Here is a 144,179-nt window from a genome sequence, read left to right on the forward strand (position 1 = left end):
GCAGAATGGCACAAATTTTGCTGTCATTTGTAATCCTAAAACTCCCGTGGAGCTATTGAAGCTACATGGGCATTTCAGAGAGGAATCTATTTTAACTCATACACTCTCCACTTTCTTTACAGCAAGATCTGTCTCTTCCCACTCAATTCTTCTGCTAAACATCACTTCTCCTCTCCTGCAATTTAAGTGAGCCCAGTTCTGTCACAGTGGTGCAACGCTCAGCACCTGTGCCGGAGGGTTTGTAGCTGAGGCCAGGTCACACCTGCAGGAGAATTGCCAGCAGCCCACATATGCAGTACAGGACCACTCGGTCTGTTTCCCTTCCTAAGGCTTCCCTTCATTTTGATTTAACAGTTGCTATTTGGGTAAGAGACTCTCATGTCTCTATTTTTCTCAGCTTGGTGTTGCAGGTGCTACTGCTATACACATAACATTTTTCTTGTTATAATAATGGAAGAAATGGCCCTCCATTTTGAGGTTCTGCATGGCTCACAGGGTAGGCACCCAAGCCATGGTGTTTCCTCCTATTGATCAGCTCACTCTTTGCAGCATGCCGTATCTATCTAGTGGGAGGCATCCCTGCCCAAAGTGGAGCGGGGGGAGGAATTAGATCATCTTTAATGTCCCTTCCAACCCAAACCATTCTATGATTTTGTTATTGCGTTTGCCACATTCATGCATAACTTCCTCTACTCCTCCCAGCATATATCTGAAAATGTTGCTAACTAGGAAAGTCAAATTCCTGCTCCTTTCTTATTTACCGAGATATTTAAAGCCTTACGTATTACAAGACACATTCAAGCTCAGCCAGTAACAATTTTATGCCACTCTGTGTTTGTGTAATTCCTTACAAGCTTCTGTTCAAACCACAGTGGATTAGAAACCCCTGGCCACCACCTTCCCACGTACCGATGCATTCACCCCTCCTGCAGCTCCCGAGAGGGCTGCTCCACACGGCTGCTGGCAGCACAGCACCCCAAAGCCCAGCTCCGGGGCAGCACCCAGCCAGCCCCACTGCCACCCCCACCAAACAAGAGCTGCTCACAGCATGCATCACAGCAGCCTGCGTGTTTGAAAGGGTCATGCTAAAGTATAAGCTGCCTGTACTGGGTGATTTTAATGTATTCTTCTGTTCCTATAGTAGGGGTTTTGGTGTGTGCCCCTGGAAAGAGCCCTGCAGTTCCTCACGCTCCCCCACCAGCATCGCCTCTCAGGCCAACGTGACCTGCTCATTAATGACTAAGGTGGAAAAAAAAGATAAGTAAATCTGGGACAAACAAACACACTTTCCTAAACAAGGAAAGTGATTACAGTCTGGAAGAACAGCGCCTTCTGGTAAGAAGATCCCAAGATCATCATCAGCTCAGTTGCAAATTCTGCGCAGCCCGTTTTGCAGCTGGGCTGCTCGTTCGTTGACGGGGGTACTCTCACGCTTTTTTTTTTTTTTTATTTGCTCCCCAGGCGAGACAAGGCCTCTGTGGCCACACAGCACCAGCACTCAGGCCTGGCCCCTGGCCACAGCGCAGGCCGGAGCCTGTGCTCGACGCCCCAGTCTCACCATAACTAATGCACGGGCCCAGCTTGTGGCAGTTGCTACGGCAACAGCCTTCATTTTCCAAGGCAGAGTACACAGATGTGTACAGCCCGCCAACTTGTTCATTGCCGATTATTGCCTTCTCACGGGTTCAATAACTCGCGGAGGCTCCTTTCCAGAAGTTGTTGGAAGTGTTATTAAACACACGCTCTTTTTGGGGTGCTGTAATGACGGCCAGGCCAAGAAAGGCTTGGAAGGCAGCATCGGAGAGCGAAAGGGAAGAGGTGGGGATCGTGCAGGGACAGGCAAGGCACTCCTTCCTCTGGCACTGCAGCATGTCCCACAGGAATAAAGGAAACCAACTCCAGAAGGGATTTTGCAGAAAGCCCTGTGCAGAAAAATGTATTGTGGAAATAGAATTTCAGCTTAAACAAGCTGTGAATGTGCAACTGATCGATCAATTACAGCAGGTTTCACTGGAGCCACTAGTACAAGTGCTTAAAAGCTATAAGCTTTCTCAATAGAGTGTAATTTTTAAAAACACCTGCAAGTTCTACATGTAAAATGTTCCTAGTTTGAAGCTGTGAAGTGAGAACAGAGAATGAACAAAGTGATAATGATAAGCAAATAAAAATAAATGCTCTTTACAAAGTTTTAGAACTGAAAAATAAACACTTTAATAATGCAGGTGTAAGCTGTATACCCTTTCATAATAGTAATAAAAAGAAGTTACAAATCATAGGTGCACAAAATGTAGTTACTAAAAAAATTAATCAGTGTGTTTATAATCAATTACTTCTTTGCTTTACTAAACCCTCCAGAAATAACCACTGGATTATTACACTAGAAATCTTATGCTGTGTTGAAGTGCAGGGGTGCACAGTGGATTCTGAGAAGACTACAGATCCAAGGGAGAAAACACAAATTTCTCTGGAAAGTGTTTGCTGTACAAGCAGAGTGTTTATAACTCTGTATATGTCATCTTCAGCATTTTCTATTTTTTTTTTTTCTTTCTTTTTTTTTTTCCCTGCTTTTTCCTTTTTTTAGAAAATAAAGTGGGGGGGGGAGAGCTGCTTCTGGTTTACAGGCTACAAGACAGAATTTGAAACATGCCATATTTTGTGTGGTCTAGCAAGATACTACAGGTTCAGGGAGCATACAATTTGCAACTGTTTTCCTGGATAATAACACCATGTGAAAGTCTTTTATAACCAAGTCATATAGAAGGTTTATAATCCAAATGTATAAATACTCAAGTAACCTTGTGCTAAAGCAGGTAAGAAAAGCTAGAAGGAAAATAAACAAGAAATTGTGTTTGGGTGGGAAAAAAAAAAGAGAGATGCTGCTGCTGCTGCTGTTTTCCTAATGCAGTGAGGTGGTTTGTGAAGATTTTTACATTCCTGGAAGATAATGTTAAATTATAACCATACTTTATCCATTGAACTCATTAACAAGATGATTTAAGTTATCTCCTATTGAGGACTTGATCTGGGAGAAGAAATACACAGGAATGAAGGTGCTTCACTGCTTGCTATATTCTGAAAGTATTACTTAAATTACATTCAAGTCATCAGATAATTATGAACTTTCTTTTCCTTTATATTTATATGGAATATTTATTGAATTGCACAGTGTGCTTTTACAATAAAGTGCTTTTTACGTTGGTTTCTTTGTTCATCCAAAATAAAACTGACAGTTATCTTTTTATAAGCTATTCTGAGAACATTTTCTCTTCTTTGAAACTGATTGATGCACTACTTTAAATGTTCCTGCAAATATCGTTTCAATTCAAGTTTCTGCATAATGTAATAAGAAGATAAAAGAATTCTATACTTCAACAAGAGACATTACAAAGCAACTAGAGACATTATCAAGGGCATTAACAAGCTCCTAATAGCAATAAAACCTTTTAACTGTCTGATGTAGAACATGCTCCCACCAAACCACCACATATTATGGTAATTGGCTCCAATTTCTGAATCTTTCATTGTAAAGTTACAAAGAGTTAGGTAGAACTGAAAAGTGAACCCTGAATCCACAGTTTAGTTCCTTATCCTTTATTATTATTATTATTGGTGTTTTGTTGTTGTTTTTTTTTTTTTATAATACACAGAAGCAACATAAGGCCCAGAAGTAGCAGCCTGTTATATTCTGTTCTGAGGTTGCTGATTCTTTATTATTTTTGCTTCTCAATATTTAAACATATAGTTTTTTAGCCCTTCTACCAGCTATCATTTAAACAGATTATTACCATGCGTGAACGTCATATTCCAGTCACCTCATATGTTCATTCATTGGAACACTAGAAGATCAGAAAATGAAACGAAACTTGACTTCAAGGCTCTAATTTACCTTATGAAATAAAATGGGTACGCTGCTTAGGGTGTTTTTTTTTCCCCCGGTTTCCCCTCTCAGAAATATACAACTCAAACCTTATCCAGTGTCCCTCGAAAATAAATACAAAATTCAGTAAATTATAAAAATAAAAATAGAATCTGCAGCAGAAAAGTGGAGAACTGACATGAGGCTCCCTAGTGATTAACCTGCAGTTTAAAGCCATATGTCCTGCTGACATGTCTATCGTACCACGCGATCCTTCACAGGCTGGCAACCTGTTTATTTGAGAAGGGCAATCCTATTGGTATCTAGCATCATGGTCTGAAAAAGAAGCTGTCATTTCATGTCTCTGAAACAATCCTGACTTAATGTACAAGATGCCAAGAAACAAAGTACAGCAAAAGAAATTCCAAGGGGGGAAAAAAAAAAAAAAAAAGAGAGAAAAAAAAAAAAACTATTTAAAATCTGTAATGTTTCCAGCCCAAAGCTTGGTGTTCAGACAACACAAAACCTGTCAGGCGCAATCTGCATTAAAATGGTTGGTTTTGGTGCACACATGCAAGGTTTACAGAAGAAACACACACTAGAAACAATTAAGGATAATTGGACCACCACCTTTTCTTCCTCACAAGAAGGAGGAACTACTTCATTTCTTAAGTTCTTGCTATTTGCATGGAAGGTAATCACTTGGACTTCACTAAGATCGTAAAAACACCACATGCAATTTCTGTCTGCTCTGAAAAAAAGTTGTTCCTCTGTTTCCTGTATTATTTAATGGCAAGATCCTTTTATTACAGTATAAATTAAAGTAATCCTTTATTATTGCTATTATCAAAGCCTGTTTTAATTAGGCTCACTTAAGGGTTTGTTAAGGCTTTTTGACAATTATTGCACAGTTACCAACATGCTTCCAGCCCGGTTACTAGCATTCCTTAAGCCTACTCAGAATTAAAACAAAACTAGGACAAGTAAACTAATTCATTTTCCCCTCCCCAAAAATAAAAATAAAAAATAAAATAAAAATAAAAATCTTGGAGTGTGCTCTTCCCACTGCAACTATTATAAAAGTTTGTGGAAAAGAAAGACCTGAGGAGAAACAGAAGAAACCTACAGTGACACCAAATATGCTGATGAAACATTTGATCAAAACATTGTAATTACCATGACTTCACCTTCAGGAAATACAAAATGGCACTTCTGCGTGACACCCGATTTTCTTTATAATATTACACTAAAATCTGTATAGCCTTGCCTTTTGCTTTTTCTGATCTTCTCTCTCTCTCTGGTGTTAACTCATTAACTATCAGCAGTGGGATGTTAACCTTGTGAAAACAAAGATGGCATCACTCAATGACATATTATCTCACAAATGTCTGAATCAAAGCCTACTGTCTGTCATGGATCAGCGATTTGAACGGTCGCATTGCTAAAGATATTTTTAGGGCATTTTAGAAGATTTTCATGGTTGAAGAAATAACTTTTCAAGTCCGTATTTCACAGGAAACAAGCAGAAAGAAGCCAGCAATTACAACACTTTCTTTAATGTATATTCACGATAAAAACCTCACCAACACTGCCTTAGGAAGGGGATGCACCCGAGTTATCCGCTGTAAACACGTTAACATTAGATTATGGCTGAGTTACAGTCAAGCCCTTCCAATAAGCAGGTTTGGACTGCAAGTTTAAACCATCGTATTAACGCATTTGAGAAAATAAAAATCTAATAAATAAATAAATAGAATGCCCCGGGGTAGGGGGAGGGAGTGCCGTGACGCCCCGCATGGCGGGGGACCAGCGGAGCCCCGCGGGCCGAGCCCGGCAATGGGGCACGGCGCGGCCGCAAGGCCCAGGCCCCAGGCCCCAGGCCCCAGGCTCCGTGCGGGGAGCAGCTGCCGCCGCCCGGCCCGGGCAGGGCCCGGCACGGTCCACGAGCAGCCCCTAGCGGAGCCCGGGGAAGGTTTTGCCGAGTCCCCGCTTCGGGCCGGCGGGCAGCCCGGCGGCAACGGCCCCGCCAGGGTGGTGGTGGTAGCGGCCCGGCTCCACGCCCGCTGCCCGTGCTGGGGCTGCCCTCCCCGACGACGCCTACCCGATTTTAATTCCACTTTGGGCATTCTGAGAGAAAATAATAAGCCAGTCGTGCTCAGAAGTGCCAGATCATCTAAATAGAACGTTTTAACATAACTGTGGTACACATGAATGGAAATCCTAACAAAAATTTCCTTGAATCCTGGTCACAAAGGCGTCTGTCCCCTTTGGGGTGCAGTGGGGCATTTCGCAGGCAATGACCCCCTTCCCTAACAAAGGCACCACCAGAGCTGCAGCTTGCCAGGCTCCGGGGAATCACAGGGACGCGAGGGCAAAGCCACTGTGGGGCCCAGGCAGCCTGACTCCTGCACCCGTTGCCCAGTGGCACACTATCTGGTTACAAAACTCAGTTTGATTATGATTTAGAGAGAGAGCAAAATCAAGCAAACCACTAGAACAGGGATGAAAAGCTCCTCTGGAAGTTCCTACGAGATGCTACTTTATTTGAACAAAAACATTCCAAGGTGCGGGGACAGTCTTCACAGGCATGGCACTGCCAAGCAGCAACAGGGGGTCGGGAGGCTGCTGCTAAGCCCCAGCACCTGGTGTCTCCACACACACCCTCCTACATCCTCATAATCCCAAAACATGAGGCTGTGGCCTCAACTGTGACCCCCACCTCACTCAGTAGCTTGGGCCACCTCAGGGCAGCTGTTGTGGCCCCCTGGGCCTCCTATCCTGTAGCAGCCTCCTGACAAGGGGGAACCAACACTGTCCTCTCCTGACCTGCCTCTTCTCTGCCGGCAGAGACAGATGCAGTTGCTAATTAGACACATCCCTGGGTCAGGACATCAGAGACATGGTAACCAGCTGTGTGAGCTGCTTTACCGGCTAGAAACATGAGGCAAACACGTCAGCCCAAATCACGAACTCCAGCACAACTCATACCCACACCTCAGAAAAGACTTGCTTTTGCTCATTCGTGGAACTCAGATGGCACCTGCAACTGAATTTTACAGCCATCTTCTCAGTTTTGTTTGTTCTTCCCTTACAAAAAGCATGCCCTGGCATTTCACAGAGTATTCTTGGAAGTCCAATATTTCAGTACAGCTGCATCGTGTTTAAGATGAATCCCAGCTTAGACAAACAATTTTTCAAAAATAAATGGGCAAAATCAATCTTTCATTTAAAAACTATATATATATATACATAAACCCTAGAAAACAAACAATGAGAAAGGGACTAACCTTTGAAATCCCCATCTGAAGCTACAAATCTCTCCAGTACTAGAAGCAAGTAGGACTGGGTTCTCCCAAATAAAACCTCCTAAAAAATCTCACAGTGTTATTTTGAGGAATTAGCCCACCAGAACAAATACAAATGGTTAAATATAATCTAAAAAGATTGCACTGGGCAAACAGCTTCCTGGTCTAGGGAGTTCATAGAAAATCTGAAAGCTAAATGTTACAGTCTCAGCATTAGGGAGGGTATTCATCTCTGAATTTTTCAGCAATACGGTTTGATCAACTCTTCTTTCCCCCCCCCCCCCCCCCCCCTTCTACTTCATTAGCTCCTTGGATAATTCAGTTTAGAAGGAACCATGGGAGCCCAATCTGTCCAGCCCCTGATCATCTGGGTGGCCCTCCTCTGAACTCACTCCACCTAAGGACGTCTTTAATGATACCTTAGCTACTGCTGGAGCACACTGCTGTCTCACATTCAGCATGCTGTTTGACAGACCCGAGGCAATTTTTCACAGAGCCTCTCACAGCCAGTCCAGGAGAACCCCAGGGATTCCCCTTCCTCAGGGCAGGGCTTGGCATTTGTCCTTACCAAATTTCATGAGGTCTCTGGCAGTACCCTTCTCTATCCTGGCTACATCTCTCTGAAGAGCAGCCCAGGCTTCAAGCACATCAATTGGCACCCCTCCCCTAGATTTGTGACACCTGTTAACTTGATAAGCATGCACTCCACCAGGTCCATCCACTGATAGGGATGTCAAATGGGCCAGGTCCTAGGACAGACCCCTGCTTCTCACATGTGACAGGCAGAGTGCAACCCATCAAGCACAACCCTCCAAGACCCATCACCCAACCAGGTTTGTATCCATCAAATCATCCACCCATCCAGAACTTAATGTACTACCTTGGATACTTGATACCCTCCATCTTTTTCAAACCTTTTTCTCCTGTACTGATGTCACATAGAAAAGAATGCCAATGTAAGAACCTGCTTAAAATGCAGAATAAACACCCCCAATCACCGATCTTAAGTGGAATACTTTTTCTCACAGGAAAGAGTAGAGAAGTAAGAAAACCACACGAATGTCCTACATTTGACTTTAGTGACAAGCTTGTTTACATAGTTTGCAGCATTGCCTTATACCATGAGTGTCTCAGCAGTTTAAGGAGTTGTTACACTGTGTACCAGATGTTTAAATACTTTACAGATCTCACTAGCAAATGAAAGCCATACCTCATTTCAATCACCTGCTTCAATAAAGACAGGGAAATAGGTGAGCCCACTACACATATGCATTTTTCTCTCACAATATTCATTTCCTTCTTTCCTGGGGAGTAGAATGGCTCTGACTGTGTGGAGCAGACCTGTACAGATTCCCTGGCAGCCCTTCCCATTTGGTGAGGGACTGCCACTTGAAACCATCTCCCACAGAGACCTTTGTCTTCTGCGGCCTTTCTAACCCCATCTCTGATGATTTCCTGAGTCCCCACTGCTGTCAGCTCTCTGTCTTGCCAAGTCAAGGGCCCCATCTCCCCAGTTTCTATTTCCATTTCCCTTCTTCCCCCTCTTTTCAGTTCTAAAGGACACAAGCAGCCAAACCCAGACAAGCCGAAACAGTTTTTTTCCACAGTCGGAGAGCTCCAGGTGAGCCTGGCCTGACTCTCACCTGTGTCCTGCTGGGCTTCTGCTGCAGGTTGCCTCCAACACTTCATGAGGAACATTTTCCATTACATTTTTCATTTCCAACTCTCAACCTTTCTATCATACGATTTCAGGTTAAAACAGCAGGAATTTTGTACAGCTTATCTAGTTCAATATGATCTTTCTGTCAGCTGCTAGAAAAAGATTAGTAGACGTTAAAGCCAAAAGCCAAAATCCAGCTGTGATTCATCTCCAACTTCACCCTAGAAACTTAACCTCATTCTGAATACCTGAGTTTTTCTATCTGAAACCAAAGCTTTGTACACATGAACCATAATTTGTAACCTTAACATTTACCACAACACGATTGCAACAAACATAACCAGATTTTCCTCGGTTATGCATGTTTTTTAGCGATTAACATAGTCCAACAGCTTAAAAAGAAAATACCGTGTAGTTTCAGCTACTGAACATGCATTTAGTGGCTACTCACCTCCTTGCAAGACTGCCAGCATTGCTTTTGTCACAGATAGGTAAAAGAAAATCATCAGAAGTCACGTAGTCTTTGACAACCAATGCACCCAGGAAAGGGATCTAACCACAGCCAACAGGGAAAAGAAGAAAATATAAACTTACTGGGATATTCCCTCCGGACATCTCTGGCCTTAAAGATAAAGCCTTTGTATTCAATAAGAAAACACTCACAGCAGAAAAAATACTTCACTGGTGCTTCTCATTGCATTCTTAAATAAAAGGAAAAGCATCTGATGAGAGGAGTCCTTCTCCAAACTGAAAGTGTTTGGTGCTCCTGCTGGCACAGCTCTTCCAGGGGATCCAGGGCAAGCTTCTGCCCTAAAGCTAACATGTAACACCTCTATAAAGATACATAATTTGTATGTATTATAATTGATTAGCAATAAGACAAATGTTATTTCTGCCACTTTAAAACTATTCCCACATTGAACAGTGTTTATATATCATTTCACAGAATTATATGTACTCTTTCCTGAGCTATCACTTTATGTCCTGTATTAAATTTGTTTTGTATTTTTCAGATTCCTTGTGTTAGAGCAGTGGTTCCTAAGCTGCAGTCCAGAGTGACAGCAGTTGATCTAAAGGAAATGTCCACAGATCTGCGCAGCCTTTGTAATGTTCAACAAAGTTTAAAAAAGGAGGACACTTTATTCCTCCCCATCACGTCATCCCTTGCCAAATACTGAGACTTCAGTAGTTGCCTATGGAAAGTCAAAGAACCTTGGGAGTCAACATCCATTTTCTATTCTAAAGAATAATGGCTTTATAATGCATTTTTCTTCATTTATAATGCCAGGAAATATGGCTATAAAGCCAATTACAATAATTAAGAAATCCATAAAATAATAATAATAATAAAATAAAAAAAAAAAAAGATAATTAAGAAATTCACAAAAGTATGTATCTGTAGCAAAGTGTGCAGATTCAGGAATTTTGTAAATCCCAGACAATAACTCTCTTGATCCTCTAATTTACACTGACATCACATTACAATGACCTGTCTACATCTGACATTAAGCATAATTTAATGCTTGTTAATCAACAATGAAACAAAGTGTAAGCCCTGCTTTCCTTATCTAATGCTTTTTCTCTCCTCTGCTGAGAGAGTTAGAGGATTTGTCTTGTTCTGTCTATCATCTTCTTTGGTAAACACCAATCACTGGACTAAATCTGATAACTAGAATGACTTCTGACCTCTTTGTTCATATTTGTGTCATATATAAATATGTTGCTGGCAATATTTTCTGGTGGCAAACTACTTGTTTTTTTATCCTATTAAACAGAAATGTATTATAGAGTAGAACATAAGGGAATTTCAAAGCATTATAAATATAGGATTAGGAAACTTGCCAGCAATATCTATTGCTGACAGCTGACTTTATTAAAGTTCATCAGCATTAATTGCCTCATTGTTGAATGACTTTTGCATGTAATTATCACCAGTCTAAACACAGATTGCCTCAGGTACAGTATCTAATGTGATCATGTGTTCTGAATCCTATTAAAATAGCTGAGATGTAGCAGAGATTATTCTCTCCCTAACAGTGAGGAAGTGTAAGAAGCAATAGCAATAGGGAGAAAAGATTTGGCTCAGCCTAAAGTGTCAATTTCTCTGTATCGTTCCAAGATTTCCAGCAATACTTTGGTGCCATAGATGCTGAAGCAAGACTTAGAGATGCCAATTCCATACCAGTGTCATTTATCTCAAGGACAAGTGAAAAATCCTGCGCCCCACTAGAAAGAAAATGCCCGAGGCATGATTGCTAAAATGGGCTTTAAACGTCATGCTATATTTTAATAGACAGAAAGATGGATACATCAATGTCTAAAATAATAATTCTTAGATTATATTTATCAGAACAAGGCAAGGCTGGAATTGTAATTTGAAGGAGCCAAAGCTCCAGTATTGTGAGCTAATACCCAAGGAGAGAAGACACAAAACCCTTTCTTTGAACTTCTATGCTGTTTTAAGATGTTTTCAGGATCTAAAGGCTCAACATCAAAGACAAAATTTCATACATTTTTACACCAACCTAAAATCTTTATACCATATTACTATCCTAGTCCTAAACCCTACTTTCTCAATAAAAAATAAATAAATCAATTACAGTTCCTTTTCCTCAATGTACCAGACCTTTTGAAACCCACTTTGCAAAATACACTCTACTCTTTTGAATCCTTACATGCAACAGACACATTAAGGTTTTGAAATATGTGTATTATATATACAATTTTGCTCATGGATTTATTTAAAGTTTCCAGTTCAAAAAGGATCATCTCAAAAGCCTTGACATAGTCTTAGGAATGAGTTACTTGTCATAGTAAATTTTATTTATCAATGTCAAGTACCCACCGTTCTCATATATATGCCTACCTTTGTGCATATGTACCTATGATCTAGCAGGGTTCTGCTGTGACTTTTTAAAAAAATTATATTCATGATTGTGTTTCAGCTATGGATTTAACAAAAAATGAGTTCAAAACTGTTACACAATGTTTAAAAATACAGCATGAAAAGCTATTGAATAAAGACTTTAAGTAGTCAATAAAAGATTTGGCTATGGAACAGACATAGCTTCAGAAATTTTATAATATTTTTAAACACTACTAAGCAGTTCTTGATTTGATATTTTGTGTTGCAAAGGGCTTTTGCAGTCCTCCTGAAAGAAAAGTAGCTGCAGACACATGCTTGAATAAAGACAAGACTTGTCACATATTACCTTCCCTTACCCCTCCTCACTTTGCTTTTTCTCTCAAGTTTATTAGCATTAATAACTATAGAAGCACTGATGTAGCCTTTTAGGGTATTAGACTGAACCTGCAAATTAATGCATTGGTTCATCACAATTCATTAATCAAGCCTGTGTTGGATTTAACAGACAGCAGATTATTAAAGACACCAAATTACACAGACGAAAAAACCCAGCTCCCAGAGGGTCAGATGTAATGTGAATGGTTTTGCATAAAACCATAAACCTGCTATTAAATTAAAAACAGGCAAAAATTATGTCCGCTGCTTATCTAAAGTAATTTTTTTAAAAGGGATGTTACGCTAATTTACTTCTTAACTGGTCCTGGTTACACAGCAAAGGACTAAAGGTTAACTGCAATGGCTCCTCTGATGCTTGGTTAAGCAACTTACACTAACATATCCTGACTGAGGTGAAGAAATTAATGAAATTACTACTGTAATTCATTACTAATGGAAAATTGTCAATGCTTTCAGCCAGCAGTTCACACAAATTTTCTGCAGACACGAAGACCTAGTACAGTGACTCATGCTCTTAGACTTGCTAGTCTTATTTCAAGTCCCAGCACTATTCATCACAGCTGAACTCCATGCCATGCTATCTAGCAAAGTTTACCAACCTTTGATCTCAATAGTTGAGGTCTTTCTACATCTGCGACACAGGTTTATGAAGGAAGAAAAAATAACATGTAATTTTCAGCATCAGTCCAAGGAATGTTAAAATAAACAGAAAGGCAGAATTGCTGCAGCCAGCATCCACAGTATAACAAATACAGGAGAGATTGTAATTTGACAACTAATGCTACCAAATGTAAACAGTGTAAATAAGTATAAATTTTATATCTCAATTATCAATGTAAAGGACATTTGTAATAAAGAATTAGTAAACAGCCTGAATAAGACTGGCCTGTTGGTTACCTGGTTTCCCTTTTTATTTCACCAAATGGGATATCAAACTGAGATAGTATAGCAATGTCATTCATCCCTAAAGAGAGATTCATCTGTGATTACTCTCATCATCATCTACTTACAAGAATGTTATATTCAGTCACTTTGACATAAATAAAATATTAAATTTTATTTTACATATAACAAGAAACTCCTAATAGAAGCATTCTTTTATGATAATTTATAGGACGCTGTTGTTTTATGGTTTGGGAGTTATTCTGGGAAGAAGCAAATAAAGAAAGTCTTTATGATCTTTCCATTGATTCGCTTTTTGTTTGCGAGCAAGAAAGATACTGCTTCTGATGGTCATAAATAGCCACGAGAAAAGAATTGTGCAGCACAGTTCCCAGTAGAGCAGCAGGGTTAACCCATGCAAACAAAAACTAAAGTTTAAGTATTGGTACAGTTTTTCCCAAGGGAAAGAGAAGAATTAAAAGAGATACAGAAATCCCTACTCATACAGGAACCCAACAAAGCACACCCAAAGCTACTATGAGTGTCTTCTGTACATCCCACGATGTGAAATGGAAGGAAGAAAATCTAGCAGAACAAGAGTAACACTGGCACAGTGAGTGCTTTTCATGGAAGAAGTCAGATCCTTCCCTCCCTGTGGGGCACTGCTGATGACGTTCAGCTAGCCCGACCAGAAAGTCCCTGTATGTCACCCAAGCGATGTATGCGGTGTCCTCAGGAGAAGACAGTGCAAGTGCACACCAAAAGGAGGCAGCAGGGAAGGGCCTCTCTGCAGACATTGCCCGCTCCTCATAGCAGCATCTTGTCAGCTGCGTCTAGTCAGCTGCTCTCGGGGAACAAGTGCTAAGGCAGGCAGGATCCCAGTGGCCCCTGAATGGTATTTCTCAGGCTAAGCTTTTGCCAAGTTCAAAACTTAGCATTTCTCACAACTCAGTGAAGGGTACTACAAAAACTCTTGTTCAAACTCCAGCTAGCTCTGGTGTCACAGCACATCTGAGCCACGGCAAGCAGTGAGAGCAAAGCAGTGGGCAGGAAGGTGTCTGTCATCTTCTCTTTGCAGTTGTCACTCCTGTGGGCTCAAAAATTGGGCAAGGCAACCTAGAAACCAAAGGAAAGATGAGGTCTTTAGGGGCGAAGTATGTGTGGTATTTATTTAATTTAAGAGCCTCTGGTTATGTTATTTAATACATGAAAATGACTTACATTTCTAAGGTAATTCTCATTAAAATCCTCTGAGCACCACCCTGTGTACACGTCCATGTCACTAGGCTATGAAGTACCATATCAAGCACAGTCCTTTTGCCGGTATCCCAAGACTTCAGATATAGGGCTTGTGACATCGGATGATGCAATTTAGTAACTCTTCCATCAAATTCTTACAACATTATTTGGAAACCTCTCTCTAGAGCTCAGTGAGATACACTGCACAGTCCCACTTCTCCACAGGCATGAAGGCCTAGTACAGTGACTCCTGCTCCTGGTCTTTTTGCCAAATGTCCTGAAACACCTGGGGGTTAGGGGAGAAGCTTAGTACACAGACCTAACACTGTGATAATAGCTGGAGTTTTCTATAGTACAAGCAGTTTTTATTTTGTAAGATACCGTAAAATATTTATTGTATGCATTATAGAGATATGCATATCATATTATGAGGACTAATTGAACAAAAAAGTACACTTTCCTAGCATCACAAAATTTTTCAAATTCCATGTTGTATGTGTTCCTTAATTACATAAACTCTGCAAAGAATAGCATGCTTTAAATTTATTATGCAAATGCTCTTAATTTATGACAGATTGCTACTTCAAATATGAGTATTAAATCTCTATTAGATTCGTTGAGGTAATGCACTAATATGCATCACTAAGGTCTTAAATTCCTAAGTAGCAATAGTGTTTGTTAGATGCAAATAAGGATTACTTTAATTAAAATACTATCCTCAGCATCTCAAAAGATTTAATCCAAATCTTTACATAGGGCACATTCATTATCTATCTCCAGTTAATAAAAATATGACCTACTTTGGTTACATTTTAGAATTTAATGTTGATTACCATTTTGTTAATAGAAATAAGATGCTAAAGACTTTAAAGACAAGCCGAACGCAATTTTGCCAGCCTAATTAAAATACTATTTAATGGCCTCAGAAGGAGCTTTATATTTATTCATAACTGTAGAGGTAGACTTTGTAGAAATGTTTTAAAAATATCAAATTAGACAACAGATTCCTAAAAGCACACCTAAAGATAACAGAGGAGATTTATAACCAATGAGCTTAAAATACAGCCTGAAGAGATCTGGCAAAGAACTCCTAAACCCCACAGGGACATTTTCAAACAAGCGAGCTGTCCTGATAAACTCGACAAGACTACTCATTTCTGTGGGAGGTGGCCCATACCATGTGTCTTGGCAGAAGCAAGACTTAAATTAATCATAACACTCCAAACGGAGCGTCAAGTTACGGCTAAGTAGTAGTTTCCAAGGAGACACGATGCTTATCAAAATACTCTGATGCGGTGCAGCCTGCCAGATCTAAGACAGTATCTGAATGGGATGGTGCACTCCTTAGCAACGTGCAGTTTATTCTGGATTAAATCAGGGACGTTGTAAGCTCAGTGAGAAGACAATGTTTTGGGAGAGCAGGGGGAGCATAACTGCCCACCACAAAGCTTCTCCTGGGCTTACCACTGCAGGGTTATGTGGGGTAAATGGGGCAAAATGCAGCCTCCCTGTATGTGCCATCTTCTCCATGCAGAATGTGGGATAAAAATGTGCATCCTATAAAGACAGCGTTCCAGGATCTGTCCTTCAAACACCCACACAGGTGCCACTTACAGTATCCTAAAACCAAGTATTTATTCTTGATGTAAAGAATGTCAGATGATGGCTGAATCCAGAGTCTTACCCATTCATTACACAGCAAAAACACTAGTATATAGTTTCTCTTACTAGATTTAATTCAGACTAGTCATCTCTAGTTCTTGCTGGATTTAGTTTAATAAAAGGCTTCCAGTGACAAAAAAAAAAAAAACAACTTGCTGCTTTCAAGTGATACAATGTTTATGGCCTTCTACTAAAAGTTCTTATCACCTCCTACATTGTAAACCTGAAAGCCTAAAAGTATTGTGTGTGACTGATGCCACAAATCTCTCATGAGGGTGCTCCCCAGAAGTGGAAATTCCTGGCTGAATTACAGCCAGTACACACTGCTTCCTCTTGATCTCCATCAGGTAGAAGCCACCTGCTCACAGGAGGGATCAGAGATGTTCGTGGCCACAGCTGGGTTTATAGAGGCTGGGAGACCAAGTGGCAAGCTCAGGCAACCCAACATCACTCCCAGCAGCGGCCAGGATAAGGACATGTGCTGCACCAAGGAACGCTCCCTGCACAGAAGATGACTGTCTGGAAACACGAGACGCAGCAACAAACCGCACGCTCACACTTCAGCTCTGTGCCTGCTCGGTTAAGGGCAGCACCACACGGCCATGGGGACTGGCCAGCCCGGGGGGCTGCTGCCCTGGAGCAGGAGGGACACGGTGCAGTCATTGCAAACGCCACTTCGGCTCCCACCTGCCCAGGGCAGCGGCTGCCCGCAGCCAGAGCAGCAGCACCCTGCCTTGTACGCACCTCTGGGCTTCCCTCCTCAACCCCCAAAGCTGATCACTGCATGCAAGGAGTTAACTTTATTAGACAAGGAATTTTTTAATCCTAAGAAAACTGATGACATTAGAAAGCTCATTGTAAATTTTACATAAAGAGGTCTTGTCTCTTTATCATGTACATAAATGTCACCCACTGAAAGACTGTTGTCACAAATGTCTCCCGTGAGTGCTGGATCTGTCTGTAACACAGCACAGAAGATGCTTGTTCTTCTAGTAACCTGCACTTTTCAGCAATTATTAATTCTTTAAACATTTAAAGTAGACCTTTTCACTTGTGCTTTCACCTCTTCAGGTCACTGCAGCAACGTGAGCCTGTGTGGCTCATAGTCCCCCTTTCAGCATCCATTTTCAAAGACACATAAAGCGCACAGACAAACCAAGAGTCAAAAGAGGACTCCTGAGGCTAAGATCTGTTTTTCCCCAAAACTCTTCCATATGTTAATATAACTCCCTTTTACCAGGTTTCATGCATGAGACAAGGGACTCTAAAATATCCCTTATCTCAGGGAAAGCACAATAGTCAGGATTTTTCCCCTTTCAACTCTCAGCTACTCCTCTTCATAAGAGCATAGGCTGGAAAGATGATAAGGAGAGTATTCCAGCAGATCTGCCCCTCTCTCTTTCTCTATTATTAAGAAAGCAAAATAAGTAAATAAATAAAAAATAAAAAACCCATTAACTCTAAAATGGAGGCAGGCTTTTGTGAGATAAGCCACTCCTCCACATCATGTATTCCACCAAAGGGATTCATATTGGGCTCAGTATCTTCTAATGGTTTCATCAGATAATGTTAAATTGCATTTAGATAGGAAAAAAAAGATTTTTCCTTGCACCGTACTAAATAATTTGCCTTTACACAGACTGCATAAACTGCATTCTGAAGGGGAGCAAACAATTATTGTTCCGTTTATATAAGTGACAGCGTATGGTTTCTCACATATTGACAGTCGGTGTCCCATACCGTTTGTATTTGGCTGTGTAGTTCACTCCTAATGTTTGATCATTTTCTTATACTAGGGAAACAGCTATTTTGGAGTCAAAATGCAGAAGGGTTGCATTGCGTAGCATGGAGCTCAGAAGGCCTTCCTGCCCTCATTCTGAAACTGCCCTCATTCAGAAACAACCCATGCAACAGGCAGGACAGTTAATGGGGTAAGATCACCTGTGGGTGACCCACTTATGTGGGTGTTGGTCAGGTGCTCCCAGAGACACTGCCAAAATCATGTAGCCTAAAGACAGCTCTGATGCACACCTAACCCCTGTTCCTGTTGGGTGGCCAGGGACAGCCACTGCCGGGGACAGCTTGTGCCCCCTCTGTACAGATGGAAAGCATTTCAGTACCCCATCTCTTCCAGCCCTGGCTGCCAGAGCAGCTTTCTCCATCCCTGGGGCAGCCAGGCTGAAACCACGTCTGTCTGGAGCTCCTTCAGACAGCATCTGTGGAGCAGCTGGGGTTCGGTCCCAGCAGAGTTCAGGCTCTTTTACATCCCAACAGGCTGTCGCAGGCTGTTCTCACTCTCAGGAGCTAACCGCATTTATTTTCCCCCCTGACTTCAGTTCAGATCACAAGGCTTCTCCATCCTTCAGTCTGTGTGCAAATCTCCTCCCTCTTCTTCGGAAACTCTCCGGGCAGAAGGTGCCACGGACCACTTTCACCACTGCCAGCTATTGTTCTCCAGGGAAAAGATACTTCACCACAGGATTTTGCTGCCGCAAGGCAATCACCACGCAAGCCTTTCTCATTGCCCTCCTGTCTACATGCGATACCAAAGAGACCACAAAACAGATTGTATCACATAAAGAACAGACACAAAAGGCATGAAAATGCTACAGCTGGGTCTGCTAACCACTGTTACAGCACACATGGCTGGGTTTTACCACACTGTGCAACAAGTTTCCAGTACTGCTAAAGCTTCCCATTTCTAAGGAACCAGAGGTTTCAGTTTGGCAGTGGAAAGCTCACCCTTTTTACTTTGTACCCAAAGGTAAATTACTGCATTTTGGAACGACTCACGTCATGTTCGACCTTGAGCAACAACCTGAGCTTTACTGCAGGTTATTTGTTCACATACTAGCTCTTGTTCAAAGGTTTAGCATGTTCCCAGCATCTCCCTAGCTTTAATAGGCAAAAAAAAAAAAAAAAAAAACAAACAAACAAACAAAAAACCTTACCCTTGAAGTAGTCTTTCAAATACAGCCTTGCACAACCCAAGAGTTGGCACTTCAGATTGCCACAAGCTATGTTTTGCCATGAAAGTAAGCTTTTCCCAGGCCTCTGGTTCCTCTTCTGCTTGCAACTGCACAGCAAAAAGCCAACTCTGTTACACAAGAAATGACAAACCTTCCCTTCAGGATAAAGAATCAGAATCCTTCAGAAACGACTTTTTTGTTTGTTTGTTTTGTTTTTAATTTATGATTGAGACCTACAGATTTGTTAAAAATTGTGTTACACCCTCATGATGTGCTTCCAAGAGTCCATCCCAAACCTTTTTGTTTTGTTTTACTGTTAGAAAATGATGAAGTGGCAATTAAGTGGCATATATGTAATCTCTTGCTGCTGGCTCAAGAAAAAAGCAATCCTCATTTCTATCCAGAAAAAAACATGAAACCACCCTTGTTAATACTCATAAAAAGTCCCTGCAAAATTCTGAGCAACAGGAATTAGGTACACTTGCATACTCTGTGGTAGTTTATAGCACAGCAGCTGAAATTTAGTAACATTTGTTGTTCCACTTTTAATGATTTGCTGTTAGCAAGAAATTTTCCGTGAGCTGTAACACATTCCTACTTCAGATCCACAAGAAACATAGCAGCTACTTTCCTCTTAGGACTTTAAATCTCACTTTCTGCCTAAAGGCAAGAAAACTTTTTTGCCACTAAACAATTACCCACAACTTGTTTGAGTTCAACAATGAATTTATAGGAAAATTCTATAAACTGCATGAGTAAGAAATGTATTTCCCTTTTTTACAAAGCTATTACTAATAGCTATGCAAAAATCCCAATTATTAGATTTGTCATTGTCCCAATGACTGAGAGAACTCCCCACATCCAACTTGCAAAGCAGCCTTCTGCATCACTGAGCAGGTTTCCTTTTACAGTGACTCTCTGCTTGGAGCTGATGACATGGTTCTTGCTTAGTTGGCTTTCCCAATATATTTGGGCTGTTTAATAAATATTCCTGGGCCAGTATCCATGCCCCGTGGGTATTACAAACCCTGTTACACATCAAGTAACCTAACTTCCATTACTGTTTAAAAGCTGAGACCTTAAAACCACCAGCACACTGCAGGTACTTCCAAGCTTTGCCTCTGCCTCCAGCTGTCCCCAGCCACCTTACAGAGAGCTCCTCGGCAGACATAGGTGACACGATTCCCCCTGCAAAGCTGCAGAGGACAGGACACAGGGAAGCAGTGCCAGCCACAGGCACCCGTCCTCACTGCCCAACAACGGCATCAGCTTTGGCCAGGAGCTCAGAGAGATGGCAGTCTAGACTGGCTGGGAACTGATCTTCATACCTACTCTGCTTTATGACTTTTCCTGCAATAGTAATTTTTTTCTCATCACCAATATGTAGATGAACAGCTTTTCTCAAGGTTTTGTCACTGTTATCACTGTTGCTTTCTTTGCTTTGAAAAGCATTCATCTGATCCCTCACAATTGGTCTGAATAAAACCTGTATCATCTTAATAATTGCCAGCACAGGAAGCAAATGACAGAGTTGATAGCAAGCCGCTCCCAACTTCCTCTCTGCAGCTGCCTTAACAAGAAAAGAAAGAGAGAAAGAGAGAAATGTGGTGCACAGCTGCCAGGCAGATGCCCACTCTGTGCCAAGCTCCTCACTCCCCAGGTACCACGCAGCCTAGAAATTTGGATTGACATGCTCACACCCAGCTGAGTTTCTAGCACTTGGCGTCTTGTCAATGCAAATGCAACCTTCAAGTCTTTCTTTACTATACTGATACCTCAGAAATAACATTTTCTAGAACTCTTGTGCCCATTCCAGTGGAATCTTTTATTTCTCTCCCATTTTTGCTCTTATTAGATGTGCTGTGCTTAAGAGGGTGGCTCTTACCCCCATAGAAAATCCCTGACCCATAATATGTTTGCAGCAGCTAAACCTTGTAACACCAGTGAGCACCCTGTTTTCATCCAAGACTGCCATTGCAATGGATGTGGAACTGAAACACCCGAGCCTCCTGAGACATCGCACACTGCTTTAGCAAGAACAATCCAACATCCCCACTCCAGTTTTCTATAATATCAATGCAGAAAAAGTCTCATAAAAATTAAACACTTACCTATGTTCTCTGATCCCACACACAAGCAGGCAACTTTTTTATTTTTTTTTCTGGAAGTGATTTGCCAACCCTCTTAGTCTTTTCTTTCCAGAACGCCCATGGTTTGCAGGGAATCTGCTCCTGAAAGCTGCTGGTCACCTCTGCCATCTTTCCAACCACCCAGAAAGCCTGGTTTCCCAGTCTTGTAAGACTTTTTCGGGTTGTTGCCTCAACAAAGCCTCTATTATCCCTCAGTCACTTGAGGAAAATTTCTAAGAACTGCTCCAATTCCTTTGCACAGCCTACAGCTCTTGAGCTAGGTTAGTCATCTCTATACTCATGAAGCCTTCCATTATTTGTTCTCAGTTGTACACGTCGTTTCTGCTAAAAAGAGAAAATGACAATGAAGCTACACATTTATTTCAGGCACTTCCACTTGAAGCTTAAATACAGTAGCAATGTCTTTCCTTATATTCCCAAACCTCTTTCCAGGGAGCAATCAATCCAAAAATTCTCTGAGAGCCACATCACCAGCGCTTTTATTGCCGTCTGTTCCTTTCTAACACCTCCACTTCTACCAAACAAAAATCAGCCTCTGGCACAGCTCTATCCATACAGCTCAGCTTCTGTTCAGCATCTCACAAGGACAGTGTTCTCACAACTAACTCAGTTTACTTTAAAAAAGAACTGCTTTTTATATTATTGTGACTGAAAGGTACACATAGCACAGATTCCCATAAAAATGTATCCTCCTCCTCCTCCCCTTTAGTGATCAAGCAGAGACCAACGAAATTATTTTGAGTTTTGTTTTTTGTTTTTGTTTTTTTTTAAGTGCATCCCAAGAACATTAAAGGTACAATGATTTTAGCACCTTCAGTCTTAACATCAGGGCCCTGACTTTGCACTGCAGCGTTGTGACTAGCGTGGGTGTAGGCCATGAGCTGCCACAACACTAGCACAAGAGGAGTACCACACTGCTCTCCTGATGTAAAGCTCAGCAGTCAACCAGCCTATGTTTTCTGCATAACTAAAATTAGTTCCCTCAATTTTCCACACAAAGTTCAAGAGATCTCTGATAGCAGCATTAGTGGAGGACGCAGATGTTGCCAGGAGTGGCCCCATAAAGGCCTAGAGGGCATGCCACCTCCAGGCAGCAGTGACCCAGGTCTACAACAACACAGTGAGTCAGGCTGCAAAATTCCACTCAAGGAAATTGTGATCATTTCACTATTTCCTTTATAAATCAGTCCTCCTTTCTTATCCTCAGAAACAAAGAAGTTGATGATAAGAAGCCACCGTTCTCATGCAGAGATCTGTTGTCTCTGGTTTCATCCTAAAATGGCTCTTTGCATTCAAGTTGTGATAAATAATGTGTATATATAATGAATAATATATATATAATGGGAAATACTGATAAAACGCTTACCACAACTCCATGATCAGCCATTTTCTAATGCAGGATAGAAACTGATTACTTGCATTCAATGGCTTAAGGAATGCAAAGAAAATCAAAAGTGTAATGGCTGTTACCTTACTAGGACAAAATTAAAGCACCTGAATACATAATTGATTGAAAATATTAAGGTATTCATTTTTAGAGTCAAAAAAAAAATCCTTAAATTAATGTGAAAAATCTGTCTTTTAGGCAATATTTTCTGTCACTCTGAAGAGTTCTCTGCTGCAGGTTAACATTGTGGGGTTAGAAAATGTGAACTAATCTTGATATAAAAGCCAATATGTGAAAATAGCTTGGAACAATAACTGCAAAATGCTATTAGCATATTTACATTTCGAGCTGCCTTTATGTCTATAATTAAGGATATAAAGAACTATAATTCTTGCATAAGATAACATAACATTAAGTATATCTACAAAATATAAAAACAGAACAGAGTACAGGAAGCATTGCATGTGTTATGGACAAAGAAACAGGACAATAATGCTTAATAATACTATAAGATATATGGAAGTTGATCCCAACAATTGCACTATTTCATAATATAAGCCATTTCAGTTTCAAACTATGGCAGAAATACAGTATGTGCAACATTTCATCATCTCACTTCAACGAACTATAACATTATTATGTTTCTATTTTCACAGACATGCTGAACAAATCAAGGGACACTAAATTTTAAATCATCCATATGCAGGTTTTATTAAACTATTTCTAAAAGAAACAATGCAAACAAAGAAATTTCATTGTGAAAAATATTTTATTTGATGCTTATTACAGCTCTTCTGTGCATAATTTATTCTAATTGTGGTGGGTTTTGTGGGTCATTCACAGAAATAAGAGACAATCAGTCTTATTATTGTAAAACGAGATAAAGCTGCAGAAACAGAAAAACTAGCCTTATTTACAAAATAATTAAACTTACTTCTCATTAATTTTTTTAATCAATTATTTCAAAGATTTTCACCTAAGAGTTTCAACAATGTCCCATCTTCCCCATAACAATAAAAAAACAAATGGGGAGCAGGGCAGGGAGAGGGAATCATAACCTTAAATGAGACTAAATAGGTTAAGAAAGGAAAAAAAAAAAAAAAAAAAAAAAAAAAGCTGTCAAATTCCCTATACTGATGATGCCCCCCATTAAAAGTGTTTGTGTTTCCCCCATCTGGAACTTTGCATGACTTCCACTGAAGTCACGCAGTTCTCCTGACCGGTAGGCTACTGCACAGCACATGCTGCTCATGTGGGTTTCTTTTCAAGATGTGATAATAAAAACCCTTAACTATAAATAGCAAGTATTAATACTATAAATAATGATTAATATCAATGATTAATACAGAAATTAATACAGAGTTTTATTCCTGCTCCTCCCTCTACAAAGACATAAAGGTTTTTATCTCCAGATCTCAGTCACAAGGGAGAAATGGCTGTCAGTAATGACTCTTAAAATAAAAAAATAAAAAATAAATTTAAAAAAAAAAAAAAAAAGACTAGAAAGCCTGTAGAAAGCCTGACTTCAGGTAGAACTGAGTAATTTAAGCTGCTAGCACTCAGATGTCCTTGTTTCCACAGACATCACTACTCTGCCACAGTACTAGCTTATATACATGTATGTACTACATGTAACCTGATATATTACATGCAATAGTAAAAGTCACCTGGGTTTCATGCTGCCCTTTTGGTTTCTTAGCTTACAAGCACTGCACAAATGTAGTTATCTTCAAGTAGTTACTCCTACTGCAATAGCTTTCACTGGGGCCTGATTTTCAAAGTGAAGTATGGTTACGTGGCTGTGCTGCCCGTAAGGAAGCAGGAATATTTATACTACAAATTTTTCAAGTTTTCAATTCAACTCATGCCAACTAAAATGAAGTTAACAACCCAAATGAAACGAAGTTCCAACAGCTTTGATGGAAACAGGGAGCAGGCAAAGAAAAAGCAACTGATACTTCAATCATTTATGCAGAGATCGCTACCAACATCAGACACTGGGAAACCCACCTGGGAAAGCACCAATTTGACAGACTTGCCAATGAGAAAGGCTTCACGAGTGCTATTGTTTAGACACAAGCAAGTCCACAGGAGACAAGGCTTCACTAAACATGTTGTTCAAGGAATTGTTTATAATATAATATCCACAAGAAGGCTAGCTTCTTATTTGTTAAACCATTTTTTGTTTGTTTGTGGATTTCTTTTTCCTTGTCTGACTCCAATAGCTGTATACACTCCACTTACTTTTCAGACACTGATACATGCCCTCCTAACAATTCTCAGGAGCTTTGGCTTCGTTTCCCTGCATTTTGTACTTCTGTGTCTGCTTCACTTCCTTTGGAGGGAGGAACATGCACTACCGTATGCATTTCGATGACTTTTGTGCCCCAGGGGCTCACAGGCTTGCCCATCTCTTTTAACAGTAAATGCAAACAAACCATCTGTTAACAGACAGCTGCAACATCCTTCCAAAAGAACAACCTCTAAAAATATTGTTTACTTGTCTGAACACAAGATATCTCCTACCCTTCAAAATAAGTGACTGATTGACGGGTAGGCAAAAGCATTTGCTTTGACAGAATCAGACTGACATCAGTTTTCATGTTCTCCTTTGCTGTCTGAACAGTATCACACTGATCAGATTTGTAATTCTTCTGAAGCACATCAAACCAAGCATAAAAGCTGCGTGCCTCTCCCGCACTGGACTTGTTGATTTGTCCAAAGGAAGTTAGTGAGTAACAAAGTCAACTGTGATAATGAAACTCTGATTCCATTGTGTGTATTGCTTTTTATGGCTCCTGAAATAGAGAAATCATCTGGCTCCTTAGAACAACTCCATTTGGCAAGATGAGGTGCATAGATCAGAAGAGAGCTACAACTTACCCATTTGTCACTTGTATTTTTGTTTTGTTTCAAATTGGCTGTTGCAGAATGCTAGCTCTGTCCAAACAGTTAACCAAGAAGGTATCAGGTAACAACATTCAAGAAAATAAATATATGAGCTTATAACCAAGTATGACTGGCAGCCACTTACCCTGCAAACAGCTTTTCTAAGGCAGCTAATTATAGGAGCGTTCACAATAATGAGGAAAAAGTTGGAGAGTGAGCCTAAACTTGCAAGAAAGATGGCTGAAATTTATCTGTAGGTTTGTGCCCAGCGCACCCCGCCAATAAGCACAGAGTCAGACTCCACACAAAGGTCTTTAATTAAATAATTAATTATCTAACTCTGCAGACGTTGGGACTACACAACTGCATGCCTCAATTACTTTTGCAGTCAAAGGCAACTTGAGATCACATGACTAGGATCACTATTCCATCCAATTCCCAAAATTAACAGAAAAAATATTCAACTGATTTAAATGCAAGTTGGATAAAGCCCCAGCTAGACTTACACAGCCAAGATGTTGATACAGGTTGTGCCAAAGTACCTTGCAGTTCTCTTTCCAGAACACCAGAGGATTTTAAAGATCTGGCTGAGGACATATAATCCGTCTGGCAAAAGCTTAAAACATATAGATATGCAGAGAGGTACCAACTACTTTTTCTTCTGATGTATATGCTTAAGCCTTTTGTTGTTTTGATCCTTGCCAGATGTATCACATAGTGTAAGGAGAGAGCCTCTGCATCTTATCATGGCCTTCTACTCCACTAGTACACAATTTTTCAAGACAGATCTTTTAACTCAGAGTAACAGAATTCCGGGAACTGTAATCTAAAATCTTTGTTATTTCAATATTTTAAAGATACTTGTGTTTTATTCAGCTTTATAAATGTAAAAACTCATTTCCACATACTCTTAAAGTGATACAAGTTGTGCTTCCTTTCTCTCAGGGAACTATTTCAAAATAATACAGAACAGATTTGCAAAACCTCTTTAACCCACACTGTTTTCTGCTGTGCCTGAAATGTTGTATGTACTACACATGAAAGGCTCATTAAGAAGAGATTTTGCTACTGTCTCATTAAATAAGCCTCGGTGCATAAACATGCAACATACATGTTTGACACACTCCATATTGGGAAAATTATCCAGCTCTAAAAACTTAAATTTTGAAACAGTCTAGCCACACCCCTTTATGTATGTGATATCTCAGAGAATAAAAACAAACAAAAAATCTTACTTGTTTTCTTTAGTTGGTTTGCTAGTATACACAAAGAAAGAGGCATGATCTCTTGGCCTGAGTATGAAACTGGAAGTAAAAACATCTTACATTATGTACATAACACACCACGCTTTGGGAACTAACCAATTAGGACTGTTCTTCCCCTAGTACAATGGAGAGAACATAATTTCCACTGAATTGATCAGATCTGTTCTGTAAACACAGAACATGTGGGGCATTTGGCTGCTGGGAGTGAGTTTTTGAAAGCAGTAAAACACATGCATAGCTATATGCTAAAACCAATTAAATGCCATTGCTAGTTATTGAAAAACTCATGACTTCAAACTTTTTACTCCTGGACAATCTATTTAGCCTTGCTAGAGAATGGCATAAGGTAAAACAGAAACCAGAGGACACTAATAATTATAACAAATCAGCAGTCAACTCTCCCTAAGCAAACAGAACATGCACAAAATGATTTGTAAAAATGCTGTATGTAATTTTTAACACTGCACTGAAGTAAAATATAGACTAGTGACAAAAAAATTTGTAAGCTGGCTGAGGCTACTGACCTCAAAAAAAAATGCTACAGGTGGGTAAGTTTCAACAGGGACTTATATTCTACCAGCTTTTAAATGACAGAAGACTTAATGTAAGTCTTGAGATAGAAGGCTGAAGTCTCTATATATACTGCTCTAACAGTTTAATTGAGTCAAGATATCTAAATAAGCAGTCAGTAAAACCAAAGTGCAAAAAGAAATCTGTAAACTATGAAAGAAAATACAATTGGCTTTACCTCAGATGATATACATAATTTTAATCAATTCAAGTTCTCCACTTGAGTTGCTTTATACATTTTAGAGTAACATTCAGAAAGACACTTCCAGTTTTTGTTTAGATCCCAAAATCACATGAACTGTTTCTTGAAATCAACACTCCAATATTTATAGATTCAAGTACATAGAGAAGGAAAAGTTCGCAGATGAACACCTGATAGTTATTAAGTATATACTGTCCTCTCGTCTTCAAATCTGTTCTGCTATGCTTTTAAAAAAAATATAAGCTTTCACAGTGAAATTAGTCATACTTTCTATCAGGCCATTATGAAAGACCACTATCACAAAAGATTAAAAAAAAAAAGAAAAAAAAAAAACAACACTGAAAACAGGGACTGAAAAACAGTTTAATTGAAAGACTTATTTTAACATGACTTCCTCCTTGTCTTTCATGTTTGCCATGCAAATATCACAATTAACTCCACATTCCTTTGAAAAAGTTATAATGCATAGAAGTCAAAAGATCATCAATTCATAATGTATGAGTTGCTTTCTCCTTACTGCAAAAGGATACATACTTCAGACTTTCTTTTTCTCCATAAAATCTTGTTTGTCGAAATAGTCTTTGTATCTTACAGCAGCATCTGCAATCGACTGCTGCTTTGGTCAGACTCCAGTGTTTTATTTTTACTTTAAGAGAGGAGGCACAAACTCAGAGAAGAGAGTCGCAAGTCCTGCAGCTTCAAATTCCTTTTGTAGCTCATCCAGCGTTGAATATTCTTTGACTTCAAACATCTGAAACCTACATTGTACAAGAGAAATTCATGAATATGCCTTGATTTGTCAGAATGTAATTATCGATTCAGTTACTTTTCTGTCCACAACAGTATTAAATTATACCTTTTATGCTGTGGTTGTACTTTTGTCTCACACAGTACACTAATCATTTTCTCTTTGCATTTCTTTCCGCTTGAGTCCACATCTACCTTAGAAGTTTTCTGAAGAATCAAGTACTCCTAAGTGACAAAAAGAACAAAATATTAAATGTCACCTAGTACCTTTGAAGTTTAGTAAAATTCAAAAATCTATATGAAACAAAGATCTTTCTTCAGAACACAGAAATCAAATTTTGAAAGCGCCAACTCCAAAAAGTGTATGCCTGTTTCAATTCATCAGCTTGAAGTTGAGCACATTCTTAACTGACCCAGAGAACTTGAGTCTGAAAAATAAGAACATTCTACTCCTGTATCACCACAAAGGCCTGCCTGATGCAGCAAGAAAAGGACAGACAAGTTCAAATGTGCAGTAGGAACACCTGGTGGCTTAAATATCACGGAAGGAGACAGTTAGGAATGAGCTACAAATAGTCTATTATTAATTTCTCATTACAACTTTTCTGTTTTCTGGAATATTTTCTGGAGTGCTTCAGAAATAGAGGAGAATGAATCTGGGCATGTTACACTCAGGAAACACAGGGAATAGAGGAGTATAATTCCAGTGGGAAGCAAAGGAATACAAGCCACATGCTTCGCTGGTTTCTTTCTCACGTAACTTCTGTTTCTTATATACAGAATAAAGTTGTAGGGCCTTCCTACTCTCCTAATGATCAATCTGCTTCCAAAATTGTTAATCTTAGAAAAACACACACAAAATATTCAGACACAGGTTTCAGTACTAAATCGATAGAACTAGTCAACATTCATTGTTCCTGCACCTTAATGTTGCTCCTGTCACCCTGAAGAAGAATCAATATTATCTTGCCCATGAACATCAGTCTTCCAGTCAGCCTTAGATCTGAAGCCCATTTTTCCACAGTTTTGACGTATTTTGCCTTTGCTCTCATGTGATCTAAATGCAAAAGGAGCATCCAGATAGCGTCCTCTGTACTTTCTGCTTTTGACAAAGTAGTTTTTTCATTGTAAACTGTTGCTGGTTGCTTAATGACATATTTAAGATTCTCCTGTATCCAAAGAACCAGCTCATGCACCATGGGTTCAGAAAGATGTTTCTTTGCTTCTTCAAGTAATTTATCTTTCACATCTGTACACTGGGCCCTTGTAAGCTGGTCTGAGTTAACAGAAATTTCTGGTAGAGTTGATGGATAATTAACTGGCAAATGAAATAACAGCTTTAGAAGTATATCTGTATCCAGTAGTTCTTTCACGTTGATTTGAATTCTAAATGTGATTCCATGCGTTTCTGGAAAATATAAAAAATAAATATTAGTAGTTTGCTTAAAATTGAACTTAATAATATACGTTTTTCAACTATTTTCTTTATCAGTTCAACTCCAATGACTGCCATTCTATATTAAAAATTGTGTTTTCGGGGGGGGAGGGGGACACAACAGGGGATGGGTTGCAAACAATGCCTCAAGCTGTACTTGCAGGGAATCCTGAAATGAAACACTTCCATATCATATTAGAGGGAAAGTTATTTAACACATTCTATAAAGCATTCACACCTCTTGGCTCTTTTAAAGTCTAGACAAGCCAGTAATAAAGAATCGTCCTAGAAACCCTTAAGTCAGCTTCTGCAGGTCAATAGCAGTAGCAAGGATAACTGAAAATAGAGGGACTCAGCAGTGCCCTAACTTTGCTCCCAGAAAAATCTGTAGGGCTTTTACCACCAACACCAGCACAAGGCAAACAGACTTATACTGAGTATTTTTGAAGACATGACCACTCAAAAGCAGTTCAACACTGAAAACAGACATAGAAAGAAAAAAGTCATAGATTCTTTGTCCCTTACAACTTTCAGAGAAACTCTATTTATTTCTTTTCTGTCAACTTCTCTGCATCTACAACATTTGGATTGATAAAATTAAAACTTTGCTATTGTACATTTGATTTTAAATATGGGTCCTTAAATGACCTTAAATTATGGGTCCCTTCCAACTTGGGATATTCTATGATTCTATGAAATACTAGAAACATCCACATACACGTATATGCATATTCATATATAAAATGTGTATATATATACAGATACATACTGAAAATATGTTCTGGGTGTATTTCAGAATGCAATCATTTTCAGTGTGAAAAGTATATATACGGCATGTAGCATGAAGGACAAAAGACCACGCTCTCCTGACAAATCACATACTCCAAGACACAATATGAAAGTTCTGCACAGTAATTTGTGCAATAAAGTCCTTCTTGACTAAAACATGTTTCACAGAAAAACAATACAAAAGTTCATAATGTGAAAAGAGGGGACAAAGACCTAACCTCTTCTACAACAAAGAAAAAAAAAGGGGGGGGTATCAGACAAAAGGTGAACTTCTTCAGATGTTCTTGCTTCACCCTTTTGATGCATCCCAAACACTCCACCCCATTTCTTATTAAAAAAAAAAAAAAAAAAAGCTAATGTCATTAGAGCAGAGCTGAGTTTCTGAGGAGCTCTTTTGAAGTGACTTGCCTCCCTCTCCCCCTACCTTATCTTCCTTTGCACGACAGTCAGTCGAATTATGTTTGATTAGCATTGCTGACACGGCTAGCCAACCTCAGTACTCTCTGTGATTTTATATTTAAACCATATTAAAAAAGTGAAAGAAACTAGAAGTGACTTGGACAGACAGAAGTATTTTAGATTGCTTAGCCAAGGGTTTGTCTCCAAAATTCCTTCTTGGTTCACATGAAGAACACTGTAGGTCAGATCCGTCACAAAATAAGCAAACCCATCAAAAACAAAAAGTAAACTCTAGTATTACAATAGTGAAGCCTCAAACAACTACAGACCCTCACTACGTAAGTGGAGTCAGATCTGGTGCTGAAAGTAGAAGATGCAAATCCAGCGAATTAAATGAGATTACGCCCACCCGTGCCCATACCTCCAGGCACTAAGGGTCAAAGCCTCATTCCTTGCCAGCAGAAGCTGCTCTCCAGCCTTCTAAGACCCTGCTAAAGATTCCAGGCTGCTTTTAAGGCAAGTTTATTCCAGAGAAGCACACCAGCCCTGGAAGAGATTCAAGTCTCTGGGGCTCCGGCCTGGCAGCGGGCACCGCTCACAGCCCTTGCTGACGGGCAGCAGCGAGGCCGGGACCTCGAGCCTTCCCGCTCCAGCCTCCACCTTCAGCTGAAACAGCCCTGGCAAACGCTCCTTGCTGGGCACCAGCAATTATAGCTGCTCTGCCGTTCTCCTAGGCTCAGTACACCCAAGCACACACCCAAGAAGAGGAGCCTGCCGTGCAGCCCAGCAGCCAGGGCAGTCCCCAGGCCGAGCACCATGCCTGACAGAGCAGAGTGCTCCCTCCAGCCGCACGCTGCTGGCTGACAGCAAGCGGTGTTTGGCTGAACACCACCGACATCCTCAGGTTCCTGCCCAAGAGACGCCTTGTTTTAAACTAGGTTGCCAATAAATTTTGAAATGCACAGCCCATAGACGAGCTGAAGAACAATACGCCAGTGCCAGCTTAATTATAGTGACAGAAAACCAAGTTACCTTTCTGACAATCCTGCTAGGATTTTTTCACTGACTTGTCACAACAGGTCTCACCAGCTCAAATTAACTGAGGGATAGCCAGACAGGCCAACCTGCCCCTTCGGCAAGGGCCTCCTGCCGCCCTGATCGCATTTGTAAGCCTGCAACAATCTCACACCTTTCCCGGTGATGATGAACTAATCCGAAGGCAGCCACACAGCCTCACATCCCAAGGTGTATCGCTCTGAGCCGTCGCGAAAATCCCAGCCACGCTCATTTACATCTGCTGCAGACTTACTTTTAAAAAGGAGAACTGGTTCAAAAAGTTCGTGGGGCTACAGTGTGTAAAGTTTATTTCAGCATCGCAGCATCCATGTTCTGCGCCAGCACTGCAGACTGCTGGCAGAACAAAGAGCGAGTGCTCGCCGTCCTTCGTAGCTAGGCTCTAAAGAAATATTTCCTTTGTTTGCACATGCTACAAGGTCTGAGTTGCCTTCACAACAAAATGGTGATTATTCCTGAAATAAAGGGTTGGGTATGACCATTCTGTTGGCATTTAATGTGCTAATAAGACTAAACTCAATACATTTTAACCTATTTTCCCCCATAGCGGCACGCTTATCAGTATATTTAGCTCTAGCATACTTCAGATTTTTTCTTATGTTCCATGTCAACCAGACAGATATCCCCCTCCTCTCCTGCCCAAAGGCATTTTATGCAACACATGCGGTCTATTTTTAAATTCAGAAAATGGCACCTATTAAAGTACAAGCTTAGAATATATAAATATATTTTTATAGCAAACTGGGTGAGCAAACCAGAAGAGAACAGATTAACAAATAAATTATGAATTTCTATCTGTAACACTAATCTTTCTAAATAGATACGTAAGGTAAGAAAGATATGCTGTAATTAGTTTACTTAAATTCATCAACACATTGGTTTGGATAAAAACATATTTTACATTCTGAATAGTTCACCATTAAATTCTGGGAAGCTGAAGTTTTTAGCATACCCAGAGATCTGCAAAAGCATTTTCTTACATTCCTCAAAACCATAAATCCCCAGTGGCCTCCTTTTTGATCCTGTGGATCTACATGCAAATTATTCTTTATATATTAGGGTTAGCAGAACATAACAGTCTTACTGGAAGTTACCTCTGTGCACTGTTTGTCAATGACAATTTACACAGTTTGAAGAGACAAAGCAAACAAGCTAGTGAATATAGCAAAACTTTATTTTATACTAACTCAGGGATTTTGTAGCAAATTAAAAGAGAAGTAAATTCCCAAAGTAAGAAAATTACCAACAATCAATACTGCAAATGATACTCTCAATTCCAGCAGAAAACAATGGAAATAAGCCAGATATACATGATTCTAAAACATCATGAGAATGTGGCCGATATAAATACAACCTGTTCCCATTGTGCACTCATAGCACATCACTTCATGTCCCAGGAAGGCTTCTAAGCCTTTTATGTCCTGGTAACTTAACGCAAAAACATTTTGCTGTATATGAAGCACAGAGAAAGATGTTCATATATTTTTCTAACAGACTCGGAGAAACAGACATGCATATGCAATGCTTAGATATGATTACTTTTTTTTTTTTTTAATGAACATCTGTTAAGCCTGGATACTGTATTTTCAAATGATGCCTGAAAAAAACATTGCTGAACTTTACGACTTTTAAGAAAATAAAACTCAATTGAAACATTTCGTCAATCATATTTTAAATACCACTTGAAAAAATATCAGAACTACCTGCCTACGCTAGAGCGAGAGGTGTGTCACGCAGATCTAGACACAAAACAATTCTACTTTTAGATTACCCCAGTTAATTGTTCTCCATGCAGACACTGATGTCTTCAGCCCTCTGAGGCTGTCTGCATGTTCTCTTTTCAAACAGCTACCTGTTGTTTTCTGAGAATCTATTTCTACAACTGTTTTAAAAGGAAAGTTTGGGGTTTATTCAATGAATTTCTTAGTAACCATTTCAGGTGAGTCACTTAAAGAGAGCCACCCGCAATCTCACCCCAAAGCAGTGTTTACAGACGGGCCGAGGCGGCAGGGCCCTCTGGAGGTCACCTTGCCCAAGTGCCTGCTCAGGCAGAGCTCCAAGAGGGAAATGCCACAACCCCTGCCAGTGCTCAGCCATTCTCACAGAAGAAGAAACAGAAAGTGTGTCCTTGTCAATCTCAGTACTTTGGGCTGAGTCCATATGCAGACAAGATGCCAAGGCAGGACATTCAGTCAGGTTTTACCAGCCTTCCCCTGGTAACCTCTTTGCAGTGCACCCAGCAGGGAGCCCCGGCCGTGTTGTGGAGCTGGGCAGCATGCTACAGCAGCACCCGTGACACCAGGGAAGCTGCATATTATACAGAATCACCACAAGTGCACGGGAGAGGTGTCACATCTCTGGTAGGAACTGAGCAAACCCTGCCCGGCACAGCCTGCCTGACCCCGGCAGTAACTGTGGGAGCACATCGGCCCTACTGAGCTGTCCTGACGGGACACCCCGGCCCTGCAGCAGCACAGACCGCCACAATTCACCTCTAAAATGCGTGCTCTGAGCAATGGCCGCCAAGCCAAGGCTGGCGCAGACAACGCGGAGCCACGGATCCTGCAGCCGCTGCGCTCCCACCGCCCCGCCCCGCAGCCAGGAGCGGGCGGCAGCAAGCGGGGCGCCGCTCTGCCCTTCCCACCTAGGGCACCCCCGCAGCGCCCCTGCACAGCCCGCACCCAGAGCGCCGGGCATCGCCCTGCAGCACGCCGGGGGTGGGCAGGGGGTGGGCAGCGGCCCCGCAGCGCCTCCTCCCGGGGCCGGGCCGGGGGAAGCGCCCCGAGCGGGCCCGCAGCCGGCGCCGCCGCCGTCACCTGAGACCGCCAGCACCTCGCAGGCGTCCGGCTCGCAGTAGATGGCGGCGAGCGCCGAGAGCTCCTCCAGCGCCTGCCCCGACATGGCCGCGCCCGCCCGCAGGGAGCCGGCCCCGCCGCCGGCAGGGGGCAGCGCCGCGGCCCGGCCCGGCCTGCGGTTGCCCCGCGGGGCGGTGGGAGCGGGGCCGGGCCGGTGCCCTCGGCTCCGGGGTGAGCGGGGGCCGAGGGGAAGGAGGAAGGGGCGCCCGGCGGGCAAGCGCCGCCACAAAATGGCCGCCCGGGGCTGCCTCGGGGTAGTGAGGACGGGCTGCAGCTGGGGGCAAGCGCAGCCCAGCGCGGTGTAAAATGGGACCTGCGCGGAGCGTGAAACGCCCCAGCGCGATTCTTGGCGGTGTTTTGTTAAAAGCGCTGTGCCTAGGTGTAGAAATGTGCACGACGATTCCTGGCCCGTGCTGGATGCGTTAAATGGAGCCGTGCTGCGTGAACACACGGCGCCTGTAACAGAGGCGATGGTCAAGGCGCAACCCGTGCTGCAGAGCTGTGGCCCGTCCTTTCTGCTGAGGCCATGCAGCAGCATGGAGCTGGCCTCCACAGCCACCTTTCTTCAATGCAGCACACAGTTGTGATACAATTAACACCTTCAGAACCCTGCTACAGCCACATGTAGCTGCGCAAACCAAACTGATGGATACTGACATGCACAGGTGCATGTACAAATATGAGGACATCAGCTCTGTCTGCATTCAGAGAATGTTAAATTTGTGCTTCTTGGAGTCAACTATGGTGGCTTTATGGTCCTTCCAGTGGTCTCTTGACTGAGGTCTTCTACAGGCCATGTTATAATGCACAGGTTAATCACCTCAAAGAGGTATTATTCAATGTTTTCCATATTGTAAGACTCCCCAGCTGGAAAAGCAACAGCTGAAAGATAAGACAGCAATGGGCATACATCACTGAAGTTTACTTATTACAAATAACTTTTAAAATCAAGGGATGAGGAGGGGCTTATTTTTTCAGGAAAGTATATCATTCTATTTTTAATGCCATATGTTCTGTTGAAATACCAAGAAATACCGGAGTGCTGAGCTGGGAACAAGTGAAATAATGCGAACAGGAATAAGACCGGAGCTGTCAGAAGTCCTGTGAGGCAGCAGTCCATGCAGCTGTCAGAAGGCTTCGTGGAAATTAGCCTTAAAAGTGCCTTATTCTATTATTGAGAACTTTCTTGCCCCTGGTCTTTCCCCCTTCTCCTCATTCACTTTGCATATTCCATTTTACATGTTTAAATAAAAAAAAGTCAGTGTAAATGTCTTTTAAATTGACACTATCACAAGACATTGAGGTCCCTATGAATAAGTTACTGCACTCTGACATTTGGAAGTCATCAAATGAGACAGTATAATGTCAGCTTGATATTTTTCACACTATGAAAATATCAGCTTCATGTCAAAGATCTAAATTCCATCTTAATGTAATAAATTTTCTTGTATTCGCAGACTAGTGAAAATGCTAAATATTTAAATTTGAAATGAACTTCTACAGTTACAATCTGGCCTTCATATTCCATTATTATTAAATTGGAAGTCAAGATCTATTTTCTCACTTTTTTTTTTCTTCAAACATTGAAACATTGTAGTGTTTGATAGAAAAACATCAGCTATATTCATGTCTCTAAATGGCTGCTTTCCCATCAACACATGGCAAATAAAGTTCAAAAAAATCTCACTTTTTAGAGTTAACCTATATTAAAATACCTCCAGCATCCTGACATAAATACCGCTGATACCAGTATTTTCCACTTTGTCTGACAAAGCAAACAGAATGCAACCTTTCATAGATCAATAAGATTATTCTCCCCAGTGTTATTTGCAGAAGTGGTATCTTTTCCTTTCCGATTACAATAATTATGACCCCTCAATCAATCACACGTTGCATCGACAGCCAGAAGTGATTAGATATAAAAGTGTGCATTTAGACCTGTTCTCCCCTAAACTGAGTGGTGAATAACAGAGTAGACAGACATTTGAAAAAAATATTGATTTGGACCATCCATCTATATATACTTTTGCCATCATTTCCATGCCAGCCAACCTCCTGTCCCAGCTACCACAACGATATGCGGTCCTAAAAGTATGTACTATAGAAGGCATTAAAGGACCACTAAAAAGAGTCTAAAATCACTTCAGTTGCCCATTCAAGGGTCAGAGAGCAAACAGTATTGAGGAGCCCATAACCACGGCATGAGTGTGATGGCTAAGCTGACGATACTGCTGGGAAAGGGAGAGCTGGGGGACAGCATTTCTGCAAAGCTCATTAAAAATCCATCCATTAAGGTCAAATTTGCCTGCTTACCCCTAAGTTTTGTGCTGATTCTTTACAGAACAGCCAGTAGTTTCACCTGGAATAGATGCTGCTGCTTCCAAGACACAAATACTTTGGAAACTGATGTACCTCCAGGATTTGGTGCTGGGTCCAGGAACTTGCAAAGATTTTACCTGAATATGCTTACACAGGTGAGAACATCTAATGAATAAGCTCAGGGCTAACCTGCCTCCACAGGTACACACATACATAGGCATTTTTCTAAATTAGAAACATAACTAATTTGGAGAGTTTCCTCTTTTATATGACAGCCTTCTAGAGCCCTATCAAATGAAACTTCAAGAATTCAAGAATAATACTCAAGTGACTAACATCACCTTTTGATTGCTCTATGATAACGGTTTGTGGTGGGGTTATCAGGACAGAGTCAAATAACATATGCTTAACATATGCTATAATCCAAACCTTTTATCCAAAGGTAAGAACGTTTGGATAAAAAGAGAAATCACAAATTACCTTAATTCACCCAGCCTACTAATATATCATTTACAATTTATGCTCAGAAATTAGCAGTTTGGAAGATTCTATTTAACAGTTTGAAAGTAAGCATCGTAACAAAAAAGTACTACAACAATGATACCTAAATGAAAATGTTTATTACAGAGTGTAATGAAAATACTATTTCAATTTAAACACCACTTAATACCTATCTCAGAGACATCAGGTGATGTGAACATTTTGATTAGGGAAAATCATTTAGCCACAAAATTTAATTCTCAAACTTTTTAAGGGAACATTGAATTTCTCCTTCACAATTTCTGTATGTATTAATTCATCTCTAAGTGCAATACAAATCACATCCATCTTTCAGTATTGCTGTAGGACAGCTGCAGCTACTATCCTCTGCTACACCGATGTTAACAGTTCTAATGCAGACAATGTCACTTTTACCATCTAGATCTGTTCTTAACTAAGTTAAATAGCACTGATATTTCAGGTACCTAAGAAACTAAGCCATTATTTCTCTAGTAACATCAGTAAGTGTTAGCTCAGTGGTGTCAGTTTTCCCAAAAGTGGTTTGTACAAAAATTGCCAATAGAAAGCAACATAAAAACTTGAAAAAAATCACTCAAAATGACCTAAAAGGTGAAAGTTGAAAGAAGGCAGAAGGAGAAGCAACCCCTCTAGTTGTGATAAACATGAAGTGTTGTTGTTTTTCAGTATTCTCAATTATGATGAGTAGAAAAGTTTTTGTTTGTTTTTTTGGCCCAAAGCATTTTGTTTTGTTTTGTTTTGTGTTTTGTTGTTGTTGTTGTTGAAATAAATTCATTTAACTTAAAATTTACTTTGCAAATAAAACTTCCAAAAAATGAATCATTTCTTCTGAAGTAAAATTCAACATTTTCATGACATTTTGCTCTTTTCTTTTTGAAAATTAGAGTTAATAAAGTCTCATTGATATCTTTAAAAAGGCTTCTCCAATTTGAGAGACAAATATATATATATTGCTTTTCCATTTAATATTTTAGAAGGAAATTTTTCAAGGATTTGTGGTCTAGCAGTGTTTTTGAAGGCCCTTGCATTTATCCTCTATTAATCACACCGCTTCAAGTCAATTCCCTAAGACACTTAATCTTTTGGCAGATAGAAACTCATTTTGAAAGTCTACTAATGATCAATTAAAGCTTTAGCTATCTCTATAGACAGAAGGTTTATGAGGTTGTGGTCTTCAGAAGCTGAAGGCAAGAGCAGCAGCATGTTAGAAAAACTGCTAAAATTTGTTGTAGTTACCACAGAATTGGCAAAATATTGGAAAACAAAAATCATGACTTAGTCCTTGATTTTCTTTTTACTAACAACACTGAAAAGAAATGTGATGGTTTCTATTTTCTAAGACAGATTATGGTCCAAACTGCAATGTCAACAGAGGAAACAGTGTATTATTTTATGTTTTTCAATGAGGCCTAAAAACAGTACCAATGCTTCCAGTACTTAGATATTATCCTTTGAAAATTGAATTAATTCAGAGTCCAGTCATAAACATGCATGCATGCTGCAAAGATGCAGTCACGTCTTGTGAGTAGCCCTCAACAGAATGAGTGGGACTGTTCAGGAGGGTAAATAACATATCCTTTCATACATGTATGTGTTCAAGGCCACACAACTAGATTTGGAGTCAGGACTAGTACTACCCACAAGTTTCTGCACAGTTTGACATACAAGTATTAAGACTAAATAGAAGCATCTGTCACATTCATGAAAGAATTTCAGATTCTTTCTCTAGGAGCTTGACAAGCCATTTTTTCTTGAAGATGCACATAAAAGTGATTCATCATCTAACACAAATAGGAAAGGATGCTTTTTACAAACTGACGTATCTAGTATGACCATAGATTCTTACTAACAATGCCAAAAGAATCAATGCCTACTTGACTCACTGCATATAGATCTTTGCCTGCAATTTACCTTGAACAAAGTTAAGACAGTGTAATAAATGGAATGGGTTTTCTTTCACTGAGGGTAAAAATGCATGCTGAAGTTGCCTACTAAGTTTGTTTAAAAGTAGTCAGGTTCTGAACTTCTCTTTCAGCCTAACTGTGATTGGGAGCTTGACAGTGCTCAAAAATGCCATGAGAGGGCCTGATCAGGATACTTCACTTTTTTTCATCATTTTTCATATATTTTTTTCTTTTCAATGCTACATACCTTTCTATACTTACATAGGAGGGATATAGATATATTTTTACTTGCACACACACACACACGTTACCTTTTAGCAACCCTAGATAATAGTTTTACAGTGAAACCATTCCCCAAAGGGTAAAACTTACAATTTAAATCACTGTTTTCTAAGTTTTATATTTGAATTCTAATCACACTGACACCTATCTTAGAAATAGTGAATTGCCAACATCATGTAGAAGGTAACCCAAACCTAAAAAGGAAAAATTGCATGTTTATTTCATTAAGTCTTAGAAAAGTCTTGTAGAAAGTATTTAATTTATATTCCAATGATTACTAAAAAAAAAAAAAAAAAAAACAAAAAAAAAAAAAAAAAACACCTTGATTTCCTCTCTTCTGAAGTTAGCTAGACTCAGGATGAAAATAATTGTCATATGCTCTTATTCTGAAATCTGCTGGTTTGGTTGGCTATTACTTGAATTAGTCCTTTTTTCTTTTTTTCTGTGTATGAGCAGTACATATTCAAAGATGTGTTGTAACAGACTATAAGAATTCTTATGTAATACATACAAGAGCTTATATTAATAATTCTTAAAGCTAGAAATATATACCAAATACCAACATTAAGAAAAGTATATTTATTTGATTCTCCTTTTTGTTTGAATGACAAAGAACTGCATTTTATTAATAGTTGAATGAATTCCAGAACAGTAGAATGAATCAAAACAGAACAATTTTGAATCTAGGAAACTGGGAACATAACAGAAGATAGTAAACTCATGAAGTGACGTAAGACATGTTTTATCAGATTTATCAATTAGTCTTCGTAACACACAATGTCAAGCTTCTGAAATCAACAGTACAGGCTAGCTAGTTTGAAGCTTCTAAAGCACTCCCTCAATTATTGTACCTTTTCCATATTTATTTGTGAGAAATACAGAATCAGAATTCCACATATATTGTTACCAAATGCATACATAGAAACAACAAATAATCAAAAAAAAAATCAAAAAGCTGTGGCCCTCAGTCTTTGCTGTTAGAACTGAGAGGAACATCTCTTTTATCAGATACAATGCTTCATACAAGCTCATGCACTCCTCGTATCTAGTATATATATTGCCTACTCAGATTGAAGGTTACTTTTTTTCTCCAAACTATTTTTGGTTTATATATATATATGGTTCACTGAAAAAGAGGGAAAAGGAATGTGGAAAAGTGGAAATGGGTAAGAATGAGGGTTAAGGTTTTTTAGCATTTTTGACTTCTGGTTAAGATTTATTTCTACCTTGAAGGACTGTGGCCTCTGAAGTAAGGAGCCATTTGTCTTTGTTGGTACTACAAAGTATGGTGGCTTCCCTGAATAGTTTTCCTAAATGGGAAGAGCCACTTTACTGAAATGCTAAAAAAAAAAATAAAAAAAAAATAAAAAAGGCTTCTATTTTCAGTTAAAAATAGCTACTTTCAGAAAATTATTGTACAGCTGGTTCCTCCCAATTAAAAGTTTTAAAGTTTCATGAAGAAACTCTGACTTGAGAAGCTACAACATAATACTTGGTTATTCCTTCTATTCCCAAGTGTTTTGCAGGGAGGTCTCATTCTCAACAGTAGCATATGATGAAAGGGAGGAATAAAGCTATTACACTGGAAGACTTTAAAAAAAAAAAAAAAAGGTTAGTTTCCCTTATTAAGCACAAACATCAATCATATTTAAGCTTCACAGCATTAACATGCATAAGTCTTAGAAAACACTCAAATCATTCTTATTTTCTGGCACTTCAGATATCCTTTTAGCCAAATTATCTATACATCTGTAATATGCCTCGCTATAATCACCATGCAGAAACATGACTACACAGTCATACACCATTGTGCGACTCTGCATTATATATATAAAAACCACTACTCTATAGTTGATGAAACTAAGATACAAAATCCAGATGCAATACATGAAACATTCTTTAAATATAGCTTCTGTCTTGACATAATAAAGACAAAAATACTTAAGCACACTAAAATTTTCTTACATCATAAAACAAACCCTTTAAATACTCAAATAAATATCCACTAAAGATCAACCTTATCACCTTTCAGATTGTTGAAAAAACAACTGATACACTACTTTCCTGCCTCTAAATCACCTGTTCAAGATAAATTGTAAATTAAAGCATGAGTATATTCTCCACGTTTTCAACACACCTTTAAAAATACTCATACTGTATTTCTTTTAACAGACCAGATCTGACTGAAAATTTCTGAGAAAATGTGTTTGAGCAGGCAAAGCGCTCATGTAAAAACCATTATGTAGTCTTCTATAGTTAAACTATGCAGTTTGCAACACCAAATCTTTTATGCTTTATCATCTGAGTACGTAAATAGTGTAACTATGTGAAACCATTCATGAAATTTCCAGTTTTCACTATTTTTCAAGTAATACTCAAAACTCCAGTCAGAAGAACCAGAAACCTCATGTATTTGGCACAGCACTGGAGGCATGAAATTAAAGAAAGCTTACTCAGTATCTGTGACAAAAAAAAAATCCCAACTCTTAAGAAAATTAAGATACATCTTTTTGCTACTGTAACTTTATTATTTAATTCAAAATATATCATAGAGTACTGGTGTGCTTTACAAGGCATTTCCCCATACCCCCGTCACCCATAACATCCCCCCCAAAGAACAGTGGTGATGATGAAAATCACAGTTGGAGTCAACTTCTATTTCAAGTCCTACTGTCCACATATCCGCATTCTCAGAAGACAGTGGTTTCCTTTCTGATTACACAAAGCAGGAGCAGCGTAGTAGTTATGACGTCCACCGCCACCAAGCTACCTTCATTCTGTCCCATACAGCTGAGAGAGAATCAAACGCAGGCCGAACATCCAGGATAGTGAACTGGTAGTTTTTATCTACTGCTCCGCCATCATAGTAATCAATAACGTATCGCACTTCTTTTCCACATCGGTCAACAATCCAATCATGTCTGTCGAAGGGAAGTTCATATCTGGAAGACAGATAATAGACAGTGCAGACAGTTTAATGTGTAGATGGTATGAAACTGGGAGAGGGAGTGGAAGTTGTATTTAAGAGAATTTATTTATCCAGATCCTGGTATAAGATCCCTCACTACTACATTAACCTTCTGGTAATTATAACTTGCAATTTCATTCACATAATATCTTTAAATTACTTCTACACTATGTTTTCAGACATGTCTCCCTACTCTCCCACCTCACCAGAAGTCCTACTTTCATGCCCACATACCCCATCCACGAACGTATTCTGGCTCTTGGTGAGTACTCCTTCGCTTTGCCTCCAAACCGCATCAGTGATGGTCCACATGGACATTCCCTATAAACCCAATTAGAACAGAGAAAATGGTTTTTACCTTTAAAAAACAAGGTCTTATTTTAAGTGTTTAAACCACGACAATAATTTATTTTAGTAAAAGAAAAACGGAATAGGAGAAATAGCAACAGTAAAAAATTGGTTACAGTGATCTAAGCCAGCTATTTTTTAAGGTTTGAAAAGTCCCCAGTTTTTGACAGCATTTAGTGATAAAGTACTTTTGACATGCTCCACATCACCGTTCTAACTCATCAACAGAGTAGTTATCCACAAATCTAATCCACAAATTTAATGGATTAGAGAATAGAAAACGATTAAAGAACAAAAAAAAACATAATCCAAACCACTCTGCAATGAAGGTCATAGAATTTCAGAAAACAATTTCTACATACATCACGTTTAACTAGTCTGCGTCTTCTAGGAACAGGGACTATACTGACCTAGACATTGACGCAGTTTAAGAATCACCAGTATAAAACATTTACATCCCTCACCTTTTTCATAACAAAGAGGGAAATTAAGTAGTCCCCAAATAACCATATGCAGTAAGAAGCTTTACTTCTCCAAATCCACATTATATACACACCACCGAAAGGCTGATCAGTTTTGTCACCATAATTATTTAGTTCTAGTCAAGCTCTTCTGAATAACCTTCCTACCCGGCAATAAAAATGGGGGATCCCAAAAGATCATGATTTTTAAGATGTATCAGCACACCAGAATATATTCACAAAAACTTGAAAGGCATCCTACTTCCAAGGAGTACAAAAGCAAGAGCTAAACCAAAGGACTCGCTTTTCATTTCATATGTACGTACACTGCATGAAGAGCTTCCCACTTCAAAATCTCCTTCCAAGCTTGCTCGTTATTTTGATTGTGAATCTTAATGATGTTAGTCATGTCTTCACTTGTTATGTCATCATCTTTCCACCTCCACCTAAAAATAAGAATTTGAAAACAATTTACAACTGAGTAATTCCTCCACTTTCCTCATTTTATCTGATGGGCTTTTGAACCAAGAGATTTAAGGGTTTATGCAAAGACAGAGCTAGAACGCTAACTGCTGAACATCTTGAGAACCGCTTCATTTTCTGTGTAAATGCATAGTTGTCAACGTTATCATCACAGAGATACACAAATTATAGTCAATAGATTAAGAAAAAGTCAAAAGTCAACAGCTCTTCTGGATCAGAAAGTTATCAGAATGTACAAATAATGCAACGATCAGTTAGATCTTGCCTACACTTAAGTTTTGTATAGACAGAAAACTTCTAGTAGTCAATTTTTATTTTCAATTTTTTTTTAGCAATTTTACATAGTCAAAATAAAAGTTCTTGGATTCATAGAACTTTTACTGACAGTTTATAGGATTAGCCTGAAACCAAATGCATTTGAAAGCAGGCAGTCATACAAAGTTTTTCCAAACCTATGCATGACTTTTAAGAACAATTTCTGAGCTAGTGGCAGTTGTCTGACATTCTCTACCATCTTGCAGATCACCGAACAGATTGTGGCCTTTGAGACCCGCTCACCCTTTATTTTAAAGCTTTTTATAAAAATGGTTATTTTTAGAAATTCAAGTTAATTTTTTGCTGCTTGGAGTATGCTGCCACAAACTCTTAAATATTACTGATGAATAACAACTAATGATGCTGTTTCATGAATCTCAGCATTACAGGCTCACGCAGATTTCATCTAGTAATTCTGTGTATTTACCCTTTTCTTAGCATGGCATTCCAAAACATTTGCTCTGAAGGATACACCCATTTCTTGTCAGAATGTGCTCTAGGAATGGAAGATTCTTCTCTAACAGTTGACAATGGAAATGGCTGACCTGGGGATGGCAGCTGATTAGGAGGAGGCATCTAGAAAACAAGGAAAATCATATGAACATGAACAATGAACTAGAAAAAGGGTGTTTATTTTAGTGTTTGAAAAAAATTTAAGCATAATTAATCAGCTGCTACAAAGATCAAGAAGTTCAGCCTTTGTAAGTCCACTGAAGTTACCTCTCTTTTTTTTTGTAAAACTCTTTCCACAATTTTGTCAACTGAAGACTAAACGACACCATTTGTCTAAACTTCACCTTTCAAATCAGCAGTGCTTTTTTGTAAATCAGAGGAAATCTCGGAGAGACCTACATCAGAACTTATGCATACCACTGTTACACAGAACCTGGAAACCACTAATGTAACATAAAAACCATGAATCCAACTAACAGATAGAAATATGCGACACGAAATACCTACAAACTGGAAAAACACCTTTTATCAAACCGACATAACTTTGAAGAAGAGAACGTTAAATAAAATCTAACATGTTTTTATACAAATATTTGGATATACAGTCAGAAAAAGCAAATTAAAAATGAAAAAATAACATTAATTACCAGTTTCCATCTTCACAGCAACACTTTTTACATTTTGGGGATAATATTTCAGGAGAAACAAGACTGAAGAAAATATGTGAACTAAGTGAAAGTTACCATATTGCTAGGATCTATGTCATCATTCCCTTGAGATGCACCAGACTTCACCGGGCATGCTACGTATTCATACGCTCTTTCTTGATGTGCAGGAACATCATCTGTGCTCTCAGTCCTATGCTCAGGAGTCTTCATGTGCATTGGACAACCTGAAAGACAGGAAAAAAACAGTTTGTGTTTTGCTACAAAATGAAGTCTCCAAGATGTGCCAGGACACAGGAAACAGTTCATTGAATGCTAATGTAAATATTAAGCTGGTATTTCACTTTTTCTTTTTGAACTTTATTACAGTTTCCAACTCCTATTTTAGAACCCAACACCATGTTAAGATCTAAGCTCCTTACACAGCCCTTGAATGCTTATATCCTGCTCCATGCTGGACCCTACACTGAGCTGCTTGTAGCCAGAATTTCCACAGCAATATTAATACACCGTGTGTTCATTTTGTCAACAAAGCGCTGATTTCTCCTTATACTGACATTTATCTTATCTCACCCTCCTGCCCTTTCCCAGATGCATGTTCTCCAGCGACAACCACCTGCTCCCAGCAACCACCCAGTGACCTGGGCATTGTCCTGGGGGTCTGCAGCACGGCAAACAGGAGCAACCCGCAGGTTCTCTGACTCCTTTCTATGCTCACCTGGCTTCTTTCTATGAATGGCTACTTGCAAACTACTTGCAAGGGAGGGGAACAACTCAAGTTTTTGTTGTAGAAGAAATTTTGAGAGAAACATTTGTCCCTGTTCGGTGTAAGGCGCTAGTTTTGTTTAAGCTCCAAGCACAATTACCGCTCTTTCTCTCCTGGTGCATGGGGCACTCCGCAGGTGGCGACGCCGCCTGGTGCAGCTTGGCCGGCTCAGCGGGCGGCTGGCCTGCAGCAGCCGGGGAGGAGGCGGACAGACCCATGGCCCCTCCTGCAGCGAGCTCCTGAAGCAGACAAAAACCAAACACCCGTACAGCAAACCCGCCGCGGCCCCACAGCCCCGCGCCCCGCCGTGCCCGCGGGCAAGGCAAGGTCAGGCCCGCCCCAGCCCCAGCCCCAGCCCCAGCCCCAGCCCCAGCCCGGCCGCCCCCGCTCCGCTCCGTTCCCGCCGCCGCCTCACGGCCCCGAGCGCCGCCGCCGCCGCCTTGCCTCAGCCCGGCCCGGCCCAGCTCTGCCGGCCCCGCCGCAGCGCTCCCCGCACGGCCCCGACACCGGGGCCTGCCGCGGGCCCGCTCCGCGCCTGCGCCCAGCTGAAGGCCGCCGCCGCCCGCCCGCCCGCCGCAAGGCCCCGCGGGTCGGGCCGCCTGAGCGGGGCCGCTCCCTGCCCGCGCCGCTCCCCGGCCCCGCACACCCCGGCGGCCGGCGGCGGGCAGCGGCACGGGGCGGGAGGCGCCTCGCACCCGCAGCGCTGCCGGAGCCCGGACAGGCGGTGCCGAGGCCACCCCGCGCCTCAGGGCTTCGCGAGCCGTTGCTGAGGCCGCGCCCGGTGTTCCAAGCGCCGCAGTTAGCACAGGAAAGGGAATTTTCCTTATGAAACGGGTCGTGGCCACACCACACGGGTATAAAGCTCAGTCAGATACCCGAATTCACTCCTTTTTGCGCTTTTGTGGTCTACTCTGTCAGAGGGAGCTGTTTCCAGGCTGCCTTTCTGCAGCCCGGAATTCACTACCACAGCATAGCGAGAGCCTGGAGTTAGGAAGGTGGCACCGTGTCTGTCACGGAGTTGCTACATGCTTTCAAAAACATTATTCTCTGTGAGTTTTGGCTTCGCTGAAACCTCTCTGTAACAGCTGTGCAAACAGCACTGAACTAATTTCAGTCTTCCCGTGCTGCACTTCACGAGGCAGCTGAATAAGAGCCTCCTGTAGGCTAAGTGACATCTCTGATCCCAAACATTGCAGGTTAGGGGCAGAAGGACCCTGCCATAAAGCACATTTCTCCACAGACTTCCACTTCTCTGGAAGCACAGTGTGCCGCTGACAGCAGTAGGTCGCTGTCTCCCCAGTTTCCAGCATCACACTCAACCAGGATCACAACCTCCATGAGGCACACACTCTCGTTAAGTATATTACCCTGCGGACTCAGCTTCAGAAAAGCAGAGCAAAACCAGAAAATACAAGAGAAGTCCACCATCTAAAAAATTAGATACCACAGTGAAGATTTAAGAAAATAATAATAATAATAATAAACTAATTCAGAAGTATCACACCAATACAAGTACTGAAAACAAAAGAAAGCTTTCAGCAAGAACACAAAAGACTGAAGAAAAAAGAAAAAAAAAAAAAAAAAAAAACATGAGGGGAAAATGAAGAGCAACTATGCCCCAAAACATTACACAGAAGTGGATACACAATACACTTTCTGTATCTTAGGAGAGGTTTCTCAGACTTCAAGCTAGATTTGTTGAATTTTTCAAGTTAAGAATGGCTCAGAAAAAGGCATTCCTTGTTCCCAGCCACGTTTAGTCCTTCCTTTCTACCATTCAGTGGTAAAAGCCATCCGGTGCCAAACTAAGGCCTCCCACCAAGCCCCCATTGTCTGTTCTCAAGCAGTTGGAAATCTGACCTATATAGCATCTGACCCCAAATAAGGTTTCCAGATATTCCCAGCCTGAGTCACTTCCAGACAGATCGACTACTTAATGAGTAATTTTCTACAGTAACAGTGCAAGATTAGTACTCTGAAAAATATAATTTACAAATGGCACAAAATTCCCCTTAGAATACGAGAGGGGGAAAAAAAAAAAAAAAAAGTAAAAATCACTGCACTGCTTTGTGTCTTCTTCTAGTAACTTAACCGCTGCATAATACACCTGAAAGCTTAGAGAAACACAAGCCATTCTTGTGTTTGGAAGTCAATGGCTAAGATATAAATCAGCAACTTCCTCTGAACATGCTAAGAGAAAGCTCCAAGCTTTACTATGCAATTAATGGTTCATAGGCACACGTATAGAATCTAGAACTGCCATATTAAGGAGCTTAAGTGCCTGTATTCAGGAAAGGACTGTGCAATGCATCACATCTATAATACGCACATGACAGTAGCTCTTTATCCCAACAGCCTGCGGAAAAGTGGTTTACATCCTGAAACGTGGTACTACAGTACAGTACAATACAACTATACTACCTGATATAAACATAACTTTTTCCTCAATACACAACATAATTTCAAGTTACGTTCCTGGCCCCAGCGATGTCCTACACAGAATTTCACCCTTCAGAAGTCCAGCCAGCCTGGCTCAGAGCTCATACTCACTCCCCACATTCTTCTAGAGAAATGAAGGTGCAGCACACAGTTTCATGATACTCTGATGAGCCAGCTGCTTCTGAACCCAATGTAAATTGTCCTTTTATAATGCATTTATTATTATAGGTACATAAGCTACTACCATATTAAGAAAGAAAAAAATCACAAAATAAGAAACTGTTTGTTTCGTTTATTATGAAGTACCAATACCTTGCATACAACATGCAATTTATTGCTCATTGACATTATTGCATATATCAAAGGAAAAAAAAAAAAGCCAATTTAACCTCATGCGAGCTCCTAAATTGTTCAAACAAAATAAAGAAGTGCTCTACAATATCACTGAAATGCAAACAAAAAATAAGAACTTTTATAGTAAGAAGTAAATTTAAACCCTTAATATTTCATCATTCACTTTACTACAACTGATTACATTTATAAACAACCTTCAGAATTATTATATTGCATTTTTTAAGTTTTTGTGCAGTGATAAGGATTGCTACTAGAATCAGGCCACATTACTATTTTAATTTAATAATGTGATCCTAATATTTTGTGACAGTATTAGTCTTTACTGCAAACCAGATTGTCATGACTTTCCAGAAATGAGTCCAGCAGAATTTTCACTCTTCGTCCTTGCTCTGTGTATAAATTAGCTATACCATATTTATCAAATTTCTTTTTAGACACAAGATTATATATACATTTTTTGAATTACAGACTCTATTACTCATGATTAAATCATAACTCATTTGTTCCCAACAGATTGTAATTTGTTTTTGTATCAGTTTAACTGTGCTTACATGTTAAATTATTCTCCATATATAGGTATCCATTGATATTAAAGAAAACACTGTTTGGTACAAGCATGCTAGAAACCAACCCAGAATATTTGGATGTATGCATATTACGTGTATAAAATATATACCAGAGCTCATGATTAGCCCTTGTCCTCCTTCCCCCTACCATATGATGGATTTCTCCTGTGAATCTGGAATAGCGTTACAATAAACTAAACCAACACATTTCACATTGCATTCAAAATGTTATGCTCTGTATTAGAGCGTAATATTAATGTGTTGCTTTCAACCCAGCAAAAAAATTTTAAATACCCAAATTTAAGAACTTAGAAGACAATTTACATGCAACATGTTCCACTTGGGTGCAGATTCTCATATACTTAAATACTTATAGGCTCATAAAAGCATATCCCGTCCACAAGACAATTTTTGACATCCCACACATAGATTAAAAATAAAGATACACTACAGAATATTTTATTTGCTTTTATATTTTCAATGACTAAGGAGTTATAAATAGCACACTGAATCATTATATGGTTGATGCCAAGGCATGCTGAACTCTTCATAAATCACTCCCTTAAAGACATTTCCTTTACCTTACAACTAGATTAAAAATTTATGTACATTGTTATCATCAGATGCCCTCTCGGTGCAGGACACTACACGATGAAACTGATCTCAGAACTAGTTTTGACAAAATATTTCTTATACCAAAACAATACAAGTCATTCTTTATAGCTACCTTCCATTCTTTACTGAGCTATAAAGTGCTTGGTTATTATAAATAGAGTAAGAATGCCAAAGGAGGTAGCTAGTAGAGATTTGTAATGGATAAGAAAACTTATCAAGTGTTACCATCTAAAGGTACGATTTGATGCTTAATCCCAGAGCTCTAAACATCCCAAGCAGCATGTCTTTCCGTCTTTCTTTTTCTCTCCCATAGAAAGACCTTTCATCAAGTTGCTTTCAGAAAATCGCATAACCTTCACCTGTCCAACAGAGATTTCACCTGGGTTTGGATGAATGTTAAGGTTCCTAAATATTGATCGTTATTTCCACTTGACTGGTGCCAGATCTCAGCAATGAAGTACTGTTTTTTCTCCAGATGTCAGATACATTCCGTATATAGAGACACCCTACAGAAACTCTGCTTTGTGAAGTTCCTTGTAACCGGTTAGTGAAATTGTACAGGAGGCTATTAAAAATATGAAAGAGGGCTGCGCACACTTTTTGAAGTCTTCTACATTTGCATTCATCATCTGACAAGTCTAGTCACTTTCTACATGCTTTGTTGATGGCTTTCCCCAGTAGTGAACACTGCAACAGATCCTAAGCTGGAGTAATTTTCAAGCAGCCCTTTATTTTCCTCTGAATGGCTCAGCAGAAGCATTACAAAACAATTTAACAAACTTCTCTATTAAATGCTCTTTCACAGAAAGCTTGTATGTACATATACACACACGAGTCCATGAAGTCCTCTTCATACAGCAATCAATAATTTATAAGCTATTTTATACAGCTCAAAAATAAATTTTAAAGTTTCATTTTGCTCTGTGTACAGAGATATAGAAACACCTAACCCTTTCTGCTACTTATCGTCCTACCATTGTCCCAGCAACAGCAGCAGGAAGACATCTGGACTCCTGCACTGTGCGTTCTCAGTCTCCTCTGCCTCTCCTCTCTAACCTTGCTTGAGCATATTTGCTCACTTGTGTGAGCTTCACTTATAGGTTCACATTAATTTTACAGTATGACTAATCCTCTGCCATAATTTTTAATGTAAAGATGGAAGTAATTGTCTTCCAGACACTAATTAATTTGATTTTTAATAAATTTTAATACAAAATTTGGAATTGTTAAGAATTTATATAAAAGTCAGCTCCTCTCATTTTTCCTGCTCATAGAATATTTTTCATTATTCAATAGATTCTATTTTTTAAGCAATCAGGCTATGAAAGCATTGAGCTCACCCAAAATAGCATGTATTTATAGAGGTAGAGTAGGCTTCAGAGATGGAATTCGCATCACTGAAGTATGCGTACAGATACCCATTAAGCATCCCTGTAGTGTAAGGCTCTCAACTTCATTGAAATCCACTAGAACACTCACCATGAAGATGAGTACTTGTAGTACATTTCCTCTCTGCAAGTTCTGCTTCCACAAATCAATTTTAAAAGCAAAACCTGACCCACCATTCCCCTGTATTAGTTCTGAAAATGGTATTTATTCATCTTCTGATGAAAAGTAAAGCCATAAAAAGGGGGAACATATTCCTGCACGTAGCTTTACTGGTACAAACAGACTCTCCCATGGTCACCGCGCTCATTTAATGTCACCTGGTATTGAAGAAGATTTAAAAAAAAAACAAAAAAAACAGGATTTTCGAATATTTTACAAGATTAATTCCTTCCATTCAATATGTCCATGGCAAAGAACCCTGGTGACATACTAAGGGTCTGCTTTGCAACGTAAATGGTAAAATAGAAATCTTAAGCCACTAATAAAGTAATATTACATTCTAAAGATAGTGTTTATTACAATGCTACTAATCATGCACTTACTTTTTTGCATAAAAAAGAAAAGAGACAAGTTTGCAACATTAAGCGTTGTCAATATTTTAACAGTTTTTAACCAAGAAAGTGCAATTGAAAAATGGGTGCCAAGGCTATCTAACTTGCTGTATTATAAGCTTTTAACAGCAGGCAGCAGTGCCCTATGCTAATGTATTCATTACAGCACAACTCTGCAAACTGTTTACTACAGTCCCCACAATAAAAACAATAGTATTTAATATCATTTGCCATTAGAAAGGTGCCTTCTGACACACAGTAGATGCATCAGAACGTAACCGTAATTCATTAAAATATCAAAATAGAAAATCAAAACCAAATGCACTGCAAAATATTGTTTTAATTACACTAATTTGTGCAGCATTCCAAAACATTGCATGTTCTAAAATAATTATCCCACTGCCCTTCCATTCTGTATTGTTGCCTAATGTGCATTATGCAGTGCTGTTGCTTTTTGTTCTTGTTTGTTTGTTTCCCAATCTAGTTTTAGCACAGTCTTCTTATAGCTTGACTTTTTCCTATGATACACAAATCTAACTAGAACTGAAGAAAACTGACCACTTTAATGAATATTCTACACTGAAAACAAAAAAAATAAGATACTGAAATATTAAAGATGAATGCAAAGAAAAGACAAATCTGAAGTTTTCATGAGCTATCATCTTAAGAGCTGCTTCAGCTCATCTTCCTTATCAATGTTTTTCATCCTACCTCCAGAATAAAAAACAGATGCTTCTACCTTTGAACATATTCTCCAAGATGTTTGAACTTTATTAATTTGAAATTTACTTTAGAAAGGAACAAACTATTAAAACCAATGCCCTGATCTAGTGACCCTAACAGCACATGGAAAAGGTATTCCATTTATGCCTTTAAATCATAAAGGTAATACAAACAGAACGCTTGCACGTATCCTAGGTTTTGCTTTAGGTACACCAAAAACCACTATTTTAAAAGATACCAGGTTCTGCAAATGAACATAAAGGGAGTCCACTTCTTTCAGCGAAATGGGTCACAGAATCAGTTCACAAAGACTACGAATTTATTGGTACCCAGATAAGGTTGCATTCATTCATTAAAAAAAAAAAAAAAAAAGCAGCTTAATAAATTAATTGATATCTTTCCCAAGGCATAAGCAGATTTTTGTTGACGGGTTTGTGAAGTATTATTAAAAACAGAACCCCCAGAAGAGAGTTATTGGCGATCCTTGACATCTTCCTCAAGACAACAGTATTGGAAACAGTATGGGTAAATGCCCAGTGGGCGGGGGAAACAGGCAGAAAAAAGCAAGTATTATGCTACCCCAAACAATACTCCCTGACATCATTGTTACTGGGAACTAAACTCAGCGCAGCTGCCTTGGTTATAAGGCACGACATCCCACAGATTCCTGGGGGGGGGGGGGGCGGGTACCACAACTCTGCTTCTCACCCAAAAAGCATCATAGCACTGGGACACTGACACCTTGGTCAGCAGAGGTGAGCGCTAACTATTTCACACAGCTTTGTTAAAGGGAACAGGAGCAAAGGAAAACAAAATATCCTATGCAGGGTAAATACCTTCCATCTTTGTTTAAACATAAATTGCTTACGCGGTCTGCTACAATAGTTGGTATGTGCACTAAAGTACCGAGTGAAAATGCATACTTCTGGCACACCTTACCAGATGATATGACAAATAAAGTGATGTTCCAAAGCAGTAATCATAATAAAAAAAAAAAAAAAAAAGTTAACCGGTCACAATTCAGATATGATTCAAATAAGCAAAACAAAACCAAAACTATACATAAATATGGTTCTAAATCATTTTTTAAAAATCCTCTAATATTATAATTTAGATTCTGGAGCATTCCTAGATGGTAAGATTTTTCTCCAATGTCCTCCAAGCCTTTAGGTTTGCAGGAGAACAGTGTGAGTACCTATGACAAATACATAGTTCTGAAAAACGTGCCTACAAATGTGAACTATCATTGCACAGAATTATGTTACAGCTTTAAAGAAGTTTGGCACAGTTAATTCAAGAATATTTTTTAGTTAACAGCTCAGATGTGATTAGCAAGGAAAGCGTGACCAAAAAAAATCAGCAATCACATCAGATGGGTCACTTCTGTGATATAAGTCATACTGTACATTACATGGCACATATACAGAAGAATTTTATCTTTTTACAATTAAACTTCACATCCCAAAAGTCGATGGTTAAAAATACTCTCAGCAGAGTTGCAGTGTTTCTCAAAGGCAGCAGCAGCAAAGGAAAAAGCACTCCAGTAAGAATTATGCTGTTTCCAAACAACGTTTTCTATATTAACTTACGAAATAATTTCCGTGACTGATTTAGTAGATGTAGTCTAAAACAGCAAAAGTGAATCCTTTCCATAAAAATCAGAGAATTTTAACCATTGTTAAGGTATCTTGTATAGTCTTATAATACAGCATTTTAGATAAAGTTATTTCATAAATTTCCCAAAATGGTTTGCATTCATACAAGGCAGAACAAAAATCAGTAAAAGACTTCACAGAATCAAAGCTAGATTTTGTTTTCCTTGCAAAAATTAAAAAGTTTTCAAGAATGAAATCTTGATTGTTATTCCTAGAAGAAAACATAGAAACGTGCCAGGAAAATTGCACCATATCAGAGTTTGGGGAGTTTCGTTTCTGTTTTGTTTTTTAAAAAAAGAGAGACGTCAATATTCACTAGTTTTATAAAACATTGATCTGAGAAACCTGAGTGAAACACTTCAAACACACTGGTGGACAACAACCAAGTAACCAGTTTGCTCCTTCCTCATGTCAGTAGTTTGTTAAGTGCTCAGAACACACACGTAGCATTCATTTCTGTGAACTTCTGCTTCTATTCCTCACTGGATAAGATCCTTAAAGCGTGGCCTTGGGTGCACAGGCAGTGTGGCTAGGGAAAGATAAGATCAGTACAGAGGTAATACCTTGTTTCCTTAACAGGAGCTTTTCATGGCAGAAATGTGCACTGGTTCAGTGAACCCAGATTATTTTCATAGCAGGAATTTCATTTTATGCATATGATCTCTAGTCAGATTTTCCATTTTTGTGAGTTTTAGCTTCCTCCTGTCCAACAAGACAAATAACTTTGTAGCATCCTTTTGTAATTTTGACCATCCACATCAAGTTCATAATATCCAAGACAACACTTGAGATAATCCAGGCGCTCTGGGCTGCAAACCCTAATCTCTGGAAACCCTCAGTTCCAAATGAAGAAATTACCCGGCTGTAATACATCGGTATGACGCCAATCCTCACCACGAAGAACACAAGTGTCATCAGCACACCATTGATGATGTTGGCCTTTGAAGATTTGGGATATCCCAGTACTTCAAAAAACCACCTGCAAAAGAAGCGTACACACAGATGCCAGGCAGACTTAAAGCCATTTCAAGTAAGATTGATTTTTATTTATTTATTTAATCATGTATTTTTAATTGCTTCTAGCTTGTATTTCTAAATTATTGTTTGCAAATTGCACCTGTAGCAGTGTGGGGATCAGGCTCTTCTCCCACGCACCTAAGATGAGGGGAAGTGGCCTGAAGTTGTGCCAGGGGAGGCTTAGATTGGATATTAGGAGAAATTTCTTTACTGAAATGGTTGTGTGGCATTAGGACAGGGAAGTGGTTGAGTTGCCATCCCTCATCTTCAAGAAACATGTAAGTGCAAAATTTAGAAGCATGGTTTAGTGGTGGACTTGTCAGTACTAGGTTAAAGGTTGGACTAGATGACCTTAGAGACCTCTTCCAACATGAATGATGCTATGAAATTCTTCTGCTTGGCTGCATTTTTTCACCTAGTTGAGAGCTGCATGATACTGAGAACATTACAGGAATTACACATAGAAAATCCTGATTCAAACTGTAAACCAGTTCACAAGCAGTCTGCATTTCAACAACTACCATGTTATTACACTGTAATTCAAATTTATTTTTAAAACGATAAATACAAACGTATTACTTGTTACTATAAATTGCACCAATAGGCAACTAGTGATATTTTAAAAGGTTTTTAAAATCTCCAGTGATGTGCCAATATAGGTAACTGTAGGAGAAAAGGGTAACTGGACCTCTGCTTAGTGATTTCCTCCTCCCAGCACATTCAAAAAGACAGAAGTCAGTAAATTACAGTGATCATGAACGTTTTACCCATCACTGTTGACAATTAATTACATAAATGCTGACACTAACATAAAAAGATCTGAATGTTTGGCATGGAAACAACCTCCAATTAGATAACCCTAACAACACAGACAGGAAATACAAGGAGAATACTTCAGTTCTGGGATCAGAATATCATTTGATATGTTGATATTGGGTCTTTTTTTGGTAACACTAAGAATGCAAACAAAAAACATAATGTAAATCATTATCCACAGCTTGCTGTCTTATGGATCTGGTTCTCTTCAAATTCAAGGAAAAAAAATCATGCACTAATGAGATGACATCCCTTAGTGCAATGGACTTTATCATCTTCTACAGAGATTTCCATTTTTCTCAGAAAGCAGTAAATGTGGGTTTTCAAGGACACAGTCTCACCACGGGCATTTTAATAACATATTGCTTTTAATTAATCTGAAAGGTTAGCAGCTGTATATGTACCACTTCAACATTTCCAAGATTAAATCTATTTAATAAGACAGTTGGGAGAACACTGACTGGGACGTGACTGTCAATATAGAAATCTATAGGATAATACCACCTTCAGATTACAAGGCCACCTTCCCACCACCCCATTTTCTTACTCTCCTCTTCATTGTATCACTAAAATAAGCTTAAAAGAAGCCATGTCTCTTCTTTTCCCGACCCACAATATTGAAGAAATCCCTACTGAAATCACTGGCTTCTGCTATAATAACTGACTAAACACCCATGCTAATAAACAATATTGAATTTATGAATTTTTGTCATTCTGTAGTTTCACAAAAATTTAGCATTTGATATGAAGGATGGTCTACTCCAAAAGGGAGCTCAAGAGCAAATACACCAGTTATGCTGTTTGCAGCTATAGCAGCTAAAAGTTTTCATAGCAAAACAGTCTTCCAGGTAGTAGTCCTTAGTTGTGCAAGTTCCCTTTTAGCAGATGTTCAACGACAAAAATCTAAGTGAGAGAAATGACCATACTGAACAAAATTTTAAGAACTGTGTAAAAAAAATCCACAACTGCTTACCGCTGATTGACAAAAGGAGTGGAGAACTCTGCAAGCAGACGGAAGTTTCCAAAATAGGCCAACAGACCTTTGCTCTAGTTAGACAAAGACAGAACAGACATAGAAAAATCAACAGTCTAGCAGATAAACCTTGATTAAAGCCTCCAAGCATACACAGTGATAAAATGTCTCAACTGTTTTTATTAAAACTGACAGTAATCAAGTTTGGTAGCTGTGGCAAACTTCCTTAAAATTTCAAAATTAAGTTTTCTACAGAAGATGCAACTGTCCTTCAGGTATCTTAAAGAGTATTTTTTTATTTTAAATAATTCTTTAAAAGATTTATAGGTAAATGGTAAAGGAAATCTATAGAAGGCTACCTAGAGAAGACTGGCACAAATTGTCATAGGTTATAACTATAATGGCACTGCCCAAGAGGATTATAAATATTTTGGATTTCTCATGTTTAAACAAACCCAAACAGAAACACTACATGGGAGAAGAACATCCCTGCATTGTTTTAGAACTGCGATTTGCCAACATGAAGATGAATTGCTGGCTCTTAGTTCGCAGCAGAAAGGGCACACAAAGCCCTTAATTCTTCTCTCCCCCCACCTCAGGGAAAACTTATTCCACTGTTTCTGTTGTAGCCCCTGCCATATCCTCCAAGATGGAAGAATAGCATGTCTTTTTTTTTTTTTATGCCGGTATCCAGATAAGAGCATGGTACTTTTACACCGATACACGTTGCAACTGAACACTACCCTCCAAATGACAAAGTACAGAATCCTCTGTCTTATCTTCTGGTTGGGCTATGTGCTGGAAATAGTATCTCATTGCATAATGACTGGGTAAGCAGCACTTGGCAGGTAGAGAGATAAAGTCATTTAAAAAACAAACACAAACAAAAACTCTCAGCCACACCACTAACAACCCACGGCATATGCCATCATTGCTTTTTCCCCCCATTGAAGGGGTTACCCCCCACTATTTCAGGCATTTCTCATAAGTTAGTACCACAGCAAACAGAAAAACTGTGTTCTCTATCAAATTCTGTCCTAACTTCCTAACTGCAAGAGCAATTTTCTAAATAAGATACATGTGAGTAACAGAATTAGAGTAAGGCATAGACATCCGAGGGCAGAAACAACTACTGAATTTTCTGCATTAGGGATTACCCCTAGTAGTGATACTTTCATTTCTCTAATATTCAGCTCTAATTCAGTTTCATCCACGATAACAGTAGTAATTATTATTTTTTAACTAGAAGCAGAGTAGTTACTTGTCAGTGTACTTCATTCCCTTTAAACCACTACATGGACAATCTGACTGTACTCTGATGTCTTGACACATTTTTAATATTCTAAGTGTAGGATTCATGAAGTAGGTAGGGAAAGAAGTGTTGTAAGTGATGCAAATGGTATTTTATAGCATTTCTTTATTTATTGAATGAGCTTTTCAGAAGAAATTCAGCAGTCTTAATCTGGAGTTCAGTGGGATTTCTACCAAATCATATACGCATCTTTGAGAAACACCAGCAGCAAAGTAGCAAAGAGTAACGAAGTTAGTCTTCAGCCTAGAACAGTACCCTTCTCTTTGCCTCTTCTCGTTAATGTACGCCACAGATATTTAGAGATATAAAGAGTTAATAATCATCCACTGCTTCCCCAACAAAACAAGTTTAAAAAAGAAGTCCCAGAAAGTCAACAGCAATCTTTATAAAAAATACTCAATGAGAAATCTCAGACAGTTATAACAAAATTTAAAATTAGCCTATACTAAACAATGAATATGGTCCCTTTATTAAATACTCATGAACTTCATATAATAGTACATTTTTCAGGTCAGTGTACTAATATTACATATTAGCATGTCAGCTGTTCAGTAACTCAAAGTGGAATACATTTCAGAACCCTACCTACCATAACAGTAAAGTGTTTGCGTCTGGGTGACAAAACTGTGTGTAATAACAATTTTTTTTATTTTTCTTTTTAAATAAAAAGAAAAACCCACTGAAAAAAAAAACCACACCCAGCTGACCAGAGTTAGAGGTCACTGACCTATGGCCTTACAAATATGGAAACAAGCAGAACATAACCCACTGAAATCAGCTTCTTCTGATTTTCTAAATAAATATTCAGATTTGTGGTGTTATTTGAGATACCTTTCTGTAACCATATAAAAGCCTCTCAAAGTTTCTCTACAGCAAAAACTGAGAAGAGCTTCCAAATGAGTGATAAAACCATTTATAAAGTAATGATGATTGGAAATATAAACATGTCTTTCAGAGGTAATATACCAACCAGTGAATAACTTTTTTAAATATTAAGCAAATGAGATTCATAAAAGCATTGTCTTCAATCTCATCTGCTTGTTATGTTGCTAGAAAATACAGTACTCACCAGTACAAAATAGTAAGCATACAGAGCCGCCAAGTGATGTATTACAAAAAATTTGTCACCAATTGCCTTCCAGTAGTAAATAATAAGCAACAAATCTACAAGAAAAAAGTAACCATGTTAAAGAACAAGTTAGTGCACTACCATTTAACTGAGAATAGTGTTTCTTTAAGTTTCTAGGTGGTATGAATGCAAATATATGGTACCAGTAGAAATGCAATTAATTAGTTATCTCTGAAGAGAACACCTTTATCCCAAAGGCTTTCCTTTATGTAGGAAAAGCTCTGACAAAGCATAAGCAACCTTGTTCTTCCAACAGTTGCCATGAATTATTTTTCTTATCAGTGGAAGTACAGGAGCAATACCTTTAGCTGAAATATTCTGGAAGGAAAAAGTGGATCCAAGATCTCATAGCAAGACTCCACACTTATAAATCCACAAATCTGGAAGAAGTGACCCCCAAAAAATAAGGGGGATGGGGAAGGAAGGGGCATAGCCGATGTACAAATGCATACAATAAATGCAAGGGAATTTGCGTATCAAAAAAATTGTATTAGCAAACAGGGAACCATTAACCAAAATATTTTGCAAGAGACACTTGGAACGAGAAGCACATTCATCTTAATCAGACTTTTCCAATTACTGCCAAAGTGATATTGTGGACACGAGCTAATGGTGTAAAGAAAGCTTTGACAACCAAGTTTTTCTTGCCCTGGGGATAATTCAGAAGATTTTCTGTTCTAAACTGAAATAAGCCATTTCTGCCTCTACTTTCTCCAAATAAATAAACACTTGGTACTTTGAATGGAATACTAATGATCAAGGTTCAAAATCAAAGACCTTACCCCTATGCTTTTCTTAACTCCAGTGAATGCCTTGATCTCTTTTAGATTGGCTGTCCTCAGGCAGGACTCTATATTATCTGATACAGCTGCTCCATTTCCTATTAATAATTTAACTATGTAAGGAAGTAAAAGAGAATCAGCGGCCAGGTTCAGGTCTCTGTTCAAAGGCATTCATTAATTCATAATGAAACTCTGGTGTGTAATTATTCAGAAATAGACACCAATGAATTTAAACACAGAAGATGAAGTTCCTCTCACAGACAAACCAGAGACTTAAAAAAAGCCACACTTTAACAGGGTGTACTGATTACCAAGTTATCAATTCCATTATAGTGAGAAACCTAGTGTGTACGATAATCAAGTATACAGGCCAGTCTGATCAAAGACTTCATCCAAATACGCAGTTTTCCCTGAAAATAGTCCAAGTTACGAAGTTTGGTAAGTCAGTATTCCTCAGACACAATACAAGTTCCAAATAATTTTGTAACAAAATTCCCGTGACAATTTTAGTTGACAGTAAACAATTAAGAACTCTAACATATCTAAGGGTTAATGCAGTATTAAGAAACAATTAAAATTTTGAAGTTTTATACACGATTAAATTTTGTCTTAAAATGAGACGAGAAGGTGGGCAGGTGAGATCCTACGGCATCATTTGCCTCAGCTTGTATTAAGGGTTATTAAAATTCCCCTGCCAGTATTTTCAGGCCATAAGAAGAAACATGCAATAAAAGTGCTCCAAGGTCTAGGCAACCCCTTTAACACCTTCTGAACTGGCTGAAGTACAAAAAATTAGCCGGAGTTGGTGGCTATTTATCTAACTATCACATAGCCATGCTATGGCACTTCCTTAGGGCTTGAGGAGACAACATTCCCATCTTTCACATCTGCAGGCAAGACCCTGTGATTTCACCACAGCCCAGAACTCCATTACAATACAGTTTCTGCTGCGGCTTTTAAAATTGCCGTATACATATCACATCTCCAGCGTAGTGACTTAATATAAATATATAGGTTAAGTGCATTATATAGACATTGCATAATTACCAGAAATGAGGTAGCCTGTGGTAATAGCAATATTCAGTTGCACCATTGAAGGGTCACCCCTGTAAACACACCAAAAATGCAGTTATAACCTTTATAACAAGGTAATTTGCAGAGACCGTACGGATATCAAGCATCATTACATCCAACGGGTCACATAATATTTGGCCCAACAGTAAGACATTATGACTTTTGGCTGAAGATGATCCTTGTCACAAAAACGTATTCCTTTTTCACCCAGATAGAAGCCCTCTGTCTACTAGCTACCCTAACCAGGACTATCCCTGGCCTTGGGGCAGAGACCCCAATAGCCTTGCTGGAGTCCAGAACTGAAACCCTGCAAGTCCCCCGAGCTGGCTTCTCTGGCCTAAGTGAATAAAAGCACACAGCCCAGGCGGTGTCTCTTAGCACTTCAGCTGACACTCTACATCCCCATTTTTGTTCTTCTGCCAGTATTAAAACTTTGTTGCGGATGACAAAAATAACTCGCTCAGCTGATGCTTTTCACATTTGCAAGAGGATGGATGCTTATAGAAATAAACAGAATAGAAAGAGACATGAAAGGAATTATGTGCCTGCTCTTTGAAGCCAAGGAACCTTCCAGCAGAAACGTTTCTGGCATAGTTTCCCACCTCCGGTACCTTCCCTTTTGGTGCCAAACATTCAGCAGGCAAAGCTCTTAGTAGCAAACATACAACTTCAGTTCCTCTGGGATGTTCAACACACCCAAACTTGTGAACACTGCTCAAGGGGAGGAAGCATTCACATCACAGCAAATAACTTTTTTGTTCTTTCTTCGGTTGTTCTCTGTGCATACCTACCTTGAGGAGTTTGGTAAGCAATTCTTTTTCTCTCCATAAAGATATATATATACACACATATATATATTAAACTAAGTTGTGTATCTAGTCTAGATGTGTTTTGTGTACGTATGAATTGAGCTTCAAGGGACAGACCTACAGATTTATAGAAAGTGGGCTGCCCAGGACAGGCTATGAAAGCAGTCTTTGTTGCAAAACTTTTAAGAAAAAAAAAATGTGTGTTTAAACCAACCTTCAATACAAAGTCCACCCTAGCTAGAAAGCAGTAAAATGCTATTACTTAGCTATTACTTCTTAATCCTACTGGAATGAAACAATGGGAGAGATTTCCTGTATTATTACAATCTCCTCTAAATCTTAAGTCTTTCTTGGTGTCTAAAACTAATTGGTTGCTTGAACGAGAGGATAGCTTACAAGAAAATGGAAGGACTCACAACAACAGAATTTTGCCGTGAGCTGAGGAGAAACATTACCAGGAGAGCCTGGAGCTGTGTCCAGCTCTTAACAGAGGCCATGCAACAGGCTCTCAACTACAATCTGAGACAGGAGCATTTTTCACAGGCTTCAAAACCTGGTTTCATGTAGGCTGTGGGCTAAGTGCTCCTTCAGATGTAACGCCTCAGAAAGTCACAGCTAGATGCGGAGCAGAGATAGATGTGTTCTCACAACCTCAGGCGGTGTGTGAATAGTTCCAGTCCTTTGTTAGGGCTCCAAGCTGCAGCAATGGCTGCACCAGGCTGCAACTTGTGAGCACACCCAGATCAATTCAGCACAACCACCCAGGTTGAGCCTGCACTCAGTATCCTTCATTTTCTCATCCAGAGAGGACACAAAGGTCTGAGCGTATGAAATTGTTTCCCCAATACTGGTAAACAAGACTTAACTGGAAGCGACACCTCCCTTCAGCCTTTCCATGAGAATGATCACCTTGCAGCAAGCCCTCTCTAGGCTTGCTAAACCATCTCAACAACATACACCACTGCACTACCCATTTGTCACCTCCCAATACCTTCAAGAAGAGTCAGTCCACATCAGATTGCCAGTTAATCTCAATTAATGGAAAATGCAGAATTTAGCCTAAAATTTTCTGGATTCCTGATCTGTTTGAATGGGAAGTGCAACAGAGCTTATGAGCTTTGATGTTTGCAGCCAAGTTTTGATGCAAGCGAGTACCAGGAATGAGAAGCAGGGAGTGACCTAAACAAGAAGAGAAGAGCTCTCTCGTTTGCGATTGCTAAGGAGGTGTGCATGGCAAATGAGTACACAGGAACATGCACAGGCAGATATAATGAACAAAAGTCCACATGACCAACTTTCTTCAAACTTTTCTGCAGATACGATCATGCTAGATAAAAACAAAATGCTAACTGAGCATCAGACTTCACAAAGTTTAATGATTTTCAAGTGGACAGTTGCATGAAAAAGCCTGCCCTTTCGTGAAGCTGCAACTCATTTCATTTATTTACACCATCTCCCTCTCCTTATCTAATCTCTGCCACCTCCACATTTTCTACAATGTTATTCTCATCACCTCAAAAACAATTTCCACATCACCTATGTTACCAACTCCGTATTACATACAGAAAACAAGGCAAAGCGTTACAGGAAGTCCTAGACCATCAAAAAAAGTGTGCATACACAAGGCTAACACGTCTCTAATTTATGGATGCTCTAGTCTTTATTATCCTTTGTTAGGATCTGCAGGATCTAGTTTCAGGCATTACCTCAGAGCAATACCACGTGCTCTCTCCATTGCACCCAAAGCCTTAGCAGGAGTCCTGATCCTTTTCCAGACCTACAGGTACCAGCAGCAGCATGCATTTAAGCTTCATATGAGCTCTGAAATTGGGCTGACAGGTTGAGACTCAGAACCTGTGATTTTCCATTATAGGTAGAGATAGATATAAGCCCTGCAGAGAATAACTGGACATGGTCATACAGTCAACAACTGCACAAAGATGGTGGCAATAGCTACGGGGAAAGAGTGCCCATGTCAAAACCTTCCCAGCAGTCTAACGTTGGAGCACCTGAGTAATGTTCTCAGGCTACATGAGTGCAAGAGAGCTGCATCAAGGATTCCTGGGCATTTACTCAAAAACTAGACTTTACTCCATAAACAATAAGCTTTCAGATCAGAATACAGAAATATCTAAAATAACTTTTCTCAGACTTTATAAGAATGGAAAAAAAAAGTTAGTTTTCTATTTATTTTTATTTTTACTGGATTTATACCAGCATAATTTAGTAAAAAAAGAAGACTATCATCACAAAGTGGTTTTCATTTCTGCCATTAGTGATTTCTTTTGTACTGCTTAGAACAAAGCCTACTCAAACAAACCATGATAAAAGCTTGTATCAGATAAAGCTTACCACAACACATACACTGAGCAAGTTATAACAGCCTCCTTTTCATCGTGGTTAACAGATCTCATAACATATTCAGTGTATTTGGTTTCTCTAAAGATACCAGTATATACAGAAAAAAATCCAAGACAGCCAGCAATTTAATCCCGTTTTACTACATCCATGAGAGGCCAATGTTGTTAGATTTGTGTTATGAATTAGTGTTGCATTTATGAAAGCCACATAACAAGTCAGTGGCAGAGATACGATCAGAACTCGTAGCTTCAAGCACCCAATTCTGTCTAGTCCACACTGCACTTCCATTAGTTTACAGTATCAAAAGAGCAGAACAAGCATCAGCTGTTACATTTATCTAAGTTTAAACTGACTCATAATACAGTCCTTTGACAAGGTTAAAAACAGCAGCCTCTGACAAGATGTATAAAATTAAACTTATAGGAGGTAATCACTTTGCTGGAAAAATACGGCCTCTTCCTTCAGGGGGGAAAGAGTTTTCAGAGGGTAATGAGTGAGATGTCAAAAACATCAACTGCACTCTATAATTAATTAACACAAGAGGCATCTTATATCCCCCCCTCAAAAATAAGCATAAAAAAAACACAACACAATGTAACTCAATATAACTAGAAATCACTAAAAGATTAAGCTGAAAATAGAGTATTTGATAGCTACAGAAAATGTTATAAATTTATTAAACAATCCAATTCCTTATGAAAATAGCATTATTTTCATCTTATTTTTCTTAAACAAATATTGGTAGAAGCTTTTTGAGAGGCTGAAATACAAACATCTTAACTCATCACTTTCTACATATATTTTTAAATATGTAGTAGGCCCCACCAGCTTTTTCCTTTTTTTTTTTCCAAGGCTATCAACAGCATTTCAATTTTGATTTAAAATGATTATACTAAATAGCATAGTTTCAGTCTTGTCAGCTTACGCTTACATGCTCAGTTTTATGGATTAGTAATGTAATTTGCTATTCCAAATCAATTGCCTCTCTGTGAAGCGAATAAAGACAATAAACTAAGGGATTAGCACTGACAAATAATTTGGAATTATCACATAGTACAGACAAAAACAGACTCATCACATCACAACTGCGTATTTTGACAGAAAATAAAACAATTATTTCAGTAATTAATAAACAGCAAAACTGTTTTCCATTCTTAGTTATGCTATTTTATTGCATAAGTGCAACATATACGCAAAATGTCTTACCAGAGATGGTCAGCGTTAACAGCGTCATCGTACACCAAAATATACAGACAAAACCCACCGACCACCAAGGCATGGAATGTGGACACTGTCCTGAAAGAGAGATCACAGTCACAAGGAGATACTGCCATTCACAACCTCCTTCATGTAGGATACATCCAAAGTCCCGCTCAGTTGCATCTCTTCTTTATGCTACTACCAACGACTCATTTGATGTCAGGTGGGAAAGAGTCAAAAAGTAGAAAATACCTGTTAAATAAAGGGGGAGGGGAGGGATGGTGACAAAGGAAGGGATGCATTGAACAGAAAGTGGGGTCTTAAAGTACAGTAACTGAGATCTACATTTTTTTCCCCTGATTATCCCATATATTAATGGGTCCTTACAGACAATATGACATCCAGTTCTCAAACAAATACTTACTGCACTGCACCACGTGCTGGAAAAACTAGAGGAAAGCACCTTGCATTTTATATTCACATTGGCTGATTGCCACAGCAGCCGGCTTCTCTGTCCTGGCACCAAGTTAACAGGTGGCCCAACACACATCTCCTGAGACCACGTTTTGGAAAGAGGGACATTAAATTAAAAGTCCTGTCAATGAACGTTTCAGAAAGAATTGCCAGAGCACTTGAAGTAGATTCTGTCCCTCCAAAAGAAAACTCACAAGCTACAGCTGCACATGTAACATGTAACAGCTGCAGGTTCTTACAGCCAGCAGCTCGCAGCCTTCCTTGCGCAGTTTTATACTCCTCTTACACAGAATTGCAGCAGTCAGGGTTGCCTTGCCCATGCTCTAGTCCTAAATACCCATGTCCAAAGATGTCAGCACTGAGCATACAGGCTGCAGGTGGAACGCAGATAAACACCGAAGGCCAACCCGCCTGGAGAGCTGCCTGCCCTAGGGCACAGGAGGGCTCCTGCCAGCACATGGCCAGGGCCACACTGCCCCTGTGCAGCCCCAAAGTATTCTTGGAAGGCAGAACAATGCGGTGGGCGCAGGTCCAGCTCGGGAGCCTCGTTCCTCTGGCCAGGGGTTGAACACTGCTATAAGCTGCACCTACGTGTGCAGCTGCTGACTGCTTTCCCACTTCCTAAGCATGACTAGGATGAAAAAATGAAGCGCAGCAGTATTTTTACTGAATGATGGATGGTATTTGAAAGATGAGAACTCTGAGTTAGGGCTGAACGATCAGAAACTCCTTCGCACCGCATCCACAGCAATACGTACACACAAACGTACAGCTGCTGTTAGTTACTAGTCTTGTCTTTGTACATATTGAATAAATGTATTTTGAAGTTATTCATAGTTTAACTGTGCATATATCACTCTCCAGAGTCTCGACTCTACCACGCAAGATATAAAAAACACCTTAATTCCTGTAGAATACTTTCCAAAGTAAGAAGGGTTTATAACCCTTAGTCTATTTCCAGGGGATGTATTATCTTCTCCTGGCATTAGAAGATTCTATCACTTTTCATGAAGGAAGTCTGCATTTACAATTTGCTTAAAAAGTGTATGATGCCATTTTCAGCAGCTTTTTCAGAAGTGTTCCAAAAACTGAATGGAGATTAATACAATATGAATATTCACGTGTAGCATGCTGGATAAAAACATGTACTAACCATTATAGCACAGGATTTTTTCTTTTCTTTTCCCCCAAAGAAAGAAAATTATGTTATCAGAACCTTAATGATAATTAATAGTTTAATTAAAGCATCAACTCTTTCAACACAGAATTACAGAAGGCTAGGAACTTTGTATCCTTGCTTAACATATTATTTGCTTTAACAAAGCATGGCATATAAGATTAGTGTTTAAGAAATACCCAAGGTTTTTGAACTTTAGGAGAGGAAATGCTGGAAGAAGTGAAATTTGCCCTAGCATATAGTTCATTAGTTTGCAGTTGCAGTTTGTCTTAGGAGTGGCTGCTTATTCAAACCTTAGTTTGGATAAGCTTACAACCTATACACAAACACAGCATTTAAAGAGGGGAAAAAAAAAAAAAAAAAAGAGAGAGAGAGGAATAAAGAGAGAAAGAAAGGAAGGCAGGAAGAAAGAAGAAAGCAGACTTCCTCCTTAACTTTGAAGTTTCTCCATAGAAGAGGAGACAGAAGGGAAACAGTGTAACACTTCATTTTAACATGGAATCTAGGTCAAGCTATCAAGCTCAGTACATTTCCTTGAAATTACTGTCAAAGCTTGCATCCTTTAACTCCTCATTAAACTGAAAAGAAAAAAAAAAAAAAGTTGCCCTGGTAAGTTGCATTCTTATTCCTTTACTACCTAATACACATATTTTTACAACTGCATAATAGCAATACAAATAAGTATTGTAGAAGGAGTGACAGGAATTTATGTCCAACAGACAAGAAAGTTATACTACATCCGTGTCAAAGTATAGCTTCTAACTCAGTTTGAGAATCTGCATAGTTAAGATCCCACAACCAGTTACTTATTGGCTCTTTATTCTTGGAAGGGCAGAATGAACAAATCCACAGCATGGAAAACACAAACCAGAGCTGCAGTTCAAATGCTTAATTCAAAAAACCCTCCAAACTAACAATATACTTTCAATGCTACAGCTCATTTCAGACAGATGCCCTGCTCCAGACCCAGCTGAGCTGATAAAAATGCAGAACCATCCTCTGTGCCAGTTTCCTTCAGGACTGCCAACAGAACCGTTTGTGTGAGCGCTCCCTACATCAGTTCAGTGTAAGGCAAAAGAGCAAACACCTACTTTTAAATCACTTACGCTTACCAAACTGATTTTAACAGGCAATAGTAACTTTCTCCACCTGCATAGCTATATGCAGAATACATACACACCCATCTATATTCTGTGAATGCACAGAATACCCCTAGGGGCATCTTCTGATTTAAGTGAAACACTGGAGTGATGTAGCAGTTTGACAAAACACCGCATTTGGTTAGCAGAGTTAACAGAGTTAACAGTCCATCTTTTATAGAATCACAAGTACCATTAGCCAGCTGTTCTTTCACTTCGTACCCTCCTCAGGTATAAAATCAACAAGCTGCTGATGAACCATGCCCTGAGTTTCATGCCTTCTAACTCCAGAACTCAGCATCGCACTGGACCATGACTCACCTCCGTGCTAACATATACATCCTGCTATAAACTCCACGCAAAATTGCAGAAAGAAGTAAAAAAGGGTACACCCAAGGTGCTTTACCAACTTGAGTAGTTAAACACCTTACTGCAAAGTAGCCCAGAGATTACAGAACAGCTTATTTCCAGCAGACTTGTGATCTGTGAAACAATTTGTATGTTGTTATGCAAAGCACTGCAACTTAGCATCGTGCTACCAGGCATGGGATATGTCCTCAGAAACCCTATTATGCAATTCAAGGGTCACTTGATGTGGCTTTGAGACAAAGGTTCAGCTCCAACATGATAAAAGTTTAGTTTAGTTTCCTTGTCAACCTTTATTATTGATTTTGAACACAGAGATAAACCTCAGCTTGCACTGATATGATGAACCGGCAACCTAAAGAGATGTTCTAGCAGATAAACAATTATTCAAAGATCGAACCGAAATTAAGATGGTGCCTCTAAAAGCACTGCAAGTGGACGTTTGCCAAATGGAAGGACAAGACTATTTGAGTTACTAATGCTTCATAGGCCAGTGGAAATAACTTTAAAAGTATCTACCTGATAATGCCTCTGAATGGCACAGGGGAGGAAAAGTATAAGACTAATGCATTTGGAATGCAGTTACAGCAGTGCAATACAAAATTTTGAGCTCAGGATTTGAGAAACACCTGAAAAACATCTGAACATTATAATAGGCTACTCAAGCATGAAGTTGTGCTATATCAATTCCTTTCAACTGTAGAAACTTGTGTACTCTATATGTATAACCTTTCAGAGTATTGTATTGCAAACAAAACCTCGGTGACCTGTTTGCAATTACTACCCTATACTTCCTCTGTGGCTTAAAAGTGAGGAAAGCATTCATCCCAAAAAGACTCCCTGGACTGAACAAGCTGCTACCAGCACTCTGTCTGAAGGACAAGTGTAATACACCTGGATATATCCCAGCGACAGGACTGAAGAAACACAAAGGGAATGGGGAAGGGTTTTAGAGCAAGTTTTGACAACTCCTTTCCAAACACTTACCTGGTGTCTCGTAATGTCCTCCTCCTCTTCTTGCAGTCCCCTTCCCCACCAAAATACTCACGTAGCTGTCCTGTAACTATAGCATAACACTGCTTCACCGCAGTGCTACACTGATGATTCAGCAAATTTCTTTGAAAACCCAAACTTACCCAAAGCAGGTTGTAGCAGTAGAATGGGAGAAGAGAGCAACTTGCATTTAGATCACAGAATAAATTGAAACATAGATAATTTTCATTTATGTTTGGGGAGAAGGAATTCTGTACTTCTCCAAGTAGAAGCATCAGAGAGAAACCATTTAAAATTAATCCACATTAGCTTAGTCCCTGCCAGCAGTCACTGTTTTCTTTTTTAAACTTACCTTGTCATTTGCATATCACTGTCTAAAGAAGTGTTTATCATACAAGTGTTAACGCTCCGTGCCTACACAGGGGCCTCAGCATTTTACCAGCAGAACTGTCCTGCTGATCACCGAGCGCGTTTAACTAAATGACATTATGAGCAGTTTTAGACATATACACACGCAGGTGGTTCAAGTGTTGAAAAGAGCAGATAGTTCATTAGCTGTAGTTTGTTTTCAACACTTTACCTTGAATTCCATTCAATCTTCCTTTTCTGGCTGAGATTGTTAAAACCAGGTGTTATCCGTGTTGATAACCAAGAACTTAAAACATGGAACAGGAGCTGAAACGTGGTAAAACTGGCAAGAGCAATACCAATAGTCAGGTTGCTGAAGGAAGCCATTGTTCTTCAGCCTGCAAAGAGAAGCATCAGGTAATTTCAGTCCATCGTCTGTTTAACTGTTTTAATCAGGCACAGTGTGTTATTGACAGCTAACTTATCAACAGAAATACTATTCAATAAAAATATAAAAGTATCCCCAAACTTTTTTTTTTTTTTTTTACTGTAAAGTTGTGGATTTTTGTTTGTCTTTGCATGGTATGCATCCAACTTGAGCTTCCCAATTTCTGCTACTGGATCCCCCCTGCCCTGAACAATGGAAGTGCTGGCTCAGTAGCCCCTGCTCCTGTCCCAAGAAGCTCCGAAGTTAAAACCCATCTCACCCTTAACAGATTGACGGCTACCAACAGGATTTTGAAAGAAACAGCGAAATCACGTAAGCATATAGAGAGATTTCCAGGTCAGCTGAGAAGGCTTCAGGAAGTACCAACCTCACTGCAGCTTTGGTTCTGTACTTCATAGGGACAGGAGCTCTCAGTTCACACTTCTGTTCACAGCTGAGGGCTTCTCCTTGCCATATCATGCAAGCTATGACATTTGAGCTTTTTTCTTTACATGGAAAGCTAAACTTTGCGCAATTTCTGAGCACACTGAAAAACTTCCTACCATCAGGGCTAATGCATTTTTCAGACACTGTGTTGTTTAGCTACTTTATGAGGCCTAAATCAATAGCTGAACAATTCCAAACACAAATAACAGTCTGTAAATACTTGAAGTCATTTCTCAGAAGCCTCCAGTACTTTGCAAGGCAAAATGGTATTTTCCCAGAAGTCACAAACTTCTGACATGTATCTCTGGTTTGATGGCGTGGAGAAGCGTTTTATATTTCGTGACTGACAAAGGTCACAAACTCATAAAAAGTCAATTTCTATTAAGTTGAACAGAAAAGGGGAAGAAAGCCACAAACAAATGGCTTGCTCAAAAATAATATTTTTAATTAAGTAACAGTATAACTACTGTCACTCCTTTGATTTTTTTTTTCCTGAAGAAAACATCTACAAATAAAATGCAGACTTAGAGGCTAGCATAATTTGATGTTATTACAATAACTAGTGATAGCAAAAACTGATATAATAATATAGTACACTTATGTCCACATTCAGTTCACATGCATTATACAATGAGGGAATGTGTATTAGAGTTTTAAAACTGTATCTGCATTGCAGATAGAAAGAAACTTGAGCTTCAGGGAGAGACAAAAAGACATAAAAGTCCATTATTTACAATAATAGCTTCCAAAAAAAATTAAGTGCAATAGTGTAGGCATGTGGGGTAGCTGGTGAGTGAGCGTATGGAAATGTTTTGCATTTAAACTGAAAACTTTAACAAATGTGTGCTATCTATAAATAGGAGCTAAACAATAAGGAAGAATGCACTTTTGTCTTCAAAGTTTTAGAAGCAGCAGGTTGAATTGTCTCAAAATCTCCCCCCCCCCTTTTTTTTTTAAAAAAAAAAAAAAAAAAAAAGTGAATTACCTAAAACATTCTCAGAGCAACACCTACCGTAAAAGCTACAGGTGTGTGAGCAGAGTGCAGCTCAGACACAAGTAGATCGCTCGAATTAAACCCACACCCATATCATATGGATTTCAATAGTGTACCTCAGCCCAGCTTTAATCCAGTCCTAGGGACCCCACACTTGTTAGATTGCATTTGAGGTGCTCTCTGGGTGCATCTCCCTGCTTAGAGCAATGCAGAAGGACACCTGCCTACAAGCTCCGGGACTACTATGCAACACAAACCAAAAGGCAGAAAGTGGGCACGATGCAAAGATGCGGTTTGTGAAGTGCACTTTTACTCCACGTTAAGATTTGAAAGTACACGCGCTGCAACGCACTGCAACAAAGTTTGGTTCATTCCAGTTGTTTATCTGATGACCCGTTCTAGTTCAGCAGCATACCAGCCTTTTGTACTTTTTAACGCTAGTCTACCTGAAACTTTCAATTTCAAATACTATCTGAAAGTATTCAAATATATTTCAAATACTATCCTGGAAGTTCTGCATTCTCGCAATTATACTTATAGAGTTCTCCCCATACTTCTCCATTTGCCTCCACTGGCCAAGAGGACACAGAGTACACTGCAATGCAGTTTTTAGTACTGGAGACAATGGATTCAAAGTCTCATTTTCTAAAAAACTTTTCAATTTGAAGGAATAAAACAATCAGTGAAGTTTTATAACCTCCAATTTAAGCCTATTGAAAAACATCGCATGGTGCCCATTCCAGACGCTGCGCCCGGGGCCAGAACTTTGTTATTACATCTTTAATTTGTAGTAACAAAGTCCTCTCCTGGACCACTTAAAGAAAAAGTAAGTCTGCCTGATTTCCAATGTGTGTGAAAGAAGCCAAAATGCATGTTGAAGCCAAATCTCCTCAGAAAAATATCAAAGGCAGTGAACACAAAACACACCTACCTTATCCTTTTGACCAGAATATTAACAATTCTCATGCCACCAATTTTATTCATCTGCCACGACTACACTAGTACCCCTGACTTTGAAAGACACTAACAATTTCTTGGACAGAAGAAATCCATGTTTTCTTTTCTTTCCTTAGCACCAGAAGATTTTGTTAAGTACGTAATATTTCAGTGTATGGCAGATGCTCATTTCAGTACAGGAGATTAGGGAGTTACACCAAAAAAAAAAAAAAACAAACACTCCCAACTATCCCTTGCAAGAAATGAACTAAAGGAGTTGCTTTTTCTTCTATGGAGATTGTACATGGATTTTGTCTTAAGGAAAAGCACTTGTGTGGGAAGTACATGATCTGGCTTTCAGAAGTATTATGTGTGTTCACCTCTCAGCACTTTTAGTAGCAAGTACAGAAAGAACCACGATGCCAGCAAGGGAGGAAGGTATCATGGCAGCAAAGAAAGTAGTCACCCGGCCCCTACGGTTGGTCTGACAGGTACTAAAAAGAGTTTTGCAATACTGATTTCAGAAGGCTATTTCATACATGCTTTATCAACACACTGTTCATGCACATGAAGTGCCAAAGTCCAGGAATAATTTCATATTTTACTTTGGCAAATTAAGAGCGCTGGATTTTAATCCAATTCAAGAACCAGGTTTTAGGACACAATGTTTTATATGAAATGAAAGAACAGTTCAGCTACAAACATTTTCTAAGTTGTTTTCAGCTATATCCTGTTTAATTAAATTAACCGCTGCTTACCAGATTTCACTTTAAATAAGCAAAATCATTCTCTTTGTTGAACTAAAATTTATCATTTAAAAGTACCATAATACGCTTCCAATTACATGATTTCTTTGTCCTGAGGAAAAAAAAAATCACTAATGTAAGTCAAAAATGGGTTTCAACTATGCTATTTTTTTCTGCCCTGCTATCTTCTCATGGCTGTCCAGCAAAGTCCAGTCTAGATACAGCACTTCATGGATTATATATGAGCTGACACATTATCCCACAAACTGCATAGTCATTGATTACCATTCAGTCAGCAGATACAGTTTTTGAGCTACTGGAAGGTGGGGCAGCGGGTGTTAGTGTAACTACTTTGTAATTCAGCAAACAAGTAACGTACCAGGGTTGGTTCTTCACCAGGAGGTATTTAACAGCAGTCTTTCCCTTGTTAACCCAAAATTTGCTGTCTTAACCATTCAGCTAGACAGTCAGTACAGGTGGTCCAAACTTCGCTCTTGCATCTTTTCAATGTAGTCTTCATGTAAATAAATGTCATCAAAAGCTTGAAACTAACCAATTCCAGCAAGGTATTAGTTACATGTGTCTAGCACAGTATCAGATTGCTGTGTTGACCCCACTAATTTTGAAGAAGCTAATAACAGAGCTTTTCAATAGCATTCAGAAAGCACTGAAAACGCAATCTTTTCATCCGGTATTACTATTCTGTGGTTTTCCTGCAATTCTGTTTCTCCTTTGGGATAAATAAGTAAATAAGAGCACTAGAATTACACATATGTATATGGCGACCCAAAATTCATTCACCCCAATGTGAAACCATTACAAACTCCTAACAGGAACAAGTCAGCACTTGGGGAGAGTACAAAGGAGCAGAAGAGTTACCAAGCGCTTCTACCATCAATGGCATTTGGTGTTTATGCTTTCCCTGCTGATATCAATCTTCCACAACACAAACATAAGACCCGCTATCGCATAACCACAAGCCATAGTATGGAGGTGCAGAGCAAGGTGCATGGCCCACAGCCCGCTGTCTTTAGGACTAGGGTGCTCGATGCCCAGCCGAGATTAGGTGGCGAAGCTGCTACCGATAGCAGGACACCCCCCCAGCCCTAAGTTCCCCTGATCTGCTGAAAACCGCAAGCTAAACCCAATCCTGATAGAAAAACTTGCCACGATACCACGCAAACAACTTGCTACTGGAGGCTGCGGGCTCGTTTTACAGCCAGCCTCACACCGCACCACCTGCGCTGCTCCAGCGCTGCCACGTCGCTGGTGCCCTGCGGGACGGCTCCCGGCTCGCTGCGGCAGCACCGCGGGGGCACCGCGGCACGGCACGGGCGGCACAGCCTGCGCCATCCCCTCCCCTCCCTCCCCTCCTCCGCAGCGACACCGGCGCCCCGAGCCCCGCGGGATCCCCGGCACCGAGGCGCTGCCGCCGCCCCCCGGAGCGGCCGGGTGGGTGCCGGGGGGCGCGGAGGGGCAGGGCCCGTTACCTGCTCCCGGGGCAGCCCCGCGGGCTGGGGCCGCCGCACAGCTCCGCGCACCGGGGCACCGGGGCCGGGCCGAGGCAGCGGAGGGGAGGGCAGAGGAGAGGCGGGGGCCGCCGGGGCCGCCCCCGCCGTGCCTCCCCGCTGGATGCTCCGCCGGCGGCGGCGGGGCTCGGGTTACGGCAGGCGGGGCCTTAAAGCGGCCGAGCCGCCGCCGCCAGCGGCTGCCGCTGCCCCCCGGGAGCCCGCTCACCGCCCTGCGCCCCAAACCTGCCCCCCGGCCCCAAACGCCGCCGGGAGCGGCCCCCGGTAAGGTCTGGGGGGTGTGGGAGGGGGGCGCTTCTCCTCCGGCGCTGCTGACACCAGCTATTGCTGAACCCAAAGGCTGGGATGGTTTTGGCCAATTAGTTTTCGTTTCGCATCTTTGAATTGTCACGTATTGAGAAAACCAAGCCAAATCCTGCTAACACGAAGAGATACCGTGATGATCAACGGGCTTATTTAACTTTTCCCAGGAAATGGCAAATGTTATGGACTGGAAAGCGTAACGCTCATCATTCCATTCCTTTCTGTATAATTCTATCATATGCCTCCCAAACCGCTTCAGCTTCCCTTTGCCGTTAAGGATGCCTGATCTTCAAGATCAAGAATGGCCAAGTTCTCTTCTCTAAAACGATTAACATTCAGATACACCTTGCAATGAAATAAGCTGTACACGCCCCAGAAGCCATCTGACCCAACTGCATACACTGATCCCTCTTGCAAGATGTCCCCCACGGCAGGAATGCAAGGGCTTAAATCCCACATTGCCTTACTGCCGCCGGCCGGAATCCAGGTATGGATATTAGGCCATTGAGTCATCCCTCTGGAAACGGCAACCTGTAGGAGGTGGGCACGGCACACCACCAGCATCTGCCATTGTTTCAGGCTACTTCAGCTTAATCCATTGCTAAACTTATAAATCATCTGCCAGAAACATATTTGTGTAAAGATGAGAACTACTGAAGTTTGACTTCCAATGGACTTGTGTCTTATGGCCGACTGACTTTTCTGAACTACAAGGCACGCTCAGCTGAGTAAAGCTGAGATCCTGATCCTGCTCCCAAATTCTTCCATTCCAGAAACAGATGGATAAAGACAGCAATAGAATATAAACACAACTTCTTAATGAAATTAGGATAAAATCCTTGTCTTTTACTCTGATGTCCTATCATGTCACTCTTCGTATCATGAAAGATTTCAACCTACTTTCTTTTATATACGTCTGCAGTTTCTAGCGAAACAGAACGGTCATTACAAGCTAAGAACAGCATGGTGGAATCATAAACCACTTACAAGATGACAAACTAGAATGTTTTAAGAGAGTGTTTTCTTCAGCAATTCACCTTTCAAAGAGCAGGCCTCACTTTTTGTTTAGTCCAATATCACCAAATTTAAAATGTCTTTATATGTACTTCTTGCTCTCTCAAGCCGTAATAACTGTAAGAACCATATTCCATGTGAACGAGCAGGAGCCCCTGGGGATGACAGAGGGCCCGTGGTGCCAGGGAAGGCTGCAATGGCTGTTCTCAGTCCTGCAGGTACACCGGGACAGGCAGGCACCAGCAAGGACCTGCAATGACTTTCTGCTCGCAGTTCAGAGCCAGAGGCTCTGACCAACAAGCTCTGGCACATTCAGCAACCTTGTTTTAGGATGTTCTTTCTCCCAGCTGCCTGAGGTCATGATCGTTCCAGCAGAGCACAATTAAGTAGGCAAGTTTTTAATACGCCTATTTATGACCTGGAGCTTCTACCTTAAAAGCATGGTTGTACCTAGCAGCAGGATAAAGCAGGCAGTTAAGAGTGGTAATGTCTTAAACTGAACAGATAACTGCCAGAGCTCTAAGCCTCAGGATAACCCATCACCATTATGCAGTTACAAGGCTAGGAAGCATCCAGAGGACAAAACAGATTCTCCCCACACCTCTGCATCAGGCCAGCATAGCACGCTTCTTACCAAATAATTCCTCTGGCCCAGCGTGCTGCGTGGGTGAGAGAAACTAGTTTGACCTGCCTCACTACTCTCACCTTGGCCCTCGATAAGCACGTTGTCGAACACGCAGCAGATGATGACCAGAGGCAATACTGTCTCTCAACAGCCCAACAACACGTGCTCGGTTGAGCAAAGCTAAGGAAAGCTGAGAGATGGTGATGTGCTGAGAATTCCTGGCTGCTAGCTGCTCTCCATGTGCATATAGTGGGGGTCTCTCTCAGCTTTTTGATAAAGGAAGAACTTGCAGATAAAAGAGAACTGGCTAAGGAAGTACAAAGGCATTACAGCAGAAGGCTGTGGACATGTTTAAATACAGCTACCTTAAGCCCACATTATCTTTGTTTGTTTGTCTGTCCTCTCTTCCAGCCAGAAATGTTCTCCAGCAAGATTTTGAGCACTGCCTATATATCTGGGATTGTTTGTATCTAGTAATCCTACCAGGCTGGATGGTACTGCATATGTGCAGCAGCTTCAACTTGGATGTCTTATGTCCAGCAAAGCCAAAGAGGTCTCAAACACACTATGCCAATGTTGCATGGCCAAAGAAATTCCAATGAAATCAGGAGTGTTCTCATACTCTTATATGGTGTCGCATGAATCACAGAATATCCTGAGTTGGAAGGGACCCAGAAGGATCACCAAGTCCAATTCCTGGCTCCACACAGGACCATCCCAAAGTCAAACCGCATCTCTCAGTGTTGTCCCAATGCCTCTTGGACTCCGGCAGGCCCGGTGCTGTGATCACTTCCCGGGGGAGTCTGTTCTAGTGCCTGACCACCCCCTCAATGAAGAACCTTTCCCTAACCCCCAGCCTGACCCTCCCCTGTCCCAGCTCCATGCTGTCCCCTCGGGTCCTGTCGCTGTCCCCAGAGAGCAGAGCTCAGCTCCTGCCCCTACACTCCCCTCGTGAGGGAGCTGCAGGCTGCCATGAGGCCTCCCCTTGGCCTGCTCTGCTCGGGGCTGAACAAAACAAGGGACCTCAGCTGCTCCTCATAAATCCCCTCCATACCCTTCATCACCTTTGTGGCCCTCCTTTCAAGGCTCCCTAACAGTTTTATGTCATTTTCATACTGGTGGTGCCCAAGGCTGCACACAGTACTCGAGGTAGCATTCTAGCACTGCGCAGAATGGGACAATCCCTTCCCTCAGCCAGCTAGCAATGCCGTGCGTGATGCACCCCAGGGTATTGTTTGGTTTTTTTTTGGCTGCTGGGGCACACTGTTACTCATATTTTACCTGCCATCAAACAGAGCCCCTGGCTCCCTTTCCACAGGGCAGCTCTACAGCCTCTGTACATATAGTCAGCGTTGCCCTGTCCTAGGTGTGAAATCTGGCACTTTTTCTTGTTGAAATTCATGCAGCTGGTGATTACCCAGTCCTCTAACTTGGCAAGATTTCTCTGCAAGGCCTCTCTACCATTAAGGGAGTCAACAGCTCCTCACAATTCAGCATCACCCACAAACTTACTTCTTAGTGTACAATTGAGCCCTGCATCCAAGTCATTTATGAACTTACCATACAATTACGTTCAGCATTTACAGTAAGTCCTAAAAGTATGAGGCTTATTGATGTGTCTTGTGCACCTAACTTTTGCATTGAAAATACAGTAGCCCAAGGGTGGGGTAAGCAATAACCAGAGTAGCAACACAGCCAATGGGTTGCTATACATCAACCATGGTTCAGCTTTCACAGCTTATGCACCTTTTCCTCACTCCCTTGTGATGTGCAGCCACCATTCTCAAGCCATTGTAAAGAAGAGTTGCCACCAATAAATGGTAACTATCAAGAAGTTCTCCAGTAATAAATACAGCTTCTGGAGACAAGCTTCAGAAGGGAAGTAAGGGCAATAGGGTTGCTATGGTGAGGGGTAAAACAAAGACACAGGAACACAGGGGAAATATATTTATATATATATATTCCATGATGATAAAAGGGCAGATACACTGAGAGCACACAGGGGGGACATAGAGGTACTACAGTACATTTGCAGATAACAGCATAATTCTGGTGGCTTCAGTTGGATCATCTTATTTACATTATGTCAAAGAAAGCTGGGCTCTGCCTTTCATCTACACTTTAATTACAACGAAACTTCTTGGCTATATTAATGATTTTAAGCTTCATGCCAAGTAGGCCCAAATATTCCATAAATGAGGAACAAAGCTGGCTGAAATGGAGTCGGTCTGCTAAGATAGGGTGGTAAAGAGAAGGCAGTCCAACATAAGTTGAAGTCTGTAGTAACCCATCCTCAGCCAAGTTGTACACACCTGTTCCATATCCTTCTCCTTCTGTAATTGACTTTCAGGGTAGCATTTCAGACGTGGTAAAAATTTCTTGTCAGATGACTGCTTGTAACTCCTACTAAAATCTGTGAGAGAGGTGACCACGAATAGAAAACTACATGGCACCCTTTTCTAAGTATGCCTGTTATTTCAGAACTGTGCTTTCTCAGAACTGAACTTACCTCTGCCAAGAATCAAGCTTTTATGATGGTTGCTGTACTGAAAAGTGAGGCATATGCGAGAAAGCAAAATACTTCTAGAGCAGTCAAAAATATTTTGGTTGCAGCTTTGAACTTAAAAAATAACTAACCTTTCTGTCTGAATTTACCAACTGTAGAAAGAACAGAATCCTAATGTTTAAAGTACAACCTGATCAGTTTATGACACAAATTATATAACATTGTGCTGCAGCAGCAGTGGATTGAACTCAGTGACCTAAAAAGTGCTCAAATTTATTTCCACCTTAGAAAGTTCCTATGTCTACCTGTCAGCAGCAGGAGATATTCCCAGAAAATCAATTATAAATGTAGGCAAAAATATCATGGAGAGGAAGGAATGTATGAAAGAGAAAGCACAATTCTCCTTTCACAACGTTGTGAATCAAGAGCAACTCCACCGAAGCCAACAGTTACACTGGTGTGAGTGAGAAAAGAGCCAGCTCCATTGTCTGAAAATTGCTCATGCCACCCCTGGAGTCCAATCACAGGAACTGTAGGCAGCTAATATTACAGCATTTAATTCAGACAACCCATGACTGAAAAGACACTGAAAAGAAAGGATCTGAATTTGGTGTTAGCCAAAATAGCTGAAAAATTGCAGGGAAGTAGTGAATGGAAAAAGAAAAGATGAAAGAAAAAAAAAAAAAAAACACTGCATTTAAAAAAAATCCCTTCCCCCCCCCGAAAAAAAAAAAAAAAAATCCATAGAAAAACTGAGTGTTTCTGCATGCTTTTTGTTTGTATGTTTGTTTTTGTTTTTTTGTTTTTTTTTTTTTTTTCTTAACACTCTGCATGCTCACAGTTAATAGCTGTTGAGTTGTATGCTTGCCTGAAGGAAGTGTAATCCTCACTTTCCCACGTTTTGTATGTTGGTACATACTTTGTTATACCCACTCAGACTGAGTGCTATAGAATGTGAATCTTACCTTTTCAGCACAGGTCACTATATCATACCTTGTCACATTTTCAGGTAACAGTGCACTAAATATCTTAATTTCTCCCTGTGTTAGTTTACTTCCTCCAAACATACCCTCCTTTTTTTCATGTCAGATCAGTCAGTTGAGCTTTCTCAGCTCCTGTCACCTCCCCATCTGAAACAGCATTTCTGACAGCAGTACTTACTCTCAGTGATCAAACAAAGGCTTGTTCTGGAAAGCTGTCTGGTCACTAACCTCTTCCCGTATCTCAGCCTCCCTTCTTCAGTTTTCTTCCAGCTTTTCTGTCCTCTCTTCTCCATTTATCTCTCATCACATGCTCTTTCATCTAGTTACACCTCACCTGCAGCATTACCCTCTCTATTGGTGTTACTGTCCTGATTATAACCATCCAGAAGCTATTGAGGACCTGTAAAACAGCACATTGTGAGTTTATTATTCTGCATTACAAACCGTTGCACTGATGCACCTTGTCAGCATTATGACAAAACATCAAACTGCATTAAGACAAATGTGCTGAATGTGATCCACAGAACTTTCAAGAACACCATCTCTTTTTTTGTTGTTTTTTCCTTTTCCAGGTCACTCTTTTTTTGCCTCTTTTTGCCTTTCCTACTTTATTTTCTTAGCACCTTTCCCTTTTATGTCACATTTTCTTCCTCCTCACAGTCATCCTTCCCAGCTTCCTTCACTGGCCACCTCACACTCCTGCATGCATTTTCTTTCCTCTGATGCGCCCATACAAAGGGCTGTAATAAAGGCAGTACTGCAGCTTTGTTACATGTGTCCTTTGCTCTTTCATAAACAGTGCTGCACCTGGGTGCATCCTTGGGATCTGTAAACTGAGGGTCTAGCAACCATTCAATTCCCAAACGCGTGAGATGGAGCACACCAAAAACAGCAGGAGGAAGCTTGGAATAATACAAGGCTTTTTTATTCACATGCACATATTTCCTTTTGCATTGTGGCAGTTGAGACTCTTAGCAGCAAGCACCCTGTAGAATTGGGTAGTGACTAGAATTTGGGAATGTCAGAGCAGCAGAAAATGAAAGAAGATGTCCTTTGTAAAGGCATACAATTGAAAAGCATTATATTGGTGCCAAACTGTACTAAAACCAAACAAATTATTTCCCAAATATTCACTGTGCGAAGGGCCAGAAAGCAATGTCTTTTTATTCAGACTGTCAATTAAAAATTAGCATAATTTAAATAGTGAACAAAATAGCATACATTGACTCTAGGTTTTTTTGGTTTACACGTCAGCATCAGATTTTCAGCAGCAGCACATCAGGTAACACGACAGAATGCACACTCGGGAGTGTATCACTCATCTGTATGCTAAAGACAGCTTCCAAGCCTTGCTTAGATCAGTCTAAACTTTGGCACACGCCACAGCAGCTGCACAGCATTCAACTATGCCTCCTTCAGAATGCACCACAGTGCAGAAAGAATGGTTTATTAAGATATTTTAATGTCAGATATGTTAATTTGAAAAGGTTATGTAGTTTCCTCAGACAATATAGTTTGCTATGAATGTCTCCGTCAATTTTCAAGATTTTACAAAAAATTATCTATCACTTTTAGTGATTTTTCCCTCCTTTGCTGCTCTGTGAAAGTCTTGAGGAAACAAGGAAGGAAAATTACTTAGTGGCACAAAGAAACAATGAAACCTCCTGCACACTCACATCATATATGTCTAAATACTGTTGAAAGCCATTTGAAAAATCTTGAGTAAGAAAATAAAATCATTTCCCACACAGTTCCCAAATACAGTACTCATTAATATTTGCAACAACTACATATTTTTCAGAGCACAACATGATTTTTACATTGTTCTCTCTTAAATACCAAAACTTCAAAATTTCATATTTTGGGGTAGATATTAAAGTGGTATAATTTGTCTGCTCAGGAGCCTCAGAATGAACTATTCTCCCTTGCTAAAAGATATTATCAGTAAAATAAAGACCCTGCTTTTTGAAGTGCTAATTGTTAATACTGTAATTTATTTGATTTTTTTTTTATTGGCACTCTTACCAACTTCTTACCTAGAGTTTAATTCTTAGTTTCTGTTGATATCAGCAGGTCTAGTGATTTTGCCCCTCTCTAAAGCCTTGATCTGCACATTATTTCATGCAAGCCTCCACACAATTCTAGTCATTCGAAGGAGATCACATTCTGCCCTGCAACTTGCAAACCTATTATCTAAACAGCAGTCCTGGTAAGAAAGATTTAAAAGAGAAGAAAAACTATTTTTACATCCAAAAACACAGAACTAAAGCTTGTCTTTCAGATCACGTGGAGAATTTTTTTAGGTATCTTTTTCACACCAACGCTAGTCAACACCAGATATATTTTTACAGACATGCAACACTTGCTCTGATCGACTTACTCAAATGTCTACAAATATTAGGGAAAAAAATATAAAACCCACAGATAATTAAAAATAAGTTCAGAAAAAAATGCAAAAATAAACCTAATAGTCTATCTAATATATATGAAAAAATGTGAAGGTGGAAGTTGCACCATAAAAATATATCATGCAAACATTATAAATGAGTTTGAAAAGTCTCTTTGTGAATTGCAACAAATACACTGTATAAATGCATTTTTTTCTGGAATTGGATATTCACTAATTACAACAGCTTGATTTCTTTCCAGCGTTGCATGTTTATTTTGTTGTTCATGCACATTTTGCTATAATAATTCTATTGGAACTTCTTAAAGCACTTCTCAAAGAAATTCAGCATTTGTTCATTTGCTGAATTATGGATATTACACATCTGGAGTTCCTGTGGAGATGTCCTCTTTTTCTAAGTGGAAATTACACCTCAGCAGAAACAAGAGCTTCCCCACTGAAAGCAGGAACCTTCAGATTCAAGGTATTTGGGGCAGACCCAGTCCTGTGGTCCGTGTACTGTGCTCTGCTACGCACAAGTTAGGAACGTTCCGGCCATACCGTGCTCCACGTGCGTGCAGGGAGTGTTGGGCTGGACATCTCTGACTCACTGGATGTGCCAGACTTACCATGCAGCAAGTCCACAAGTTTCACAATTCAGCAAATTCAATGCTCACGTATACAGGCCTTCTGGGTGCTGAAAAAACTTACTTGTCAGGTTATCCTAGGGAAAACACATGAAACCAGGTTCCAGGGCAGGCAATGCTCTGCACCTTGCATAATTAATCTAAAAAAAAAAAAAAAAAAAAAAAAAAACCATCCCCTTAAAATGGGACAGTCTTTTCACCTTTCTTTTATGTTGTGCCTGTTCCAAAGAATTCCCGCATCCCATAATGATAAAAAACGAGCCAGAGAAGAACACAGTACTTCATCCCTTGTAAACACTGGGGAAGCTGCAGGAATACAAGCTTCTCATGATCTGATTCTTAACTACCAAAATAAACAACACAGGGAGAAGGTAACAGGGCCAGTAACTTTTCATGTCATTTTGAACAAACTATTTTTTTTTTTATATGCACATATATGCACTCTTGGTGTGACTATTTCCTGCTTAAAAACTGCTTGTACCTACAATCATACCAGCCCTCCTGATACAAAGGTCGAGTCAAAAAGAGAACATGTCTTCAAAGGATTCTAAAAACAAAACAAAAGAAAAAAACAAAACAAAACAAAACAAAAAAAAACACACACACACACACAAAAGAACAGGAAATCACTTTAAGATCTCTATTTGGAAATTCTATTTATTATTTGGCTTTGATCCAGCATTAGTAAATCAGAAGCTACCATGAAATCTCGTGTTTTCACATGCATAAATTTTTATTCTTTTCAGTAATACATCCATCATCAGTCAGAAAAATATTTAGTACCATAACTTAACTCTAAGCAATTGTCTCATCATCGTTTAATTCGCAACAGGGACTGACCCACTCCTCATGACACCTTAACAATGCATTAAACTCACACCAGCTGATGCAAATTGTGTATTTTTTCCTAACGTTCATTTTATCAGAGAGAGAACAGCATTGCACATTACATGAAGCTGATGAAAAAAAGACAAGTGAGGGGGTATCTGCCTTTAAATTGTACATGATCATGCAATTGAGGACTTTTAAAATGTCCACGATGGCTCACCAAAAGGTGAGCCATCGTGTTCTATCTGGACTGTTAGCTGGGAGACCTTTTTATTGCCAGTTTGCTGCATTTCACATTGCACATATTTGTAACAAACCAGATAAAAGCAATGTCAGATTTCAGTTTTTTAATGTATTGTCTTGCAAGGGTTATGCGCAAATTTACACAAATTAAAATACTGACATAACTTGACCAGTCCTTGCAAACTCTACAGATGATTCAATTTGTCTCCATTGAGAGTTAGTGGAGCTGTAATATTCAGCTGCCTTTAATAGGATTTGGATAAATCCCCAGACCTGGCAGTATCCCCAAAACAATAGTCAATAAATGGCATTTTAAAATATTACTGCAAAAGACACAAGGAAAAAGGGAGGAAGGGAAAAGTAAAAGAAAGACAGTGTAGAGCAAAACCAGAGTATATCATCAACTCCAGCATTTCACTAACTCAGTGCTAGACCTTCAGAAACCTGAACAGCTCAGGAAACTGTCCTCACTTCCAGCTCAGGAGCCCATCTTTGCTGGAGAAGATATCACACGTTGTATCCTCACAAGGAGGAGATGGAGAGAGCAAAAAAGGGTGAGGCATTTTTCTTAAGCCTAAAAACGCTAAGGGTGGAGTACTGAAACCTAGAAAAAGACCTGTGATGCCAGCAGCATCACCCCAAGTGCCTGATTTCCAGTCTGAGGGAACAGGAATGTGCTGATAGATGAGACAAGGCTACCTCCCTTCACAGGGAGCACTTGCACTGGCCAGTCTTCTCCTGGCAGCAGGGATCAGGGAAGGCCAAGCAAATGCTGCATGTCTCCACAGTCTCCTTCCAGATCCAGGGAAAGCTCAGGAAGCCCCCGTCTTAGTGAAGCAGTGAATATGTACAGAACACAGAATTTCATCTTGCACTATAAGCAGAGTTGAAGATATATTTTCAGGTAGATAATATCAGACTCCAAAGCTAAAAAGAAGGGCCGTATTTTTACAGGCTGAGCAGCCAGAGGCACCCGGTGACCTCCGGGTTGCTCACTACTTTTAAGTTATGAAACAAGTCTCCTTCTCCTGGCTTTTGGAATAGACAAAAGAACATGAGTTTACATTATGTTACAGGGACTGCTCCCCAAGCATACTACCTGGTAATTAGAGCAAATTGCAACATGTAAGTTTGGTGTTGCCTACTATAAATGTTCTTGCTTCATAAAATTGCAATCAGAATGCGTCCAAACTGTTACCAAGCGTTGTGTCATCAGTGCAAGGAGGTTGGCTCTCTGATGTAGCAGGTTGAATCAACATCTGCTCAGTGTAGCTCATGCCTATGAGAGAAAAGTGTCTTCCCTACAAATCACTACTGATTGTACATTCATACACTGCACTTAGACCAAGATGGATTTCTAAAAACAACCTCTTCCCTCCTCCCCCACTTCCTCAGACTCAATACAGAGAATTTATCACAGCCAGAAAGACAGAAATCTTCAGGCAGTTGGAGGGAAGGCTACCTTATTTCTTTGGCTGGTGTAAACTAATGACCACTTTGCTCTCTGTCACTTAGGGCAGAGTTAGACACCAAAGCACACCAGTGAAAATTAACGTGGAAAGAATAGCAAGTGTAATTAGGAGAATTAATACAATCTTAACAGAGAACAAATCCCATTATTTGGGGAATTGGTTCCAGCTTTGCAGTTATTTAGGACAAGCACTGTTCAAGTGTTTGCAAATGTTGCATCTTTGTGTTTAAACAAACAAGAGCCATCTTAAATATATATGAGAAGTGCCGTTATGCTAGGAAACATGGCACTAACTGTAATGTTAACATAAATATTACAGATGCTATTGATTACAGATACAAATCAGGGCTTCTAAGACTGCATTTCTGTAATTGCAGTGACAGCATCTTTTGTAAGTTCCTGACTCATGAAGAAGTAAAACTGCACTTAGCCCAAACAAAACAATTGAAAGTAACTGCTGCTAAAAAGGACAAATTTTGCCAGAGACTGGCTCTGACATATCCCAATTCTGCCATCAATTGAGATCAGCCAACAGCCAGTACGCTGATCAGCTGCCTGCTCCATCTTGTCCCCAGCTGGTCCTCAATGCTCTAGTCCACTGCTTTGATTTAAAAGCCCTTTTCCAACAGCAGAGCTTTTTACAATATCTGTGATGATGTTATTGTTCTAAAGTCTTCCAGATGCAACTTGAATTTCTATTATTAAAGAATAAGCATTAGAAGCCCAGTCAGAAGCCTTCTAATTAGAGGTTTCCTCTAATCAGAGAACACAATATCACTTCTCTTTATGTTTTGAAGAACAATTGGAAGCACATAAAAAGTGTTTTCTGCAGAAATCACATTTACTTATGTAACATTTTGTTTTTCAAATCACTTCTCTTATAAAAATGTCTTGCAGAAGCTAAGAAAAATAGTTAAATGCATTTAATATATAACTGGCGTTTTAACATTGTAAACAGTTACACAGTACAATTTGTCCAGTAGCAAAGACTGGCTAAAAAGTTCCTACCCTTTTCCTCGCCCCTTCTCCTACCATTTTGCTAGTTCACCCCACGGTTGTGCTGATGCAGCTGTTTGCCTTGTTTGGATTTGCACAAAATGACCTCACTTAAGAAAATAACAAGTTAAAAAGGTATGGGGTGCAAGTGTCTTGGGGTTAGAAGGAATCTCTTAAACAAGCTCTCTAGTCTGAGAATTTGTAATGTAATGTAATTAAACTCTAAGAATGCTCGCATGGAGGCTTTGTCCAGAATAGATAGCTTTACGTAAACTTAAACCTTAAGTTATTTTGGAGTAAAAACCCTCGACTGACAAACGTGAACAAACCTCATCCAATGGATCTAGAGTTTAAAAATTGATTATCATCCAGAAAGCCAACAAAAGCAAAACATTATCAAACAGCACAAGTACTTAATTTTCCTATTGTATTTTAAACTTTCATATTAATAGCTTTATGTCTACTTGTAGAATTCATAATTAGAACAAAAAAGTAATTATTTGAAGTTCCAGTTAAGAAATTGTAAATATAAGGTATAGTTTAGTTACATGGAAAGTGTTTCTTTTTTAACAGTTAAAATTAGGTCACTTAAAAATTGAATGTCAGAAAGTTAGTGACTATTGGATAGTCAAAGCTGCCTACATTTTTTTTCCAAGAAAAAAATACTTTTGTTTACAGTCTATTTGCAGCCTTTCCTACTGAAGACAAAAAAAAAAATGAAACTAGATAGAGTTTTCTTCAATTCAGTTTAATACTCACCAGTGTAACTTTCAAAGGAGACATGCACCAGATGTACCAGTTTGCTTCCACGGAGAATAGTCACATATAAAAAGGCCAGCAGCAGGTTTTTCTTCAGAGCGTTGTTTACAAATGGTAAATGGAAAAAATACTATAGCATTTTATATTAAAAAACAAGCTATATATTTTCCTATTCAATAGTTTAAAAGTTTTCTTTTGAACAACAGTGACCAGTTGCTTGGAATGAGGGTGGTTTATTTCTCCTTCAGTGAAGCAGTTCAAAGGTTCCTCCTGTATGAGCAGCAGAGGTACCGGGGACAGCCCTGGTAATTACTGCACTGACATCACTTTCTGTCAAGCGACTCTCAGGGCAAGTGTACTGCTTCCTCTCAAACAAGTTGGTTCTACATTCACTGGCAGCACATGACATCTTTGTGGACTAACTCTACTCAACTTTTAAAACAAAAAGAAATAATGAAAACACCTGCAAAGCTTTAGGTTTGCGGGTTGCATGTTGTCACTTCAGTCTTTAAGAAATTCCTTTAACCAGCCTCACCAGCCTCTGACTCTTCCCTCCCGCCTTGCAATTGGCTGTGGACTCTCCTTGGAAGCTATATGCCTTATTCAAGCAAAATTCCCAATGATTAGGACTTCCTGCACGTGTTCTGGAAGATTATGAGGCAAACTCACTGGACAGCTTTCTAGACTCCTTGGAAGTCGGGAGGTTTGTTGGGTCAGCTTGTCAGTGTCATGGTCCAAGGCACAGGTACTTCACTGAAGAACGTTTAAGAGGGACAAAATCAGCAGAAGCAGACAAAATCAGTATTTACTTTGCCTACAGAGCTTACTAACTTGTTTTTAACACAGTAGTTTATTTTCTGAAAAAGGACTGTGGAGCTTCCTTCCTCTTCTGCCATTCAGGGGCATGTATCTCTATTGTCCCTAATCATTACTTTTATGCAGCTCATTAAGTGGAAAGCAAAACTAATTTTTGAGATTCATGCACCATCAACATAACTATTAATTAAAAGCCTTGCTGCTTCCAAATGTCAGTAATGATTAAGTAGCGAGGTGTTTTCTGTCAGGCTGTCCACAAGCAGGTTACTCACTGGGGTGGGAGACCTTGCTGTGGCAACGCTTTAAGAGTCGCTGCCTCACACAACTGCCAATTTACATACTTCACTAACTTCAAAAGGAAAAGGACTCAGGGTAACGTGTAGAACTGCAAGAGATGGATGGGAATAGCACGGGTGTTTCTTAACGTGTAACTTAAGGTGTAACTTAACGACAGGGGCCTCTCCCGGCCGTTGGGGGCCGTGCCGGGGCCCGCGCGCCCGCCCAGCGCGGAGTTTTGAGCCGCGCCGGCTGCCGTAGGCCGGGAGGCGCCGCCCGCCGCCGCGCCATGGAGCCGCCGCTTCCCCCGCTGAGCGGCGCCGCCGCCGTCCTGCTGCTCCTCCCCCTCCTGCTCGTCCCCGTGGCGCTCCTGGCGAGGAGGCGGCGCGGGCGGCGGGCGCCTCCCCTCAGCCTGCTGGTGGTGGCCGGCTCCGGTGAGTAGGGGTCGGCGCGCGGCGCGGGGCCCGCGGCGGGCAGCGGGAACTACAGCTCCCGGCATGCAGCGCGCGGCGAGTGCGAGGGTGGGGCCCCCCGGGGCGCCGCGGTGCGTGCCGGGAGTTGTAGTCGCGGCGGAGCCGTGCCCCGGGCGCCTGAGGCGCTGACTGGCGAGGGAGCAACGGCAGCGCGGGGCTGCCTGGCGCCAGGGTCGGCTTCGGTCCCGTCAAATCCGGGGTGCGCGTTAAAAATAAATAAGCGAAAAGCTTTCCCGGGTGGAATTTCCTGCTGCGAGGCTGCTCCAGCCCCAGGCGGGCAGCGTGCCCGCCCCCAGCTCACCGCGATGCGCGCAGCCCCGGCTCTGGAAGCCAAACTGACCAAACACCAGCACCGCGCCCTCCGCTGCAGCCCGCTGCCAGCTCGGCGCCCCGATAATAATAATAATAATAATATTTCATATACTAACAGCAGTTTATTTTGTTTTTACAGGAGGGCACACAACAGAAATCCTGAGGTTACTTAGTTGTTTGTCAGAGTCATACTCGCCTAGACATTACATTTTTGCAGACTCAGATAAGATGAGTGAAGCTAAAATACGTTCTTTTGAACAAAAAAGGGCTGAAAGGTTCTCCAATTCCCAGGTAACTTGTTAAATATGCTCTTGTAAGATAAATTGATCTCAACGTGACATTCTAATTCAAGGCAATTTAGAAGTGATTCTTTAAAAGGTTATTTTTAAGATCAGCTTGTGCTTTTGATTTTCTAGCTATTGATAATCACTTTCACTAAAGTTCAGCTGAAGTGCCATTCTGTACATACTGGATTTTATGTTGCTAAAGGTGAGCTAAATAAATTAAATTGATTGATGTTGTACTAGAGACCCTGAAAATGCAAAAAAACAGACCCTTAAAAATAGCAAATGCCATTGTCGCTTCCAATTTTCACTCCTACCTTCCTTACTTTCTTTTTAAATGTATTATCTAAGATAAAAGTATTATCTAAGGTTTTATCTAAGAAAGCCTTGATTAAAATTGTATTTCTTTTGTGTTTCTAGACTGTTTTACTTTGTTTTTAAAACTGAGCATTAGTTACACAAGTGCTTAAAAGTATTTAATGCATCTTAATGGCAGTAGTTTCCTGATTGATGACCTGAGCAAACACTGAATTCCTAAAAATAATGAAAAATCATGAAAATATTCTGAATATCTTTTTATCAAATGTTTGCTTGCTTTGAGCCAGTTGACTGTATCATTAACAGACCAGCAGTATGACTCTCTGCTGATGTAAAGTACAATCTGATGTCCAGCAGAATTAGTAGAAAGACTACGTTTTTATTTAGAAAATGGAAGAAGTACAATGGAAGTTAATGTTTCCATTACAAAAATCTTATTCCTTTTGAGCAAGCTGCACATGTCATAAATAACTTATTTATGTGGCATTGATTTCTAATGGTGCACTTACAGTATTTCTGTTGTTTTCAGCAACACTGATAGGACTGAAAACTAGAACTCAGTACTAGTGATTTTCAGAACAGACTCTTTCCTTGTAAAGCAACTGCTGCTAAGGTGAGCAACAAGCTCACTCAGGAATGAAGTTTATAAGTTTGTCTATTCCACTTTCAACTCTAAAGGTGAAGGTTCCTTGCATTCCACAGATGGCTGTATCGAGTGGGGATGGCTTCATTTAAAATTCAGTGTGGCTGTCCCTTCTCTTGTTGTGTACCATGGATGAGTTTAGTTAAGTGGCAGGAGGTATTTCATAATTCAGAGAAATCTTGTTTGGTAAGTGGCCATTTTCATCAAGAGCCATATTCATTTATCCGAAAAATGTCCAACCCTAAGTTATTAAGTTTATTAAAAAATACATACTTCAATTATTAAAAAATAATGTATTTTTCACTAGTTCACTTAGCTAAGCAACTTCCCTTTCCTACCCCCAGCCAACTGCTAACACATCATGTAGTTATATTTTCCTTGAGCACTGAAAGCCAGAGGAACGTACTTGGCTGCAGCTGAGTTTGCTGTCTGGATAACAGATGCTCGCTTTACTTTGGCCATTCTTTTTCCAGTGAGCAAAAATATTCAGAGTGAAATAGAAGATACATTTTGGAAAGTGAAGGTCACGTGCCTATAGCATGTATTTGCCAACTTTCAGAGTATGCTTTCAACTAATGTGTGCTTTGGCACTGAGGGTGCTAGAGTACATACCCGTTTAAAAATCACATGTTAGTGGCTTCTTGCAGCTTTGAATAAACGAAGGGGAAAACTCTGAAAGCTTCAATCCACAATCACTCCCTTCCTCTTCTCATCAAGGAAGTATATTTTACCAGAACTAAAGACTGGACAGAAGACAGATTCGAATAATGATCTAAGAGAAAATCAATGTACTTCTGTAGCAAATTACCATGTAAAAGCCACAAATATAACCAATTTTTCTTTCTGATACGTGGTTTAGCCCAGATCTAAAAGCAGCAGTATTCAGGCAGAAGGAAAAGAAGCTAAAAGCAACATCTTGCTAACAAGAAACGAAACGCTGCGCACCTACCCACTAAGTCTTCTGGAAAATAAAATCCAAAGAGCCTCCTAAGAGAAGTCCCTGGTCCTGCTATCACTTTATTATCTCTGGCTCCCAACCTGTAACCACAGTAATTCTACTTGGTTGCCCCCACAGCTGATAGCCAGGTTATCTTCTGCACTCAGCACAGAGAACCTGCTTCAGCTCCTGCTGACTTAGTCTAGCAGTAGAAAGACAATTTACATATGTTGACTGAACAACACACATTCTTCAAGGGATCTTGTACCCTATTCACCATGGGTAAGAGGACAAGCCAGATTAATTTGCCTTTACATAATGCTTATTTGACCACATTCTTTTCCATTATGTTTCATGAAAGTTATCATGCTAGGAAATCCTGTTCATCAGCATGAAAAAGGACTACATAAACCTAGTTTCTGTGGAAAAATTGCAGTATATTCAGCTGAGGATATTTTAACAATTCACAGCAATAACAGTTTTCCATGATGCATGCATGCAACTTTTCCCTGCATGCTTGCAAAACTGTGCTATTAAATAGGTAAGGACTACATCGCTGGTTTTAAAACTGCAGTACCCTGTCAACATCATTGAATTGCCAGTTTGGAACATTTGTCTTCAAATAATGAAAAGGTTTCTGATTCTGCTACAGCAGTAAGAAAAATAAATGCAACAGTATGAGACCACAGAACTTAGGGAAGAGTTTTTTGTTTCTAATATCAGACATATTATGCAGTTTTCCAACAAAAGATTCAGGAGGTGCCTTTGTCCAGAATACTAGCAGTACTCCATTAGATGAGACACTGGAGAAACACCTGGCAGTGGCTTTTAAACAAACAGAATCCTATTTTGTTCCCCAGCTAAATATTCAAGAGTCGATTGATGCATGGGCTGAAGTTCTAATATGCAATACAGATGTCAGTGCACAAAGTTTCAAGCATGTATTGTGAAGAATATAGATAAAACCAGTCTGATCTTTACTCCAATTCTACAACTAAATTTCTACTTCTATCCCATTTAGGGTCCCTGCCAAATTTTGGTGATTTTTTTTTTTTTATGATGGAGAAAATTACATACAGTTCTTTGGCAAGAACTTTATTATTTAATACCATCCTTGCAGTGAAGGGAACATCCAAATGCTTCTACTAAAACTTGATCTGCCTAAAACTACCTTGTCAATACATATTTCTTACAGGACGGCATACTGTGAAAGAGTCTAAACTTCACTTAACAGCATTTCTTTTTATCACCTGATCTCTTACAAAGCTTTAAGAAATAGTGATAACCAGAATCCTGTTAAATGGGGAACAGGGGGCACGTTTGTTTTTCCATATTTTGTTATCACACTAATACAGTTACAACACCTTCAAATAAAATATAAAACAGCCCGTTTGTAACATCTGTTAATGCCTTCCAGTATTACAACAATTAAAGAAGCTTATTGCAATGAAACGAGATAATTTCAGTCAAGAAAATTAACTTAATATTCTGCATTTGTAAGGGTTCTTTCTTTATTTTCTTTCCACTTCACATAAAAAAGACCTGAGTTATAGCTATTCAAGACAGATTTGTAGTTTGTATTTAATGTGCAACTATTGGTAACATCACGCTTTCCTAGTCACAAATCAGCAGGACTAAATTGTATCAGTCAGATATGGTGTAATTGAAGTAAATGGGGAAGTTTTCAATATGTGTAATGATATTTAGAGTCCCTCACTCCTAACGTTAGTGATCTGGTGTCCCATGTGAAGTTAGTGACCGCTGTCCAGATCTAAACAATATGTCAGCATCACTGGGCAGTACAGTGTACTTAATGTATTTGTTTTTCGTCTCAACAATGACAAATTGAATGGGCATCAGGACTACCCTCAGCTGTAGCAATAATTCTTAGGTGCAGTTCCTCTATGTCAAAGACATCGGGGGAGAGTGCACGAAGCCTGAATACCGTTGGCTGCATACAGTGTTCTGAGACAAACAGAAAACATCCGTATTTTGTTAATTCGATACCTTTTACACACATTGGATGATCTCTAATTTTGCCTAAGTAAAAAACAATGAATAGTATTTCTTAAACTTAATATTAGTTTATGTTCTTTCCTGTTTTAAAATGCAAATATTTTGCATTTTGAGTATGTCTTGCATATTCTTCTGAATATTCGAGTACTCACTTAAAGGAGAGTGATATTTACTATTACATTTTTAATAGCATGCACTGGACATTAATTGGGAAATGTTGTTACATTTTCTGCAATGTAAATCCACGATGAGTTTAAGCAGGAAATAAAAAGGAATCACCTTGTTTGGACTAGTTTATGAAACCTAGAAATGTGTCCCGGTGACCACTAGGAGGGGCACTAAGTTAACACACAGCAGACGAAGTTGCTCCAGCTGAGTTGTTTTTAAATTTAGGAATGTTTTAAAGTAACATAGGAAACGATTTTAAAAATAGATATATAGTTCTAGTATTTTGTTTAACCTCATTCCAAAGAGTGCTAAGCATGATAGTGAATAAGGCATCTAAGAAAGGATTTCATACCCAAATATTTCCAACCTAGATTTAAAAATAAAAAAAAAATGTTGGCACAGATAGGTCTAATAACTCTATAGAAGGAACAACAACATTCTTAGAAAAAATAACAATTCAGCTTTATCATGCTCTCTTACAGTTCACCCTTGATCGCATTCCCAGAAGCCGCGAGGTTAGACAATCTTGGATCTCTTCCGTGGTAACAACCCTGTACTCCATACTTTATTCCTTTCCTTTGACCTACAAACTGAAACCAGATTTGGTAGGTAAATTTTTAAGTATTGAGAATTTGCTAATCTTCACTGTAGAAGCATTTGGAATATGGAGACATTGCAGACTGTATCACGTGTGTGCTTAGTTCTACAGTTCACAGGACATACGTTTTTGAACATTAAAAGCTGAAAGAGATATTGTAGCAATACACCAAGAAACAGAATGGTTTCACGCAAGTGAATTAGTCCAGCAAAACTAGTATCCTTTCTCAAAGTTTTCAGGTAACATTAGGGAGCGAATGCCAGTAGAGCTACCACAAACAGGTTTGCAGGTTCTTGATAATATCTCTTCAGGATTGCGACAGCACAAACTATGCCTGAAAGCCCGGTTATCCTTTTGGCTGGTCTTGCTCCAGAAATGGTATGACCAGTCTGGAACAGACAGGTTCAGACCAGCAGAAATGTATACAAATTCAGTTCTCGTGCTTACTTGGCAAAGGCCACCTGGTTAGTCAATACCAGGGGATCTACCAACCAAGCTGGACCTGCCCAATCAAACCTGTTACATACTGTAGAAGGGGATAAAGTCTAGCTTTTCAGCTAGATACATAGGTATTTAGTCTATTTGGAGACTAACAATTGTCTGATGACAAAAAGTATCCCTGCCAAAACATCAACTAGAGCCTCTCACTTCTGGTAGCTTTTTCTAGCTGTTCACAAAACCGCAATCCCATGCTAATTACAACATACATTTTAAAACATTCTACACACTTTATCGAGTCAGAAGCATTCAGGTTTGTCAGGTTACAGAAATAAACAAAATAGTAAGACATATCTGATCGATAAAGATTTTTGTTAATGCAGGACTCAGAAGGTAGTGCATTGGACTCCATGGTTTGAGTCCTACCATTCTTCAAGAAAAAAATTGATAAAATCTGACCTTTTGCTAGAGTTGTCATATTAAGGTATCAGATATCCAAACTTGGGATTTAAAAGACATTTTAGCAGAATTTCATGTTATTATTATTACTTTTAATATTTAAATGAGACCTGTATAAACTTGTGCAGTTGCAAGTTATTTTTCATAATTTAGTAACGATGTATATATACCCACAGAGGATGTTTGTAAACTGACTTTTTTAACTCTCGCTGTGAACTGTGTGGCTCGTTCCAAAGAGGCTCAAATATAATTGTGTTATTTTGAACATTGAGAGAAGCTGCTGTGAATTGTATGATCTCATGGGCTTCAGTAGTACTTTTCAGTTCCTATTAGATCAAAAGGTATTTGCTTGCTGAAGTTTTCAGAACAGTTTAATGTGCAGAACGATAAACAGTTTCTTTTCAGTCCTTTTTTTTTCAAGCTTGTAAAGTTGGGATGGAGGAGGGGATACTTTTCTTTCTACAGTGATTTTCATTTGGGGGGGGAAATATTAATGGGTAATTTACATGAAGCAGATACCTTACAGAAAAGGTATCAGATATTTAGGAATCACCTTGCTACACCACTGGTTTCATTTAATGTATATATATTTTTAAACTAAATATTGCAAAAGAAACTGACTGCAAATCCCACTGCGTAGATTAATATATTACACAAAGTGTCAATAGGACACATCCTAGGAGAAGAGCAGGAAGTTACTAATTCCATGGTTCCTCTGTTTACAAGAGAAATTTAAAGTGACAGTGGGATTTACATGTAGAATTACCAGAAACACGGTTGGAGTTGATAAGATGTCTAAAGCTTAATGCTTTTGAAAAACACTTGTCCTCATAAAATTAGGAATACATTTTAGCAAGGCCTGTAAGACCTTTGCAGAGTTTAAGGGAAACACTAGTTCAGAATTCCATCCAAAGATTCCTTATCCATGATTAGAAAAGGGCTTGAGGGGAGGGAGTTCCCAAATGTTTTTTGCCAGATACTATCACTGGCCACAACAGCAGCAGGTACTGCCACCGGCAGGAATATTTCTGGCTTTATGCCAAATCTTATACCACTTCAAAGCAGCTTTGCATACTACACTACTAGTTGTGTATATATGTATCTCATAGCTTAGGAATTCTTCAAAACACAGTAAGTCAGAGAGCTGTAAAGGTTTTAAAGCACTTATCAAAGTAAAGCGATATGGGGATTAAAATGTGTCGCATTGCCCGTGAAAAGATCCTGTGTGATACATGAAGCAACTGGTAATATTTAATTGCCTTTAGAGGAAAATGTTCTCAGGGAATTGCAACTCGCCCTATTCTTGGCAGAACATAAATGATCAGTAGTTTAAGGACCCAGAAAGGGTGGAACAAGTGCTGGAGTTTACAGGATTAATCTATAACTTTTGGCATGGAAACGGACACCCGAATATAGAAGCAAGCACACTATTACATCATGCTGAGAGTTTCATATTTTTGAACAGTAGAGCTTAAGGGCAGAGTACAGTTTCAGTCTAGGCAATTGTTTTTGTTGAACTGCAAGAAGGAAAGACACATTTGAATTGCTTCTAAGTCATTTATACACACATGTGATCCCCAAATCTTTACACTTACTTTTAGGCTTGTCACAAACTTGTTGTTTGAAGGAATACTAGCTCTATCCTTTGAAGTCTTTTCCAGACACCCAAAAGCTAGAGAAAAGCAGATTTGTTGTAGTTTCAGTTTAAGGAATACGGGACAAGAGAAGTAGTGCAAAGGGAGACAGAAACCATTAGGTGCACAAAGGCAAGTTTGGAGCAGATAGGCTTAGGCTGGCATACCTAGCAAAACTATTGAGCCAAAATAGCTATGAGGGGGAAAGCAACAAACCTGGCAGCACAGGAGTTAATTTATATGTACTTATTTACATGAGCACTGTGTCCCCTTTGCATCTCACACGGATCTTCTGGCAAAGCTTCTTAGTTTACTTTACATGAGAAAGCAGTTTCATCTAACCCTTCTTCAAGACAGTGAGTTCAGAAAGAACTGAACAACTTCCAGGAGACCTTTACAGTCTTGCAGGACTTGACCCACACTCAAAATGGGCCCCCAGAGGGTTTAAGAAATGTAAAAGTTAGTTGAGTTGTTCAGTTTGAGATCATATTCAAGAGGCCCATTTCTGAGTTATGAGCATCTGCACTCTGCAAAGTTAAATCCCTTTAGAGGTATTAAACCAAGTAACAGAATTAAGACGTCAGAAGTGATGATTGTCTTGTGTTCTTATAGCCAAATACAGAATTCTAGAAATATAGGTACCAAAATGTTTTGCAGGCACATCTATGCTGGGTAGTTTTTACAACATGTCAACCCTATTTGGGCTTCCTATGCCGAGACCTAAAATTCTAGGAAAGCAAGGCTCGTGCCAGCATGCTCTGTCTACATCTTCCTTCTCCCCCCGCCTCCAAAAAAAAAAAGTTTAACACCATCAGCTGCAGCCAGATTTAATATGCACTTATAGCCTCAAAGACTGCAAAATCCTACCATGAAAACAGGCAGCTGGTCAGAGAAAAGAGATTTTTATTGCCTTCATTGAGAGAAAAGTTGAGAAGAAACTTAAACCCAAAATAAGGTGTTAGAAGATCTGCTATCTAGGGAAAGATGCAAATCCTTCTTAGACAGATACAGAAAAATAGATGAGCCACACAGAGATTTTCCCAAAGATAGGGAAAAGTTATTGAATCTTTTATAGACTATTTGTTATCCAAAGAGGCATAATGCTAGAGCCTTTCTACAACATGCTTACAGTCAGTAGCTACAAGTTCAGAGGATCCTAGTCCTCAGTTTTCTTGCTCCTCATGGAGCTGTTGTCTTTGTAGTCCCTGGGCCAATCTGCCAACCCTGAAACCAGGTCTTCAGGTGATCTAGCCCTTTGGCTGGATCACAATTACTCCAGGCATTCTGGCATACCACAAAGTCAAGCTGAAAACAAAGGATACACACGCACCACACAATAGAAAAGCATACAGAGATTGCATCCAGCCCTCATTTTCAGCCACAGATGGGATGTGTAATTGGGTCAGTGCTGGACTCTCCTTCAAAGCTCCGCAGCTCCAGTCATTGCTGCATCGCGCATCCTAAACTCTGGGGACACTCCTCAGCAGTGTCTGAGGCTTCAGTGCTCTACAGAGCCTGAGATAAGCAGATGTTTTCAGGCCACTGCTGCTTGGAAAAGCCGGGGTTAAATCAGGCAAAGAAGGCAGTCCTTCCACTTTCGAGCCTCCTTCCCGTGGGAAGTCTCCAGTAAGAAGTTTACATTTGCACAGCAAGTACAACAAGCCGTGCTGCCTCCCTCCCCACCAGCTGTCAGCTGAACAGGACTCTCCTTTGCAAACTTTTATAGAAGCCCGAAATCTGCACAGCTGATTATGCTCCTAGCAGCCTACCAATTCTCGTATGATTCATCTCAGGCCTGCACATCCCATTACACACGCTGGTCCCCAGGCTGCTTCAATTCACTGCAGCAAGCTTCTGGAGTTGTTACAGAAGTATTTGCAGCAAACTATATGAAAGGAAATCATTATTTCATTTAGCTAAGATTTTCCATTCTTTGTACCCTGCCTAAAATGTCTGAAGTTCATAGCACTTATGATAAATGGCTGTGATGAATAATAAGCTATTGTCCCGTATATCACGGTTCTTATTAGAACTTGGTGGAAAACTACAAAATCTGGGTGGTGACATTTTTTCCTCTATTCACTTCATAACAAGTGAACTTTGTATAATACAGTATTAAGACTAGCTGGTTCTTTTTTTTTTGTTTACTGAATCCTTCTCCCCTGCTTATAATTCTTTTGGATCAAATTGATTTTACAATGTCTGATCAACTGTTGTTCTTCTAAGATCAAAACAGTCAAAACAGATGAGTGAGAACATCAGGTTAAGACCAGTGATTTAAGTTGTATAGTCTAAAAAGAAAACAAAGTGAAGACATCCAAATTTGTGTCGTAACTTACTAGTGTTAATGAAAATGAGTCACATTTGCCCCTCCTCTACTTTGTATTGTGTGTGCTGCGCACAGCTACCCTGCAGCCACTGTGTCGAATTACCCTCTGCTGAGCAGAGATAAACATCTCAAGCCGTTCAGGTTAGCTGCTTTACAGCTAGCTTGGTAGCTGTGTCTTCTGCTACCACCAGTCAGCCATGCCTGTAGATAGCATATTTCAGAAGGAGGATCGCAATAGCAGTAAAGATTAACAGAGATCTTAGCTTAGATTTAAGTCCAATTTAAACTAAAGGCTGATCAGTCTTAACTCATTAGCTCTGTCATGAACCTAATGCAGATCCTGGTCATGCTACTTCCACGTACATCATACAGCCCTGTTTCAAGCGAGCAGTCTTGCCAAACCTGACAGCTGAACCAGGCCCTGCCACCCAGCACAGACTGCTCACACCTCTAGGTTTTGTGTTGTGCAGAAGTTTCAGGCAGGTATTTGATGCAGATTCTTGTTATAGCAACTACAGTTAGTGTAGTACTACAAAATATAAATTGTAGCTAACCTGAAGTACCTATTCAAAGTTCTACTTAAATGAATGCTTGAGTAATGAGAGACACGTTGAGATTTGCAATTAAAGGCTCATTTCAGGTCACTGTTAGTATGTATGATTTAATTTAATCTTTGGGTTTCATTTCTCCTTTCCTTCCAAGTAAAAGCAGGCTATTATAATAAGCATTACTTTTTGACATAGAAGATGAGATGCTCTCTTACAGTTAAACAGGCTCTAGAAGGTTTGATAGTATTTCTTGTGTCTCTCTGACCAAGCCCATTGCCAGGCTGACACTCAGGCAAGGTGACAGTAAGTGCAATAACAGCTTGCTGAAAGACATCCAGCACCTAGTGTTTGTAGCTGCAGGTGTGGTTTGGTAACTGCCATTCCATGTGTTTGGCACAGGCCCTTTGCTGAATTGCATTTTGACCAACTTTTTCATCTAGTCAAATTTCTTGACAAAGTCAAATTTCTTTTACTTCCCACAAATTTAGAAGTAGCAGCAATAAAGAACAGGCTGTTGGTACTCCATGGTAATGTAGGTAGGTATTTATTCTCCAGCCTGCGTCTGCCGTGGTGATCTTGTTCTTTTTTAAGCAACTTTTTATCCATCTCCCAGTTTCTAACACAACTCACTCATGCCACTATTTCCTCACACAGACATCTGGCAGAGATGATGATGCTTGGCTGGTCTCATTGGCAGTCTGGGTGTTAATTTAAAGCTTTAATAACCAGCACCAACCTTCCAACAGACTTGAGAATTAGTACAACTTTCTTGCCTGTCCTTCATCATTGTTTTTGGCTGATTGGTTCTGTGATTCTCATTTTATGTTTGGTAGCTAGGCTGGAGAGAATGCTGTGCTCACATCCCCTTCTGCTTCCATGTATCTGCAGCATCATGTATGGGGATGGAAACTGTCACTCCAAAGAAGACCTTTTCTTTCCAGTCACAGACCTGCCACCTTTTGCCTGATTACAGGGGCAGTTAAGTAGGGTAACTAAGGTTAGTTTAACCCAAAAAAGTCAAACTTGCACATTTCTGCATGCATCCAAATCTAGATTTTCAAACTTACCTTCCTATGCTGTTGCCTAACTCATGAGACTTTTCATGACCCCAGTTATCCTTCCTTTCAACATGTAAGCCCTTAGGCATACTCAGAAACAGACCTGAGCTGTTTATGGCTTGACAGCATCAAGTAGCCACATTCCTGAACTCTGCTGAGGTCCAGAAACTGGGAGTCTCTCTACTACTGCTTTGCACATGCAGACATGCATGGCACGTCAGTGCTGCTCCTTGCCTTGTCTCTTACCTCTGAGGCCAGTTGGCTAGTAACTCAGGGCCAGGCAACTAAGTGCCTAGAAGGCAGAAGTGACAATGCTTGTTGCTGTTACGATTAAATCCGGTTGTATCTGGTCCCTAGGATTTTGTGGAACTAGGGTTTTTCACCTCTAGAAAAACTCACCAGGTAGGATTTTTGTCTCCCTCTCTCCAGCTTTTTTTTTTTTTAAGTGAGAGATGGGAAAATGAGGGGTTGGATGATGCTTCCTAGTACATTTTTATTCTTTAATGAAAATAATACTCCTGTCGAAAGCAGAAAAATGCAGTGCACATTAGGAAGCCAACTGCACAGTTTTCTAATTTAAGTCATTGCTCTCCCACATCTCTCTACCAGTCTGGCGTTCACAGTTCTTACTTACCCTTGTTGGGTAATCTGCCTTAGAACCACACAAGTCTCTGCTTGTTTTGAAGAGCACCTTACCCACTGTGGGTATTGTGTGATAATAACAATGGAACTGTAGCAATAAAATGCCCAGGAGTGGACTCAAATGTTTCATGGCAATTCTACAACTGGTGACTAGCTTGAACACAAGCTCCTGCTACAGAACACTGGAACTTCTGTTTTGTACTCATGGTCATTCCGGGGCTTGGAGAGTAGAAGATAAAAGGGTATCTAGGAATGATTCAATTCTACCGTAATTACCTGATTTACATCAGACTACATAGCTAGATGTTTCGTCCTAGCCTGCAGGAAATAGTGTGAAGTTTTAGCTGCTTTCACACAAGTTTTAGAGGGAAATGAACTGGGTGAGATCTTAATTTTTCAAAAGGAATTGGCCAATAGGTAGTTTAGTGGCCTTTATATTGTTCAACCTGACTTTCTTCTTCCTCCCCACCAATAACAGGGAATTGTTGGAGGAGGATCCTGCTTATTTTAAACCTTGAAAAATACCAAAAATATTAAGGCAGTTCTCTTTCTTCCTCCTTATTACCAAATGGCAATAATGTATTTCCTAGAATTCCTGATTTCTGTCATAACTGCAGTACCTCCACGTACACCAACAATTCACCTTTTGAAGCCTTTTAGATTTAGTTGCTATGAAAAAAGTCACAAATTTTCTGTGTTTGCCATCAATGCAAATGCATGCTAATAAAAGCAATACTCGTCATACCTGGAGATCTTCACTGAGAAGGATATACAGGAATCTTGATGCATCCCCTCTGAGCAGTAAATTACTGTTTTCCTGGTGTTAAAGTAGAAAATATTGATATGAGAAAAAGTAAGTACCAGGTCCCAAATCCCATGCTGAGATCACAGCAGAGTCATTAATACAGCCTGGGTTTCTTGGCTTTCCATACTTGCATCTTGATTATGAGCTCATAATGTAAATAAATTTACAATTCAAGTTTGAGATATTTGTTCATCAATACTTTTTTGTTTGTTTAATTTTTCATTAGAAGAACCTCCCACCTCCCATATTGAGAGAGCTGGTACCACAACTACAGGGCTGTAATGTTCACAGTTGTGTTTCTCACAGACTGCAGGTGCTGCTTAGGATCCCCTGAGCTGAAGCAGGTCCCTGAGAAGCTTGGGAAAAGACATGGTAATAGCTGAGACCAAGAAGCCCATTACACCTACCTTTGTAGCCACTCAGTACTTTTTTGGTTTAAAAAAAAAATGTTCAACTGAATGCTTCACTTTACAATGCACTAATGTGAAAGTTTCATAGAGTAAGATAATATTAAAAACAAGCAAGTGGAGATGAGCTCATGAGATGCTGTAACTTGCATGGTGGAATACAAATGAATTCATTGCAGATTCTCTCTTACTTCTCATGCCACAGAAAGAAATAACACCCCCAGCAAAATACCCACAAAACACACAAATTCATTATTGGACCAAAATCACAAAAGGCAATAAACTCCTGAAACATTAAAAACCCTAGCTCTTAAGAAAAGCAGAAGTCCAAAACCAGCCCACATGTAAAAATGAGTATGTTATTACGTTTTTTCTCTTAATTGTCCTCTCCATGACCAAGGACTTCTGCAGAGCTTTCACTAAATCTAGCTGTTTGTTTTCCCTGTCACCGTAACCATTCTCAGTTCCATTTCCCTTGTTTCTGAAAGATCTTCAGGTTATTCAGTGCTCAGCTTTGTGGTTTCAGGAGTGAGGTTCCTTTGTATCAAGACAGTGCGTTCTGCTCCCTCTTAGTTTCTTGTTTACGTGTCATTGAATTGTGTTTGTTTACTGTTATTTTGACTGCTTCTGTGCAAGGCTTACTTTTTTTGTCTGCCCTTTTTTCTAGAGTTCTCTAAAGCTATTTTTGTAAGGTTTCATACATTATAACTTGCTAAGGCATTTCTTTTTTGTTGTTGTTATGCAAGTCCAGCCACCAAGAGCAGCACATTTGGGTCTGTCATTTTTAAATGCCCTCTCCTTTTCCTTTGCCTTCCTTAAAATATCAGAAACAGCTATTCAGATTTCCTTGGCCTTCCTGACAAGCCTCAGAGATATCTTGTGGGCTTTCATAAGCCGAACAGTTCCTTTTTTGTTCCCAAATGTTAATTAGCCATTGAAATGAAGTATTTATCAACAAAAGCTGAGTTTTAGCAGTTCAGCAGAAATATGAAGAAAATAAGATTTATAAGCAAGCATTTTAGGCTAGGAAGCAGAAAATACCTAATCGCTTCTTTTTTTTTTTTTAAAGCATTGTTTACTGGCATAGATAAACGAAGTTCACACAATTAACCCAGTTTGGGTCAAACCCAATTTTGTATCATCCTGTTTTCCTCTACCTCTTTTAGCAGTTCTCTGCCTCCACCAGCCTCTCCCTTACTCACGTCCTTGGCTGTTTAGCCCCATGGGGAAGGGGCATTACCAGGGAGGCACAAGCAGCGCCCTGACCCCATGCCAGGAGCTAGCAGCAGGGCCGCTGAGCTGTGTGGTGCTCAGCTCAGGTGTGTGCATCACCACACAGCCAGCATTTCCACACTATGAGCTGCCCAGCCCCAGGCTTTGAGGAGTTGCTCTACTCTTGTCCAGGTGGTAAAGGCCAATCTCTGTGGCAATCATTGCAAACAGCAGGTGTTAACAGTTTCTTATGCAAATCAAGTCTCACAATTTTTAATTATTTTTTTTTTTAATTTTTTGTTTACTTTCTGACTAGGTTTAGAGGGACTGATGTTGCCCTCACTTGATTATTGTATTTTAGAAATCAGTACTCAAATACTTGTTCATTAAAGATTTACAGCAAATATGTGCTTACATATTTATAGGAAAATCTACAAGTTTTCTGCTTTTCTCACTTTTTGTTCTAACCAGTGGCTTGACATTTAGTCCCAGTGAATCTGCGAGCTCTGGTTTCAGTGTTTGAGCTGGTAAATGTCACTCTGCTACAGTGCTGCATTCACCAACTCTGAAGCAGTTTTTATCAGCAATGGTGCCATGTGCCAGAGTTCCCTGTGTGCCAGACTGCTGGCTTAGCTTGTTTTCTTTCAACAGCTGTAGGAAATATCTGAAACACAAAGGCAGGAACTATTCCATTTTTATGGGAAAGTGATTGTTATGAAATTAGATTTGTAGAATCACTAAGCACAAATGTTTTATACTGATGCTTTGCTTTCAAACCTCCATCAATAAGCAGATTGATTGGTTTACTTTTTAAAAGACAGCTTCTGTTGACTTGCTAGAGGATTTCGGTATGTAGGATTGAGCTTACAGGCCTCGCTGTGAAGACAGGCAGCTAGTTTTAAGAGTTCTCTGGAAATTTCTTTGCATTAAAGCTGAACACAAATGGTGTAAAGAGCCCTGCTGTGCTGGCTTCTGGAATGCTCCCTTACAGCTTGCTGGCAACAAAGCGAGATGGACCAGTGACCAAGAAAGTCCGTGGGCAGCTGCAGCAGAGGTCACGAAGGCAACAACACAAAAATTGTCTTTGACACTTTTTTTTCGCCCTTTCTGCTGCTTCTTTGAGGAAGGCTGAAGCAAATAAACCAGAAATCATCAGAAAAATATCTCATGCAAGGCAAATATGCTACAAGCAGCCTTGTAGCTAAAGTAAATAGACATTGGGAAACACTTACCCTAAATAGCCTGATCGACCTTGTAGAGGCCCTAGTCCTTTCTTGCCCAATAGATGGCTGCGCCTGCTGCATGGGGCACTAATAATTCCCACAAGATTCCCCAACAGATTCTGCTGGGGGGGAAAAACAAAAGCCTTGATCTTTGCAAGATGGAAGACATCACTCATTCTCCAAAAGTTACTTAGGGACAGTGTTTTGAAATTCCCTAGAAGGAGAGCTGATCTTCTCTTACAAGCTCTGGGAAGGCTGCAGACCATGCAGCTCCTTTCCATCTTCACGAAAGGTTTGCTGGCTGGGAAGAAGCGAATGGCCGCATTTCTAGCTGACAGGTCTGCACCAGGTCCTCGTCCTTAGAGCATGCGTTCTCCTTTCCTCAGAAGTTTCCGTTGTGTCTCTTGATGAGTGTCTGGTGTTGCATTCCACGCAGCGGGAGCACTGCTGTCTCTTCCCGGTGACAGCAGGAGAGGGAGTAAGTAGGGCTGGTCAGACAAGATTTTTGTAGGGGAATTGCCCTAATAGTTCCAGGTATGACATGTCTCCTCACACGTCCTGAAGGTTAACTGAAGGTTAATTTTTAATTATCAGAAAGGTTGATTAATAGTTCTGACTTGAAGATCACAACCCCAAATTCAGATAGGGATCTATTTGCCTGTTGGGTTCAGTAAGTTCATACCAGAGTCTTTTTCAGGGCAGAATTCCTAAAACAGAGGATTTTAGAATATGAACATCTATAGCCAGAGTATCTAATGGCCGTTTTGAATACAGAGATCCTGTGGAGTCACATCTGCTGTCTCTAGTTTGAAGGGGTATGTGTGAAAGGGCATGTGTTATGATCAGATAATTTTTTTAGAGATGCTTATTCCATAATTTTCCTGATCCTTTTTCCCCATGCAAGGAGTTTTCCATGAATCCAAGAGCATCTAAGAAGCAGATCACAAGTTATAAACAGCCAGTAGAAGGTATAAATTGAATGTGTCATATCTGAATCTGTATATAGTAAAGATGTTTTATTAGGATTTTATTTTTGATTATTGCTTTTCTGGCTTGTAGCTCAGCAAAGTAGTAACACCAACTCAGTGTGGCCTTTAGGTCTATGTATATATTCACAAACAGATCAATTTAATATTATTTCAGAGCACAAAGATGAGGAAGGAGAGGATGGGTGGAGACATCTCAGAGGGCTAGCAGAGTGCAGAGAAACACTGAAATGGAAGACAATGAGGAAGGGACAAGGGAGGGGATGGGACTCGAATGAAACAGAAAAAGATCCTGGAGAGCAATGAAGACAAGACAGGCAGTACTTGTACTCCAGGTAGCTCTACTCAAGGAAAGGATAAGTAGAGTTTCTATTTAGCAGCAGCACACATTTTTATCTGTCTGGTTAAAGTGGAATTTTGAAGCTGAAAGCAGTAGTCTGAATATTCAACTCACGAGAAAAACAGTAAATAATTGGACTGTTTTGGTGCTTCTTATATGTTTGTCTGAAACACAGCAGGTTCTGCAGCAGATTTCCTGGTTGATTTTTTTTGTGTGTGTGTGTGTGTGTTGTTTTTTTTTTTCCCTGAAAACTCAGAAAAACACTCCAGGTTGATTCATACACCTATGTTTAGACTACAGTAACAAATGCTATTACTAAATAGATACACATGGTTGTGTATCTATTTAGGTGTCAGGAGCCATATACCAATAGCAGGATCATCACCAGTGCAAATTAATCAAGCTTGTCAGGAAATAGGGCAAAACGCATGGTTTAGTTAACAGGTATGGAGGTTTCTTTGAAATGCTAAAAGGCCAAGTGTGGTTGGTTTACATCCTTGTTTGCCAAGCCAAATATATAAAAAAATGGATTTTCATTCTCATCAGATTGTACAGTAGGTTTTTAAGCCCCAACATGGATTTACTTGAAAGCAAGTTCTACAGGAGGTTTGAAACCGGAGAATATGACTGCTTTCAGAAACATCATATGCAAAGTGGATGTGTTCAGCCTGATCACTTCTTTGCTATGTAATTGTTAACAAAAGAATTACGCTCTTGCAGTTTTCTTATACAAGTATTTCGAGACACGAACAGTATACGGTATGTTGGTTCAAAGGATCTGCCAGAAAACACCAGCAAGTTTTGGATAAATTAAGATAAACAGTAAAATCAGAATAACTTTACATACAATATCAAGATCTGTGGATTCTGATAAGACAGTATTACATTACGATCTTCACATCCCCAAACTAGATTTCTGGGTCCATTTTAGAGGCACAGGACAATATATGTGAGCAGGTCAGTAACATCAAAAGTGTCTACTTTTAACCGAGGCAAGGTGCTGTCATCCAGCTTATCAGTGGGATCTCACCATGAAGCAGGGAAGGAAGCATTCTGAAATGTTTGTTACAGCCCTGAAACAGAAACTTTTTTTTTCTCCACCCCACCAATATAATGTTTTTCACAAGCTGTTGAACTTGAAACAAAAATGTAAGTTCATAGGATACAGGACCACAATTTTGTAAAAGAACTCTTTATTTCCACATAACCCCCAGCTGTGCAGAAAAGGGCTGATTACATGGTAGCAGTTAAATTTAGTAAGAAATTCCTTGCCCGAAACCAATTTTGATACTCAGGTAGTACGCCTGATACCTACCCTGCTTTAAAGCTTTTAGTTTTAAGCAAGCTGTTTGTCAGTTTATCAGTGTCTAAGTTTGAAAGACCACTTTCTTTTGCTGTTAACATTTACATGTGAATTTGAGACTCTCTACTACAAGTATGCAACACATACATAGAAATAAGCCTACCTAAGGAAGGCATTTTGCTAAATACTAGTGTTTACTAAAATAAAAAAAGATCTCTGGTCATGCAGATCAGCTAGTAGGTTTTGATGAAAGTCCTAATTCATCAGCACATTTTTGCTGAACTCGCAAGTGTTTTGCTGACTTAAGCCAAAGTTCAAGAGGTTTATAACTGAATCCAAGGTTTAGTAATCCTAATTAAACTTCTTTGGCCTTATTATGCTTAATCTGTGCATAAATCTCATGAGTGATACAACACAAAGCTGTGATTGAGAATGGAAGCTGTTTTAGTTATAAATCCAAGAGCCCGGGAGTTCTTTCTGCTTCCTTCTTAGGCAGACTGTACCATTTCAGAGCTCTTCTTCCCCTTGAAGAATGAAGCGATGATCTCCTTTGGCAGCTACTTTGAAATAATGTCTTGGGTTTCCCACCCCATATTTTATTTTACATATTCAATTGCCTCTTCTGTTTAAAATATCTTTGTAATCTTTTTTTTGTGTGTGTGTGTAACATTTAATGTTACTAGAATATGTGCATTTTTAATTCTTTACTATATGAAAAAAACTCACGGTTTACTTCTATCAAATGTTTCTCTTTTAGATACTGTGCAATGGACCAGGAACATGTGTTCCTGTCTGTATATCTGCTCTTCTTCTTGGGCTTCTAGGAATAAAAAGAGCAATCATTGTGTATGTAGAAAGCATCTGCCGCGTGGAAACTTTATCCCTGTCTGGAAAGATTCTTTACTACTTTTCAGATTACTTCATTGTTCAGTGGCCTGCTCTAAAGGAAAAATATCCCAAGTCAGTCTATCTTGGTCGAATAGTGTAACAAGAGAAGACAGGCTTCACCTAAAATAAACTCTGAAAATTCCTCACTGAAGAAATTCATTCATGTAACAATTTATTTTCAAGGATTCCTGTTAGAAAAAGAATCGACCATTACTGGAAAAGCAGACAATAATAAAGATCTCTCTACATTAAAGTACATTTTTGTGTAGTTGTATTTATTGGCATCATATAGGTCTGTTCACCAATACCCATAATGGCCTGAAGTCTATGCCATCTGTTTTCATCTAGTTTTCCTGCTATGTGAATAGCAATTTTTGTCCACAAATAAATATGGGAATTTGTATGAATTGTAACATTTCCTGTAAGGAAACTTTGTGTAGTTTTCTAAATTGTAAGAAACAAAGTCTTGTTCTAGCACAACAGACTTTATTTCCTGTATGCTAGCAGTGAAGTCCCTTGTGAATCCTTAGAGTATAAAAGAAACAGTTATATTAAGTTGGCTTCATGACAGTTTGTACTCTGCAGTCTTCCAAACCCCCCAAAGCATTAAAGCAGTATCATTTTTCCTCTGGGCTTGTCAACGCCGTCCTTATAGTCTGTAGTACATGTTTTGAAATTTTTTGTTCAGTTCTTAAGATAAATAAAAAGGTGACAAGTGTCATGCACAGGCACAGTATTTATAGACACAAGTAGTACTTCCTTCAAAGCTCACATGCTTACCCTCATCAGGGTTACATCACAGAGAGCAAACTGTCAGTCGGAAGAATTGAACTGGTTCATGCTTTAATATATAGAGGGGGAAAAAAAGCCTTACTATGTGTTGTAGGGGAAGGAACAGAGATTCCCTTCTCTTTTCCCAATACAGGGAGTGAGTTTCAGTATATCCTACCTTCTCATTTTGAGCACCTTACTTTCAGCATTATGATACACACTTCAGATTTTGTCGTGGGAAACAGTATGGAAACATAGGAACCACTTTTGAAATCTATTTTGTTGGAGCTAAGTATGTGAAGCCTACTTTAATATTTCACATTCATCTGGCAAAATGTAACTCTACACACTGTTCCACCTCCGAAGCAATATAAACACATCTGTCATCTGCGCGCACACAGAGCTATGTGTCTGGCTACAGAAACATATACAAAGAAAAAAGCTCAAAGAAAAGTAGAAATACTTTACAGACATTGTGGTGAAGCCAACAGCAGCTCCTCGTGCTGCCACGGAAGGAGACTCGCATTCTAAAGCCTTTTCCTCAGCGTCAGATGTCAAAAAAGCTGCAGCAGTTTTTCGGGTAGGGAACGGGGGATGGCATTCAGCTGAACACAAACCGTGGGTCCTGCTGTTAGGAAACAGGAGTTAGAAGAATATTTTGCTTTTTGTAAAACATTAGGTAGAAAATGACTGTCATGCTGCTGCGAGGCCCTGTGGGGAAACCAGCCGTTATAACCTGTCCAACAGGCTTAATAATCCTGAGCTGTGGGAGAGACACAATTAGAGTCCCTTGATGTGGTCACATGTGAGTTTGGAACAGACACTTTTTGTGGTTTTTACCCCAGATTGCGCCTGACATTAAAGAGCAGCTAATAGGTTAAGAATACGTGGGAAGGGATCTGTACAAAATATACTCGGGTCCTTGAAAATGGCCTGAGTAAAGCAGTTCTGATCTGCTCAACATCTTCTTTTTTTTTTTTTTTTTTTCCTCCCTCCAACTGGTGTGAGGACTATCTTATCAGGACTTTCTACATAGTTGCAGATAGTTCAGTAAATTGGAGATAGGCTGGACTTTATTATGGCTAATGGCACGTTATTTTAGATCGGTGCTCTCTGAGCTGAACCTTGCTTTTAGTTTTACAAGGAAACTGGAGTAGAGGGGAAGGAGGACAGAGGCAGCCTCTTCCTCCGCGCCTGGCTAGGGGCAGCAGCACAGGATCACACCCTGAGGCTCAGAGAAGCAGGAGAAGAGAAAGGCAATGAATGCTCCCATTCATGCACCGCATCCGTGCCTGAATCGCTTGCTGGCCCGGCAGCACGGCCACCTCCCAGGCCGCCCAGCACATAAACACAGGCAAGGCTCTGACAGCACGGAGTTCACGTGCTGCTTCTGTTCAGAGCAAAGCAGAACATATCCCATCCTTCACCCTGCTGTGGATTTATACCTTTGTGAAAGCATCTCTGGCTGCTCTGTTGCCCCTTCTGGCCCTGCCCAGGGCTGGATTTAGGGGTTTGGTGTGCTTTCAAATTACGGGTTCATAAACTTTACGAGTTTGGCTCTGAACACCAGAGAGTCCCAAGAATGTTCTTCCATCTATCACCTGCGTAGTAACCACTGCTGCTGAAGGAAATCACTTGCCTGTTTAGACTTGTAACCCCACATATAAGTGCTCTGAAAGTAGCAGTTGATTTCTTTTCAAGAGACTGCTCTGAAAAACCGAGCTGCTCCAGGTCTTCCGATGTGGAAGAGTTTCATCTTCAAGGTCTTGGGAAGACTTTTTCCCCTTTACTTCCCTCCCAACCTTTGGGAGCAAGGCCAAAAGAATCTCTGCCTGTGTTCGCCGAGAAGCGTGTGCTTCACGAAATTTCCCAGGTTGACCAAACTGAGTCGAAGCAAACTGGTTTTTAATCTGGATGATCAGTTTGGGTGTGAGCCCATAAGAGAGTGGGACAATACCCCACTTCCTTGTATTTGAAGCTGTTTTCCTTACTGCTTATTGGCTCAGGCATCAACTTGAGTTAAGGAAATTTACATTTCAGCAGTTTATAATCAGTCTTAGCAAGCGAAAACTTGGGTTAGACATGACAGCAGTGTGTAAAGTTAAGCAGCTAGAACTGCTTAGGAGAGCTCAGAAATGAAGGATCGCAGGCTGACTTTGACCAAAGCCTTCAGCAAGAGACTGCATTTGTAACCATACAGAGTACAGAAAGGAGTTCCCGGCTTAAACGCTGTTCAAAGAAGTTTTGTTATCAACCAGACTGACTTTTCCTTGAAAAGATTATCTCAAGTAACTGCTAGTTCTCTCCAAAAGCAGTGGAGCCGAAGTCAACTATCGTTTTATTATTGACTAGCTCTTATCTTTTGTTTGTAGTAGGTGGGTACAGCCAAACTGTCGTTGTTCTGAAGGAAAATTGCATTCTTCCTGCTCCCAGCAGTGAAACGCAAAAAAGTATCCTGACAATCTACTCCAAAGACTTAGAGCTCACTGACTAGATTCCTTCTGTTTAGCTTCTCGCGTTTTGCTGTGTCTCATTCTTTCCCTTAAATATTCCCTTAATATTTCCCTTAAATATTAACATTGAGGCAAACAAGTTTGTGTTGTATAAATTTCACTCCAATCCTCTGTCATGTATTACCTCTTCTTCTCCATGTCCAAAAGAGGAAAACAATATCTTATGGATTTAAAGAAAAATAAGGAATAAATATGTGTTGTTTTTTTTTTCAAAGAAAATAAATATTACTTTATTGAAATACCATCATCAAAACTGGCAAAGATTCAAAAGAGAAGAGAAGGCATCCAAAAATTCCTTCATTTAGTCCTAGCCTGGAAGCCAAATTTAAAATGAGTTTTAGTTATCAGATTATTTTATCAAGATATGCAATAGTTGACAAGCATTAAATATTCAGAGTTGTTTCACTTTTGACCTGGTTGTCTTCTAAGGGAAAACACATAGTGCATATACAATAAAAGCTGGTTAATTTTATTTAAAAGAAGGAAAGGAAAATAAACGAGGAGCGCCAGTTGGGCTGCAATAAAGTAATGATATGGGAAGAGAACTGACGCTTGATAAAAACAGCTTAAGAGATTATTTCTATGTTATGCCAGAAGAAATCTAAACAGGCTGATCTACTTTCAGCCAATAAAGCAGATAGCTTTTAACTTTCACACTAGCCATTTTAATAAGGTTATGCCGCTCTGTAGCGTGTTACAAACCATGAATGATTTCAGGGGACAAACAAATTTCTTGGACAGTAAGTCAAAATCACAAAGGTAACTTCTGAGGTGGTTCTCACACAGATCTATACACACCTGGTTTTAGTGCAAGAACACTGTCATAACAATGACAGCCAGGTAGTGCCTTGAAACAAAAGACTGACCTATGCAAACAGCACACAGACCAATTCAGAGATGTTTTACAAATCATGTTTATAAAGCCAAAGATACTCTTGCATCTGTGCAAGGGGCCACAGCGCATAAACGAACCTAGCTTAGTCCTGTGAGACCATCTTTTCCTTCTTTCAGCCCCAAGTAAGCTTAACAGCATGCCTTAGCCATCATGGTATCACAGACTACATCCACGAAGCAACCTTTTTTTCTTGGGACAATAGAGAAATAGGTCGCTTCCGTGGAGGAGTGCCTGAGGCAGCCAGCCGCAGGGGCACACAGAGCTCTGCTTGCTTCAGCACCAACTGGCACAACCCAGTTAACAGCTGTTTGCCCCACACTTAAGTCCTTTGCAAATAGCAGAAACACCTTGTACCATCAACGTCTCTCTTTAAAGACTGCGTGTCCTCCATCTTCACGACGGAAATGAAGGCTACAGACCTGTGCTAGATACCGTAATGGTAGCGCAAACACATTATCTGCACAGCACTTCCCCCTCAAATTCCCCCTCAAATCATCTGTGTACGCTGTCTTTCCCTGTATTGATCGCATCTGAAACCAGCAGTCAGCTTAGGGGGATAGGGCGTCACAGCAGCGTGCAGATACAAGCTGCTGATCTGACACAGCTTTCCTCTCTGCTTTAAAGGAACTTCTGCTCTCACCAACGGCAGCACTGGGAACCAGCACAAATGCACAAGGACTGCAAGGCCAGCGCTCTCACGTCACTTCTGCCACTTCAGTGCTGTACTTTGTTAAAGCCTGGCAGACTACTATTCGGTCACACATTTCAAAAACACTGAAGCTTTAAAAAGTCACCATTTTCCTTTGCTTTACAATGTATTATGCAAATTAGAAACATAAAATAGCCAATGTTAGATAAAAATGTAAGGTATTATATCAAGGATAAGCAATAATGTTTTCTTCATGAATATTTTCTACAATTGAATGCAGTACTGCTCTCAGGGCAGAGCAGTAAAGTATTTGCTGTTAGTCTGGACATAGGTAAAGTCTTTCCTTTCAGTCAAAGAAAGGGACATCACCAGCTGCGATGTAAGCAAGAGCTTTGATCATTGGAGTATGTATTAGATGTTTATCAGCACTAGGAATAGAACATACACCATTTAATCTGCATCTAGTTTCCTGAAATGAATCTGAATTTCAGGAAAGTAATTACAAGCTGGCTGTTGAATGTCGTGTTTAAGATATCCATTCCCTAGGACATTACTTTTTAATTATAGTTTCAGCAAGCTCAGTCTTCCATTCACTTAATAAAGCTGTGTGAAAGAAGGACAGCTTACACGGGATGAACAAAGATCGTTTCAGTGGAGCTTATTTGTCAGAGCATTGCACTGGGGAGTGTCTCTTGTGGGACAGAACAAGTTCTACAGCAGAAAGCAAGACCTTTCAATAAAACCTATTTTTAAACAAGACTGAGTTATATTGTTGTTTTAGACCTGACAGTTAAAAGTTAGAAGACCGCTAGGATGGTCACAGTGTCAGAGCACGAGCGAGTACCACATAGTCTTTGAAGAAGCTCCTTGGCTCATTCTGTTCTTTGATACTCGTGTTGTTGGCCCCTGCCAAGGCTGCGTGCACATTGCCCCAATAAATGATAGATACAACTGTTTGAATTTAGATCTTCCTGCAACTTGGATGTGACTTGCTTTATTGTCACCATACTTCCTTATAGCGTAACGATTCTCTTATGACCAGTATTGTTAAAGTTAATAGGAATTACTTGGGTTCATCTTGCAGAAAGCAGCTCTGTGAAGGACAGGCAAACCAGTAGCTTCCCCTGCAATAGCTGCAGATAATCATTTTTCATCTGTGTTACTGTTTCACGCTGCAATGGTAATGGATAACGAAGAGAAAGTGTCACGTGCTACGCAAAGATGAGCCTCTGCTGACACGCTTGTTTAAACTCAAGTGACTATCCTGCACAGCGCAAAATTTCTCATTTAATAGCTTCTATTATTTTTTCTACATCCCCACTCCAGAAAGAGTTTAGCATGCTCTATATTACAGTTAGCGAGTCAGACATATACGCATGTAACAAAAATAAGCAATCCCACATCTAGCTATGCCACTGATAGGCTTTAACCATGCACGTATCTAAAGATCTATTTGTCCATAGCAGTTTTACACATGCCTTTTGCTATCTTTGCTCATACCTGAAGAATAAAGCTAAATGAGATGTTTAAAATTTATTATCTAATCAGAGAGGGACTTGAGGAAAGAATAACAACAGACAAAAATGGAGAAAGTAGGGGGTCTCTGGAAGTGATGTTGGCTGTTTCAAACAAGCTTCATCAAGCACTTCATCAATTAAGATATTATACATGCTACACAAGACTGCCGTGAATTGATGCTTCATTAATGGTAGCACAGACGCTACTCCAGCATTACTATATTCTCGTCACTATTCCACCCAGAGGATTTCATCTGAGTTTTTCCAAAAACACAGATCATATATTCATGACTGTGCAGCACTGTGGTCTTCCAGAACAGGGTTCAAGTACTAAATTTAGACTTAATTGTTCAATTTTCAAGAGATTTTGTACAAATTTCATTCATAAAGAAAGGGAGAGATAGTATTTGTAGATGAAGTTGCCCTTTCAGTATGCAGCAGATACTACTAACTGTGTAATGACTTGTTTTAATATATATACGCACACACTTTTTTTCTTTTATTTTAATAAAGATTAGACATAGGAAGTATTCTAGTCCATGCAGTGAAGTTGCAGGTCAGAACAGTCATAAATACTTTCAGAGGAGGAACTGAAGAGAGTAGATAGCTAAAACTGTTTGCACTGTTGTGCCTGATTGTGCCTCTCCTATGCCTTGGTGCACAGTAGGTTTCTAAAAATCAACCCCCCTCTATTTCATTTAAGAAAGCATGGGTATTTGCAGTGTTGTATCAGTTGGATCTGCTTGGTTAGCATTACTGTAAATTCTACTTTCAGTTGCCGGTAGTCTGGTAATTAGTGTTTCCTGCTTTATTGTTATACAGTGCAATCAAACACCCCTGCTTTTCATTTATGATCCAGCCTAGGCTGTCAGCTGACACTGAAATGAATGTCCTAACCTCAAATCCAGTGGCTTAAAAGATATCTCCCTAACATTCGTTGCCAAGGTGAAGTCCAGAAATTACTATTCAGTAGAAGCAAACAAGGCCTGTTTTTGCAGGCAACCATTTGTATTTAAAAAAAAAAAAAAAAAAAAAAAGAACCAGCATGACAGCCGGGAATTACAGTTAATGTTTTTTTGTATCTACACTGAAAAGCAAGATAAAAATAATGCTGCAATATTTGTAAGGCAGCACTTGATATCTTAACAGCTCTAAATTAAATACTTGTAAAAATTCTATTAAAAAAAAAAAAGTAGCATGGCTCTAAAAGGGTGCTAGCTATATCCGATTTTTCACTGTAGTTAGACACATAACAGATACTTTGGTAAATTATTGGTGTAGGTATTCTCTGCTCTTCTGTCATGGATTTACAGGTTTACCAGTACAATACAGAGATATGAGCATATTTTTAATTCCTCTCCAGATGAGAGAGAATTCCTGAAAACCGTCACGTAACTTTTTCCTTAAGTAGCAATAAGGGGGTGGAATAGGAAGGCTGAGGAAGGACAGAGAGCTGCTTCCATCTCCGAACTGCTTTAGGAACTGCTTTAGGAAAGATTTAACAATCCTGACAGGAAAGATGTTATCACTGCTGCCTTGCCGCCTTCCCCTCCCCTCAGATCTTTTAGGTTTTTATTTTTTTGCAGATTCAGAATATAACGTAGCAGTTAAGGTTCTAAGACCTTGTAGGCTGAATTTACAGCCAGTCTGTGACACTGAACTGTGCTGGCTAGCATGTCATGAGTATTTCTAGAATATCACGCTCATTTTCCAAGCTTTGTCCCTCTAAAGAGAGTTTATTACAGAATGCAGATACAAAATAAAGCTGTCTGTTTACTTAGAATTTTTAATCTCCATAAAGCTTCCTTTGCAAACATTACCAGTAAACATTTCCCGTGCTTGCACTGAGTTCTCCCTCCCCACCCCTTTTTGGAGGCACATCAACAGGCAAAATGTACAAGAGGACTTCGTGTTCAAAACAGTAGCATCTCCAATACTGCATTTACTACGAGTAAGCACACCTAGCACACACAAAGTATTACTATTACCTACTGTTTAAAACTCAGTATTCCTTTCATTAAAAGTTAAAAAGTAACTACTTCAGATATTAAGCCTTTCTGCCAGTTTGGGAAAGAAAAGACTTCTCCACACCATACACAAGAGAAAAAAAAAAAAAAAAGAAAAAAGGAAAAAGCCACCCACACTCAAGATCTTCTGGAAATTCTGAAGTTTTGTGGGATGCAACACAAGCATAAAGTGGACAAGATTAATGATCTGGGATGAAGCAGCTGAAAACCTCAGGATCCTGTATTCCGGTACAGTCTCAGTTATCTGAGCATCAGCTATTCCAAATTCTCTTTTCTCCCCCGAAGTCTGAATCACATCCTCCAACATCTACTGAAGTACATTAACAGTGACACCGATTATTTGAAACCTCTCTTATCCAAACAGATTTGAGATCCCTACTATTGTAATAACAGTCTCCTCTCTGTGGTAGCGAGCCCCTGGCTAAATGCCACCGTATCTCAGCCATTCACTCATCATGTGCAACACTCATCAGCTGTTTCTCCTTTGACTCAAATAATCTTATAAAGGATGCTGAATATCACGTATGTATTGTTTTAAAGCTACATTAACTTATTCTAAGTAAAGCTCTACAATTGAAATGTTGAAAGAAGGGTAATGAACTGAAGTTAACACAAAAGCAAGAGATTTCCTCAAGCTTTTCAAGAGCACTGTGTCAGAGGTGGGAAACACTTCTGATTAGGAATCAGTCTCACTTAGAAAATACAGCCTAGATAACTAAAATTGAAAGAAGTCACTGAACTAGGCAGTAAGGGGATGGTTTTCTATTCTTCTTTTCCATATTCAGAGTTTGAGAAGGAAAACGACAGTACCATTGGATAATTTAGCAGCCATTTAAAATATCAGCACAGCTCAAGCATAGTCTGGCATTCTGTATCAGAATTAACTGCTTATATCAGTTCGTTTTTAGGTCTGGTCAGAGCAGAAGACAGGACACAAAACCAAGCCTTTATAGTTTTAAGGTCTGCTGAGCTGGAAGCGCCCCGTGGCTTTGGGCACACTGAGCCCCTCAGCTCTCCCCGTGCCTGGTGCAGCTTGGTAGAGCAGAGGGTGTGCTCCTAAGATAGCCTCACCTGCTAGCATCCTTTCAAGACCACGCATTATTTCTCTTTGTCACTGATGCAAACAGATGCAGGACTCTGTGTGCGTGCACATATCCTCTGGCCTGTCACCGGGAGGAAGAGTTGTGGCGTGTGCTGCTTGGTGGGCCCAGACCTCGGCTTTCTGATGCTGAGGGCTGCCAGCAAAGCTGCCTGCTGAACTCGGGGAGCAACAGTGAGACTGAAGCAGAGCTTCACATGGGAAATTTTTAGAGCTATCAGAAACAATTAAGGAAAAAGCCACCATTTCTTCAGGGGTATAGCTGTCTTCAACAACAGCATGAAGATACAGTGCCAAGTTTTCTGCCTACCAAAGTCTGCCTTCAGTAGGCACGTGAAAGCCAAGTACTTTTCCTTTTCTTCCTTTATGAAGAAGAAAAGAAGAAAAAGGAAGATACACTTCTGTCAACTCCTTCACAAGGATGATTGCTAGTAACATATACTGTCCATGCATGCATTGCCTTTGTGTGCTTTGCTACCGTGATCTTGTAGATCAATACCAAAAATAAAGCAGATGTTTGTTAACATTCTTTGTTGACAAGTGGAGTAAAACACTTGAGTACACACATGCAGGTGACAAAGATTGTCTGCAAGTGGTTTAGGTCTTACTGATAGAGAAATGAGGTTGCCAAATAGGAGGGAGAAGTGAATCTCTGCTACCTACTGCAAGCCAGCAATCGTACTTGTTGTTACAGTGCTTGAGGAAGAAAGCTGAAATCTCACCATTTTGCATAGCAAGTGCCCTGAAGTCCTTGTTTGCCTTCTCTTTGAATATTAGTTATAGCAAGTTAAAAACCAATACCAGAAGCATACCTATCAATCATATTTGGGACAGGAGGGGAGGAAATCCATAACACTAACCAGGCTGCAGGTAAGTTGTATTTTTTTAGTCTTTAATATAAAAGCTCTACCCAGGAACGTACTTTGGCACTGAACTGTTGTCTAGCTGTACTCCCACCGGTAAGAATTCAACTATCACATTTTAATAGGTGATGGATCTCAAAAATAAAAAAGCAAAATGTCCGTCTTCAGCTTGTTTATCAACAGCTAGCCTCACAGCGGGGGGGGGGGGGGGGGGGGGGGAATATCTTCAAAGGAGAACAGAAAAGGATTTCAGCACTAGAGTCACTGAAGAAAATGGTGAATTAAGAAGTGAACATTTAGATATTGAAATAAAACTGAATATGTATGTGAAATAAAGCTTAGACTGCTACGTATTTGTATCTGTAGAGATTTTCACTTCAGGGAGTTATTTTGTCCTGAATGTGAGTAACATTTATGTTGTAAAAATCTAAATACAAAGGGGAATCTTTCTCCAAAAGAAGACTAAAGCTCCCAGTCATACTTTCCAGAACTTGTGCTTAAAAACCCTTCCCACAACCAGAGATTTCCACTACCGCCACTTCTCTTGGTTTGTATTTTTTTTCTACTACAGTATTTTAGGTTTGGCCCTATGCAATTCTCAGAGCATTTTGGCATTTCATGTGTCACTGAAGTCTCCATATATGTGTTTTTTTTTGGTTTGGTTTGTTTTTTTGTTTTGTTTACTCAAACAATACAGGCTAAAAACAAAACATAGGTATCAGATAATTCCATCAAGGCTGAATCTGACCCCATATTTTGTGGTATTTGTAAGAAGCACGCATGCTTTGTTTTTCCAGATGTTGGTTTTTGAAACACTTGTAAATGCCAGCCTTTTAGGTAGAATTAATGACTGCCAAGAAAATGTTGTCTTCTATAGTCTGCTTGAGAGGAGAGCGGAGTGGCTACAAACACCTCATACAATCTGTAATTGTTCTCCAAGGCAAGAGAATCTCACGTAGGATGAGAATGGAGGCTGTTAAAGCAGACACGGAGGCGATACCACATACATACAGTATGGCATGTTTCCTTAAAGCACAGAGGGGAGGACTGCACACCCCCTAAAATCCCCCCACATAGTTACAATTAGTAGCATGAATATAGCAATGTTTTAAATAGATATTTGAGGTAACACATCAACAGATGTCACCTAGGTTTACCTAGGGAGACATCACTGATTATTTTGAAAAGGACTCTTAGTAAATGCAAAATCCAGGACATACATGAGTACTGGTAGGGTTCACCATTGCCTGTTCTGTACAGCTCTTTTTAGGCAGTTTTTTTAAATATTACTGCCTGCTGTTCTAACATTTGTTCCGAACAGGAATCAACCAGCAGGGAGATGCAAGTCTTGCTGCAGACAGACTCACAAGCTGTATCTATCCTGCAGCTGGTTTAATAACTTTAGCCCCACACATCAGTGAATCAGGCTAAAACATTAGTGAGCAGCAGTAGGACAGGTCATTTCACAGTGCCAGGACTAATTAACACACTGACGTGGGACAGGACTGCCCAGGAAAGGCACCACCAAGTTCAGAGGAAGTGCAAGAGGTCTTAGCTCCTTGCCTCTCAGCTGAAGTGCATCAGAGGGGAAACAAGCAGTGCAGCCTTGTCCTTTGCCTCACCAGGTCAGTACTCACAGTGTTCTCCCCCCAACCTCAATGCTCAGAAAAGGAACGGTTGTAACTCAGAAAGCTTAGAGTGCCTTCCCTTCCTTAAGGCACCCTTTCTTCAGCCAGCTCCCCCATGGTTACCTGCAGCCAGGTAGCACCATGAACAACACAGCATGGGACTCCCCACACCAGTCACTGCTGCCTTGACCCCACAGGGGCACAGCCCCTTCATCCTTCTCTTCTGCTGCAGCACAGCCCCCCAAGGAGCCCACTCTGCTCCAGGCAGAGCTACACCCATATCTGCTACTACAAACTCCTGGTGGCATTATCTCCCACCCAGCCCCAAGGCTGACGGCACCTCCTTCCCCCCAAGGAGCTCTGCTCCCCTCCCTAGACAAGCCCCCTCTCAGCAGAGCCCCCTTCTTATGTATCACCTTCTGGAGCCAGACTTGGCAAAGGAGCTTCCTGAGCACAGTTTAGCTCGCCTAAACACACTCTCCATCCTTCAGGGAAATCATCCAGCTCCCCCTCAGCTGAGCCAGATAATTAAACCAAGGCACTTTATCAGGATCAGATGGGTAGGCAAGAGATGATGATCTGTCCCAGGCAGGGCTAGGCCCAAATCCACACGGACGACTTGCCAGTCACCCCATTACATGGCTTCAATCACCGACGCTAAATAGGGCTTCCATCACAGAGTCGAAAATGAATAGAAGTGCGTGTTTGATAGTTTTCCATTGAGCCACATTAATTCTATAGATTACAGTGGAATTACACAAGGGATAATTTAGGCTCGGGGCATTTAATAGGACTACACATATGCTTACAATAATTCATGTGCAAGAATGTTTGCAAGATTATGGCCCATGTTTCCAAGAAAACAGATTGTGTCTCTTCATAGCTCTTTTTTCCTAGTTTCCAGCTGAAGTCATCAGTGCATGTTTATGATATTACATGTGGTTGCTGAAGAAGTTATTACAATGTCACAAAGAGGATTATGATTTCAGGTGGGGAATAATTCTTGTACAAATCCTCTTTCCATACAAACAGCCTTGGCAATAAGGAATGTGGAAAAATAGGGCAAAGATAAGAGATTTATACATAATGAGCCAGATTGCCCAGTATGGTCCAGCTGCTTTGTATGGCACTGAGGGGTTTAAATTTGCTTTGTGTTGTCAGAGGGATGCAAAACAGAATGCGTTTCTAACTACGCTCAAATATTTCTGTCTTGTTGTTGTTTTCCTGTAGGGTATAAGCATGACTCTGTGATATTACTGGTCACAGAAGGAATAGCAGCAGTCACCCCAAGAGATCGGTAGCTTTCTTAGCAGTGTCAGAACAAAAACACCAAGTGGCATTTGTGTCCCGATCAGATGAGGTAAAAAACAAAAACGCTAAGTGATTTATTTGAGCATTATTTAAACCTGATTGTTCAGCGAGAAAATATTATCCCATATTTTTGTCTGCTACTAATCAGGAACATTTTGTTTCAAAATTGATGAAACACATAATTCATGGAGCTGAGAAAAACATACCAGTTGTAAATGTCTGAAACTTCCCAAGCCACTGTGTGCTGCAGCAGAAACGATTGAGCGCATTAAGAAGCAAGGTTCTGATCCAACATTTCTTAAGTCAATGGAAACATTTCCAAAGACTTCAGAGGATCTAACCCTAAATCATACGCTCCCTCGAGATCACGAAAGATGAGTTTCTCCCGACAATGATGTCTAAAAATTAATGAACTTTCATTATGTTGACGTGAGCCACCATTTCCCTCACCCCATTCTTTAGTTTCCTGCTTCTCCTGCCGTTTCCTTTTCCCCACGGGTAGCTCAGGCAGCCCTGCTTCCTTTAATTGGGAACAGCCCCGGCTGTTTGCTTCCCTCCAGGCTGCGGCCGCCTGACGGGGCTCCCACCCCGAGCCTCCCGCAAGGCTCCCGCTGCTCTCAGCCGGGGCTGAGCTTTCCCCACAAACACCTCGACGCCAAACTGCGTTGTGTTATTTTATTATTATTAATTCCAGTATTTGTACGTGGAAGCACGCCCCGCGTGTGGGGCAGGGCTGACAGCCCGGCGGCCCTCCCGGCTCTCCGGCCGCGGCGGGGGAAGCGCTGGGGGGCGGCGGCGGGGCCGGGCTCCCCGAGGGGCCCGGGTGCCGGTGCCGGTGCCGGGCGGGCAGCGCTGCCGCCGCTGGCAGCGGATTCCTCGGCGTTGACGTCTCCCTCCCGCCCCGCTCCCCCTCCAGCGGCGCCCGGCGGCGGCGGCGAGGCGGGGCCGGGCTCTCCTCCTCCTCCTCCTCCTCCTCCTCCTCCTCCCCCCGGCCGGCCCGGGAGGGGCTCCGCCAGCCCGGCGCCGCGATTGGCGAGCGGGCGGCCGCGAGGGCCGCGGGGCCGGGCCGCGAGGGAGGGACTAGAACTTTCCGCGGCCGCGGGCGGACTCTTCCCTCAGCCCCGCCGCAGCGAGCGCCCGCCGCCAGCGCCCCCAGGCAGCGGGGACCATGACCCACTTCAACAAGGGGCCCTCCTACGGGCTGTCCGCGGAGGTCAAGAACAAGGTAGGCGGCGGGGCGGCGGGCAGCTCGCCGCCGCTTTGTCCGGCTCCACGCGGGGCGGCAGGGACGGCGGGAGGGAGGGAGGGAGGGAGGGATGCGCAGCCCCCCGGGCGGGGAGCGGAGCGGGGAGCGCTGCCCAGGCTGCGGGGCTGCCCCGCTCCCCCCCCCCCCCCCGGCCGCCGCTCCCCCCCCCCCCCTCCGGTCCCGGTCCCGGTCCCGCCGGAGCCGCGTGGGCGTGGCCGCGCGCCGCATTCCAGCCGCGTGACATCATGGGGGCGGCCCTGCCCCGCCCCGCCCCGCCCGGGCACACAAAGGCGCGGGGGCGGCACCCGGGGGGGGGGGTGGTTGGGAGGGGGGGGGGGCTCGGCCCTGAGGGCTGCGACACAAAACGGCGAAAAAATATATTAAAAAAAGTGAGCCCTGACGTCACCTGAGGCCGCTTCCCTGCTTGAATGATGCCAGTTAGGTGCCCTTGTTTGAAACCTCCAGTGCTGGTCCCCGAGCAGGTTTATTTCCCCACAGAGGACAGGCGCGTTGGTAGCTGTGCTGCCTGAGGGCCCAGCTCTGCGGGATAGAAAAGTCTCTTGGTTTTGGTTTTTGTTCGTAATTTTCTCATTTGGCACTGTGTGAGTGTTCAGAGAGACCTTTTGTTTGCTGTGGTATTTGGATAGATGAATATAACGTGTCTTGATGCTGCCTAAGAAATTTTTAAAAATTTGCATTCCAGATTCTGGCTCTAAGCTTCAAATCCTTATTTAGCTCAGTCTGGTGTTCAAGGATGTATATATTTTTTTAATTTTCTTCTGAGGCCCTGCCCTTCTCTTGTTTTGCTCCTTACCCCAGGTGACCGATGAGGTGCCTGCTCCCATTACTGATCTCCTGCTCCCTCTCAACCAATAAAGGGTGGAATTTGGGTACTGGTTCCCAGCTAGAAGGAAACTTGTCTGCATGAGAAATGTGCAGGTAGTCAAACTAGCATAATCCCTTTGAAGTTGGTTCCCTGTTTACTTGAGATCATAGCCGATACTTGATCCAAAACAAATGTTCGGCGAGGAGCCTTTAAAGTTGATTTAAGCGGATAGTTTTTTCTGCGGGCGGGACATTTTCTTCTGAAGAAGTGGGCCGGTTTCTGCAGTGCATGATGTTAGCGTAGCTTGAGACAATGATTAATGAATTAAATAAAGCTACAAGCTGGAGTTGTCTTGGTCTCTGACTTAGGACCAAGGTAGCAAGGCGCTAGCAGAAGCTTGTGCTCCGTTGTCTCACGGCATAGTGCGAGGAAGAAACAGGAACAGGGGTAGGAGCCGAGCAGGCTCCGGGTCCCTCAGCTGCTTCCTCGCGGCTCCACCCTTCCCATGTCAGCCGCGTTGGGATGAGGCCTTTATCTATCTTCTCCCTCCTCCCAGCTTTGGTGCATTGCCGCTCCATCCTAGCTGTGCCTGGAAGGAGGACAGCAAAAGCAAGGTGTGGGTGGGGAGTCAAACTTGGTGTGTCCTGCATCTCGCCTCCAGTCTCCACCATTCCTCCCACACCGCCACCCAGCAGGGAGTTGGCCTCGGCCCAGGCCATTTTCTGACGCTTTATAAAAGACGGGGAGTACCTGGAGGGAGTCTGGCTGTCCCTGCAGCGGTGACCCCGAAAGGCCAAGCGCTGGCGACACGCAGGAGGCAGGGATGAACAAAACATCGCCAGGCATGCAGGAGGGCAGTGGCGCTTCCTGCTTTCATTCTCAAGGGCAAATATGAATTAATCAGCATGAAATCAAGTCTGTGCTGAATTAAGACCAACCAGACCTAGGTATGATTATTATGTTCCTCCTGAAACTGCTGAGGAGAAAATTCTTGTACTGTATTTCACTTGCTACAGGCCAAATAAAAACAGATTTAATTTCTTCATCCAGAAATTACCTTTTTGTGAATACTTTAACTGGGAACCAGATTCAAATTACTGCCTTTCAGACTTTATACCTTTGTGATCCAGTTGGCTCAGGATCTAGGTGAAGTTTTGTCTGCCTGTAGCTGGCCTGCTGGGTCCTCTCCCTCCCCTTTCACAGTCTTCCTTTCAACATAAAGATAGTAAATACCCTTTTCTTTTTAAAAAGTAACTTAACACCAAACTGTTCCAACTGTACACTTTTTTCCCCTCTTTTCACACTTCTTATATACTATTTTCCTTCAGCAAACCTTTAGTTTTGCTCACTGAGCATTCTTTAGGAACCTTATACAAGAATTTTTGCTGCTGATGAAACGTATTTCTACTAGCATTTATCAGTAATGACATAACAAAAATTAATAATAAGGCAATAGTGAGGCTAAAGGCAATGAGAATGCTTTCAGAGCACAGGTGATGCTAACTGACAGTGCAGGATTTCTGCTTGCCCGTTCTCTTGTACAGAGTACTCTAACCTTTAAAGAAATAGTATCTTTAATTTACGAGTTATGAATTAACCACAGGTGATTAGTTTAAAATAAAATCAGTCTGGCCTTTCCCATGATACACGTCTTAACAGTTTGTTGCATGGAGAGTAAATTAAAAAAGCAGTATTTTGATGCTGTCAGAAACATTACAATAGAAGTATTGTATGCTGAGATTTTTCACGGGGAATTTCAGAAGCAGCAAAAGGGTTTTAAAGGATCAAGCACTGAACTCCAGTTTGCCCCAATTAATTCATGGTTTCTGATCATTGATCACTGCTCTTGAAGTTAACATTTACCAGCTAAATATAAGGTTCATTGTGCACAGGACTGATTTTTTTCTCTTCGTGTCTGATTTCTTTATTTTTTTCCAAAGAACTGTGAAATTTTTCCAGCTGGATCCAGGCTTTAGTAACAGATCTGCCATTCAAATGAACTACACGTAACTTCATCTTTTATATTGATTGTCTTCCAGAAATCTCAGAGCGCAAATCTTCAAGGATCTTATTTTTGTGATATATGTTCCCAAACCTCCTTTATAATTGTAATGTACAAAGATGAATGAAAAAAATCCAGTATAGATTTAGTTAAGAAGTCTGTCCACCAGATACGCAGAATGCACCGATGTAAGAAGAGCATGGTACTTAGTGGTCTGCTTCTGATAGCGAAGTCAGCACAAATCTGACCACAACCCACAAATGTTACAGTGGGTATTCCATAGCTAAAACTAACGTTCAGTCCATTTGGCACAACAGCTATATGTACCACTTAAAACACATTACTGATGCAAACACAGGAAAACTTGCATTTTGTAAGTTGGTCTTGAAATGCCAGATTTTTTAATGTATCAGCAGCCTAGGTTACTTCTAAGCTACTTAAAATATGCTTCCTGGTTACTTCTTTCCAATGCTTAGTTTTACTTTGACTGATAATACTAAGTTTCAGTAACTTAGGTGCAAGGCCACTTAGAAAACGGTCCTGCCATGTGCTTCCCTTCACATCCAAGTCACGCGTTGCTCCCTCTCTGGACAGAAGTCTCTTACACTTGTGAGCATCCTGGGCGTGAAGAGCCCTCACACCAATTCAGGCGGCATGCAGAAGCCTAATCAACCGCTAGCTACACGTTTAGTTTAGACCTCTTTTTCAAAGGGGGAAGGTCTTCAGACAGCAGGGAACCTGAACTGCGGTGTCTCCATCCACTGCTGTCTTCTCCCTGCTCTGTCTCCGCGTGCCCGACCTGTTTTTTGTCACACTGCTCCCTGTCTGAGGATAGGCCTGCTCTCCTGAGCGTCGCTCAAGCACAGGTTTCCAGTTCACTGAGCATTGCTTAGAAGCGTTACTGCTAAAGCAGCAATAGGTGGCCCTCCTAACAAGCTGGTGGCAATGAAACCTGTGTAGTAGACAGCTCATATTTAGAATATTTCTCTGTGATAAGCAGAGAGACGTATTTTGCCATGGAACCATTTTCCTTGCCAGCTAAGAGGGATGTGAGCACCCAAAGCACAAGCCTTGTTTCTGTGTGCCGAGCACTGCCCAGCCTGCACCCTTCCCAAGCCCACGGACCCTTCCTCAGCCCACCCGGGTAGGCCCATCCCATGGCCACGGGTAGCCCCACACAGCTAGGAGGAGGCACGCCACAGAAGGTGGCTGCCGGGAGGACGTTTGACCAGCACTGCTGTCACCAGGGATGTGACGGGCGATGACTTTACCACATGGTTTAAATCCCCAGCAAACCTCGGCGTGTCGCTGTCAAGCTGACAGCTGCCTTTGGTTGTCCCGATGTGTTCCTAAACTGGCCGGGAGCAGCGTCCAGCAGGAACTCCTGAACTGTGGGACTTGTGTCGGCATCCTGCGTAAAGCCCTGCACGGCAGGTGGAGTCTCGGGTCTGTCCCTTGGCTTACCCCGTCTTTTCAGGGAGGAAGGTGATGAATGGCAGAGCTTAGCTGGGATTAGCTGCTGCTGCCCCGTGAACGCCTCTCTGAGGCCTCTCTGAGGCGTTCTGAGATGTGAGGCTGGTTGCTCCATGCTGGTCTTGTGGTTACCTTGGGCAGCACATTGGCTGCACTTCCAATTCAGAGCTGTTAATTTATAAAGTGCCTTACAGAAACATTTCTGGTGGATTAATAAACTTCTCAGTAAAACTTTCACTGGTGATAGAAAAACATAAAATTTGAAGTTAGGGTTTAAGGGTGGGGAATAAGCACCAAGTTTTGCAGCCTTTATGTGCAAGCTAACAGTATACCTCCTGTAGCCAGAACACATCTGAGGAAAGCAAATTGAATTTACACAGTTGTGATGATTAAATACGATTTGTAGTCTCAGAAAATAGAAAATGTAATTTTCACTTCAGTAATACTTGCTTGTTTCAAATGTTTGTTTATTTTTTTGTGCGTATATGTGGATTCAGAGTTAGACTTGGTTTAGAATTTGGAGAAAAGTACCTAATATATATATATATTCCTGCTGCTGAGTCAATACTCTAAAAGCTGATGGATGCGTGCACGTGTTGTTTCAGGATAATGGCACATGAGTAATTTTTTTCATCTCAGCTTTCTTTGTAAGTATTAATTCGGAAGCTTCTTCCTGGGTTATAATTTACCTTGGAGAGTAAAGGGATAGACACTTCTCTGTGTCCAGGATTGCTGGCTTCGGTAGCTACGTAACACCGTATGCGCTGTGCATCTGACACATCCTTTTAAGGAAAACTTTTTAGAGATTCCCATCCCCTATGGAACAGTACAGGAAAGGCCTTCAGTAAAAATGGGCCTGAGGCCAGGACACGTAGGGCAATTTGAAACAGATTTTTTCTAAGTGAGATCATGTGAAAATCCCTCTTTGTAAGAGGGACTCTTTTGCTTAGAAATGCTTTTTGTAAGTGTTTGATTCTACACAACTGTTAACTTGTATGGATATATTCAGCAGCAAATGTTCTCTTTTGGGTAAATATTTTTGGTTTTGCAGTATTGCCTCAGTAACGTATGTTGTTTCTGTTTAATTGGATTGAATTACTTTGTGTTTTTCTCTACCCTTTCGACTTTCTTCAGGTGGGTGGTTCTATGTTCTTGTTTTCTTTTAAAAATAAAATAAAAAAGCAACCCTTCATTTTTTCTTAAACCAGTGCCGATTTTATTAGGTACTCGGAGGGGAGACATAGTGAGAATTCTTACTGCCTTTATAAAGCCATCTCTTCCCTGAAGCAGATGAGATTCTGGTGTTTCCTTGCTGCCCTGAAAGGTGTTCATGAGGGTGGGATCTGCTCTCCTGCATCAAGGACTGAAGAGTTACAGATCAATGCCAAATGAGCCTCTCCCTAGCTCGCCTTGTATGCTTGGACTATGGCTGTTCCCAGAGTGAAACCAGACATCACAACCATAAAAGCTTTACCTAGCTTTCCTGTTAAGAAAGCTCTCCTGTTATATTGCTTTCCTGTTGATATTTCCACTGCTACAGCCTCTTATTTATAGACAGATAGCCTGCTCTTAGTACTCCTCGTTATGCTTGAATAAGAGTGACTTAACTAAAGTGTTTTTCTGTTGTCCCTGATCGTTGGTTAAACGCTCCCAAGTCTCGCCAGCAAAAGACGAGGCAGAAAGAACAAATGCATACAGGAAGGCGTTCGCTTATCCCCAGAGGCTCAGGGTCAGGGGCAGCTCTGCCTTGGTGGTGAGTGGGGACCCCCGCGGCACATTTCCCGTCCATGCTGAGCAGGGCCAGGCCGGGAGGAAGGCCCACACACAGCCCCCAGCCCTGCTGCACAGCAGCTGGGGCTCGTGGCTGCCTGGTGAGTGCTGAGCTGCCACTGCTGGGGCTCTGTAACGCCACGCTGCTCCTGCTCGAAGTGACCCTATCTATAGCACAGCTGGAAGTCACTGCAGCGTTAACTCAACAGAGCAGATACAATTCAGACATCTATCGCTAAATGTTCTTTGCAGATTTTTGTAGGAGGCTGTCCCCTTACCTTGCTGAAATTCTTGTAGTAATCATGGCCAAATAGAAGTAAACGGTTCAGGAAACTTTCTAAGAAAATAAAGACTACTGCCTCTTCATTGCGGCCTATCTGGATAGCACCCTTTATCATTAGTAAACAATGGCATGAAAATCGTTGCGATATGGAAAAGTACCTCTCTTTTAAAATAATGAAGTGGATTTAACAATAATTTTAAAAAGTTCTGTAAGATTAAACATCGGAGAGAGAGAACTGGTCTTTTAATGGGTGGAAAAGAACTGGAACAAAACGTAACTAACAAAGGTAGAGTTCAGTCAGGGCACCCCAGCACTTTGTTCTGCAGAAGAATGATGGAACCTTAAGCACTTTAGGTCAGGGACCTCTCTCAGTTACACTTCGTTTGTAATATAGCATTGCTCTGCTCTTGGTTCACCTTGAAAGTTTGGAAAACACCCTGCACACCTCAATTCATTGTAATGAGACTACAACTTACCTTGCAGTATCCAGAGTTTGGGATGCTGTGCATACGTGCAACCCCTACCCACCCCTAGTGGTGCTGACTATTGATAATCCTGTAGGATTATCAGGGCCTTTTACCATCTCTGCCATTCACAATATGAGCAAAAGGAGCTGGCAGGAAGTTTCCAGAAGACCAACCACAACCTGTAAAATGAAATCTGTTGTATGATAGGGGAAGACCAGTAACTGCCCCCTTTTTTTTGTTGTTGTTACAAGCTATTTCTGCCCAAGGTGGATTTACATAAATTAGCAAGGAAGAAACCGCTGAAATAAATCAAGGAATGTGTTTTACCTGTAAAGTGCAAACAAATCTGTATGCCCTTTCTGAAAGACTTTTCATTGGTTACTAACAGTAAAACCACAATTTTTAACTTTTTAACACTTTTGTAGTATATACCATTCACAAACATTTACACGTGATTAATTAAGCATGCGTATGGGTTACTCTCCATTTGGATTTTTGACCAATTCCAACTCTTATACTGTATTCTGTACGTATGATGTGAGTACAGCTGGATTTGAATAGAGATGAAAATTCAGTCAGATGCCAGAATAGCAAATAAAGCAAGTGAATTAAAATAAACAAGTATAGTTATAGTAGTTTTCTGTGTAGAATAGATCATCTTAAGTTCCATGCTAAGAGTGTGTTTGTAGCCAGTGGTGTAAATGAGCCGTTTCAGATCAGTGTGTACAGCGTCCCTTCTGCTGGGATCTTCGTACCAATTGGAAGACATAATTGAACTTACTTTCACCATTTTTTTCATGTTAAAATAAGTCAGTTATTGAAATGCTTTAGTTTGAAAAACTTACATGAAGAAATATTCTTCCAGTACTTGCTTAATTGCTGAAAAATCCTGCCTTAGAACTTATTACAGGGCGGTTAAATCCGAGCATCTTAGTGGTTTGACTGTCTTTAGTACTTTAACAATAGTACTTTCTTTCACACGAGTTACAAACTTCCTGTATAGCAGGTTTGTGGCTTGATTTTCACATAACTTAAAATATAATTTAAACAAACAGTTGATCCAAAAGTTCATCATAAACTTCTTAAAAATACCTATTCTACTGTCTGTTACAAAGATTTTATGATTTCTACAGAACTGCCTACAGGATCTGTGTAAACAGGGAAAGTGTCATGCTAAATTTCAAATGGTCTTAGCATATGTTTTCTTAGACTTCCTTGAGTAATCTTCCAGATTTTAAATGGTAGACTTTTAAAGATGGATATTATTACAAAATTAAGTAAACATTTTCTAATATTTTTCTACTTTTTTTTAATATCACAGTAATTGCAGATCATATTCTTCTTGCAACTCCTTCTACATGGTTAAAGCATAACTTCCCTGGGTGGCCATATCCAGAATATTCTTTGATGTTTCCTGGAATACAATCAACATTTTTTATCTCCTACTGGGACGTTTTAAAAGCTGTTCTACTGGGGGAAAAAAGTATGTAAACTTGAAAGAGCGCATGATTTTGTGGATAGCAGTAGAGAAGTACTCCCAAATAGATATAGTGACCCTTGGTGCTCTTGCTTTCTGGCTGCAGGCTGTCCAGGCTTTGAGAACACCGTTCCACCAGCACTACCGCAGGAGGAACCTCAGGAGACATTTTCTTGTTTGCTACTAGGGAAAATACAACATTCTCAGAATTTTTGATATTTGATGTTTATGTACCGGGATGCTCAGTTAGATTTTGTTTTTCCCCCACCCATTAAACAAGCAGTTCACTGGTCTTTCTGGACGGCATGGTAACAGTATTTTCAGTGTATGGCTCAGCACTTTTCTTTCAGAAGTAGTCACTGCTGCTGATGGTGTGATCTGCACCCATTTATTGTTGTACCAGAGTTCAGTAATATTGGGGAAGGGTTCAAATCCAAGTAAAATCTGTTCTCAGGAGGTAACAGGTCTCTGTGCATTGACTGGGATCAGTACTGTCCTAACTGAGAAGAAACTTTACTTTCTGGTGCTTTTTGTGCAGTGAAAACTGCCATGGTTTAAAATAATGGGTAGTGAGTATTACTGAAACCATGTTCTGTAAAGAAATTCAAACTATTCAGAAATACACAGAATAAGTAGTACAATGCAAACAGATTTGATATCAAGAATAATGTATAGTGACAGGAGCAGATTATAGAATCATAAAATGGTTTGGGTTGGGAGGGACTTTAAAGCCCACCTCGTTCCAAGCCCCTGCCATGGGCAGGGACACCTCCCACCAGCCCAGGTTGCTCACAGCCCCATCCAGCCTGGCCTTGAGCACCTCCAGGAATGGGGCATCCACAGCTGCTCTGGGCAGCCTGTACCAGTGCCTCACCACCCTTTGAGTGAAGAATTTCTTCTTAATATCCAATGTAAACCTACCATTTTAGTTTAAAGCTATTACTCCTCGTCCTATCATGTTGCTGCAGTTGGAAGTAGAAGCTGATCAATGAGGAGAACAGGAGTTGCAAGCCAGAAATCTGCTGAAATCTGTGACAAGAAATGATTACGTGAACGCGAGGGGAAAAAACTGTGAAAACAAACGTCAGTGTGAGAGAGGGCTGCAGTAACCCGGCTGCACAAAACAGGGTAGATGCAGTATTCAGTCTGAGGATGGACACGAGTCTGAGTTAGAGCAGTCTGAGGGAAGGGATGGTAGCATCTTTTTCTTGACTGGCTTGTGAGCTGTCACAAAATCGTATTGGACAGCCAAGGAATAGAACACACAGTTCTTCCAGCCTGCTGCTCTGGCAGCAAAAGCCCATCATGACTACAGGTATCTTGTTTGTAAGATGACTTGGAAACTGTGAGGCATGGCTTGTTCTTACTTCACAGAGCTTCAACTTGTGCAGGTGGAAACAATGCCAGGAAATTTGGATTAATTCTCATCCATTCCTCTTCTAAGGTTTGTGATCTAAATTATGATTTACAGAGAAAACAGTGAAACATGGGTGAGTTACCAACTATGCTACAAATAACAAAAAATAAAAGTTTAATATTAAGCTAAATGGATACTGCTGTAAAAATTTTGTGCCTAGATAGTGTGAGCTCTATCTAGCTCTCAGTGAGCTCTTTTAACATTCGTTTTACACACTGTTTCCTGCCTTTCTGTACAACAGTCCATAATGACAGAAGAAAACTGTGTTCAAACAGCAGGGCATGCTTAATGGTGGCTTGCATTTTGTACTGTACCTTCCCATTTATTTTTCATCTGGCTTTCCGCATTTCTTCTTACATTTGGGTTTCTCATTGCACAAATATGCATCCCGTGACATCTGTTTTTGCATGGAGCCCTGGTCAACATACATAAAATTAACAGGGAATTTTAATTTGTCCTTATGGTGAAAGTTCATTGGGTTGGTACCTCAAATGACAAAAGGCTCCACTTGATGGTGAGCTTGGTGCTGTCACTCCCTCTTCTGCCCCACCTTCAGTAAAACCAAAGCTTTGTAGTTTCCCACTAAGATTCTTTGTCTCATTTTAAAGGTTACACACTTTATTTTATTCTATAACTAAAGCACTTTGTTGACAGACTTACTTGCTCCAACTAGAAGCGTTGCGCTGAGAAATGCTGATTATGTCCTTATGTTACTCTCCCTTATCCCTGAAGTTTAGATATGTACAATAATCAATTTACACTTTCAACCACAAAGTTTTAACTGGGTTGTATAAAAAGTAAATCCAAACAACCTTAAAAAAAAAAAAGTGGGAATTGGAAGCATTCTGGAACAACAGGCAATGAACACAACAGGGCAGTTGAGATGCAAGGAGCAGGAATGCTGCAGAATAGTTTGGGATTAGCCTTGTAGTCTGCCTCACTCCCGCTTTGACAAGCACTTGCTCTTAGGGTTAAAACTTTTGACCAACGATCAGTTTTTCAGCTGTTTTCTGGTACTTCAAGTACAGCATGCTGCATGCTAAAGGCGTGACTCCTGCTGCGGGGGCGTGAGGCCTGAAGCGCAAGTCAAAAGTTCCAGAAGAAGGAAGAGTTGTTGGCAGATGTAACGTGACAGGGAACTTTGGAAGTTTTATCTTCTGGAACTGTTCTTTTTAACTTGCTAAATTCTGTGTTTGTTAGTCCCAGCGACTTGTAAAAAGGTATGCAGCCTGTGTAAACCTTTTCCTGAGATACTGTTACAGTATTTTTCCAGAGCATAGCAGCAAGATAGCTGAACTCGAACCGGAGATTTGGCATATCTATAGCCTGTAACGTGCAGTGTGTACCGTGTAATTTGGAAAAGATTATTATAAACGGACAAATGAAAGCCCATATGAGATCATTTATGGTGTGAAATACTTGTTAACATTATCACTCAAACTCAGCACCCTACAGGCACATGCAGTAACTCGAGTGATCTGCCTGCATCCCTCGAGGTTGGCAAAGATAACTTTGCATTTGTTTCAAGGAATCCGTACCCTTGATAAAAACAGCGATGATGATTTCTCTTGTACTAAGGATGGAGGGAGTTTTTTTTACACTGTAAGAGGTCCCAAACGGGAAAGTCCTACCTGAACAGAACAAGATGTGAGGATCAGAGAGAGTTCAAGAATCCTGAATTCTCTGTTTGCCAAAATAAGCATATTATAAGTAAGCATGGATAGCATGAAATACTGCAGTAAGTTTATCCACGTATACCATCACCAAAGCATATTTCACTGTACATCTAAGTATTGTGAAGTTTCTAGAGGAATCAAGTTTAAACCAAGCATTTTAGCCTAAGGCATATGTATTGGCATAAACGTACATATATCAGGATGCCTAGTATTATACATGTGTGACATTCAAAGATGAAACTTGGCATTTAAAATAGGAATTGCTAGTAAGAGTAAGAGCTGACCTATTGGTACCCCAAGTTCTACAGCCAAATCTGCTCCTTCCGCTCCAGAAAGACAAAACAAATTAGGAAGCAAAAAAAAAAAAAAGCCCCTCCACCTTCAGAACTGAAATGCATCAGTTTTAGGTTATAAAGATAATGTGCTTTAAGTTATCTGTAATAGAAGATTACTATATTGAAGAGATTTTTACCTAAATTTCATACTGTGTTACTAATTTTTTTTTTCTTTCCTGTTTCTGTGCATCATTAATGAGGCAGTCTTCTATCCTGGCTCTATAAGACAAGACTGTGTACAGGACAGACTCAGTACAGCAGCAGCACATAAGCACCTGAAACAGCTTCTGATAAATTTAAATCCTTTAATAAAATGTTAACATTGTATGACTGCATGTGAAGCTCAAGAAGACAAATGTAATGTCTATGATCTCAACTGGTACAAAAGAGTCAAGCTCAAAATGTTCTTTTAAAGCATGGAGAAGTTTTCCTGATTTCCACCTCCTTCCCAAAAATTCAGATACAGCTGGAATGTTTTGCAGAGATGCAATTAACTGAAGTATTTTATACAGCTCTATTTGAAAAGTACTTTTTTTTTTAAAATGAAAAGAAGCCAGTCCTAAATGACAATAAGATCCTAATTTTTCTGCAGCCTCCTCTTGTGACTTACAGTAGCAAAGTGAAACCTACTTAGTCTTCTGAAGATTACCTCTACCGTAAAAGTATCATATTTCTACTTAGAGTTAATCAGAAAAGTTGTCTTCAGTTGTCAAATTATTTTTTCTGTGCTGAAAGCGAAGCCAGCTCTTCCATATTATGAATTTTACTAATAGTCAGGAGCTTGTAAAAGGCAAGTAACATGTACTTGTTTCCTCCCACAACCATAGAGCACCTACAATTTTTCACCACTTGCATAAGTTTAGTTTCCTTTCAAAGAGGCTTCTTTGAAATCTGTGTCTCAGAAGTAACAAGAACAATAGCATTTATAGCTTTATATCTTTCAAGAATTACAAGAACAAAGTAAAGAATTAATATTAATAGTTGGCTTCCTGCTGTTTTTAAACCAGATTTTAAATTTTTATATCCATTGCTACAATTGGATCTTTTCTACAGTGTTCTGACTGGTACCTTTTTTCAATGGCACTGGTGATGAACACTTTGAATTAAGGTGCTTAGCTACTGCTATCATCTTTGCTAGATGGTGCTTTCTTTTTTGTGAACATAAGTTTTAAGCATCTTCCATGAAAGTCAGTACTTTAAAAAGAATCAAATGTTGGCATGTTGATAAGCAGTAATGGAAAAAGCCATAAAGTTTTTCATTTATATTAAAGCTTCCAACTTTCCCCTCACAGATAGCAATCAAAGGAAAACTGGAACAACTGATAGTGATAGACATGTGGAAAATATGAAGTATTCACCAGTTTGGTGTTGCATAACTTCTAATTGTGTCACTGGGAGTAAAAAAAGAGCTAACAATTCAAAGTAAACATAATACTTTGCTCCTGGTACCTGACCCAGGCTCTTCCTGCTTAACTCCTTCTTGTCACACGTTTAAGTCAGATTATAAAAGGTTTCCATGTCTTTACCTTTCAGATAGAGTAAGTATAACTTTCAGAGAAACTATCACCACTCTTTACTTTCTGTAACCTAGTTGCCCACCAGTTCAAATACATCAAAACAAAACCTTTGCCATATTTAAATCAAACCGCACAGTACTTACTGAAGACAATGCAGAAAATTTTCAGATTTAATAGCAATGCTTTTAATGCCAAAAATGCAAAGCTTCCTCACGTGTTTAAACATTTATTTCCTATCTGTATTTAAGCACAGTAGCGATATCCCCGAGAAACTTTAAAACCTCTTGAAAAACTGAAGATTTTAACACACGTGAGAGTACTCCAACATAGAGTAAATATTTAAGAGACATGATAAAATTCCATCTGATTACTTCCAAGTTACCCAAACAGTGGGGGTTGTGATTCACTATTCATCTTAGTTGTAATCTCAAATGCGGAATGTACTTTACATTATATGAGAAAAAATGTTACCTTTCTTTTTCCTTTATATACTTGCAAATAAAGACTGAAATAGCCACACGTAGAATTGTTTGGTGGTATTCTGTCTAGTAGACTTTATATTTCTTTACTGTAAGTAGGGGGAGGGAGGAGATGAGTGATCTTTGAAGCGCGTCCCTTGATCACCAACTTTTCTATAACCTCATTTACTTCCATGCACTGGCAATTTTTTTCTTCTTTTAAAAGGAAACTAAGTTGTAGAAAGACAACTCCAGTTGTACCCTTCCAGCTGCAGGATGGCTGACCTATCACTTAGCATTGCCTTTAAGCTACAGTGAAACAAACTGCCTGAATTTTGAGGTAGCATAAGGTTTGTTACATGTCTAACTATAACTAAATAGCAGAAGAGAGCATAAACCCCTCTGTACCCATGTGCATGTTAGAGCTGAGATTTTCATGTTGTGTGAACCATCAGCACAGAAGCAGCCAGCCTGCACAGTTCCCTCCCCTACCCGGAGTACCAGAACAGGCCGCGTTCGGGCCTCTGCTGAGCTGGGCATTTCGGTGTATTACCTACAGCACATCTCGTCTGTACATCTAACTTCAGATTTTGTCTGCGCGCTTCAGTAAGGTCCCTGTAGGTCCTTTAACACATAATAATGTCATGCTACATTTTAGTCTTTGGGATCTGTCTCCTCTGCCCGAATACTTTGACACACACATACAAAACGATTGATTCCGTTGTGTCTAAGATTGCAGCTCCACTGTGAGTTCGGCGCAAGTCAAGCAGCTTGTTCAGATGTTACTAGGGAGACAGACCCAGGGTGTGATCACACAAGCCTGGTTTCCATAGGAATCAAAAATAGCCATGAAAAGTCGTTTGTAAGCTAACCACCAGGTCAGGAAGGAGAAAGACAATAACCAACTTCCTCATACACCATTTTCAAGACAATTAACCTTTCTGGTAGGCCTCCAAAAGGGGCTACCTTCTCCTTACAATCTCCTATTACAATCACTGAGTAATGTTGTAGCACTGAGCCTTGGGCTAAACTTAAAAAAAAGGGCAAGAAGAGTATTTCTTAAAAGAAGAAAACAAGAGACAAATGTGGTGGCTTTTAGCTGTGAACTTAGCAGCTAACTTTTCTAGTCCACTTCTCATCTTAGCTATGTAGTATCTGAAAAGTATGATTAAAGAAAGTCATTTTCCTCATGCTGAGCAGGGTAACCTGAGCTTTTTTCCTTTTTTCTTCAATAAGAGAGAGCACTTGATTATTTTAGACCACCATTGGTCTGAGCACTGAGGTACGTATTTACTGTCTTGTGCAGAACACTGCGGAGTTTCACGTATTAATCAATAAGGGAATTATCCTGATCTGTAACTAAGGCACCAGAGCAGCACTATTACGAATAGTTTAAGGAAAATAACTATTACTCACCCTAGTTTCTGAAGTAAAGCCAGAGATACGGGAATTTTCCATTCCCCTTAGAAGAAAAATAGAGAACAACATACTGTAATTTTTTAGTTTGGTCAGTTTGGAGTTGGGGATTGCTAACGCTAGCCAAAATGCAGTAATTTCCTCTCTCCCAGTAATTCAGATAGATTGGAATTATAATGTCCTGCACTATAAAATGGTTGCTAATAATGGTCTTAGCCTTTCTGGGATGGAGTCTATATGCAAAAAGTAGGAAACTTACATTGTGGCCTGAATGCCAGTGGCGTTACCTGAGCTTCCTGTTAGGAATCTGTAAGGGACCGGCGGCCCTCCGAGGTGTCAGTGGGGAGTGCTGCAGGCACGTCTGTGCTTGCCTGTCACTCACATTCCTTGTGGCAGCTCCCTCACCCCAGTCCTGCTCACTGACACACGTGGGACAACTTGTAATGCAGGTGGAAAGTGTTGCCAACCTCCGACCTGGAGAGGTTGGTTATGCCATAAAGTCCTGCGCTCAGTTCACTTGTTGTGTTTGCAGAGAAAGTAGCAAGTTGTAGTACTAAGGATTGCTTCCACTGAGGTAATCCCTTCTCTCCAGCTTGCCCCAATGCTTTTCAGCATCACCTGTGAAGAGCAGGGATGGGGGGCGAAGGGCAGAGAGTAGAGCCTGCACCCTGCTGGCTGCGCAGTTGAAGTGTGCTGGTTTGCATCAGCTTCCAGCGGTGAACTCTGGGTATCTGGAAAAGGCATTCAAGTCACCTTGCTAACAACTCTTGGCCTCTGTTTGGTGCCTTGAACTTCAAAGACCAGGCTTTCTTTCTCTACCATAATAGTGTACTAACTTTGCAATTAAGACATGAGATCACAGCTTATTCCATGTGAGTCTTCCAGCAAACCCAAAGAAAAGAGGAATAGCAGGGATACTGACTCTTAGCTTGGGGGTGGGCAAACGCCACACACAGCCCCCAGATTCCCTCGCAAGGTAGCTCTGGATGTTGTAGCAACAAGGGGGAAAGCTAACAAGCCATTTCCATTAGTCATAATCTAGGTAAAGAAGCAAATCCACTGTAATCTTCTGGTAAATAACATCAGATCTATTATGCTAAAGTTCCCATCTGGAAGTCTGTGCTGGAGCAGTACTACTGATGCTGTGGCAGTTAAAAATTCTTACTTCCATAAAACATTATTTCACTTCTTACTTGCTGCTAAAGTACAACTTAGATGTAAAATAATTTTTTTAAAAAGTCCTTATTCCTCTGCAGCTATCAAAGACTGTTCACAAGTTCTAGCAAATCTTACAGTAGGAAGAACTGTTGGAAGTGCTTTAAAGGACCATTTCCAAATAAACATTTAGTAAAGCCATTAGCATTGTAGTAGAAGGAATAAAGACATGTATCTGTAGCCTGATCACTAAAATGCCATACTAAATAAATGCTATGGCATACTCTTTGAAACAGATTTGGGAGAAAGACTTGCAGTTTTCTCTTGTGAAATAACTTTACAACTGCTTCTGTTACAGATAGCCCTCAAGTATGATCCCCAGATAGAAGAAGACCTGCGTAACTGGATAGAAGAAGTTACAGGACTGAGCATTGGTGCAAACTTTCAGCTGGGACTAAAAGACGGCATAATCTTATGCGAGTAAGCATTAAGTAACCTTATTTTTAGCATTTTTCCACATTTGCAGAACTGAAGAGGGACTTTCTGAAGACTCCCTTCAAACACAACAATGACAGTCAAAGATAGCAGACAGTAGGGTGGGAGACAGCTTCTTTGAAATTGTGGAGAAGAATGAGAAATCTCCTTTATACTTCAGCAAAGATAAAGAACTATTTCTAAATTTAACAATGAAGCTCTTTTCTATGATAATGAAATGGCACACAACAATAATGACTTGTCTGTTAGACTTGTTAGACCTGAGGCACTCTGTATAAATCAAAAAACTAACAATTTTGATTAAACTAATGCAACTAATAAAGTATGAGTGAAAATATTATATGCCTGCACAGATTATATAAGGATGAAATTTATTGTTTAAGCATTTCCCTTTTTTTCACCTCCCCAGGCTTATAAATAAGCTGCAGCCAGGATCAGTGAAGAAAATTAATCAATCAAAACTAAATTGGCACCAGGTAAAACAACAGAATAAAACCCCAAAACTACACCTCTAACCCCTCCAACCCCAAAACAGTTCTTTTGTATTAACAAATTTCCTCTGAATATCTACACCTTAATTCTTCATAGCATCAAGTTTTGTGTATGTGTAGCAAGATACACACAGCAGTTGAGATTACTGCGTACATGGAGAGTATTCAACAGGAGAAATTCTAATAACTAAGATGTCTCATAAATGGCAGTTGACTATACATACTTAATAGTAATGCTGTTAAATGAAGTTTTAAATGGAGAATTAACATAGAGCAATATAGCAAGGCTTTTTCCAAGTTTAAAACCAACAACAGCTGTCCTTCCGTCTGTCTTCCTTCCCCCCCCCCAAAAAAAAAAAAAGAAAAGGGAAAAAAAAATGTTTTAACCCAACAAAATCTAGAGTATTCCATCCAGACAGTGCTGTAAGGCTCTAAGGTCAACAGCTTGGCTCTACCTGCACATTTGAGGTCACCATACAAAGCATCCTCCTGAGAAGGCAGCTGGGGGACATAGGGGAGGGAAAGGACCCAAACGGTCTCAGAGGAAGTACTTGTGTAACAAAACTCAGAAAATACATGGTGCAAACTACAGTGTGTATCTGAGTTCATTATATCCAGATTGGATTTCATATGGGTGGTCTGCCAAGCACTTTTTTTTTTTTAATCCCCAAGAGACTATCAACAGCACCATGCTTTTAGAGCATGCATTGGAAAGGTTGCTGGTTAGAGTTGGCTGCCTTTACTGATGCTGGATCGAGCTCAACACTGCTGTGTCAGCCTCTTATTTTATTGGTACCAAACACTAATAAATGCAGGGGATTTTTTTATTTTTTAAGTTTTAATCTCTTACGATTCCAAAAGGAAAGATGAGTTTCAGTCTTCACTTATGTACTCCCTATTACTTACTTGCCGTTTTCTACAGTACGCAGTGCTAAAAACTAGCAGTAAAACCCAAAAGCTTGTCTGAATTTTTTCCAGTAGGTGATCAAGAGAATACTTTCAGACCAAGTTTAGCGTTTTTACTAACCACATAGTTATGTTTTTGCTTCTTTTATTCAAAGTTATCAATTGCTAAAGTCAAGCAGCGTTGACATTTAAGTAAATTTTTCCTATTTGAAGGTTTTGAATTTGGATTTCTCTTGGGACACGGTTGAATTTTGTCATTACAACCCCCCTCTAACAGATACTCGCTGATAAAGAAATGCTAGACTAGACAAACCCTTAAACTGATTTCAGAAGTCAACATTAAAACTACAGAAAGTAATCTCAAACTCCCCATTAGTCACTCTTAACCAGGCCAGCTGTTTTGACAAACTTCACAAGGCAAAGAAGGTGTGTAAAGACAAAACCAACACCAATAAGCCGTGAAGTTACTTAAACTAGTTACTTTGTTTCTGAACTGAAACACTGAACAAAAAATGGCTTTTTTTGTTTCTGTTTAGCTGGAGAACATTGGGAATTTTATCAAAGCCATTCAAGTCTACGGCATGAAGCCACATGATATTTTTGAAGCAAATGATCTTTTTGAAAATGGGAACATGACTCAAGTACAGACTACTCTCGTGGCATTAGCAGGTCTGGTAAGTATTTGTACCCCAGGCATTGGTAGAAATCCACATGCCAGTCAAGATACTCTCTTGCCACTCATTTAAATACAGAAAACAGCATCCAGCCTATCAGGAGGGGATACATACTATGTACTAGATAGTTGCTCTTGAGATGGCTGTGTCTTCATTCCTTCAGCAAAGGCTGAAATTATGTTTCTTCAGGGAGACCTTATAGTGGCCTTCCAGTAACCTAAAGGGGGCATACAGGAAAGCTGGGGGACTCTGTCAGGGAGTGTAGTCAAAGTACAAGGAGTAATGGCTTTAAACTGAAACAGGGTAGATTTAGACTAGATATAAGGAAGAAATTCTTCACTCAGGGTGGTGAGGCACTGGAACAGGCTGCCCGGAGCAGCTGTAAATGCCCCATCCTGGGAAGTGCTCAAGGCCAGACTGGATGGGGCTGCGAGCAACCTCGTCTGGTGGGAAGTGTCCCTGCCCACGGCAGGGTGGGTTTTAAGGCCCCTTCCAACCCCAACCATTCTATGTTCCTTGACTGCAGATACACAGAACCAGGGAATATCACAAGAGAACATTAATGCCTGCAGATTGTCCTTCCCACTCTTACAAAAGATACTTAGATAGCTTGGGAGTGCCACCTTCAAATGGTGATGGAAACTGTTATCTCCTCCCACTCACAATATAGGGAGTTTCTCATACAAGTTAATCCTGCTTGTGGCATCATTTGAGAGACCAGAGGATCAGGTACAGAGGCAGCCTGCCTTTCAGCCTAGGTCCCTGTATAATAGTAGCAATTTAAGTAGCAGAAACTATACTTTTAATGCATATTTCAAGTAGCAGAAACTATACTTAATACTAAATACTCCTATTTTCCTTCCCCTCTAAATAGGCAAAAACCAAAGGTTTTCATACTACAATTGATATTGGTGTCAAATATGCAGAGAAACAAGCACGAAGTTTTGATGCAGGAAAACTAAAAGCTGGTCAAAGTGTAATTGGCCTGCAGGTAAGTAAGAAATTCATGTTTGCAGATACTCTTGACAACTTTCTTGTTTTGATTAACTGATTTATTCTGTACGCAAAATAAAAAAAAATAAAAAAGCTGCAGTTAGAATATGTTCTTATCATGGAAGGAGGTGTGAGGTTTTAATTCCTGTAAGCAGTTGATTGCCGATTGCCTTTCTACGCTCATGTGACTGTCTGGAAGGTTTTTCTGCTTGTTCTAGATCTGCACTAAGGGTAATGAAAAGAGTAGCTAATATTATCAGTATTATCTCTGTCCCTGACAGCAGCTTTAAAATTAGTAGGAGTCTTTGGATATCAAAAGCTCCTTATATGGTAGAAGATTTTTTTTCTCCCCCCTCTCTCTCTCCACTTTCCATAATAGTCATAAAACCCAAAATAACTGACATAAAATCCTAAAATTCCTGTGGTAAACAAGTTGTGGCAGTGAAATTGAATCTCTACTGTCCAGAGTAGAAGCCGATTATTATATTTTGAAGCATACATTCATTTCTAACTGCATATGCAGTTGGGCAAATG

The 144,179-nt window shown here is 40.4% G+C and overlaps 5 protein-coding genes and 1 long non-coding RNA gene across 12 annotated transcripts in view; 2 read left to right on the plus strand and 4 right to left on the minus strand.

Annotated features, from left to right (window-relative positions):
• Positions 1–27,275: 27,275 nt before the first annotated feature.
• RWDD3 (RWD domain containing 3) lies at positions 27,276–34,794 on the minus strand. 2 transcript variants are annotated; one of them, XM_068690557.1, is made up of 4 exons: positions 34,559–34,794; positions 28,969–29,453; positions 28,155–28,270; positions 27,276–28,056 (listed from the first exon to the last, which is right to left on the minus strand). In XM_068690557.1, the coding sequence occupies exons 1-4, from the start codon at positions 34,641–34,643 to the stop codon at positions 27,942–27,944; spliced, it is 801 nt and encodes a 266-aa protein (XP_068546658.1). In that variant the 5' UTR covers positions 34,644–34,794; the 3' UTR covers positions 27,276–27,941. The 2 variants fall into 2 exon arrangements, with proteins under 2 accessions (XP_068546658.1, XP_068546657.1); XM_068690556.1 differs by lacking the exon at positions 34,559–34,794 and adding an exon at positions 34,235–34,529.
• Positions 34,795–40,806: 6,012 nt separating this feature from the next.
• Positions 40,807–46,714, minus strand: HCCS (holocytochrome c synthase). Its single transcript, XM_068691285.1, has 7 exons — positions 46,525–46,714; positions 46,181–46,319; positions 45,393–45,541; positions 44,624–44,772; positions 43,725–43,844; positions 42,824–42,910; positions 40,807–42,563 (listed from the first exon to the last, which is right to left on the minus strand). The coding sequence occupies exons 2-7, from the start codon at positions 46,296–46,298 to the stop codon at positions 42,365–42,367; spliced, it is 822 nt and encodes a 273-aa protein (XP_068547386.1). The 5' UTR covers positions 46,299–46,319; positions 46,525–46,714; the 3' UTR covers positions 40,807–42,364.
• Positions 46,715–48,796: 2,082 nt separating this feature from the next.
• TLCD4 (TLC domain containing 4) lies at positions 48,797–75,541 on the minus strand. 4 transcript variants are annotated; one of them, XM_068691288.1, is made up of 8 exons: positions 75,383–75,541; positions 74,272–74,440; positions 70,575–70,740; positions 65,852–65,941; positions 61,449–61,507; positions 59,560–59,654; positions 57,179–57,252; positions 48,797–55,351 (listed from the first exon to the last, which is right to left on the minus strand). In XM_068691288.1, the coding sequence occupies exons 3-8, from the start codon at positions 70,727–70,729 to the stop codon at positions 55,036–55,038; spliced, it is 789 nt and encodes a 262-aa protein (XP_068547389.1). In that variant the 5' UTR covers positions 70,730–70,740; positions 74,272–74,440; positions 75,383–75,541; the 3' UTR covers positions 48,797–55,035. The 4 variants fall into 4 exon arrangements, with proteins under 4 accessions (XP_068547389.1, XP_068547388.1, XP_068547387.1 ...); XM_068691287.1 differs by having other exon boundaries at positions 74,272–74,622; XM_068691286.1 differs by lacking the exon at positions 74,272–74,440 and having other exon boundaries at positions 75,383–75,539.
• A 6,457-nt stretch (positions 75,542–81,998) lies between these two features.
• On the minus strand, positions 81,999–89,415 carry LOC137860711 (uncharacterized). The gene is made up of 2 exons (XR_011099141.1): positions 88,183–89,415; positions 81,999–83,962 (listed from the first exon to the last, which is right to left on the minus strand). It is a non-coding gene; the product is annotated as an uncharacterized lncRNA (long non-coding RNA).
• A 105-nt stretch (positions 89,416–89,520) lies between these two features.
• On the plus strand, positions 89,521–115,085 carry ALG14 (ALG14 UDP-N-acetylglucosaminyltransferase subunit). Of its 3 annotated transcripts, none has more exons than XM_068691291.1 (4): positions 89,521–89,708; positions 90,199–90,350; positions 94,908–95,030; positions 114,099–115,085. In XM_068691291.1, exons 1-4 carry the CDS (start codon positions 89,564–89,566, stop codon positions 114,258–114,260), a joined length of 582 nt encoding a protein of 193 aa, XP_068547392.1. In that variant the 5' UTR covers positions 89,521–89,563; the 3' UTR covers positions 114,261–115,085. The 3 variants fall into 3 exon arrangements, with proteins under 3 accessions (XP_068547392.1, XP_068547393.1, XP_068547391.1); XM_068691292.1 differs by lacking the exon at positions 114,099–115,085 and adding an exon at positions 108,900–109,155; XM_068691290.1 differs by lacking the exon at positions 114,099–115,085 and adding an exon at positions 109,165–109,551 and having other exon boundaries at positions 89,524–89,708.
• An 8,546-nt stretch (positions 115,086–123,631) lies between these two features.
• Positions 123,632–144,179, plus strand: part of CNN3 (calponin 3) — a 22,516-nt gene continuing 1,968 nt past the window's right edge. Inside the window, exons 1-5 of the mRNA XM_068691283.1 lie at positions 123,632–123,793; positions 140,445–140,566; positions 140,991–141,057; positions 142,515–142,652; positions 143,527–143,643. Coding sequence (XP_068547384.1) covers positions 123,737–123,793; positions 140,445–140,566; positions 140,991–141,057; positions 142,515–142,652; positions 143,527–143,643 — 501 coding nt within the window. The 5' untranslated portion in view covers positions 123,632–123,736. The remainder of the gene's footprint in view (positions 123,794–140,444; positions 140,567–140,990; positions 141,058–142,514; positions 142,653–143,526; positions 143,644–144,179) is intronic.

This window comes from Anas acuta, chromosome 8, assembly GCF_963932015.1.
Source record: "Anas acuta chromosome 8, bAnaAcu1.1, whole genome shotgun sequence".
In the NCBI taxonomy this organism is placed as follows: Eukaryota; Metazoa; Chordata; class Aves; order Anseriformes; family Anatidae; genus Anas; species Anas acuta.

Bases quoted from the DNA above. Each gene is read 5' to 3' on its own strand.
- RWDD3 (XM_068690556.1), bottom strand. From the start codon at position 34,439: ATGCCCGGCGCTCTGGGTGCGGGCTGTGCAGGGGCGCTGCGGGGGTGC. The intron at 29,454-34,234 runs GTGAATTGTGGC...TATATTTTCCAG, and splicing joins TCAGAGCACGCATTTTAGAG to AAACGCATGGAATCACATTT. The intron at 28,271-28,968 runs GTGCAGGAACAA...TTTGTCACTTAG, and splicing joins GTGACAGGAGCAACATTAAG to GAGTACTTGATTCTTCAGAA.
- HCCS (XM_068691285.1), bottom strand. From the start codon at position 46,298: ATGGGTCTGTCCGCCTCCTCCCCGGCTGCTGCAGGCCAGCCGCCCGCT. The intron at 45,542-46,180 runs GTAATTGTGCTT...CCTGTCTTTCAG, and splicing joins GCACCAGGAGAGAAAGAGCG to GTTGTCCAATGCACATGAAG. The intron at 42,911-43,724 runs GTACGTACATAT...TTGGGTTTATAG, and splicing joins TGGGAAGCTCTTCATGCAGT to GGAATGTCCATGTGGACCAT.
- TLCD4 (XM_068691288.1), bottom strand. From the start codon at position 70,729: ATGGCTTCCTTCAGCAACCTGACTATTGGTATTGCTCTTGCCAGTTTT. The intron at 65,942-70,574 runs GTAAAGTGTTGA...TCTCTCTTTCAG, and splicing joins AAGATTGAATGGAATTCAAG to GACAGTGTCCACATTCCATG. The intron at 57,253-59,559 runs GTGAGTACTGTA...TTGTCTAACTAG, and splicing joins ATGCTTACTATTTTGTACTG to AGCAAAGGTCTGTTGGCCTA.
- ALG14 (XM_068691290.1), top strand. From the start codon at position 89,564: ATGGAGCCGCCGCTTCCCCCGCTGAGCGGCGCCGCCGCCGTCCTGCTG. The intron at 89,709-90,198 runs GTGAGTAGGGGT...TTGTTTTTACAG, and splicing joins GCTGGTGGTGGCCGGCTCCG to GAGGGCACACAACAGAAATC. The intron at 95,031-109,164 runs GTAGGTAAATTT...TTTCTCTTTTAG, and splicing joins ACAAACTGAAACCAGATTTG to ATACTGTGCAATGGACCAGG.